A 144179-nucleotide genomic window follows, 5' to 3' on the forward strand; every position below is an offset into this window, starting at 1 on the left:
ATATATAACCACAGAGCTGGGAATCACAGATGATGAGATCTAGGAGGGGGAAAAATTGGTTGGGAAGCAGCAGATGATTTTAGTGAAAACAGAAAAGCATCTTTCAAGATGCTCTTTCAGGGAGAAACAAGTTAAAATATGCATTAGTTATTTTGTGCTGTGCTAAAGTGATAAACTTTCGGCAGCAAACAGGACACACGTGACCACCTAGAAGCTGACTCCTTACTAGGGAACTCAGGCCACAGAAATTCACGCTGGAGCAGTCCAGCTTATGGAGCCCCGGCTATGTCAGGTGCTGGAGAGGACACTGAGAATGAGGCAGCAAGATGCCAGGCACCGTGCCGGCCCATGGACACCCCCGGTGAGGGAGAAGACACAGAGCAGGCGCAGGGGCCTCCAGGCCAAGGGCCTTTCCAGAAGTCAGTCTGATGGAACTGTTATAGGGCAGCCCCGATATTGAGCGGGTTCCTGGCTGTGGGTCCTCACCCGCGTGCTTACAAGGGACTTATGAATACTCCACTGCAGGCACACACGAAAGGTTCATAAAAGGTTTATTTACAAGGGAAAGGGAATTAAGGAAAATGTACAACTCAGGGAGAAAATAGGGAAATAAAGTCTTTAATGCGACCTTCTGATCCGCCGACCTGGAAACCCAAAAGCACTTTCAGAGCTGGCCGAACGCTGCTAGCTGGTGGGGAGCCAAAATGGGGATCCCCCAAAGCCCACCTGTCTGGCTTTATACCAACCTGGCTGCTTAACCCCACCCTCAGGTCCCAGCCACCTTCCCTTGGGTGGTGATGGGATTTGGAGTTCCCAGTGTCTTTGGCTTTGGCCTGGGGTGGGGGTGGAGTCCACAAAGTCTGTATGGAATTAGCTTTAGGACAGTCTTTTCCCCTAACAGATCCAGGACTACAAATTACTACAGGAGGGAAGAGTTAGCCAGCTCAGGAAGCAACTCCCAAGGCAGTCCCCGACTACCTTGGGAATGAGGAAACAAAAGCTTTTCAAAATGGCCAGAATGGGGGCCTCCCTGGTGTCTCAAGGGTTTAAGCCTCAGCACTATGAAGCTATCTGCAGGCTCTGCACTATGGGTTCCATCCGGGCCAGGGAGCTACCCACATGGCGCAGTGGACCTCTCCTGACCCCCACTGCTCCCCTCAGGAGTGTGTTTTGCTCAGTCCACCTGTTCTGCTCCCCACTCTGTCTCTAGTGAGCCTCTTACTCCCCCACATCTGGTCTGTAACCCAGTTCTTGTATGAGTAAATAAATCTTTTTTAAAAAATGGCCAGAATGAAGGAGCAAGTGGGTGGCTGGGGAGGATAACAGACAGGGGTCCGATTGGGACATCTGTGAGCTGGGGACTGAAGGGCGTCTGGTAAGACATGTTTGGTTGGAACTTATCCTAATGGCCAAGGAAAACCAAGGACGGTTTTCCACAAGACTGGCATCACTAATTTCAGTGTCTGCTGCCTGTTTGCCCAGAGGACAGTGGTTGAGACGAGCAAGTGTGGAGCCAGAGAAAGCAGAAGAGGTCAGTGCTGGGGCAGGGAGAGTGGTGGACGGGACTGCACAGGCGGGACGAGGGTGTCTGCAGGAGGGACAGACAAGCGGACACACTCAAGAGACACTGGAGAGAGAAAGCAAAGGATTCAGTGGCTGGGCTGGGGGCTGAGGGGAGGGACGAGCCAGGCTTTCTCTTGGAGGTCTGAGAGCTGCCACCAGCTGAGACCAGAAACAATGACCGAAGCCAGGGGAGGACTAAGTGCTCAAGGCCCAGGGACAGCGGAGAGTTGGGCCTGGATCAGTCACCTCTCAGGGGATTAATTTGTCCTCACCCCACTCAGCAAAGTCTTGTAGCTTGAAATTCACCGTGGTGGGAATATTCACAGCCACAAACGCTGACTCACACCTCAAATTAGAGCCCCCTGTCTCCACCCCATCAATCCGGTTGTTACACTTTTATTACTACCCCTACATTCCTGACACCCCAAAGTGGGCATAAGCTCCAGACTCGACTGTCTTATTGCGAGAAGATCAATCCTTAAGGCAATGACATTAACGATAAATTAAAACTTGATATACGTTTTGCCCACTGGCAACCGGACTAATTTAAAAAGTACAGGAACATTCAAGAACATTAACTAGGCCTGTTGTAGTCAATTGTGTTGAAATCGTGTTTGTCAATTTCAAATGAGAAGCAAATCTCCGCCATTTGTCTCTTTTGCAAGGATTTTAGAACCATCTGCCTTCATGAAGGAGGCAGCCTCAGAAGCCCAGCACCATCCTCTGCTGCGCAGCGGGCCTGGCCACCCTCCCCCGTGCAGAACAAGGGTGTGCAGGGCAGCCGGGGAGCAGCCCTGGGGGAGGGGCCCAGGAGAGAGTGGAGGCGCCAACTGTCTTTGAATGAACACACAATGACAGGGAGGAGAGGTTTCTGGGCTGGCCAGCATGGCAAGCGTGAAGGCAGAGATGGAGTTGTGGGTGGAGAGCAGCAGGGGTGGAGAAAAGGGACCCGGCTGCGAAAAAATCCCAAGTTATTTTGAGCTTAAAGAAATCGCGAAAGTTACAAATAAAATGACTCCCATTTGACAAGTGATATGACAAGATATGAAGAAAAATGAAAACAGAGTTATTGAAAGCCCATTACCTGCCTACTGGAGTCTCTTTGTAACCGTGATGACCATAGAAAGGACAGGATCCAGGACCTCCCCGGTGGCACAAGGGGTTAAGTCTCAGTGCTATGAAGTTATTGGCAGCCATGTGGCCTGAGTTCGATCCCAGGCCAGGATGCTGACACACACATGGCACAGCAGACCTCTCCTGTCTTACCTGCTGCTCCCCTCAGCAGTGTATTTCAGTGGATCTGCCGGTTCTGCTCCCCGCTCTGTGTCTGGTGAATCCTCTCCACCCCCTGCACCTCTGTCCTGTACCCCAGTTCTTGTATGCATAAATAAATAAAAGAAATTTTAAAAGAAATAACAAAGAGCTTTTCATTGCTAAAGAATATCAATACTTTTTTAATTAAAAAAACAGGGCTAAAAAATTGTTGCCATCTACAAATGTTTTAGTGATAATGGATTTGGGGCTGAAATCACCACTGGATGCTAAAAGATGAGAGGAAAGATGGTCAAGGGACACATACGCACACAATCTCTGTAAGATATTGAAGGACTAAACATAGCAAGACAGCAGCCATTTTAAGGAAGACGACCATTTTGAAGAGCACAGCTGAGCCCAAGTTTCGTTTCAGGGTAAAACCACAACTTCCACAAGGCAAGGATAAACAAAACTTAAAGGTTGCCAAAGAAAGGTATACAATCAGATTGAACTTGGTCCCTGTTGTGAAAGGTCCCCTTTTTCTGTTGTCAACAGAGTATAAAAAAAACAGCTTGTCACCCTTAAAGGGGTCCTTCTCTCAACCTGATGAGACTGCTGTGTCAGTACACCAGGCAGAGTCGGGCCCTAGCTCAAGCTGGCAATAAAGCCTTTTTGCTTTTGCATCTCTGGCTCCGTGTAGTCTTTGGGAACCCCGGACGGAGTTGAGGCGCCAACTCCTAACATCTCAACGTGTCACTTAGTCAATTACTTATTTGCAAAGTGAGAGTGAGAAGTCTGTGGGCCCTCACATTCACCAAGCCACAGAAATTTATACCTCCTCAGTGGGACCAATGGACTGAGTTTGCTTCCTGATGAGCTGCGCGGAGCAGACCAGGACACAGCTACAAAGAGAATCCTGCCCGACAACGTTTTAACCAGAACCCAATCACCACCAAAAGGTAGACAGCCCAAATCAAGGCATATTCTGTAAAACAACGGGTCGGAACCCTCGAGAACAACAGCCATAAGGTAAAAAGCAAACTCGTAGATGCAAGGGGCCGAAAGAGGTTCCACCACCAGATGAAGTGCTGACCCAGATGTGACTCTGCCAGAAAGCAGCCCAGGACAAGGCTGTGCTTGCTGAGCAGGCTCTGGGGCTCACTGAGATGCAGTGTCTTAGAAGACAAGCCGACTCATTTAGGGGCAGGTTGTCCTGAGATTTGCATCTCTCAAAAGGTTTTGCAAAAAATAATCCATTTAAGTGCATGGGTGTAACGAACATATAAAATTTACAAGGTAAACTGAAAATATTAATGTGCATGAGAGCATGTGAGTGAAAGTAGCTGAGGCCACATACTGAGTACTAAAAACTGGTAAAGCAGATGGTGCCTGAGCCTAAACCTGATAACAAGGTATGAAAGGAGCAGCTACCTGAAGCAGACTCAGAGCAGTCCTAAAAACTGGCTTGGAGCAAAGGACTTTCTGGAGGCTACTTTTCCGGAGCCCAGCTTGCTGCCTCCCTTTGGACTCAGACTTGCTCTCCAGCCTAAAGCACTACTAACTCCTAGCTCCAAGCTAGCTCCCCGGGTTGGAGACACTGGGAACCGACCTGCACTTCCCAACCTGCTCCCTGGAGGCCTGCTCCCCACAGAGGCACAAGTGGCCTATCAGCTCAACATCCTGCCTGACCATCAGCACTGCAGACCCTGGAGTCTAGAGACTTCCACAGCCTAAGGACTTCCACTTAGGTGGAAGGCCCGGCTAAGACACGTCGCGGCCACTGTCTTCAGTTAAAGGTACTTTGGGAACTTGGGGTTGGCTTGCCTATATGAACTTAAGTGTGTTTGTGCCCAATATAGGAATAAAATTCTCTTTGAGAGCCAACGTCTGACTGAAACTTATCTATCACACTCACGAAAATGGGTGTGTGTGTGTGTGTGCTCCTATCTATAAAGGAGAAGTCAACCAAATGAGGTGAAATTGAGGAGAAAGGTGTGTCGTGTCCATTGTACTATTTTTACTGTTCTAAAGCTTTTGCGTGTTCCAAAGTTGTGAAAATTTAAAAGGAAATATTAACGGCTCCCCCTCCTCTCTGCTTTGCTAATCTCTGTATTAGTAACTGTGTGCTGTGCCATCACCCCACATTTCTCTATTTGCTCTTTTTCACTGTCTCCCCCTCCCCCAGCACCTGAGCAGGGAGTGGTTGTCCCCTGCTGTGTGCTCAGGCCTTGTACAGTGCCCCCCACACAGCTGACACTCAGTATTTGTTGAGCAACAGATATTCACAGTAATTGTATGAATTCTTACGGACACTATTATCCTTTCTCTCCCAGAAACTGCCCTCAGAAACTGCCCTCGGCACACCTGGAGTGTGTGTCCAGTGTCCCTGGGGGACACGGAGGAGGGACCATTCATTGCCCAAGTTCACCTGTAAACTCTTGCTCCCTGGCTTCCTTGCCTGGCTTCCTCCTCCTGGGATGTCTTCCCACATCACTGCAGCTCCAGCACCTCCCTCCTAGGAAGCCAGGGTCCACCACCCGCCCTCCCTGGAAGGCTTTGCTTCACAGAGGAGGCCTGATTTCACAAAAGACAAGGCTCTCCTCCTCTGCAGGCCCAGGGAGCTTTGGAGCTTCTTTTAATCCCTCTTCCTACACTGGTACCTGACACTGTGGAAACTCTGAGCCTTCCCCAAACCCTCCCCCAGGTCCTACACCTGGGAGATCGCAAAGGGCAGTGACTCAGAAAAGGCTAAGACTGGAGTGGAAGGTTGATCTGGCAGATGGTACCGGGGGCTCACAGCAGGCCCCGCCCCCACGCACCACCCAAAGGAAGAATGAGTTAGGGGGCCAGCACTACCCCCCAGGGGTTGACAGTGACTTGCCCCCAGACTGGAGGTGTTGGGGAGGGTAAGGAGGTCCAAACCAAGGCAAAGATACCCATGTCCTGGGGCTGTCCTGCTGATTTGCTGAAGCTAGAAAGGGAACCAGGCGGTTCTAGACAGCACTTCATTCCTTTAAGACCAAAGGGAGGGGAACAGGGCGCTGCCACTGCCTAAGTCACTGGCTTAAACTCCTCTCCTGCCTGCTCCCCTGCCAGGGCCTGCTTCTCACTTAAGCTGGCCCGCTGGGGCACAGAGGCCGCCCCCCACAGTCCAAATCAAGGCATATTCTGCAAAACAACTGGTTAGAATCCTTCAGAAATGGCAGCCAAAAAGTAAAAAGCAATCTCAGTTTCCTCACCTATAAAATGAGAATAATAACCCCCCACATTAGTGATTTATTGTGTGAATGAAATGAAAAGTGAAAAGCACTTAGCAATTTACCTAGCACATAACAGTTGCTCAGTGAATAAAGTATTTATTATTTCACAAATTCATTCTAGTTTTGTTATTTACTAATAAAGTTTTAATTCCTCTTTTATAAAAAAAAAAAAAAAAAGCAAAGTCCTAGATGCAAGCGGGGATGGAAGAGGTTCCCCTGAGGAATTGTTAGGGGGAAAGGATGTCCTGAGCTAAATCCATGCAGACTGTGTGGACGCCACCCCCACTCCAGACCAAAGCCATCAGGACACTGGGAAAAAACGAACACCATCACCAGGAAAGGGAAGGTGCTGGGACCTGAGGGCGGAACTTCCTCCAGTCTCTGCCTCCTGCCTCTGCCCCCTGCAGCGGGGTATGAAGTCCCTTTTAGGCGCGTGGGTGAGACCCACAGCCAGGCACCCCGTATTATATCCGAGGTGCCCTGGAACAGTTGGACAAAAGAACAGCAAGCCCAGCACCCGCAGAGGTGACGGGGCGCCCCCACCCCGGCCGGGATCCACTCCCCAGGCCCTGGTGGGGGAGCCCGGGGGCGGCGCAGAGCGGTTCTGTGCGCCCAAGTTCAAGGCCAGGGCGGCTCGGAAGGTCGAGAAGTAACTGAATTTCAGAGAAAAGCCACAACCTTCCTGGGCAGGCTGCGCGGGGCGGGAGCCTGGATCCCGCCCTGGAGCTTCGGAGGCCCCGAGGGAGAGATGAGCCCCGCGGAGAGCGCTGGAGCCCCCCACTTCCTCCCCAGCCAGACGCAGGCGCCCCAGGGCGAAGTTTCCTCCCGGCCCCAAGGTTGGGGTGCAGTGACACCTTTCTCGGGACAAGTGGCCCGCGCGAGGCCCCCCCACCCCGCGCCCCTCCTCAGCGCCGACCCCGCCGCCCCTCGGGCCCCGCCGCCCACCCGACCTTCGCCCCGGGCGCGGCACCCCAGACCCGCGGCGGGCGGCGGGGGGGGGGGCACTCACCGGGCAGGGGCAGCAGGCAGAGGACGCCCGCGGCCATGAGCGGGGTCATCACGCGGCCGGCCAGGATCCGTCTGGGCGCTTCTGTGGGTGCAGCCGCCCCGCCGGCCCCGCGCGCTTCGGGCGCACCGTCCGCGGGAGCCGCGCGCCCGGGTGCCCGTGCTGAGGCCGCCGCGGGCCCGACTGCTGCCTCCACTGGCGCTGGACCCCAGCATGGCAGCTCCGCCTCCCGCGCCGCGCCCACCGGCCGCCCCCTGCCCGCAATTTACTCCCGAAGTCCACATCTGTTTGTCCCGGTGCCAACTGCCAACTGACCGCGGCTGCCTGGTGCTTGAACGTGGTGAGCTGCAGGAGGGTGGGAAGCCTTCAGGCCAAGTTCAGGAAATTACCAATTCCCGGGAGGCTCTCCAAGTGACTCAGCCGCCAGATCAACAGGAAACCCGGACATTTCGGACAAACGCTGAGGGAGGTGTGTGGGGGTGCCTGTTGCACCCCACCCGCTTTTCCTTAAACTCTGTCCCAGCCGCCCTGTGTCCAGCACTGGAATTTCCAGCAGCATGTCTCCTCCTCACTCTCTCTGGCTCCTCTTCTGTTTCAACTGTGGCTTTTCCCTCAGGCTGAGGAGTTCACCCCCCTCAGTGGCTCCCCGAATTTCTCTCTGCAGAGCAGCCACTGCCCTCTGGAACGCCCCATCTTATTGGTCAGTGTTCCCCATTGGCTTGCCCCCCACATGGCCCCCCCTGCCCCCCAGGGGTCTCAGACCAAATGACTCCACTCCAGGAAGGGCCCTTTTCCTTCAGAGAAGCCCAGAGCTGTCCCAGCCCAGCTGAGGCAGGTGGAGACTCTTGCCCAGACCAGGATTCACCGACCCCCCACACACACACTCATGCCACCAGGGTGCCTGCTATATGTGAAATCATCCAATATTTTTCTTCTTCTTTTTTTTTAAGATTTATTTAATTATTTATATAAGCACTGGGTACAGTCAGAGGCGCGTGAGGGTGAGAGAATCCACCAGAGCCAGAGCAGGGAACAGAACAGGAAGACTGACGAAACACATTGCTGATGGGAGCAGTGGGCACAGCAGGAGAGGTCTGCGCGCCATGTGGGACCCTTGCCTGGCAGCCTGGGATCAAACCAGCACTGCAGAGGCTGCAGGCAGCTTCACAGCCCAGCGCTCAATAGCTGCGCTACCAGGGGAGGCCCCACAATATTTTTCTTTTTCCTTCTGGCTTATTTCACTGAGCATAATTCCTTCTAGCTCCATCCACATTGCTGTGAATGGCATGAGCTTATCTTTTTGATTGCTGAATAATATTCCATTGTGTATATGTACAACGTCTTCTTGATCCAGGCATCTATTTTGGGTATTTGGGTTGTTTCCAGGTTTTACCTATTGTAAATAGTGCTGCAATAAGCATAGGGGTACAGGTGGTCTTTTGAATCAATGTTTTAGTGTCCTTTGGGTAAATCCCTAGGAGTGGAATTGCCAAGTCACATGGTAGCTCAATTTTCAGTAGACTGAGGAACCTCCACACAGCTTTCCGTGGTGGCTGGACCAGTTTGCACTCCCACCAGCAGTGCAGGTGAGTTCCTTTTCCACCACATCCTCACCAACATTTGTTGTTGCTAATTTTCTTACTATGTGCCATTCTCACTAGTGTAAGGTGCTATCTATCTCAATGTGGTTTTGACTTGCATTTCCCTGATTATAAGGGACGTTGAACATTTTTTCATACAGCTGTTGGCCATTTACATTTCCTCTTTGGAGAAATGTCATTTAAGTTCTGCTGCCTATTTCTTGGCTGGGTTCTTTACTTTGTTTTTGTTGAGTCGTGTGAGTTGTTTGTATGTCTTGTGATCAGTCCCTTATCAGTTGTATGGAGAGCAAAAACTTTTTCCCAATCAGTGGGGTGTCTCTTTGTTTTGGTTATTGTCTCTTTTGCTAAACAGCCATATTTTCAACATAAATTATGACAGGACTCAAAGAACATTTTAGTGCAACATCTTACAAAGAATGTTCCTTAAAAATAGGAAACAGAAAAAAATCAAGAGCTCTCTACATCCTGCATGGATAGCTTTCTTACTCCATCATTGTTTCCCTTCAACAATGAACACAGAGACACCATTGTTTGAAAAGAACATATAAATTTGCTACAGAAACACCCAGGTGAGAGAGGGTGTGGTCATCTCCGTGTCCTGCAATGGGCCTAGCACAGTGTGGTAAATGCGACATGGAAGATGTAGATCAAGTCAAGAGAGTGGCGGCAGATTTGCTCTCGGTTCCAGACCATCATCTTTCCAATCAGAGGAACAGTCAGTCATTGTTCCTCACTGACTCAGTTTCAAAGTTAGGAGGAGGCAATTTCCACCTCCCAAAGGGGTGAAGCATGCCTTCCTTCCTCACCACTGAGTGGATTCTGCACCTTCAAAGTGTCGATGCATAATAAATGCGGATGAGCAAGGAGGCAACAGTGGGATGAAAGTGTCTCTAAAAAGCACCCTGAGCTACCTGGGAGGAGAAGCAGCAGGGTGAAACGGGCTGAGCATCTGTTGTGCACCCAGCCTCCTGCAGACCCCAATAAGGGCCAGTAGCACCCACTTGGCCTCAGGAATCCCACAACCTCTCCCTGTCTGTTCAGTGTCAGAACGAGGTTTTGCAGTGATCTCTCCATCCATCAAGTTCCAGAATCCCTGGTGGCTTATTACCAATTGGCATCTCCCAGGATTCAAGATGTAAGCTCACAGAGGAAGGGAGATGTACTCTTCGCCACAAAACATGGGACCTCCAGGGCATAAACATCTCCACGGAGGGTGACACTGACTCCAGGCACGTCAGGGAATAGGTGAGGTGTGGCTCTTTGATCCAAAACAGGGGTGCCCCATCTTCCCTTCGGAGTTCAGGCTCTTTTTCTTTTTTAAAAAAAGATTTATTTTTATTTACAAGAGCTGGGGCACAGGCCAGAGGCGCGGGAGGGTGAGAGGATTCAGCAGAGAAAGAGCCAGGAGCAGAACAGGCAGACTGACCTAAAACACTGCTGAGGGGAGCAGAGGGCGAGACAGGAGAGGTCTGCTGCACCATGTGGGAATCTCCCTGGCTGGCTGGGAATTGAACCTGCACTGCAGTGGATGCGGACAGCTCCACAGCGCTTTGCTAAACCAGCTGCACCCCCGGGAAGGTCCTGGAGTTCCCACTCTTGAAGCGCACCAGCAAGATGGTGATGATGAGGATGCCGAAAATGGGGAAGGGGTAGAAGAAGACGAAGTAGAAGAGCGTGTTGTTGGAGCAGATGCTGGACTGCAGGGTGGAGCCTGGAAGGGGCCAGAGGGAGATAAGACAAGAGGCTGAGAACCTGCCCTTCTGTTCCCGAGGACCTCGCCCAGCCCAAGGGAAGCTCTGGCGGACTCCCCCAACCCTGCCTTTCTTTCCCCTGCTACCCTTGGCTTCTGTTTCGTACATCAGCACCTCTTCCAGCTCAGTTCAAATAAAGCAATGCTCCCAAATCCCTGTGGAAGCCAGAGTCCCTGCGTGGAAAGCCACGTGACACCAGGCAATTCATGAGCTCAAATCCAATGAGGACAGCAAGAAGCTGACCCCAGTTTGCTCTCACTCTCCCGCGCGGTTATATTTTACACTTTCCCTTTGCACATAGTTCTGCTCCAGAGTCCTTCTTTGGCAATATAAATGTTCTCTCCCTGACAGCTCCTGAGAACAGTTTTCCCAGAAATAATGCTTCTTTAATTAACAAGATCAACTAAAATACCACCAGGGGCCCACAGATGCCCACAGGTATCTGTGGCTGCAGAGAACATGTTGTGCTTCCCCAGACGTGGAGGGCAATGAAGCAGGCCCCCCGAACTCGTCCAGGTTGGCCCTTGCACTCGGAAGAACTCAGCAGGAGCCTGGTCTCTGAGGCTGCTGGATAGTCTCTGTTCCTTGAAACGCCATACACAGGGGTCAGGACAGTGGACAGAGAATGTGTGGCCTCCACACGCTCCCTGGGCTTTTGGACTGGAGCTTTTTCAGCAGTGTGTTGGGGGTCTGAGCACAATACAGGTCTTTTCCTGCCTTCCTTTCTAGTGCACAGCTGCTGCTTATCAGTATGCTCAAGAACATTCAACATACACTTATACCTATTAGATCTCTAAAGCATGTGAAATTGTTGACAGTCAACTACTTTGACCTGTAAAATCTCAGCGTCATAGGAGTCAATCTGAAGCGACGGAAACGAGGTGATGAAAGAAATGGAAAAGCAAATGAAATTCAAAATCTCAAATCAAAATTATCTGGTAAAATATTTTGACTGAAAACAAGTAGAAATTTCGAGTGACATTTTTACTTTTGCATTATAGGCTAATTGTGCTAATAACTGACACCATTTTCAGTCTGAGGGAGTCCACATTTTGAGAGAAGCCAATCAAGAGTGCCTCGTTAGAACAGAAAATTCAAGGTTAGCAAGAATTTCCTCCGTGTTGTTTATAGAATCCTTCTTTACTCTCCAAACTCAGAGTTCTGGAACATTCTGTAGAAACACCGATGGCAAGCTAAACTCTTCCCAGACCCCTGTGAGGGGTCTGCCCTTCTAGGCTGGTCCTTCCAGGTGACCATGAACATCCACCTAAACCTCCAAGAAAACCCCCAAAATAAAAATGACCCAGGGAAAACAGAAAGAGTGACAGTGAAGCGTTCGGGCTTCATTTTCTCTCTTCTTGTGAGTCCAAAGCGGTTGCTCATTGGCTAAATAAAGGATTAGATTGAATATTCTAAAGTGTAACACAGTAACCCCTGACCATCTGTTTGTACTATGAACTCTCCCATAGGCTGGTGAACAGAGGAAACACTACAACAGACTCGGTGTGGCATCAGGATTATTGCACAGATTGACGATGACTGTTATCACTGCCGCTCACACTCCTGAGTTGGCCTGGGCCATCAGGGTCAGTGACATGAACGGTGTGTCAAGTCCTCAGTGCCCGGGACAGGCGAGGAAAGCGCTTATTAACCTGCAAACGCGCCCTGACCTGTCCCTGAGACACAGCTGTCACCAGGCGCGACCCTCCCCTGCCAAATGGGAAACTCACCAGTGTCCAGGACGTGGATGCTGACAGGGGCCGACTCCTCCTCCGTTAGCGGGTACCAACCTCCCTGAGGGCTGGGCAGCCGCTCCTCCACGCGGCAGGAGTAGTTGCCCGTGTCCTGCGGGCTGGCCTGCAGCACCGTGAGCCGGAAGAGCAGCAGCGAGGGCCTCTGGACCCCTGTTGACCCCACCCGCTTTTCCTTAATCCGGATCCCAGCCGCCCCTTGTGCCCAGAACTGGGTTCCAGCCGCGGTGTCTCCTCCTCACTCTCTCTGGCTCCTCTTCGTTTTCCACTGTGGCTTTTCCCTCAGGCTGAGGAGTTCACCCCCTCAGAGGCTCCCCGAATTTCTCTCTGCAGAGCAGCCACTGCCCTCTGGAAAGCCCCATCTTATTGGTCAGTGTTCCCCACTGGCTTCCCACCCACACCTCCCCCTGCAGCCCCAGGGGCCCAGACCCAAGGACTCCACCCCAGGAAGGGGCCCTTTTCCTTCAAGAAGCCCAGAGCTGTCCCAGCCCAGCTGAGGCAGGTGGAGACTCTTGCCCAGACCAGGACTCCCCGCCCCCCCACATGCCACCAGGTGCAGCTGTGGAGCAGGTGGAAATGGCATTGACTGTGGGTCTCCTCCCAGCACCCCACCCTGGGCCCCAGCATCCCAGTCACGTGGCCTGTACTTCCAGAAATGACGAACTATTTCTTCAATGAACCTAAAATCTTACAAGGCATCTCTCATGGGTGAACATTTGAAGCCAAAGTCCTGTACCTGGAAGCAGGAGACCTTAAGACACCCCCTACCATCTGTAGATATTGGGGGCATATGACAAGTGCAGTGTTTACCCCAAGATGTGAGGAAATCGGGGTCCTCCACTGCCCAGGGCTGGCAGGACCTCGGGCAACCTGGGGTCTGACAAGTGATGGAACATCAAACTGGAGCCCATTCCGTGCCCTGCGTTAAGTGCGCGGCCTGGACTAGCGGGATGTGACCACTGTCCTGTGTCTACAGAGGAGGAAACTGAGGCTCAGGGCACGTGCCTGCCCGAGGACATGCACAGGGAGTGGCAGAGCTGAGAGGCCAACCCAAGCCAAGTTCAAGGCATCACACTTACCTTTCACCTGGGAGGACACACCTTTGGGACTAGAGGAAGGGTCAGCCCCCTAAAAGCAGGGCTGAGTGGGGAAAGCCCACTTCCCTGGGGTGGAAGTACCCCCAAGGTCATCGTGTCCAGACATCACATGAGGAAAGACTTATTAGTCTTCCTTGGTGGATGCGCCTCTGACCAAGCAGCAGTGCCAGCTCCTTCAGTATGAGAAATGCATTTATAAGAGCCCCGATGTGCCTGGCCTGGCGGACTCCATGCATCACAGTGGCCCAGGGCCCGGACTGTTCATGCTCTGAGCACTTGCCACCTAAAGGGCTCACATATTTTTCATTCTGCAACTGGCGTTGAAAGACCAGGTTTCATCTGCTTGTCCTTGCAGATGTCACCGCTAGGTAAGAGAGGCGGCTTTTTCAGCTGCTCTCCTGGCGCGAGGCTGCTGCTCTTCCTAGCACATCCCTCTGGTTCTGGGTCTTGCCAAAGCCCAGAAGACTCAGGGCCCAGCACGTAGTAGACAAAGCACTGCCTCTACTCTTGCCCAGCGTGGGAGGGGACGTTCATGTGTCTATGTAAACACCGGGCAGATCTGCACTGGGGATGTAGAGGCACAAGCTTATTTCATCATACTCTAGTCCCTAGTTCCCTTTTAAATATGATTCCTGGCAGAGAGCATGTTTGAGGAAAAACATGCAAAAATAATGCATAAAACTGACATGGAACCATGCTGGGCACCCAAGGGAGAGACAGTGCATCTCAACTCTTGGCCAAGCCAGGAGCTGCCGGAAGTTGATAAGCAGGACGCAAGTGGGGTGGGGTGCAGAGGCCACATCTTGTGTCCCGGAAGGCTGAGGTTTTAAAAAGTAGAAAAAAGAAGCACTTTCCTGAGCCTCTCACTTTGTATCTAGTGCCTCTTTGGTAGTGGCCTGCGGATTTCAAAGGATTACAGATGGGCCCTGACCGATCACATATCACTGCTGTGCTTTAATCATCCTGTCATTCTTCTCAACTTGCAGATGGGATGAACTCCTAAACACCCCAGATTTGAGCTGTGCGGGGACCAGGGTCTGGGCTGCTGTGCACACAACAGGCGCCAGGCCTTGCTCTTTCCTCCTTCCTGAAAGTGCTTGCTGAGCCTTCAGGGCCAGGGCAAGGCCACCCACTGCAGATCATGCTGTGGTCTTGCTGCAGAGGCCCTTGGTGGCCAAGAAGGTTGCTGTTGACATGATCCTGCGCCCCTTCTCCACCAGCTTCTCTCTCCCTTCCTTCCCGCCTAGCCCACACTCCACCCTCCAGAAAAAAAGGAAGTTAGAGCTGGTAAGCGCTTCCCTCTGCACCTGCTCATCAGCGCAGGCCTGACTCTTTATGACGCCCTTCAGCAGCTGGCTGTGGTGTCCAGGAAGGAGTGTGTTGTGTCATGTGTATGAAGGCACCACTCAGGCTGGGGGAGGAAGGACAGTGGACGCCAGGGAATGCAAACAGCCATATTTTCAACATAATTTACTACAGGTCTCTGAAATGTATATAAAACATTTTAGTGCAACATCTTACAAAGAGTGTTCCTTAAAAAAAAGCAACAAAAACAAACCAACAGCTCTCTACATCATGCACGGGGAGCTTTCTGACCCCACATTTTTTCCCTTCAACCATCAACGCAGAGAAACCATTGTTTGAAAAGAATAGGAAAATCTGCTACAGAAACCCCCAGGGGAGAGAGGGTGCGGTCCTCTCCGTGTCCTGGAAAGGGCCTCGCACACTGTGGTTTTTCATCAATGCAGCCTCTGAGATGTGCCCAAGTCAAGCGAGTGGCTGCAGATTTCCTCTTGGTCCAGACCACAGAAGCACCGGAGGGCAACGTGCAATGAGGACCCGCGGCCACTGGAGGGCGCCATATTCTGTCTTCGGACACCACAGTTCCAAAGACATGGGAGAGCAAGCAGGTCCTGGGGATTTTCATAGAAAGCTTGGAGAGGCTCACCTTTGGAAGGTCTCCCCCAGGTCAATAGAAAATACAGAGGAAAAAAAAACAATTATTAAAATACTGGCTCCGGTTTCTTTTTGTCTTTCAAATTTCCTGCAACTGCTTCACATATTGAATTACCTGCAGCACCTGCTATTCTACAGCTGTGAACCCATTCAGACCCAAATCTTAGTTGCACACCCGTCCCAGGCAGCCCTCTGCATCTTTCCAGTCAGAAAACAGTCAGACATCGCCCTTCCCTGACTCAGTTTCTAAGTTAGGGGTAGGCAATTTCCACCGCCAAATGGGGCGAGCATGCCTTCCTTCCTCGCCACTGAGACGATTCTGCACCTCAGAAGTGTCGATGCAGCGTAATAAATAGGGATGAGCATGGGGGCAGCGGTGGGTGGAGGGTGTCTCCAAAGAGCACCCTGGGTCACCTGGATGGAAAAGCAGCAGGGTTACACCACCTGCCAGAAACGGGCTTAGTAGCTGCTGTGCACCCTCCACCTGCAGACCCCGATAAGGGCCAGTAGCATCCCCTCCGCCCGGGCAATCCCACAGCCTCCCCAAGTCTGTTCAGTCTCAGAACGAGGTTTTGCAGCCATCTCTCCATCCATTAAGTTTCAGCATCCCTGGTGGCTCTTTCCATGTTGGCATCTCCCTGGGGATTGAAGATGCAAGTTCACAGAGGAAGGGAGATGGCGCTATTCGCCACAAAACATGGAACTCCAGGACAGAAACATATCTCTGTGGAGGACAATAGACAATGCTCGAGGGAGCACCATCTACTGTAAAATAAGAGGGTGATACTGACCCTTGCTGGGCTGCAAATGGAATTAAAATTAAAAAAAAAAATCCTAACAATGAAGAAGCACCTCAAGCCCCGAGCAGTGAGAAAGGGAAGGGCGTGAGATGCAGACAACACATGTGCTCGCCTTCCCGAGAGGAGGGAAGCTGGACGGACTAGAGGCTGCCTGGGATGTCCGGGCTGATGTTCCGTGGCAGTGAGATTGGGGGCAGGGGGTGGAGATGAAAACAGAGACGTCAGCATCTTTATGGAGATAAGCTTGGAAGGAAGAAGAGCAACCCCACTTCTCATACCTCCCGGGAGGTGCCGTTATTCCTCCCCACCCTGCACCACCAGGCTCTGCAGACCCCACCCCTGGTGCCCCTCTGAGAAACGCAGCTGTTGGCAAGTTGGGGCCCTCCTTAGGGCAGCCAGGACCATCTGCCTGGGGGTAGCTATGGGGGCCCCCTGTGGTCAGCTCAGGAGGGTCCCCCTTGCAGCTCAGTGGACCCTTAACCTTCAGAATTGGCCAAAGCACCTTAAAGTAGAAGCCAGTGGGCTCAGAGCCGCGGAGGCCGCGCTGGCAGCACAGAACAAGCTTTGGTTCTTCTGAAAGTCATCGCTGCTAAAATTGGCCTCTGCCTGCCTCCACTTGGAGAGTGTGAGCTGTTGGTCGTTTTGGACTTTTCCTCCAAGAAAGTTTTCTCTTTTTTGGCAAAGTTGAGATGACACCTTTTTGGGGCCCCCTGACAGATCGGCTGGCTGTGCCCATCTTCTCCTGGGGGAGAGCAGGCAGGATTTCTCTCTCTCACAGCTTTTTGAAGCAAAACGCAGTTCTTCACGTTGACTAAGAAGTGGCTCCAACAGCTCCAGCTGAGGGAGGAGAGAAGATACAAATCGGGCTCACGCGACACGTAGTTTCCAAGTCTTGCTAAGAAAGTAAAAAATGTTTGCATGTATTTTGATCCACGGGTGGCATCTTCAAGTGTCAAAACAAAACGTCTTGGAAGAGATCCTTCGTGTTACACAGTCCTTCCTCTTGCCAGCAGGTGTGAGAGAAGATCTTCCACAACGTCACGGAATCCAAAAAGGGCTAACCAAAGGGATGTAGAAAGTCCATTACAAAGAATAAGAACCCGCAGCCTCCTGTGAGGACGCCAGAGAAACCAGCGAGCAGATGTGGCACCTGCAGCTACTCACGACAGTACCAAGACCAAAGCCAAAACCCTAACTCTGCAGATGACACCATCTCCCTGGAAGCAGCCCCCTGCCGACGACCGCCCCGAGGCAGCCTGGCTCCATGGCTGCGGCGCCTCCGCCCGCTGTCCAGTCTGACATCTCTGGGCACCGCAGCGCGGGCGCAGCCACCGTCCAGTCACGGAGCAGAGGCGGCAAAGGAGGCTCTTGGCTCCTCCGAGGTCAACATCCATGGAGGCCCCTTAGTCTATGGCTCCTGGGTGGATGCTGAGCACCGGGGGCTCCAGGCAAGTTGGGGAGTAGTTGAGGTGTGGCTCCTTGATCCACAACAGGGGCACCCCGTTCTTCCCTTCAGAGTTCTTGCTGGAGTTCCGGCTCTTGAAGCGCACCAGCAGGATGGTGATGATGAGGATGCCAAAGATGGGGAAGGGGTAGAAGAAGACAAAGTAGAAGAGCGCGTCGTTGGAGCAGATGATGGACTGCAGGGTGGAGCCTGGAAGGGGTCGGAGAGAGACAAGACAAGAGGCTGAGAACCTGTACTTCTCTTCCCGCGACCTCGCCCAGCCCAAGGGAAGCTTTGGCGGACGCCCCCAACCCTGCCTTTCTGTCCCCTAATATCCTTGACTTCCCAAACCCATGTGGGAGCTTGGAAAGCTTGGAAAGACATGTGTCACCAGGCGGTTCATGAGCTCAACTCCAATGAGGACAGAAGAAGCTGACCCCAAGGCCTCCCTGGTGGCGCAAGGAGTTAAGCACAGCACTATGAAGCTGGCCGCAGCCTCTGAAGCACAAGTTCGATTCCTGGACGGCCAGGGAGATTCCCACATGGCACAGCAGACCTCTCCTGTCTCGCCCGCTGCTCCCCTCAGCAGTGCATTTCAATCAGTCTGCCTGTTCTGTTCCCCACTCTGTCTCTGGTGAATCCCCTCACCCTCCCCACACCTCTGTCCTGTACCCCAGTTCTTGCATGCATAAATAAATACATCTTTTAAAAAAATGACCCCAGTTTGCTCTCATTCTCCCGCACAGTTATATTTTACACTTTCCCTTTGCACTCAGTTCTGCTCCAGAGTCCTTCTTTGGCAATATGAATGTTCTAGCTCCTGAGTGTAGTTTTCCCAGAAATAATGCTTCTTTAATTAACACGATCAAGTAAAATATCACCCTGGGCCCACAGATGCCCACGGGGTGTCTGTGGCTTCAGAAAACACAGCGTGCTCCCTGATTCGTGGAGGGCAATGAAGCCAGGCCCCCCGCCCTCATCCAGGTCGGCCCTTGCACTTAGAAGAACTCAGCAGGAGCCTGGTCTCTGAGGCTGCTGGATAGTCTCTGGTCCTTGAAACGCCATACACAGGGGTTGCCACAGTGGGCAGAGAAGACGTGGCCTCCACACGCTCCCTGTGCTTTTGGACTGGAACTTTTTCAGGAGTGTGTTGGGGGGTCTGAGCACAATACAGGTCTTTTCCTGCCTTCCTTTCGCGTGCACAGCTGCTGCTTATCGGCATGCTCAAGAACATTCAACACACATTTACATCTATTAGATCTCTAAAGCATGTGAAATTGTTGACAGTCAACTACTTTGACCTGTAAAATCTCAGCGTCATAGGAGTCAATCTGAAGCAACGGAAACAAGGTGATCAAAGAAAAGAAATAGCAAATGAAACCCAAAGTTTCAAATCAAATTTATCTGGTAAAAAGTTTTCACTGAAAACAAGTAGAAATTTCGAGTGACATTTTCACTTCTGTGTTATAGGCTAATTGTGCTAATAACTGACACCATTTTCAGTCTGAGAGAGCCACATTTTGAGAGAAGCCAATCAAGAGTGACTTGTTAGAACAGAAAATTCAAGGTTAGCAAGAATTTCCTCCGTGTTGTTTATAGAATCCTTCTTTACTCTCCAAACTCAGAGTTCTGGAATATTCTGTAACATCAATGGTAAGCTCAACTGTTCTCTGACCCCTGTGAGGGGTCTGCCCTTCTAGGCTGGTCCTCCCAGGTGACCATGAAAATCCACCTACATCCATGTCACCCTCTAAATAAAAATGACCCAGGAAAACAGAAAGAGTGACAGGGAGGCGTTTGGGGCTTCATTTTCTCTCCTTATGAGTCTGAAGCACTTGTTAATTGGCTAAAGGAGATCAGAGTGAATATTCTAAAGCGTAACACAGTAACCCCTGACCAGGTATTTGTGTGATGAACTCTACCACAGGCTGGTGAACAACAGAGGAAACACTACCACAGACTCGGTGTGGCATCAGGATTATTGCACAGATGGACGATGACTGTGTTATCACTGCCGTTCACACTCCTGAGTTGGCCTGGGCCATCAGGGTCAGTGACATGAACGGTGTGTCAAGTCCTAAATGCCTGGGACAGGGGAGGAAAGTGCTTATTAACCTGCAAACGCCCCCTGCCCTGTCCCTGAGACACAGCTGTCACCAGTGCGACCCTCCCCTGCCAACTGGGGAAACTCACTGGTGTCCAGGACGCGGATGCTGATAGGGGCCGACTCCTCCTCCGTCAGCCGGTACCAATCTCCCTGAGGGCTGGGCAGCCACTCCTCCACGCGGCAGGAGTAGTTGCCCGTGTCCTGCGGGCTGGCCTGCAGCACCGTGAGCCGGTAGAGCAGTGGTGAGAGCCTCTGGAAGCGGAGTCTGTCCTCCCAGGGGCCTCCCTCTGGGCTGAAGATGGCGTCAGGGCCCACGCTCAGTAGCGCAGTCCGCTCCGTGGGGTCCTCCCCCTCCTCCTGCTCCTCCTCCTCCATCACCTCCTGCTCCTCCATTTCTGCCAGGCCAGGGCTGCCCTTTTTCCCACTGACTTTAGTCCTCAGGGAAAACCAGGCCACAGAGAAGCGGGAGTCCTGGCTTGAGCGAGACACGATGCTGCAGTCCAGCTGGAAGGCGGCCTTCTCAGACACTGTGGCGTTGGGGACCACCGTGTCCACCTGCAGGGCCGCATCTGGGATGAAGGACAGAGACGGGAGGAGAAATTATTTTCATTTCTCTGCTCAGAACCTAAGTGTCTGTCACTAAAGACATCACAGCAACATCCACGCAACAGAACACGAGGCAGCAGCCAAGAGCAAAGGGCTGGTGCTAGAAGCAGAGAAGCAGGAGGAGAGAAAAGAATTACAGCGCACAGCACTATGAGCCTGTTAGTATTTGCATGGAGTATCGGTGGAAAAGCTTCCAAGAAGCTGGTGACGTGCTGCTTATGGGAATCAGGAGGGAGCTACACCATCACCTTGTAGGGGTTGAAGAACATTTCCTCCCCCTACCCCCTGGAAGCTCAGAAGTTCACCTGGATTGGAAATATGACCATGTGACCATATGGGGCAGGGTGAGGGTGATGACTGGTGTCCTTGTAAAGAGAGCAGACGACATGCAGGACACAGAGAAGGGCCAGTGAGGGCAGAGGGGTGCAGAGATGGAGGGGTATAGAGGCTAGAGGGGTGCAGAGACTAGAGGGGTGCAGAGACTGGAGTGGTACAGAGATGGAGGGGCACAGAGATTAGAGGGTTGCAGAGACTAGGGGTATGCAGAGATGGAGGGGTGCAGAGACTAGATGGGTGCAGAAATTGGAGGGATGCAGAGACTAAAGGGGTGCAGAGATGGAGGGGTAGAGACGCTGAGGGGTCCAGATCCAAGGCAAAGTAGCCAGGGAGCACTGGGGTCCACAGCAGCTGGTGAGCCAAGGAAGGATTCTCCTCCAGAACCTTCAGGAGGCACGCGGCCCTGACAACACCTTGACCTCAGACCTCCGGTCCCGGATCTGTGGAGAACATGTTTCTATTGCTGACACAGCCGTGCTGGTGCTGACTGTGATGGCAGCCTCAGGAAACCACGTCACCCCTACAGCTGCTTCTGACTTAAATTGTGTGCTGGCTCTGCTGCCCGCCCTGGGTGAGTGCCAGGAGGTAAATATTCCACCAGGAAGGAAGCCAAACAATAGACAACAGACCTGGAGGGGCCCCTCACCCAGAGTGCAGATGCCCCCAGGGAGGGTGACAGGGACAAGGCCCTCCGGCTGGGGTGGGCACCGAGCACCAGGGGCGCCCGGGCAGGCGCGGCGGCACCAGACCACCAGACCAGCTGTTGTGTCTTCCTTTATTTTGCTGGCTACTGCTTTTTTTCTGTTTTGGCTCGCTGGGGTAGGTTCTAAACAAATAATTCAATCCTGGCTACTGAAAGTCGTCCTTTGGCTTCGCTGATGAAACGCTCACGAGAGCCGCCAAGGGAACATCAGCAGGAGAAGAGACACGGACTCGGACTCTGCTTGGACGGAGACCAATAGGCGCATTTCCCGAGGGCCGTCCTGGGCTTCCAATGAACTGGCTGAGTGTCGCTCACAGGTGAACAAAGGCTGGGGCTCCCACCTCTTCTGTGGGGTTCTACCCAGTCCCTCTGCAACACCTTCATCCCATCTGGAGTCTAGGGTGCACCGCTGGCACACAGAGCTCTAGGACAGGCTACAGGTGGCAGCAGGCACTGGAGCCCACTTCTGCTCTGGGACCTTGGGGGACCCACGGATGAGTGGGGACTTCGTGCACTGAGGACCTGCACCTCTCAGCTTTAATATGTGTCTAAATGTGTAGCAACAATTACACCACTAATTGCATGCATTTAGGCACTTGAGAAACAATCAGGAAGACAAGAAAAGCACCAGGTCATGCAGAGCCGTCATCAGTACCAAGGGAATTATTAGGAAGTGAGAGCAAAGTTGCAGATAATTCTTCTTTTTCTATTTAAAACATATGACTCAGGGCCTCCCTGGTAGTGCAAGGGGTTATGTCTCAGCACTATGATGCTATGGGCAGCCACTATGACATGAGTTTGATCCCTAGCCAGGGAGCTACCCACATGGCGCAGCAGACCTCTCCTGTCTCCCAGCTGCTCCCCTCAGCAGTGTATTTCAGTGGATCTGCCTGTTCTGCTCCCCACTCTGTCTCTGGTGAATTTTCTCACCCCTCCCCCGCACCTGTGGCCCACATCCCAGCTCTTGTATGCGTAAATAAATAAATGTTTAAAAAAAAAAAGTGAATCAATTCTTTTCCACTGAAAAATCCACAAGCTTAAATTTGTTTAACCACACAGCTATTGTTTCGTGATTTCTGCACAACGACCACCTGTCTGAATCTGAATATATTCTTTAAAAAGCAAATAGCTTGTGCTCTGGGAATGATTGTCAAATTGTGTTCTAGTTAAGAAACAGCATCACTCCAGGACAAAGCCAGACACACGGTTTTCTATTCACTAGGGGGACAATTTTTTAGATGACTGAATGCAAACGCAAAATGCAAATGCCCATATATTTCAGTGCAAACAATGAACCCACACAGTTGAGGCAGTGCAGGAAACACCACTGTCGCGGGGGCTGGACGCCCAGCCTCACCTGGTCGCGTGACCGCCACGGCCATTTGCCCCGCAGTGTCCTCGGCCCGCTTGTACCACACGCCGCTGGGGCTGGGCAGCCACTCCTCCACGCGGCAGCTGTAGGTGCCGCTGTCCTGCACGGCCACGTTCTGGATGAAGAGCCGGAACACCCCCACAGAGGGGCTCTCCAGGTGGAGCCGCCCCTTCAGGTTGTTCTTGGCCGCCTGCTCCCCGTAGTGGAAGGTGGCGTCCCGGCTCAGGCGGGCCAGTGTCTCCCGCTCCGGGTGGTTGGGCTTCCACACGAACCACTCCACCAGCAGCTGGGAGGCCGCACTGGTGCGGTTCAGCACCACACACTCCAGCTGCACCTGCTGGGTCTCCAGGACGGACAGGTTCCCCTGGGCCTGGCTGAGCTTCAGGCGGCTGTCTGCAAGGCGAGGGGAGAGGGTCAGCAGGCGGAGAACAGAGACCGCGCGTACCTTTCCAAACAGGTGAGTGCACAACTGGCAGAAACAGACTCCCACCCTGAACAGCAGCACGATGGGAGTTGCCATGTTACAGCTCTGGGCGACAGTAACCGTGTCCCCCTGTGGATGACCCTTATCAGTTCAGGTGCTCAGGAGGGGACAGGGTGGGCTGTGGTGACTGTACCTCCAAACAGCAGCTGACTATGAAGCTCACAGCTGCTGGGGGACAGAGGAAGGGCACCGGGAGACCCCTCCAGAGCAAGAGCAGATTTTGATGCTGACTACGTGATAAATAGAATCTGCTGGATTGTTAGCACAAAGGAACTGCCAAGGAAATCCACTTCAATATGCTCAAGAGCTGGCCCTAATAGTGCAGTTCTCACTTTCCTTCCAAAGATACCAAGTAGGTGGGACCTGAGCTGACCTGACATCAGCCAAGACAGACACTGATGCAACTGGGGGTTTGAAAACTCAGGCACATCCTCCTCCAGGGGAAGTCACTGGCAGCGCCCGGCTGACATCACTCGTGATTTCACAGAAGCCCCTGGTGCGTCCGTCTGGACCAGAGGAGAACCCCCAAAACCCCAAATGCACAGACGCACCCAGGATCACCATCTCCTGAGTGACATCTGGGGGAGCTCCTGCACCTTCACCTTTTATTTTAAATACTGTCAGGCTGTTTTATAACACACAATTACTTTTGCAATTAAAGGGTGAAAATAATTTAGCAGGAAAGTTATTTTAAATAATCAGTCTCTCACTCAAGGTGTCTGTGGGTTGAAAAATTATCATTTTCTTCTTTGTCCTTTTTTTTTTTTTGTATTTTCCAGAAACTCTTAACATAGGGGGAAAAAAGAGGGGGGGAACAAATTAAATGTAGTAAGAAAAAATAAAAAACGAAAACATTCAAATCAAAACCTTAACTGAGAAAGGGAAATGTGCTATTTTCACCCGTGTCCTCTGAGTTCTGTGCTTTGCAGTGTTGATAGTCCCTACAAAATGAGAGTTCACTGAGCGTGCCCTGGTCAGGACCCTCACAGCCCCACGCAGGCCCAGGTAGCTTGGTGAACTCTCGTATCTCAGAAGGGGAATCTCCCGCGATAAACTTAGGATCCACCAAGAATCTTAGTTTCAGCACAAACAAGAAAAGGGAAAGGCAGGAGGTGGCCGAGAGGAAGTGAGGTAGAGGAAGTGGAAGTCACACTTTCTCAGGAGAGACAATGTCAAATCTGTAAGCAGAGGAAGAACAGAAACCTGAAGACACTTCCAGGCTGCAGACGCCTTCCGTTTTCAAGAGCCCCAGGGACCGGCCTGCAGGCAGGACAGGGAAATGCCAGCAGCCCATTCCGACCAGAGGCACCTCCTGCTCGGCCAGCAGGGCCAGCACGGGATGTCACTGCGGGGCTGACGAGGGCCTGCACGAGGCAGCTGCAGAAGTGCAGTCAGCCAGAAAGGAAGGGACATCCCGCTGCATTTGGCCTGAGCTGCCCTCACCTGGCTGTTTCACTGTGACTTCTGTGCGCCCCGAAACCTCCTCGGCCAGCTTGTACCAGGCGTAGTTGGGACTCAGCAGCCACTCCTCCACGTGGCAGTAGTAGCTGCCGCTGTCGCTGACCTCGGCTCTCTGCACCGTGAGGCTGAACAGGCCCCCCGACACGTGCCTCTCGAACTGCAGCCGGGCTCGCAGGCCCTCCTCCTCGGCGTAGGTGCCGTACTCGAAGGCGGAGTTGTGGGTGGTTTTGAGGATGAGCTTGCCGTCGGCGTCCGAGGGCTTGTGCACGTACCAGAGCACGGCGAAGTGGGAGTTCTGGCTGGTCTGGGACTTGACCGAGCAGTTCAGCTGGATGGGCCTGTTCTCCACCAGGGTGAGGGTCCTCTTGGATTTGCTCACCTGCAGCTTTGTCACTGCAAAGGAACGGGAGTGGCTCAGCAAGACCCCGCACCGTGACCCGGCCACGCCTCGCGGGTTGCGCCCTGCACGGTCTCCAGAGCACTGAACACTCACGAGCTCCCGTGAAGCTAGCCCAGAGGAGAGCACAGTGGAGCCGTGTTCACCCCACACTCCCTGCCTGGCTGCTCACCCCCGGCTCGGGCTGCTCGTCTCTCATCTCCTGCCGGCTCTCCTGCCATCGTGACACCTCTGGGGGTGCCGTGAAATCACAGCCTCCACCACTTCCCTGCCTGAAACAGTTCAATGGCTCCCGACTGCTTACAGCTCATATAGGAAAAAGGATCTGTTTCACAATACAAAGTTCCTTTGGGTTCTGGCTTTACCCAACTGTCCTTCCTCATCCCCATGGCCCCCCTCCCAAACCCCCAGTCCCCACCCCGGCTTCCCCGAGGTGGCTGCTCCCTGAGTGCTGGCCTCTGCCCAGCTAACCTCTGCCCAGCTAACCTCTGCCCAGCTGCCTCCTCCAGGTATGTCTGCCTCGGAGCCTTCTTTCTGCTCTCCCTGTAGATCCCTCTCCCTCATTTCACCCCTCCCAGTGCACCTGTGTGGTCACCAGCACCCTCTTAATCTCTGTCTCCTTTCTGCTCTAGTCCACGAGACCCCCAAGAGCTTCTTCGATTCAATCTGCAAATATTCAGCAAATGTCCACGCTGTGGCCCTCAGGACACTAAGTATGTTGCTTTGAAGAGTTCGAGTCTGCCCGCGGATGTTTTCACACTGCACCCCCAGAGCCTAGCGTGGTGCCTGGGCTTCGGAAAGCGCGCACGCCAGGTTTGCTGAGACATGGAAGTGGGTGCGTGGAAGAGGGTGTGCTGGAAAAATGCAGCAGCAGTAGCTAGAGGATGCTGGGTGGATCTTCCCGGGGGAAGAGAGGGAGAAGGCCGAGAAGAAAATGACGGGCAAACCCCGGCAGAAAAGAGCCAAGTGCAGTCTCCCCAGCCCCCCGCTCTAAAACCAGAGCAAAGGGGAGCCGCCGGAGTGCCACCCCACCTGCTAATTAATAACCGGGCTCACCTTCAGGCGGCAGGAAGCCAAGGTTTAATGAACTCTGTCTCCCCAAGGTAATCTGAGAGCTCACCGCTCCTTCATTACCGCACTTGGCCCTGCTCCCCCTACCACCACCTCCCCTACTGAGAAAGGAAAAAAGGAAAAAGACACAATTCCAAGTTCCTCTTAGGGAGCTAATAGAAAAGCATTATTTTACCTCCACCTCTTTTCTTTATGCAGAGCTCGCAGGGCCCACGTGACTCACCAGCTGAGAATGAAACGCAGGTGAGGCCAGCCCGGGGTGGGGGGATGCTGCCAGCCAGCGCCCAGCACCCCTGCCGTCCAGCTGTGACCCAGACACAGGACCGAGCCCCTGGTGCCGGTGCCGGGCTCCTCACCAGCTGGGCTGGCTCATTCAGAGCCTGGCGGGACAGCACCAAGGCGTGAGGCCCAGGTGCCAAGCAGCGGAGCCTTCTCCTAGGCTGTCACGTGTGTGCCCTGACACACACACACACACACACACACACACATGGTCTAAGCAGCTGAGAGGACTCAGCCCGCTAAGGTGTGGCAGGATCCCACACCCAAGGCCATCACCGCAACAGCCCTTCTGGGGACACGGCCCCCGGGGAAATGAGGCTGCGTCCTCCCCAGAGCAGGCTGAGTTCACCAGCCCGAGCCCATCAGGCTGTGAGGGCCCCTCAAGCACAGTTCGGGGTTCACCTATTCTGTGAACAAGCCTGGTCTCCTGCCTTCTTGAAAGGTACCAAGTTGCCCAGGATGCCTTGGAATCCAGGGGCGGGGCCTGCCCGTAAGCTCCCCAGCTCTGGAAACTAGACTCCCATTAGCTCGCCAGTCAACTTTCAGATCGGGTTCCTACAATGAAACCGCCAACTCCCTTTTCATTCCTTTCCAAGCCAATTCACCACATGCAAATGTAGCTCTATCAGAGCAAATGACACCACCTGAATTATCTGGTTCTTGTCCAAAAAAAAAAAAAAAAAAAAAGGGGGTTGTTCAGGGTAGAGTAGAAAGAGCTTTAAAATGTATTATTAATTGGGGCCAGATTATTTTTGCAACTGTTACTAAGGAAACCTCAATTGCTATAGTAACTGCATATGTTAAATTGGAATCCTATGACTAAACTTTAATTCAGTCACGTGGTCTGAGAACAAGAATGCAAGAGAAATGTTTCAAAGCATTTCCATTTCCCCCCCTTCCCATGTCAAAATATTGTGAAGTGTTGAAAAAGAGGCATTTTTGAAATGTGCGTGTCTGACAGGTGGGCGAGGGGTCAGCTCGATTCTACTCTCTGCATTTCCTTCCACATCTCAGGGCTGGGAGGACCTTCCCCAAAGCCCAGGAGAGTTTTCAGCCTCCTCAACTCATTAGGAAGAGCTCCCAAGTCCTGCCCCGGGCGGGTGCAGCCTGCATCCCTCCCTCCATAGAAGTAGGGGGGCCAGCCCCTTAAGAACCAGAAGGGCTTTCATCTGTAAGATGAGACCACAGGATGGAGCCTAATAGACTACAGGCAACAGTCTGTGCAAAGTTCAGCTCACACTCTGTAACAAGCATACAATGATACATCTTAGCTATTTCACTTCTTTTTGGTTTCTGGGTTCCATCCCCTATTAGGGGCCTAATATTAGGTTGAAAGCCATCAAACTTGAATGGTAAACTTGCTACTAAGTCCTGTCCATGGTCCAGCACTTCCAGTGTCACACGTGGGGTTGTTAGAAATGCACTCTCAGCTTCCCTGCACCCACAGACCACTGAGTCAGAATTTGCCTTTGAACAAGATCCCCAGGTGATTGAGGTGCACCCTAAAGCCTGGGAAACTTGTGCATGGCTGTGTAAGTGAATATGGTTAGAGAGGCAGCAAATGCAGAAGTGAAAATATAAACCACTGAGGATGGGCACTCGGTTAATTCCTTAGCACAAGGAAGAAAGAATCCAACGAGATACAGGAAGGGTCAGAGGCTCTGAGGCCTACCTGGAGCACTCCCTCCTCTGAGTGCTCCCTGTGAGTGCTCCACCTGTAAATACCACCTTCGAGAACCCCACCTGTGGGCACCTCCCTACAAGCATCCCCTGCTCCTGAGCACTCCACTGTGACTCACCCCACAACTTCCCCTGTGAGCAGCCCCAGGCATACCCCTGCAAGCAGCCCCCTTTGAGAGAGGCCCCGGAAGTGCAGCTCCAGCTGACACGTGACAGTACTGGTGACACTGGGATAGAGGGGCCAGTAGCTGGCAGTGGAGTCTCCCAACTGAGGGCAACTGAGACTCAGGGCATGACAGGGGAGCTGTCGGTGAAGAGTGTGTGTGCGTGTGTGTCTCACCCATTCTTGGGAAGTGTGTATGTGGCTATGTCTATGTGAGAGTGTGAGTGCCTGAGTGTGTACCCCTGTATGACCGGGTGTGTTAGTGCGTGTATGTTTCTGCGTGTGTGTTGGTGCATGTATGAGTGGGTTTGTTCTATGTGTGAACAAGTGTAAGTGTGTGAGTGCTGCATGTGTGTGTGTGTGTGTCTCCCACCCATTCCTGGGGAGAAGGTGCTAGTCACGCAGCCATCACAATCCAGCATCCCCTTCCTTAGCATTCCTGTTACCCCTGCTCCTCTCTCCCCCTGGTCACGCCTAGTTTGGGCCCCTAATTATCATTCTCGGGATTGCACTCAGTCCCAGCTCTACCAGGCAGAGCTTCCTAAGTCGCAAACAGGAGCCGCTGCTCCCAGCTTAGCACCCGCCTGCCAGGCTGCAACAGCCGCACTCTCAGCAGGGCAGCCGCCGCCACAGGGAGCACACAGTGCAGGTGTCCAGTGGACGACTGATTTGGGGTGAGAGGACTCAATGGACTAAAGTCAGAAGTAGACAGAAACCCACACCTGGGATGCTTGCATGCACTAAGGCTCGCCCTGCTGCACGTTTTCCAGCGGCACTCACATGGGAGAGAACGCCACCTCTGGCCTACTTGCATTTTACTATCAAAACAAAAAAGAAAATTTGGCATAGTTTTAACATGCTAGACAAGTCGGGGGCGGGGGAGGTGTGTTCCTTTGTTTTATTCAGAATTGCAGCAAGAGATGCTCAGGATTTCAGCACAGCAGACCTAGCCAGGGGGCCCCGCTGGCCTGCTGCACTGGCCACACAGGGCCTCCTGGTGCAGCCGTCCCTAAGTACCAACAAAGAACATTATTTATTACGGACTACTTAAAAAGAATTCCTCCCAGCACTGCAACAATTTTTAAAGAGTATATGAGCAGGTGTGATATACTGTCTATTAATGAATTTTAGTTGAGTAGTAAAGGGGCTATTACGTAATTTTTATAAAAAAAGAGGACGTGACCTGACTGAGCTAGGTTTAGAATATTGCTCAGTTCAGAATATTCTTATTTAGCAAGCGTATATAGTCTTTTTAATGCATGGAGCACTACTATAAGCACTTTACAAATACTAACTACTTGGTGCCCACCAGCCCTGTGAAATAAAATCCCTTATTCCCAATTTTATAAAGACACTTGCCCAGGGTCACACTGTGGTGAGCAGCAAAGCCAGGACTCAGGCCCAGGCTGTCTGGTCTGTTTTCAACTTGAGCCACTATGGCTGCTTCCCACCCCCTCACTCTGAGCACAGGGTCAGACCCTCTTGACCCCCTGGTTCCCTCCTTGGTGAGCTCCTCCATCCACTCTGTTATCAGGGAAATGCCTTCTGCTCCCTCCCCCTTTACCTCCACACAAAGGGATTTCCTCTTCCTTGCAGCCCAGGCCCTGGGCCAGCTCCACCACCCCACAACTCTTCCCTGGCCCCTCTCTTCCCAGGCCTGCCACCTCCTCCATATAGCCCTCATGGAAGGACTGTGACCCCTCGTCTCTGTAGCCAGAGCTCCCTGCGTGGAAACCAGCACACAGTAGGTACTCAGACGTGCTTACAGAAGGGACCTCGGGAGGTGGGAGCAAGGAGAAAGTAGCAAATGGTCAAGAGGTGGGAATGGCTCATCAGAAGTCACCCAGACACGACCTGTCAGCCTCACCTGTCTGCAGAGAGAACAGACCCCAGTTGTGACTCCAAACAGGTATACCAGGTGTCACCATGACAACAAGACCTGAGGCTAAGGGGAGGGCTAGGGACTCCTGCAGGGTTCTCGTTCTCATGCTCACCGTATCTCTGAGCGCCCAGCAGGCAGAAGCCCGTGCACAGAGGAGCTGAACCATGTGCAGGAATGTCAGTTTGTGTGAAAGAGGAGCAGCTCAGGGTCTCCCATGAGAGAGCAGGGGCAATCCCTCTGAGGGACAGGGCAGCCTGTCACCAACTAGACTATGACAAGGAGGCCCAGTGTTCCCAAGCCCTGGATTCATGGAGACAAAGATAAAGCCCCTGGCTCTCCCAATCTGCCAGGTCAGCAATAAGAAATTGGAGAAAACGGATTTGGCAGCATCCACAGGGTATTAAATATTCATCCTGACTACCCATCAGTAAAATCCCAGCAGAATACACCACTGACAAGTGGGCTTTCTACACCGGAGGCTGTCCTCCTAGAAGCTTGTTTATTGCTTTGTCAATTTTAATGTGCAATATTTAATAGCCAGACCGAGATACGGTCGTAAACATTTGGAAAATGAATGCTGACACTTCCCCTATTGCTTCTGTATTTAGGGATATATAATTGGAGGGTGTTTTGCTGCTAAAGAAAATCAGAAGGAAGCAAAGTGATGCTCCGAAATTAAAAGAGGAAAGAATTGATTAAAAACCAAAATCGAATATGCTGGATGATCTTGTTGTTGCCTTAATGCCCCTTGGGGGTCACTCTGCACTATCAGTGGGAGTCAGGCCAGACGGAATCCACAAGAAAGGGGAGGTAGGGCACTCGGCGGGATCTCCTTGGGGATGTGCACACGGGACAGGAAAGAGGGCACGGATAGGCCAATAACAGACCCACAATGATGCCCTTTCATGAATTGAATTACCGAGCAGTCAGGTCCGCAGGTGGCTCTGCCAGGCACAGGCCTGTGGGCAGACCACACAGAGCATCCTGGGCACAGAGGGCACCGGCCTGGAGGGTTCCTGATAATGGGCCAGCGTGAGTGAGGCAAGAGCCCACAGTTTCTATTTCATTCTGTTAGAATATTTGACAGAACATTCTTTAAAAAAAGAAAGTGGTGGGGCTGGGAGAACTGGTGCTTCCTCACGGAGAACACAGGGTAGGAGATCCCTGCTTTGTGGGATCAGGCATGGAAAGACGAGAAGAGAAGGCAGCACCAGTTCTGATCCCCAAGTCTGAGAGCCACCTGGTGGCAGAAGTTTGAGGAAGCAGGGAAGTTAGAAGAGGATCAACCACTAGCCAGCAAGGTCTTGGGGAAGCTTGTGGGCATCTACCTGTAGGAAACAAATTTAGTTCCTATGAAAGGGCATCAGGAAATCAGGAAATCAGGTCGGTAAGCCAGAGAGAGGAGAGAGTAAATAAAAACACATGGTACTGGAGAGGGTCCTGGAGAAGAAAACTAAATGTCTGCAAGAGACCATGATATTAAAAAATTAAGAGTCTGGACTCCGGGGCCAGACTTCCTGTCTGAATTTGACTCTTGGCTCTGCCACTCATCATGGCTCACTGGATGATTTATTTGACCTCTGTGTCGGGGTACCACTTACAAAAGGGGTGAAGCACCATCCTTCTCCACTGCAGGGATTAAGAACTAAGTAACCATGACATGAAGTGTGCAGGCTGGCGATGGGGCACAGGAAATACCCATCAATACCAGCTGCTCTTGTTACCCGGCCTGTGCCAGATGCCTCCACCTCAGCCACCCGGAGACAGACCACATCTGGAATGACCCATTGATGGAAGCAGGGAGAATGATTTCAGATTATACCGCCTTTTAAAAGGTCAAAGTGTCCTTTCCGTCCACCCTAATTGCTTTTTACTAAGGCACATCTGGGTTCAAACCCCAGCTCCCCACTCACTGCTTACTGGCCATCCACAAGTGAGGCTCCTCTGGCCTCAGCCCCTCACTCATCGGATGGACACACAGCACTGCCCCCAGGGCTGCAGGGAGGCCGAGGAGGAGACCAGCACACAGCCAGCCCTCCGGTGTTTTTCCTCTTCAACTTCCCCCAAATACAAGCACTGATACCAAGCAGAGTGCAAGGGAAAGGAGTGAAAGCAAACATGCAGCTCTTTGGAAAATATTAAGTGCTAAATGCATAAATATTTAATAAGGGAGAGGCAGCACTTACAGGGTGTGCGCTCAAGCTCGGCCGCTCCCCAGAGCCCTGCGGCCGCCGGCACCTGCCTTTGCTCTCAGCAGCCTCCAGAGGGCAATGGGGCGCATTACTGGGCCCTTCTGAGCAGAGGCCTCCCTCTGGCATCAGCCTGGCCTCCACCCCCCAGTCTCCCTGCGGTTCTCCATTTCCAGCACAAACACAACCAACCAAGGCAGCCAGACCCACAGGAGATGGGACACAGCCTCGGAGCAGGTGCTGGGGCCCCGAACTCGAGCTACTTTTCTACCCAAGGGGCAATGAAATGGCACCAGGGCAAACGGAGCTGTCTGGAAGCCCTTCCAGTCTCAGCCTGCCACTCACCCAGCTGGGGTGAGCCGTCGAGTCTCCTAATACCGAGCCCTGGCTTCCTCCTGGGGAAACCAAAAGGGGAAGACAAAGGCCAATGTGCATTGTTTGGTGAATTTTAAAAGAAAATGTGAGGGCCTCCCCGGTGGCGCAGCGGTTGAGCGCTGGGTTGTGAAGCTACCCGCGGCCTCTGAGGCACCGGTTCGATCCCCGCTCCCCGGCCACCGGGCGAGGGTCCCACGTGGCGCGCAGACCTCTCCTGCCGCCCGCTGCTCCCCTCAGCAGTGTACTTCGGTCCTTCTGCCTGCTCTGCTCCCCGCTCTGGCTCTGGTGAATTCTCTCACCCTCCCATGCTTCTGACTGTACACAGTGCTTGAATAAATAAATAAATTAATTAAAAAAAAAAAAAAGAAAGAAAATGTGAGCACAAAGCCCGGCATCCAATGGGTGCTAAATAAATGCTGTCTGCTTTTCCCCTTAGTATCATTTCATGTTAATCAGAATCCAGATAACTAGAACCTGCAATGATCTCATTCCTGACTCTTCCCTTACGCACTGCCGCCAGTCTTAGATTCTGCATGGTTTTAGAAACAAGCAAATATGGGGGATTCATTCAAAAAGACCAAGTCAGGCAAGGCCCCAATTCTCTGCCTTCCATGGCTGCAGCACCACCGGCTGCAGCACCACCAACGAGGGCCAGCGGAGTCAGCAAGAGGTGGCAGCTCCTCCTCAGGCACAACAAGGGCTCACACAAAAGGCTTAACCCTCCATTAACCTGAAAACCCACTTAAGCACAACTCGAGCATCTTGTCACCCAAGTTTACACTAACTGGCCAAGGAAACGTGCCATCATCCAGACAGCCTGCTCATTCCAGACTCTGACGGCTGGAAGACGTGAAGGAAAAACCCAGGCATCAACATTACTTCACTGCTGAAAACAACACAGAGACCATCTCAGTGGTTCAGCAGATGGGGGTGGGCGCTGACCACAGCTGAGGGCAGGCAGAGAAATCCCTTCTGCACGGTGTACAAACCAGCTTTGCAAAGTGGGTGGGTCAGAATAAAATAGATGTTGCAAAGGCGCCTGCTGTCCAATCCCACCACCAGCTGCCTGGGTGCCTGTGCCCTCCTGGTCAGGGTCCCGGCCTGCCCTCTCTCCACCAGCCTCCACTGTGACAGGAGACAGGGACAGACACCGGGCAGTCTATAACAGGCATGCGCTTAGCCACTCCCTGTGTGAGGGGGAAAGGAGAGTATTTGGCAAAAGAAAAAGCCCTGATGAAGGATCCCCAGGTCAGAGCATCCTTACCCTGTCTGCAGGAGATGCAGTCTGCAAGAGAAGGAACCCCAAATTCAGGGCACATGGACAGGGTCAGGGTCAGGGAAACAGCGAGGGCTCAAATCCTAACGCCACCACTTACAGCCCCACGACCCTGGGCCGGGCACCTCACCTTCCCGGGCTGTGGAAGTCTAATCAGACAGCAGAGCAGATGGTCAGCAAGTGCCCGCTGTCTTCCCGGCCCCTTCCCAGGTCCCTTGTCTGTATAGGGGGGTGGGGGGAGACAATGGTTCACATCACTCATTCATATCACTGTTGCAAGAAAGAGCGGAAATGAGGTTAAGAAGCTAGAGTTGGCCTGAACACTTCACAACTGTTAGTGTCTCTCTCTCTCTCTCTCTCTCACACACACAGGCTGGAGAATTGTTCTAGATTAAAGGAGTCTAAAGAGATGTGATGTGACAACTAAAAACCAAGTGTAATCCCTGCTTGGATCTGCTTCGGAGGGAAGCAAACTACAGGCGCATTACTGGGACGCCTGGGAAAATGCCGGCAATGCCTTCTAATCACGCTCAGTTCCAGGGGAGGATGATAGACCTGCGGCTGGGAGGAGGCACCCCCAGTTCTTAGTGACACACGCTGACATCTTAGCAGGAAGTGTCCTGCCGGCCACGTGAGCTCCGATGGTTAAAAACCAAGTAAGCAGGTGCCCAGAGAGAGACAAGAGCAGTCAGATGTAAGCATCTCAGTGAGACATTAACCGGCCATTAACAAAGGGGAACAGGATCCTTGCAACTTCCCAGAGAGTTGAAATTTCTCAAACCACTAACCCTACCCCAGCCCTCATCTGGCTGCAGCACCCAGCCTAGCCCTCACCCGGCTGCAGCACCCCACCCTGGCCTGGCCCTTACCTGGCTGTAGCACCTCACCCTGGCCAGCCTTTACCTGGCTGCAGCACCCAGCCCAGCCCTCACCTGGCTGCAGCACCCCGGCCTGGTCCTTACCTAGCTGCAGCACCCCACCATGGCCTGGCCCTCACCTGGCTGTAGCACCCCGGCCTGGCCCTCACCTGGCTGCAGCACCCTGGCCCAGCCCTCACCTGGCTGCAGCACCCGGCCCGGCCCTCACCTGGCTGCAGCACCCTGATCTCCAGCAGGTTGGAGGTGCGCTCGGCCAGCCGCGTCCAGGTGTTGTTGTAGTTCCTGCGCCACAGCTCCGCCAGGCACTGGTACTTGCCGGCCTCCGTGTCACTGGCTCGGCTGATGCTCAGGCGGACGTTGTTGCTGGACTCCGCCTTCTCGATGGCCGTCCGGGTTCGGAAGCTGGAGGACCTGTCCCCCCACTGGACGCCTCCGTCCCGGGTGAAGGTCACCAGGTCGTGGAACTCGATGGTGCCCACCGGCTGGAAGCGCCATGTCACCGACATGGGGACCCGGGATGGGTAGTGAGGCTTGAGGATGCACTGCAGGTCGAAGGAGTCACTGTAGGTCACCCCCGGCGTCCGGGAGATGGCCGTGACCGCAAAGCCTGTTTCTGGAGAGAGAGAGAGCGGAGAGGCTCAAGCCATAGAGCAGGGTGAGGCTGCGCGGGGCACCTCTGCGACACTCGCAGCTCTGTCTCTTGATGCCCAGCCCAGACTGTCTGCTTCACCTGTTGAGGCACGAACCCACCGTTCACAGGCCCCTCAGAACGAGGCCACCACTGTGCTGGAGCGGCGCTGCAGGCCCTGCCCAATGGTGCGCTCGTGCAGGTCAGAGCGTTCACGGGTCCCCTCTCTGCAGGGAGACGGGGAGGCTGGGCCCTTCCCTGGGGTCTCGGCACCCCACGCTGACACAGGAGGAACAATCCCAAAGCCAGTTCCCTTCCCCATGGCCAGGTGGACACATTCTCCCACTGGACGTCTCCCCTTTCTGGCCCACTGATGCGTTGGTGCCAGAAAAGAGGTAGACATAGAGAAGTGCCCCCCGTCCCAGGCCACACAGGGTTACCCCCCACTTATCTCATGAAATCCAGGGCAGAAAAGCGGTGTGTGCATGCTGTGTAAGACTGAAAGGCAGTCTTTCCCCAGGCACCTTCTTGCTCTTCCACCCCCTTGGGCTTCCCTGATTGTGGCTTTAGCCAGAGGCACCCCAAGGGTGGAGAACACGTGAGCAGAGCAGAGCCAGGAGCCAGGGTCCTGGTCAGAGCACCTTGGTAACCCCTGATTGAGGTAACCACAGACATATGGCGAGCATGAAAAAATTCAGAGGCTAACCTGAAGCATTAAAAGTGCTTCCAGAGAAACAGTCCCCACCAATTCCAAGCACTCCTCCACGTTCCTGACCTCGCAGGGTGAGGAAAGACAAGCGCCATCTGCCCAGAACTTCTCTCACGGCACCCCCTCCACAGGTCTACACCACTGCAGAGTGTGGGTGCAGGGGTCAGGGTCGTCATGAAACTGGACAAAGCTTCTAGAGACAGGAGACTCAGCTAAATGGTCACTGCAGAAAGCAGGTTGGTCAAACTTTGGGGCTAAACTTCTAGAAGTGTAATTCCCATCTTGGGGACTAGGGGGCGATAGAGGACTTACGGGCACAACCACTGGACAGGCAGCCGTCTCTACTGGGGGGTATCCAAGAGCACCCCACAGGCTGCAGCACCTGGGAGGAAGCCGAGGACGACTCCACTGTGGTCTCCTATCAACAGGGAGACCTGACATGACAAGCTACCAGCCTAGCCAAGTAGCAGACTGGCCTTTTAAAATCCAATATACGGATTATATTAGGGAGCTAAAAGTTGATAAAAGCCTCTTTAACTACCTCGTGAGAAGCCAATCTAATATTCTCTGTTCTTAGCAAATCTCAAGGTATCATTTAATTTCATGCTAATAAGGAAATGGCCTTATAGAGGAGTAGATAAAAACACAGACTTTGAAATAAAATTAAGACCGACTGCTGCTTTCCTGGGTTCAGAGTGCAGGTTGGTCATTTAAAAGCTGGAGCCCTGGGCGAATCTGTTAACCGCTCAGTGTTGCTGTAAATGGAAGTGCTACCTCTTGGCCAGGTAAGGATTCACATGGACAATCAAGCGTAAGTACTTTCACTCAGCCAGGAGCACAATTAATGCTCAACAGAACATTTTGGGGGGCTGAGTCCCTGGGCAGGAGAGAGCTTTTGCTCCTGCTCTTCCAGGTGAGCTTTGGGAGGAACTGTGTTCTCCACCTGGACCACCTCTCCTGCTGGTCTTGCTCCCCTGGCCAGGATACAATAACTCTGTTCCCACTCTGGCCCAGGGGTGCTAACAGGTCCCAGCTGTTGCCAGTCCCCAGGGGCCTCATCATGCATGTCAGTGCCCTCAACCCTGTCCACACTGCTGTAAAGGGGTCCTTCAAACAAACCCTTTGAAAAGTGCCAATTCTGTCCTGCCAGCACACTGACCCACAGAAGTTACGGTGAGGGCCTCCCGGGTGGCACAATGGGTTGAGCTCAGCACTGTGAAGCTGTCCGCAGCCTCTGCAGTGTGGGTTCGATTCCTGGCCAGCCAGGGAGATACCCACATGGCGCAGCAGACCTCTCTTGTCTCGCCCGCTGCTCCCCTCAGCAAAGTCTTTGGTCCACCTGCCTGTTCTGCTCTCCACTCTGTCTCTGGTGAATTCTCTCACCCTCCCACGCCTCTGGTCTGTACCCCAGTTCTTGTATAAATAAAAAATAAATCTTTTTTTTTTTTTTTTATAGAGGCATGCTTTATTTATTTGTTTGCTGGTTTGTTTGTTTTGTTTATACATGCACTGGGTACAGTCAGAAGCGCGGGAGGGTGAGAGAATTCACCAGAGCCAGAGCGGGGAGCAGAGCAGGCAGAAGGACCGAAGTACACTGCTGAGGGGAGCAGCGGGCGGCAGGAGAGGTCTGCACGCCATGTGGGACCCTCCTCTGGTGGCCGGGGAGCAGCCGGGGATCGAACCGGCGCCGCAGAGGCCGCGGGCAGCTTCGCAACCCAGCGCTCAACCGCTGCGCCACTGGGGAGGCCCAAAAAAATAAATCTTTTAAAAAAAAAAAAGTCACGGTGAAGTTCTCAACATAAAGGTCCCACCAGAAGGCGCCAGATGCTTACTTACCGAGAGCCGTGATGGAGATTGGGGTGCTGGCCCGGCGCTCCCCAACAATCTGCCACTCGCCATCCACGGCACGTACCCACTCGGTCACGTGGCACTCGTACTGGCCCTCATCCTCCTTCCTGCTGTTGAAGATGCCCAGGCTGAAGGAGTTGGGCTGCACCTGCTCCATCTGTACGCCCCCGAAGCTGCTGCGCTCCCAGTAGGACGCCCCCGGCTGCACTGTGCCGTCCCGGTCCAGCCACATGATGTTGCTGCGGCGATTCTGCCTGTCCACCAGCTGCCAGATGACAGAGAAGCGGCCCTGGGGCCGGCCCGCTGTGCGGATGCTGCAGGAGAAGTGCAGGTTCTCGCCCTCAAGGACGACGCTGGCATTGCTGGCCACCTCCACGGAGATGCTGCTCTCTGGGGAGAGGGAGAGAGTGCCATGCTGGGCATCTGAACCTCCCTGGGCCTCCCCGCAGGTGTAAGAGGAGGCGGGCGCACATGTCACTCTGTTCAGGAGCAGTGCACCCCAGAGGGTCACTTGCTGCTGTAAGCCCTGGCTGGTTCAGGAGCTGCTCCCCATGATTTCAGCTCTGACAACCTAGTGGTATGGGGGGGGGCTCTGATAACCATGTGCAGGGGGCTGGGGTAGTGAGTGTCTAAGACCTGACACTGAATCAGAACCTGAGAACTACAGCCCAGTGGCATTATACTTAGGACACCTGTCACCTATTCATTTTATGGAGCAACCTGTTCAGCTGGGATTCAAAGATTTTTGGCGGGTTGAGTATGTCGAAAATTCTGTCGCCTCAGTCTTGCCACAATTCAGTGCTACAGTGGTCAAGTAAAAGCTGAACGTGGTCATGTGCCAGCTGAGTCCTTCCAGGCACTATCAGGAGGTAGGAAAAAATGACTAGAAGTATCTGGAAGATGAAGTGTCTGACTATGGACAATAATGGGACACAGAGGAACCGGTGTCACAGCGTGTGTGGAGCGGCTGTTAACAGAGTGAATAAACGACAGCCGGAGGCTGTTCACCTCCTGTCTACCCCCAGCCCTGGGCTCCCCTGGGCTTCCCCGGGAAACACTGCCCATCAGAACTTGGGGTGAGGACTCCAGTCCCCTCTCTGACTCAGTCTAGGCTTTTTAACTCCCTGAGCTCCATGAACGGACTCCATTGAATTCCTCAAACTCTCCAAGCAGTCTTCGGCAAGACCTGGAGAGTGTTATTTACAGGACATACTTTTCTTAAAGATCAAAAAGTAAACAGGACAATGTATATAAATCAAGTAAATACACAGTAGGCTTTCAAAAACTGGGCTTCCCAAGCACGTGCGTTTTACTATTCTCAATAAGCCTTTGTCTTTATAAACATCATGGATGATTCTAATCTATCTTAATGATGATTATATATGATTTTGTATAATTATCTGTGTGCATTCGCAAAGCCCGTAAAGTAGCAAGGAACACAAAATGCCACAACAAATTTAGCTTCAATTTTCTGGGCACCGCCCCCAGGACACACAAGCAACAAATTTAAACCAATTGATTAAACCCCAGATTAAGAGGCACACCCAATGATGGAGGGAAACACAGACGATGGTCATGCACTTGAAGCAGTCTTTTCTCCCCTGTATTTCTCCCAGAGGCAGAAACAGGCCAAGATGAGCACTAACCCCAGCACGTAGCTCCTGTTACAGTAAGGACACCTGTCACCTATTCATGTGACAAAGTGGCCCAGACGAGGAGGGGCACAGGAATGTTGCCAGGAGGGCCAGTTCCCCAGGACCACTGCAAGGTAATTCATGGTTACGATGAGCCACCCTCAAGAGCTCTGCCAGCTACATGCATGTATTTGAAGACAGGCAGCCTGAGAGGGTCCAGGTCTGCTCCTTCCTGCCTCTAAATTTGGGTGCTGCTACTTACCCTACCTAGGCTTCCATTTCTCACATGCAAAATGGAGATACTCCTTGCAGCCATGTGATGCTGGGAGTGTTGGGTGAGGTCAGGACTTTTTCCATCATCGTCAGTAGTAACAACACTCCTCTTTACAGACTCCTCCCAGTACTATCAACCCAGAGGGAGGGCCTCAAGCGGCAACTGCAGCATCAAGGGGGATAGGCTGTGTCTGGCCCTTGCAGGAGGATGACCTGCACAACGTCACTCCCAACCTCACTGTCATCCCAAAGGACCCTGCATCCGCTAGGCTTGCTTACTGGGAAGCTGTTGTTGGGCGCCCTGTTGCTCAAGCAAGTCTGGAAAAAACGCTCAGTGAGAACATGGAACTAGGAGAAGAAAAGCCGATCTGGCAGCCCGGGCAAAGACCTGGCTGCAGCGCCCATTCAGACTTTTACAAGTGCTCCCAGGCCTGAGAAAAGGCAGCCAACAAATTAGAACTCTCTGGATTAAGTGAAAACTGGGACAGAACTGATGAGAATCTAGCTGAGGACATGGTCACAAATGAAATTCCCAATCAGGAGGTTGATGACGTAGCACAGGCTAAGCGCGGAGCAGTGCATTGGAGCTAGAAGCAAACGTCTCGAATGCGATGCAAGCTCAACCGCTAAGGGACAAAGGCTCTGGCTCTGTCCCGCCTGTGTGGTGCTCTGGCGTCTCCATTCACAGGACGGATATGATATTGTCCTCTACGGAATGCGCGGGGTGGAGCAGAGAGGTAGATGATCTATGCAGAAGCACTTTGGACTCTTGGGAGGAAAAGCGCCATTAAAATCCAAGGTATAATCACCATTACCGATGTGATCATTGTTCTTGGTAGACTTACCCAAGTGGCCTTGGGGCAGGATCTGGTGGTGCTGGGGGACTTTAACTACCCAGTTATCTGCTGGAAAAGCAATATAGCAGGCCACAGATCATCAAACAAGTTCGTGGAAGGGGTCGGGGGAAATCTCTTAGTACAAAATAATACAGGAGGTAAACAGTGTGGCTGCCCTTGACTGGATCCTTACAAAACAACGAGGGATTAGTTGCAGACTTAAAAGTAAAGAGTCCGTGGTTAAGGCAAGCACAGACCGAGAGGAAGACAGTTAAGACAGCGGGCATTCCTTCCAACAATATCAATTCTACAAATATGCAGCAAGCACCTACCCTATGCAAAGCACCATGCTAGGCATTGCAGGGGGAAAGTCTAAGAAACAAAAGAATTTCAGGATAATTAGGTGTGTGTGAGTAATTTATAAAATAATAATAATTAAGCCCTGAGAGTTTCTTGTTGATGAGAAAAGAGAATGGCAAGACCCCTGGACTGTTTTTCTTCACGCTCGGAGAGGACTGGATTAAAAAATGAACAAGAGTAAACACAAATATAAAGGGAATGATTACAAGGCTAAGAGAAAGAATAGCTGGAGCAGTTGAGAAAGGTTAAAGGTTAGTTTAAAACCATCTTGCTTATAAAATCAGGGCATTGTCAGCTTTAGTTGTCTTTTCCACTACAAACAGAGCTAGGAGAGAAACAAGCTATTAATGAACATCCTGGGCGAAGGAGGATTAAATACAGCATGAACAAGCAGGGTCCCTGGGGCCCCCCAGCTGACCGTCCGCTGCCCAGACCATGCCAGCTCAGAGGCCAGGAGTCCCTCTAAGCAGCCTCGGAAATCAGCTCAGCTTTGAGCCTGTGCTCCAGGAAGGCGACCCACCCTCTGACTTTGGAAAACCCAATTGCAGCAGGGTAGAGACAATCAGGGAAATGCCAGTTTCTCTACCCCTAATGACTCCTCCTTAATAATGTACTTTATGATATAAAATTGCTCCGTGAAAGACCAACTCTCTGAAGGGAGCTTTCAAGGTCAGCATCGACCCCTCCTCCTGATTTCCACCCAGAGGTCAACAATGTCAGGGATTCCTGGTTTCCTGCCAAGCCGAGGGGCCCTGCATGCAGCTACACATGCCTCTCCGCACCCTGACGCTGTGTCTGCGGGGTTGCTCGGTGTGGGCAGGCAAGCAGCAGAGGAGCATGAGCCAGCTCTGGTGAACCCCAAGTTCCACTGTCCTGCCCCCACGCCCTTCCACCGTAGCTCCTCTCCTCTTGCCTCACCTCTCCTGGCTGACGCTGGCTACTGAACCAGGCCTGGGGTGGGGCGGGGGAAGTAGAGTGGCAGGTGTTTCACTTACTGATGGGGAGGACAATGATGGGGATGTTCTTGGGGCGCTTGCTCTCCTTGTCGAGGAACTCCCCAGTGACGGTCTTCTCCCTCTCGGTCACCCGGCAATTGTACTTCCCACTGTCTTCCTGGCGGAGGTGGTAGATCTTCAGCACGAAGACGCCGTCGCCCTCTTTGGCCACTTTGAGCTGGCCCCGGGCCTCCCGGTGGGTGAACTCGCTGTTGAGGACGGGCACGGCGTTGGGCCCCATGCTGGCAATGAGCGAGCTGTTGAAGGCCCAGGAGACAGCAAAGTAGCGGTCGGGGATGTTCTGAGCCTCCAGGATGCACCTGAACTCCGCCGGCTCCCCCACCGTGTACAGCCGCTTCTCCGTTTCCAGCCGGACGGCGAACTCTTTGTCTGAGAAGACAGACGGCGCCATGGATCATTCTTGGCATTGAAGGCGTCAGTTATCCCAACTGCATCCAGCGAATTCCCTCCCCCACCTGTGCCCTTCTTGACGATGCTCATTACCTGCCTGAAGATGCAGGCATCTGAGGCCCAAGGGGAACTGTTGACTCTCGGAGAGACTCGAGGTCACTACCCCCAGACAGTCTAAGGCATCCCCATCTGTATCCCAGTCCTACACACAGGGCTCTATCATGCCCCAGGTCACAACCCCGGGGTCAGAACAGAACTTATTTATATAAGTGACCGAGATGTCCAGGGTTAGCCTTGACATACATGCACCCAGAACTCCATCCGAGCAACAGGATCCCAGATTTTTTCAGCAGATAATGCAGGACTTACCCCACTGAGCTGTGGGAGACAAACTTTCAGACTGGCCTAGGTGCTGACCCCGACCCTAGTAAATGCCCCAAAACTAAACTGAAGTATGTATCCACCTCCATGCCATGGCTGGGATACAAGCCACAGGGAAGACAATGCCTAAGAGCATTACGTGGGACGAGGGTCTTCTCTCTGGTCTGCCACCTGTCAGCTCAAATCTCTAGAAAGCTGGAATGTGAAGGTGTCTAATCCCGCTGAAAGCCCGAAGAACAGGGTGGTCAAACGGGCATGAAGGGGTGATCCAAGGGGATCAGAGGGGCTCGTGGCCAGCGAGGGCGCCTGGCCCCATATGGGCCCAGGGAACAGCATGTGCTGCCTGTAAGGTCCACGGATCTGATCTCTCACAGACGCACAGTAGAAGACAAAGTTAAGGACTGCAGGAAACTCTCTGCCCCAGAAAACAGGGCCACCGAACCTGTCCATGGAACTGCTGCCCAAGTCCCTCCTCCTCCTGGTTCCAGCTCCTCTAAGAAGACCAGAGAAAAGGCCCCTCTTCTGAATTCCTGGGAGATTCGTCAGCTGTACCCCCACCCAGTGCCTCCCTGCGCTGGCATTTCCATACCTTCCCCACTATCCGTGAGGCTCCTGTCCCGCCCCATCCCCTGACCCAAGCACTCTGCGAGCCTGAGATTCCTGCTTCCCTGAGAAAACAGCACTCACGGGTGTGTGTCATCCAAGCTCGGCTTCGAGCCCGCCTGTCCGTCAAGCTCTCTGCTCCTCCTCTCCCACAGGGCCAGAGTCGTGACCAAATGCCCGTTTTTCTCCACAGGATTAGCTCCTTCCTCTACTGCCCCACATCCCAACAAAGCTACACTAACACCACCAACGTGACAGCCACTGCCTCAGTCTCCTCCCAAAAGACCATCCTAAGAGACAGGGCTTGAAACAAACAGGCTTTCCTCTGCCCAGGTGAGCAGGCCCACGGGGGACAGTGCCCGCGTCATGTGCAGGATAGGGGCTCGAGTCACCTAACCACAGTAATGAATGACTCAACAGAGATGATAACAAAGCTCTCCCTCCACGTAGACGGCTCCGAGGATGCACAGGCAGGGGCCTGGACCTCAGACCTCTCATCCCCTCAGGGGTAAGCAGGTGGCAACTGTGGCTTTCTCCTTTTGGCAGTCAAAGATTCTTATTTCTTGTTTCATGGACCCCCTCCTTCCCCTTAACCATCACGGCGTAGGCAGGCCTTCACTTCCCAGGCTGAAGACACAAGATTTACAGCGAACCATCAAATTGCAAAGCAATATGCCCTTGGTTATGCCCAGTCAATTAAACCTGTAGGAACTGATTTATGCTTTTCCCAAACCCCCCTCCAAAGCTCACTGAAAAGTGGCTTCTGGCCCTTCTCCCACACCTCACTGACCTAGCAAATGTCACCCACGGCCCCCCCCACAACCCAAGGCTCTCTCAAGTGGGTTTCCCCCGAGTCCCACACGTTCCCCGCCTGACCACTCTGTGTCTCTATCACCAGCCCCCACACTTCTGATCCCCTCGTTCTGCTGCTTTCTCCTGCTCCTTTCCCAGCTTTACTCCATGGGTTTTTCCTGGGCCTTCCCAAGCTCGGCCTCTCACCGAGCTCCGAGACTGAGGACATGCTGAGTGGTTCGCCTACTGAGTCTCTGGAAGAGTCTGCTTGCCGGAGGGACGCTCCACCAAAATGGACAAACAAAACAGACCAGACAGCCAGAGCTGCCCAGGGGGAGCAGACTGCCCAGCATCCCCTCCTGACCACAGCTGATACACACTAAGGTCCTAAGGCCTATTTCTGGGCACAAAAAACATTACCAACCTTCTAAATACACACCCCAAACCCTTCTAATATGAAACAATATGTGTGTTCATTCATTCATTCATTCATTCATTCATCCCCTGACTTGCTTATTCCACTTCAGGGAGGCAGGGGCAGGACCCAGCCCTGGACAAGAAGCAGTTCTGTCCCAGCGCGCCCCACACTCCCACTGGGATAACTGAGTCCACCCATGAACCTACTATATGCACACCCCACTGAGGGCTGTGGGAGGACACCAGGGAAGCCAGAGAACCCGGAGAAGCCCACACCTCAGGGGCAGGCCCACACAGACAGCAGCCCTGACAGGCAGCAGCACTTCTCACCGACGTTCTAACAGGAAATTTGGAATGAAAGCTCCTTCAAGGCCCTGTTGGATTCAGTGGTCGCCAGCGGGGTCTGCCCACGCCCCCAGTGTCCCGCCCCACCAGGGGAGAATGGGGACAAGAGAGACTGACCAGTGGGCTGGACGCTGACCACGGTGCCCTCGGAACGCTTCTGGGTCATGGCATACCACGAGCCGTCCGGGTCCTGGATCCACTCGGCAGCCTCGCAGTAGAACTCGCCCTGGTCGGAGGGCTGCAGGTGGAAGATGGTGAGGCGGAAGGTGGTGGCGCCCAGCTTATCCAGCCGCACCTCCCCCAGGCTCTGCCGCTGCGCGTATTCGCTGCTGGAGTGGAGCACGAAGTCCCGGCTCAGGGAGATGACCTCCACCGGCTTCTCGCTGCCCTTCTGCCGGAGCCAGGCCACAGACAGGTGGCTGTGCTGGGCAGTGTCCACGGCCACCTCGCAGGTGAGCGCCAGCGGGTCCTGCTCCACTTTGTGCAGAGTCTGGGGCACGGCGGTGGTCTGCAGGGAGTCGGGGATCACTGCAACACAGAAGCATCTGAGCATCACACAACACGGTCACAGCACCTCCCTGGAGCTCCCACCCCGGGGAGCCCCCCACGGTCGCCCTGAAGCCACAGGTTCCCCAAATGGCACAGAAACAGAAGGCGTTTGTTTGGCTCTGGCACCCACACTTACTGGTTTGGTATTTAAGTAACACTCAGATCAAAGGGGGTAGATTTCATTTTACACAATAAATAAACTTCCTGAAAACACCAGGTAAGTAGGAATTGAGTTTCTGGTCAAATAAGATCTTGTCTGTTTGGGTTTTGCTTCAAGAGACTTGAACTTCACTTCTGACTGATCTTCAAACAAAAAGTAGTTCCTGGAACTCTGAGTTTTAGTTTCTACACAACCCACTCTCCTCCCTGCTTCCAGCCACGGCTCCTACCTCCCCAGTGCACGTCGGCAATGCGCTGCTCTAGGGAGGCTATTTTGGAGAAAAAAAGATTTGGGTAGAGAAAAACATCATTCTCGATTTTTAAACAGGCTGAATTTTCCTATAAGTCAAGTGTCCCAGGGTCCACGCTGGAAGTCACGGGATGAGGATGATTCAGGCCAACGGAGAGATGTCCCCGGGGTCCTCGGTCAGGAGCTGACGGTGGAGACAGAACACCACCGGCCACTCTGAAGGACAGGGCGCGTGTGTCCTCACTGCACGTGCCTGAGGAGGGGTCTGAAGGGCTCAGGTTGGGTTGCAGACTTGTCATAAAAAGAAAAAGGAGTTGGAGCTGGGGCGAGGCCACGCTGGGCCATAGTGTTCGCCGTGTGAAGGGCCGAAAGCACCGAGGCTGTTCTGCTCTTCTGCTCCTCTCAGTTGTGGCGACAGAAACAGGAAATTAAGACTCGGGTTGGAAAAACAGAACAGCCGCGATGCTTTTGACCCTTCACACCAGCAAACGTGATGGCCCAGCGTGTCCACACTGAAACCTCTCCTCTCCTGCAGCTTCCCCGCCCTTCCAGGAGCGCCTGGGCCGGGAGACGGTGCCTGCAGGCTTCCTCCTCACAGGCCAAGGACCCAGGAACCCCCCGGCCCCCGGTCCGGGTCTCAGTGAGGACCTGCAGCTGGGCCGGCTTCCCATGCAACAGCTCTTGGGAGGCACGGCTCCCTACAGAGGCCCACTGAGTCCTCAACTCCCCAGGCCTCTCCTGCCGCTGCTGTCAGACGCCTCACCTGCCTGTAGCCTGTCCTTTCTTCAGATCAGGAGAGGGTGCCTTGTATTATTTTCATATGCCCGTCAACCACCCACGGGGGCTCCTTAAACTTTTTTGAAATTCTTAACACCTGCATTAGCTCTGAAGCCTCAACCTTCACTTTGCAAACCTGGCTCACTTACGCCCCTGTTGACCTCTAGCATATTTGACGAGGTAGTCTTTTTTTGAGTCAAAGTTGCATTTGGAGGTGGGACCCTTGGGAGGTGATTAGACCCTGGGGTGGAGCTTTCATAAATGTGATTTGTGTCCTTATAAAAGGGACCCCAGAAAGCCCTTCTGTCCACTTTCTATCACATGAGGACACAGGAGCCGTCGGCAGCCCACAGCATGGATGGGCCCTCACCAGAGCCAACCCCGCCCTAGGCTTGGATCTCCAGCCTCCAGAACCACAGGCAATGAACACCTGCAAGACACCGGGTCTGTGGCCACCTGTCACGGCGGCCTCAGGAACACGACGCCCAGCAGGACGCGGCCAGGTGAGCGCAGCATCTCCTTACCCACTAGGTTCATCTTGGCGCTGTAACTCCCAAAGTACCGCTCATCGGTGTTGGGGGTGTGGCACTCGTATTCGCCGGCGTCCCGGGCCTGCAGGTCAGTGATGTGCAGCAAGGCCGAGTTGCCCTGTACTCTCTCCACATAGATCTTCCCCCCACGCACGCGCTGGGTGTAGATGGCGTAAGGGAAGGAGGAGTCCATGGTGCTCACGATCTGCACCTCCCGCTCCGGGGAGGAGGGCAGGTAGATGGACCACTGGAAGTTCTGCTCGGCCGGGCCCTGGTAGCCGCTCACGTTGCACCAGATGGTGATGTGGGAGCCCTCCGTGCGGTACAGGGGCCCCTCCTGGACGGCGACCTGGCGCTGCGCTGACACCGCACCTGTAGGGGGACACACAGGTCATGTACTCCGCAGACCACATGCAAGGCAGACAGCAAGCTGCAGAGGGTGTGTTATCAGGGAGACAAGAAAGACACTAATAGAAATAGTTTCCTGGCCCTTTCTGAGGGGCTCTGTGATTTATAAATATTAATTAAAACACTCTCTGGAAAAGTGCTGTCCTGAATTTGCATAGATGGGAATTTGAACCATGCAAGGATGAGGTTCTGTGACTGATTCAACAGTGACCCCTGAGAATTTCATTTAGTCCCTGTTTGTCATTTATGCGGCAGTTTTCTATCTATTTATTAATGCTGTTTATAAAGTTTTTAATAAAATGAGCAGGAAAAGTTGAATCCTTGGCACAAATTCAGATGAAAACAGATAAAGCAACCATCCTGCAAGATGGTTGAAATTAAATGCTCCTTTCGTGACTAGAGGGCTGGCAAGGGGGAGTCCTGGGCCCTTTCTTGGGGGCTGCACCCTCTATTTTCATACAGCTACTCCCGGGACACCACGAGGAGGAGCGTTCCTTACTTCTTCTCTCCATAAAAGGAGAGAGAGCTGCTGCAGGCTGCTGCTGGCTTAAGCTGAGTACACATAAATATGAATGTGAAGGGCTGAAGAGGACCCTGTGCCCGGATGCCCACACTCGGACAGTGGGGACTGCCGGTGCAGGGGTCAGGCCCCCGAGGCCACCTCTGAGTCAGCCACCGGCCCCTGCCCTCTGGCTGGACCTGCTTCTCCAGGGGCCCCTCCGGCCACCTGCTCCATGGTGTCTGTAGCATAATTGTAGGGTAAGGAAAAAGTATCAGGCTTTTCTGCCCTCCCGCCATTAGGACAGATGAGGGAACCCTGTGGTCCTGAATGCATGCCTGATGGCAGGTACCTGGAGTGGGTGCACCTGGGCTGAGAGACTGAGTTTATAAGGGCGGCTAAGGGCGGTGTCATGGGGATGCCAGCAGAAGCTGAGAGAAGAGAAGCAGAGAGAGCCCAGATAGAGTGAGGATTTTCCGGGGGCTGGGAGGACTGCCAGCCTCCCCGCCCCCCAGCACCCCTGCCTGCCATGTGCCTAAATAAAATAAAATCTAAATAAAAGACCTGCAAAAGCCACTGAGGACTCTGACTCCTCCTTTACCCGGTCTGCTGGATCAGAAAACCTGCTCAGTGTCCAGTCCTGCCCCTACAATAATCTTGCCTTGCAGACTCAGTGGGGAAATATGGTGACCTCTCATTTCCAGCAAGCACACCGCTGACTGTGCTGAGAGGGTGGAGGGCAGTCCCTCTGGCCTCCCCCCTGCGCAGGTGGCATGCAGTGGAAGGGAGAGAAGGTGACCCCGAGTTGTGCTTTCTCAGGAACTGGAACTGGTTGTGCTCTCTTGAACAAACTGTTTTTCCTTTCTGGACCTTGAGCTCTTCATCTAGAAAATGATTTCTAAGAAGGTTCTGGAGTGGACTAGCATGAGTGCCAGAGCTGGCTGTGTCACTGATGAGTTGTGTGGCCCTGGGTAAGTTACTGAGCCTCAGTTTCTAACTATTCTAAAGATAGGGCCAACTATTCTAAAGATATTTCTAACTATTCTAAAGATAAAGCATGCTTCGCATGCTGAAGAAGTAACGTCGATAAAGCCCCCAGCATAGGGCCGAGCTCACAATCAGTCCCTAATAAGGACAGCTGCTGGCTGGCTCTGCATCCACAAAGGACAGGGTCTTGCCGGGATCACTCAAGGATACTCCAATGGCCTCTGGACAGTGACACCATCTCTGGGCCGCTCACCTCCACCCACAGCTGCAGCCCATCCTACTCCTATGAAAGCTCCCTCTTTCCTCCTCCAAAGAGGAATCACAGCTGCCCCATGTAGGCCTATCTGAAGTGGATCCAGCTGGGGAGCAGCCGGAATGGCTCAAATACTAATGGCTGCAGCTCTAAGCCCAGCCCAGAGGGGTAGGCTCTGGGCCACAGCAAAGCTGATCTAATCAGCAAAATGACAGACTTTAAAACAGAACCTATAAGGAAAAACCTATGGCTGATAAATTTATTTGTGCCGAACCTTTTCGCTCAAATTCTACCCTGGAATCCCATTTTGGCTTCAGCAGATGCAGGGGGACTGCAAAAATAAGGAAGGGACAAGGTAAATCAAAAGATCAAAGTGGTGTATGAACAGATACTTTCTGGCTGATAGCATTCTTTACTGTGTTAAAAGTCACGAAGAAGACAGCTCACTCGTTATTTTCAGTGTGTAAGAATTTGGTATATACTCTTTTTATGACAACTTAAAATAATAGGCATAGTGATATCTGAATCGAATGTTTGTAGTACTAGAAGGCAGAGCACTTCAAAAACAACTTAACTACACTCTGACACTTAGACCTCCCTGCAATCAGGGCTCCATGAGAAACACTCACAACTACTCCCCACCCTCTGCAAAGAAGGCTGCGGGCAGGCAGGGCCAGCCAGCTCTTTAGGGCAGGACTGACTTCACAACCGGGGACCCCTGGAACCACCTGGGGCGCTTTAACACTTGGCAGTGCTGGGATTCCAACTGTGTAAGGTGCCTCTACCTGTGAAGTAGCAACCAGCGGATGCACACATTCAAGAACACATCCTAGTTTAAGGCACTAGTGGCTCTATGTCCCTCTCTTCTGCAAAGGCTCTGTGGATTTGGGTCAAGAACATTTCATTCTTCTCCAGTGAATGGGCAGAAGAAGGCAGCTGAGGCCCATCAGATAGTGGCTATTGTGATGCAATAATGAGCTTACCCAGACTGCTTTCTATTTGCAGACCTCACAAAGGCACTTGATCATCAGATCAGGCACACATTTCTCCTGAATGGTAAACAGTGTTAAGTGGCCCACATGAGCTAGGGCATCAGGGTTAAAACAACTTGTCCAGGCAGGAAGCAGGTTATAAACAGCCTGAACAAATAAATAAATACTGGATTGTACTTTAACCGCACACATTCAGCTGCACCTGTTTATTAAATATCTCCTTAATTCCCTTCCCGCCCACAAAGGACCTTTGGCCTCTGCAAATGATGCTGCTTTGAAGAAGTGGATCTTAACACAGAAATAGAAATTAACTTTTTCTTCTCAAAAAGCTGTGTTTCCCTCCACACCCGCTCTCCCCACTTCCTCCTGGTGGCACTGCCAGGCTGTGCAGCTCTTTCTCCCAGACATAGTGACCCAGGCGCACCCTGAGCAAGGCTTCCCCTGACCCCTCTGGCCGGTCATCTTCCCTCACAACCCACAACAGCAGATTCTTCCAGGGCTGTGATCGCTTTATTGCGAAATAACTTTTTTTAATTCTAGACATTCCTGTACTCTTTGAATTACTCTGCAATAAGCAAATATCACTTCTGTGATTGCAAAGGGAAAGGTCAAAGTCCTATAGATAAAAGTCCTAGACACATAAGGCAGGAATTGAAAGCAAGAGGAGGAACACAGAGGGTGACAAACAAACACCCCTCTGAGTAGGGTAGATAGTAAGCTGACTGTATCGGTAGTGACTGTGCCAAGACTCAAGACTGAGACAATGGTCTCGAGGCATCAATTAAAGAATAGATTGTCAGAATGGATCAAAAAACGTAACCCAACTATAGCTTGTCTACAGGAAACCCAGTTTAAAGTAAGCAGATGAAAAAATATACATCATGCTAACACTAATTAAAAGAATGTCTATACATATTTAATAAATACAATCAATATTAATATTTGCAAAAATACCTGATAAATGAGAGTTGCCCAAAAAAGAAAGGACCAGGTTAAGATTGTGGGTCTCTGGTGAATTCTATCAAAAAGTTAGAGAAGAAATTATACCAATTCTCTATAGTCTCTTTCAGAGAATAAGGCAGAGGAAATACTTACTTCTAACTCATTACATGAAGGCAATATGCCCTAATAGCAAAACAATACAAAGATATTACAAAAAAACTACAAACTAGTATTTCTCATGAACACAGATGCAAAAATCCTCAATAAAATATTAACAAATCAAATGCAAAATGTATATATCATAATCAAGTAGATTTGACCCAGGCACATATGTAAGGCTGGTTCCATATTAAAAAAAAAAGAATCAATATAATCCAGCACAGATTAAAAAAGAAAAACCACATTATCATATCAATAGATACAGAAAAAGCATCTGACAAAACCCAACACCCATTCATGATACAAACAAAATTTCAGTAAACTTAGAAAGGAACATTTCTCAACTTGATAAAGATTCACCAGAGAAACCTTGTAGCTAACATCATATTTAATGGTGAGAAACTCAATTGTTTCCCACTAAGATTAGGTACAAAGCAAGGATGTCCCCCCTCATTGCTTCTCTTTGACATCATACTAGAAATTCTTGCTAATGCAATGAGCAAGAAAAAGAAATCTTGGGAAGGAAAAAATAAAACTGTCTTCGATTACAGATTTATGATACATTATTCTCTGTGCAAAAAATCTGAAAGAACAGACCAAAAACCTCCTGGAACTAATAAGGAATTTAAAGTAAGATTGTTGGGTACAAGATTAATACACAAAAGTCAATTACTTTCTAACATACCAGTAGTAAAAGAAAATGAAACTTGAAATTAAAAACATAATACCACTGACATTAGCACCCACAAAAGTGAAATAGGTACAAATCTAATTAAATAGACAAAATCTACATAAGAAAAACTACAAAACTCTGGTACACAAAATCAGAGAAGAAATAAATGGAGAGATGATGCATTCATGGGATAGGAAGACATAAGTCTTAATATTGGCAGGATCTAAGTTCTCAATTTGATCTGCAGATTCAAGGCAATCCCAATCAAAATTCTGGGAAGTTATTTTATGCATATTGAAAATCCAATCCTAAAGCTTATATAGGGGGGCAGAAGACCCATAAAGCCCCTACATTATCACAGAGGCCTGAAGCTTTCCTGACTTCAAAACTCACTAAAGTCACAGTAATCACAACGGCGGCCAAAACATGGACAAATAGATCATTGATACAGAATGGAGCGCTCAGAAATAAACCCCATAAATACTGTCCACTGTTCTTCAATAAAGGGTCAAAGGCAATATAATGGATCAAAGACTATCCCTTTGGACATAAGTGTGCTCAAATAACTGGACATACACATGCAAAACCAATCCATCAATCTCGATACAACCCTCACAGGCCACCCAAAACTGACTCAAAATGGATCACTGGCTTGAGGGAGTGCAAACTAAACACAGAACTACAAGCCCCTAGACGACAGCAGGAGGAGACCGCAATGACTCTGAGTATGGTGAGACCTTGTGACATACAACGCCGAAGGGATAAATCATAAAAGAAAAAATTGATAGACTGGACTTGATTACAATTAAAAAGTTCTGCTCTGTGAAGGGCAGTGTTAAGAGAATAAGACAATGGGCATCCCCGGTGGTGCAGCGGTTGAGTGCTGGGCTGTGAAGCTGCCCGCATCCTCTGCAGCGCCGGTTCGATCCCCGGCCACTGGCAAGGGTCCCACATGGCACGCAGACCTCTCCTGCAGTGCCCGCTGCTCCCCTCAGCAGTGTACTTCATCAGTCTGCCTGTTCTGCTCTCCCTTCTGGCTCTGGCGAATTCCCTCACCCTCCTGCACTTCTGACAGTACCCAGTGCTTGTATAAATAAATAAATAAACAAACAAATAAATAAATAAATAAATCTTTAAAAAAAAGAGAGAGAGAGAGAATAAGACAAGTCACAGTAGTGATGAGAAAATATTTGCAAGGCCACATCTGATTTGTGTTCCGCAAATCACACAATGAACTCTTAAATCTCAACAGTAAGAAAAAAAAATCTGATTTAAAAGGGGGCCAAGGCCAAAGATCTTAACAGAAACCTCACAAAGGAGACACACATGGCAAAGTAAGCTCCATATTACATGTTAGCTGGGAAATGCAAATTCAAGCAATGACCTAACACACCTATTAGAAGGGCCAACATCCAGAACATGGACACCACCAAATGCTGAAGAGGACGGGGTGCAAGAGGAACTCCTGTTTATTATTAGAGGAAATACAAAATGGTAGAGTCACTTTTCTAATTAATCTAAACAACTGTGACCATACAATCCAGCAATTCCATGCCTTGGTATTTACCCAAGGGAGCTGAAAATTTCTGTCTACATAAAGATTTGCACATGGATATTTAGAGTAGTTTTATTTACAACTGTCAGTCTTGGAAAGGATCAAGATGATAATCAGTAGTGAATGAACAAACTGGTACATCCAGACAGCAGAACATTATTACACATAGAAAGAAATGTGTGCTCCTCAGTCATGAGAAAACATGGGGGAACTTTAAATACATAAATATTTACTAAGCGGAAGAAGCCAATCTGAAGAAGGTACACACAGATTCCAACTGCATGATGTTCTAGAAAAGGCAAAACTATGTTGACAACAAAAGCCCAGTGGATATGGGAGGGTGGGGAGCTAAACAGGCAGAGCACAGAGGATTTTTAGGGCAGTGAAAACACTATATTAAAAGAATGGAAATATGTCATTATACATTTGTCCAAGCCCTTGAAATGCACAACACCAAGGGTGACTCCTATGTTAAAGTAGGGACTATGGATAATTAAGATGGAGAGTCACTGGTGGAGTCACTGGTTTAAAAATAAACCACTCTGGTTAGTGAGGTTGGTAATGGGGGAGGCTACACACATTTGGGGGGCTGGGAGTATGTGGGAAATCTCTGAATCCTCCTCTCAATTCTGTTGTAAACCTAAAACTGCTCTCAGGAAAATAAAGTCCTTAAAAAAAAGAAAGAAGAAAAAAAGGACTAAAAAGAAAATGCTGGGTGATAGGATAGCAAGTGATTTTTATTTCTTCTTTATATTTTACCCCCTCCCCTGTCTCCATAAACTGCACGTACTAATTTTATAATGGGGGGGGGGGGTTTGACGAAAAAGTAAAAAGAATGCATGACTTCTGTATAAAATGTCTTCTCCACTGACTGCTATCACATAGTAAAACATACGTATTTGATCTTTGCCTGTGATCTCTGATAAAGAGCTCCAAATCTGAGTGTAAAGAACGTCTTATTTATTCAGAAGGAGCCCCTTTTGACCATCCCAGAGTTTATGCTCCTGAGGCCACTCAAGGTGGATCCTCAGATAGTTTCATGCAAGGGGCTGGTCTCGCTTAGAGGACTGGACATTTCAGCCCCAACCCCTGAACCCCAGGAAGAATGAGGGGCTACAGGCACTGGCCAACGATATGATCAATTGTGTCCATGTCATGCAATACCCCGACCCTGGACTCACACTCTAAATGACAGGTTTAGGAGAGGTTCCTGGCCGATGTGTTGGGGTGGTGTGCCTGGTGAGAACGTGGACACAACCCCCCAGCCCTTGCCTGCACAAGGCTGACCTGTGTGACCAACAGGAAATGCAGAAACCATGGCGTGTAACTTCCAAGGCTGGGTTATAAAAAGGCATCGGGGTTCCCACCCTGATCCCTGGGATCGCATGCCCTTTGGAAGACCCCATGCCATTCACCAGGCCGAAGCAGCCTGGTCTACACCAGGCCTCTGCCAACAGCCCGGTGTCGCCGAGCCTCCCTGGCACAGCCCTCCTGCCCAGCCACGCCATCCCATCCCAACTGGTTCCCCTTAAGCCCCATAGGCAGAGCCACCCCATTAAGATGCTCATGAATTTCTCATCCACAGAAACTGTGAGCGATAATATATGTCTGCATTTGGTTTTGGTTTGCTTTTTGGTTTTCTTTTTATGCTCTAAGAATTTTATTGACAATTCCAATAATGACTGCGTTAGCAGAGCACAGCTTTTCCAATCAAGATTTCTTTTTAAGTCTTTATATTTTTAGAGCAGTTTTAGGTTCATAATAAAATGGAGGACAATTTACTGGGTTTTTTTTTTTAAGTTTTGCGGTAATTTATTTTGTAGCAATAGATGACTAATATAGAAACCTGTGGGTCCTGAAATGGACTGAAAAACTATGTTTCATGCACACACTCATGTTCTTCCAGAGAAGGACACATACATTGCACAAGCTTCTCAGAGGGATTTAAGACCAGGATACAAAACATGAAGAATCACTGCTTTGAATAATAAGTAGACTTTTTGGATTTTGTTTCGACAGCTCCCAATCATATAAACACATGATGTCACTGAACTAGTTTGTCAAGACATCGCCTATCTAGGGATGCTCCCGCTTTTCCCTTCGTGCTGCAGCCTGGATGAACCCTCCGGGGTGAGATGACTCAGGAATTAGTGAGAAGGGTGGCGACACTGCACCCATGAAAGCCATTTCTCCTGCCTTTCTTGGAACACACCTGGGCTTAGGGAAGTACATCTCCAGGCGCTGCATGCACATACGTGTGCATGGTGCACGCCTGAGCACGTCAGTGCCACGAGCCACAGCCACCGCTCCAGCCGCGGCCGCCATGGGCATCGAGGCTCACGGAGCACCGAGCCATTCCAAACTGTGCAGGCGACTTGGTGCGAGTCCATTTCTCCACCTCTGCAATGGACCTTATGAGAATCTGACTGGTAACGTGGAGATCACATAAATACTAGGATGGTGTTAAAATTTCATCTCATGTCTACCCACGAATCAATCTAAAAACAGGAAAATCATGTGTTCAGTACAAGTGCAGTGTACTAAAAAGAACATTGATATTCAATTTGAGGGTAAAACACAAAGCTGCCTATGCAGTAAAATCATGTTTAAAAAAGATCCTGTGCCTAGAAAAATGATCACGGAAAACAGCAATGCTCCTGGGCCGAACTGAGTGGGGAGAGGACGGATAATCGCCCCCGCTCGCCTTGTCTCTGTTTTCCCATTTTTTCAAAGAAGTGTGTACACGGTGTGCGAAAGTGAAGATTAGTGATAAAGAGCAGCACTCGAATGCGTCACGCGCTGTCCTCCTGCTCGATGTCCATCTTCTCATTTAATCCTCAAAAGGACCAAATGAGGTCACTTCCCTTATGGCCGCATTCACCAGACAAGGAATGTCTTGGAGGTGAAGTCACTATCTCATGGCAGCGGCTGCCACAGGCAGTGGCCTTAGCTGGGGCACAGCTGAGCGTGCTTGGTGGAAATCGGTGCTAAGCAATGATGACCCACCTGCTGGGTTTTCTTGCCCTCTGGGCCCTAAAGGCAACAGGGGGACCTTCACAGCCCCAAGTGTACGACGCCCCGTGGGTGCCCGGAGAAGGCAGACCAGGCCCCTGAACGCTCCTGGGTGGGGGCTCCCGGGAAGGCGGTCGAGGGTCAGGCTTCACTCTGCAGCTTGGCAAGGGAGACGGGATGTGCGCGAAGGTCCCTTCCAGACCCGGGGCGAGAAACAGCCTAACGTGATGCCCAGCAGAGACAATGGGCACGTCACAGGCACCACTCGTACCTTCCAAAGTCACTATCACCACCATTTTTGTAACAGGGTGGTCCCCAGGAAAGGGGGAGGTTCCCTGCCCCTCCCAAGGAAGGGTGGAGCTGAGCAGAAAGAGGAGAAGCTGCAGAAGAGACTGAGGAAGGAAGCAGGATGGAGCCAGGAGACCTGGAGGAGGTGCATGGAGCCTAGAGACACGTGAAGAAACTGCGCTTGTCTTTTGGTCGTGGACTGGGTGACACAGATGTGGGTGAGACCCGTGGGGAGGTGACAATGGCAGCTTTTATCTTGATGTTGATTTTGCTCTTTTCCTTCCGGGCTTGTCTGGTTGTTTGTGACCCTTTTCTGGGGGTCCCCACTGGAAGATGCTTTAGACTTGTGGCAGGCCTTGGGGCCTTGTTCTGGGCCAATCCCATATGGATGGACTTTTACCCACGAGGGGACGGGTCACTTTGGGTGCTTCATTTAGAAACTAGATTCTTTGCCTTTCCTGTATTGTTTCCTAGTTTTATTAAAGTTCCTTCCCATTAAAGTCTCATATGTTTTGTGTTGATGCGGCGGATGGCAGAACCCATTTAAAATAGGCAGGTTTGCGGGGCTTGGGCTGCCCCTCTCCTTGTCCTATAACATTTTCACTTGTCACATGGCAGGAACCAGGGCAGAGATGAGCAAGTTTCACCCTGAATTTATATCCCCAAAGGACACACACATCCCTAAGTGTCACTACATGAAAGGAGGTGCCTGCAGGAGGTGCAAAGGGGAAGACCTTTCAGACAGAGACAGGCAGTAAGAGGCCTCATGGAGGCAGCACCGTCTGACCTGGGTCTGCAGGACTCCAGGGGAACTCCAGGCCTCATGAGAAGGCAGGCGCAGGGACATGCCCAGGACAAGCAAGACGCTCGCTGAGGTCCTGGTCTCGAGATTGCGGGGTGCAGCAGCGCAGGCGGGAGAGTCTGGAAGGCTCCCTAACAAAGTCATGCAGCAGCTGGGGAAGGGGGACCCTGAGAAAGAGGCTGGCAGAGGTGGCAAAGGGGATCGAGGGGCCCTGTGGTTGGTGTCACACTCGGGCGGGCCTGGTAGGGGTGGACGGAGCACAGGGCAAGAGCAGAAGCAGCGAGACCCAATTAACAATCTGGTGTGTCAAGGGTTTTCGGTTCAAGGACAAAAGTATCATTCATTCACTCTCTCCCCGCCTCTTTTTTTTTTTTTTGGTTCAAGTCCCCAGTGGTCTAAAATAGAGCTGGTCTAGAGACAATGATTAATAAATGTTGAATTATTGATGCCACTTCCAAGAAGGTGTGACTCCAGCGACAGAACTGTCATCCCACACGGCTTTGATCTCTGGGCTTCTGCACCGCTGAGTCACGGCTGCCTCAGGGTCCTGCCAGCTACGCCAGGGGCTGATTCACTCATTACTGAACGTTGAGGCTGCCACCGCAGAGTGCTGTGAAACTATGCCTTCAAGAATACTTTAAACACCCTAATATTTACTGAAATTAAAACATATACTTAACGATTTTTTTTAATTAAAATATTACAAGTCTTCCATCTCTTCTGACGAGCAGTCCCAGCCTTGCCTCCCCTTACGTCTCGGGATTGGCACTACTATGACTCAGGGATACATCGGCCTAGACTTCAGAAAGAGACTTTTTGTCTTCAGGGATGGAACTCCACAGGTAAGGAAATCAAAAGCAAAAATAATTGAATGGGACTACATGATGCTTTAAAAGCCTCTTAACAGTGAAACAAACTATTATTAAAATAAAAAGGTGCCCTAGTGAATGGAAGAAAATTATCTGTGTATCATCCCTGGGACAAGGGCGTAATATCCTTAAAGAGCTCGTATAACTCAACAAAAAGAAAACAAAGAACCCAATCAAAACATGGGCAGAAGAGCTAAACAGACATTTCTCCAAAGAAGACATGCAGATGGCTAATGGGCACTTGAAAAAAATGTTCAACATCACTTATCATCAGGGAAATGCAAACCAAAACCACAAGATACCACCTCATACCTGTGAGGATGGGTCCTATTAGGAAAAAAATGAAACAATAAATGATGGTGAGGATGTGGAGAAAACCCTCCACTGTTGGTGGGAATGCAGACTGATCCAGCCCCTCTGGAAAATCCTATGGAGGGTCTTCAAAATATTAAAAACAGATTTACCATTTGACCCAGCAGTTCCACTCCTAAGCATCTACCTTAAGAATACAAAATCAGGGCCTCCCTGGTGGCGCCAGGGGTTAAGACGCAACCTATGAGGCGATCTGCAGCCTCTGCAGCACAAGTTCAATCCCCGGCCAGCCAGGGAGAAACCCACATGGTGCAGCAGACCTCTCCTGTCTCGCCCGCTGCTCCCCTTAGCAGTGTATTTCAGTCAGTCTGCCTGTTCTGTTCCCCACTCTGTCTCTGGTGAATCCTCTCACCCCCCCGCATCTCTGGCCTGTACACCAGCTCTTGTATGCATAAATAAATCTTTAAAAAAAAAGAATATAAAATCACAAATTCAAAAAAATATATGTTCACTCCAGCATAACTTATAATAGTCAAGCTCTGCAGAGAACCTACATGCCCCAGAGAGATGAGTCGACTGAGAAGATGTGGGATATACGGGAGGAAATATTACTCAACCAAAAAAGGTGAACTCTTGCCATTTCAGAAGAAGAAAGACAAATACCAGATGATTTTACTCACCTGTGGAATATAGAGAAACAAAACAAAGGAACTGACAAAACTATCCCAAAACAAACCCAAGAAATATGACTGAAGAATTGAGGTTACGAGAAGGGAACGGAAGGAAAGGGTGGGGACAAAGTGGGGGGCTCAGTGGTTTAGGGTATAGGACTATGGGTGCTGTGATGGTGGGTGTGGTGTGGTGGCATACATCTCAAGAGGTGAGAACCTATTTCCCTAAATCATATAGTGTTGTAAGCCAATGTTACCTCCATTAAAAAAAATAAAAGTAAAAAGAATCACAGCAAAATAAATTTAAAAATACTTTCATGAACAGATATGTGTAACCATTGAAAATATAGAGTAGGGCCTCCCTGGTGGCGCAATGGTTGAGCGCTGGGTTGCGAAGCTGCCCACAGCCTGTGCGGTGCCGGTTCGATCCCCGACTGCTCCCTGGCCACCCAAGGAGGGTCCCGCATGGCGCGCAGACCTCTCCTGCCGCCCGCTGCTCCCCTCAGCAGTGTACTTCAGTCCTTCTGCCTGCTCTGCTCCCTGCTCTGGCTCTGGTGAATTCTCTCACCCTCCCGTGCTTATGACTGTACCCAGTGCTTGTATAAATAAATAAATAAATCTTTAAAAAAAAAAAAAGAAAAGAAAATATAGAGTACTATTAGGCATCGTTTTACATAAACATTATTCCATACAGAGATGTTCCTTGGTTTTTGTCTTCCGTATTTTTGAGATTGAATTCTAGTTCTTTCCTTTTATACAGCTGTATAGTATTCAATCATAGAGTTATATACCATTTTTATATATGGATATTGGATTATTTCAAACATTTTTTGCTATAACGGACAAACCCTTCTCTGTTAACATGCCTCCTACCTCTTACCCTTTCCTCATTTGAACTTATACAACTCTTTAACTTCTCTCTCCTTGACCATTTAAACCACAGGGAAGACCTGGCACTCTTGGGATGTACATGGCTCTTTCATTCCATGGCTGGCACTAGGACCTTCCTGCTCTTCTGTCTCTGCCTTCCTGTCCTGTCACTTAGCTCTCTGGACCACCCTCTACTCATTGCCAGAAAAGGCAGGGATAATAACCTGCCCAACCAGAATCCTGCTCACCCTCTCATGTTCCTCCCTGGCATTCCCCCTGCCCCAGCCTGAGAAGGGAAAGACAGCCCTGCAGTCTGCCCTAGCCCAGCCATGCCCACGACTGCTGCAACACAGCTTTCCCCAACTCCACCAGGATTCAAGGCAGCAAATCCATTATCATTGACTATAAGTCCCAGCGCTCACCTTCTATTTTCTGGTGGGGGAAAGGAAAAAAAAAAGGAATCAGATTACTTGCCTGCAAATGCTCTCTCTGTAATTACCCTAGATCTACTGACCACTGTTTCCTTCCATCCGGTTTCAAAGATAACAGAAATGGGCTGAGTGTCGGGCTGGCTTCTTTTTTTTTTTTTAATACAAGAGGGCAGCTCATGACACAGCACCCCGACAGGTCTAGTGGCCTCAGAGCCAGAAGCTCAGAGTGAGTTCCAGTAAAAGGACCATCACTCAAGCCAGAGATGCCTGTTCCTTCTCCCAAGCACCGCTGCTGCTGCTCCTGTTTTAGGCTGCATTTCTGGACCTACGACGCCCTACATTCTCCAGATTCTCCATCTGCTTGAAGTGTCTGCTGGTTTTCAACACTGTTTCTTTACCAACCACTGCCAGCCTCCCCACATGAGGAGCAAAGTGAGTCGTTCTCAGCTCCTGTCACACTGATCTTCCTCCTGGGAGCTGGTGGATTTCCATCTGGGTCCCCCTCAATGCTCTCACGGCCCCAGGAGGAACCAGCAAGCCAGGTCCTTCCTGCGAAGGGCCAGAAAGGCATCTCGGGGCAGCGCCAGAGGCCGGTCCGCCTGGGCAGCAGGGGGATGCAGACAACAGGAGAGGCTGTGCAGGGGAACCGGCAGGCAGGCTGCCAGGCAGAGCAGGAGGGCGATGGCTGAAGAAAATGAATGTCCAACTATACAGAGGAGCCCAGGAAACGCCTGCCAGAGCCCATAAAGCCTGGGGAGAGCCAAGAACACCTGGGGGGTGGGGAACAAAGGCAGTGCCCCAGCCCAAACTACAGGCAGGCTGATAAAGCCCCAGGAGAGGAAGCAACAGCAGAGCGGGGAAGGCAAACCGCAGCCCCGTGCTGCTGGGCTATAGTCAGGAAGCACGGCGGTGGGGGGGGGGGGGTGCGGGAGACTTTGAAACTGCTGCCCGAACTGTAAACCCACACCCTGGGAGCTCCTGTGCAGTGCACCCTGGATGGGGCAGAATGAGCAGCCTCCTGCACCCCATTTCACCGGGAGTCCGCTCCTATCCACACAGTATCCTTCCCTAGACTCTGCCACCAGGACCCTCCCAGGTGTGCTTCCAATGTGTCTTTAAGGAAACTTTGTTTTTGCTTCTGGTAAAATGTGGCTCTGAATTCTTTCTTGGTCACAGTGCAGGACCAATGAACCCCCAAACCCAGAAACGCATAGGAACCCCAACACTCCAGAAAGAAGATGCAGATGTGAAGGCATGGTCCGAGCTCCAGAAAGTTCTGAGAAGTCACTAGAAAGTGGGGGGCTGCCTAAGGAGGGGTAGGTACTGAGTGGGTGGCCTACAGAGGGGCCTCATGGCAGTTTCTACTCCAGGCACGGCCCCTCCAGCTCCCCTGTGACACTCCTCGTGCAAAGCACAACCCCTCCCCTCCCAACTCCGCCCCAACCCCCCCTGGCTGAACCTCCTCGTCCTGAGGGTGCCAGGTCACAACTCCCCCAAGGGTGGACTCACTAGGTGATGAGCAACCCTGCTTCTACCTGCACACACCTGAGTGGGGCCCAATCTCAGGGCTTATTAGCTCCTCCCATAAACGTCACTGATGAATGACTGACAAGACAATGAGCCGCAGGAACTGGCCCCAAGTATCCACTTCTCCGAGGCCAGGAAAAGCCCTGAACGCTCATGTCCCGTTCCAGAGCTTCCCAGACAGCTTGCTATGAAAAAGGCAGGCGGCTCTGGGAGCTGGGGTCAGCTGAGTGGGACAGCAGAGGTATCAGAGGTGACCATCGTCCTCCACCCAACCGTCTCCACACACGAGGGGGTCATTCTCCTGGATGCTTGTAGGATAATCACAAGAAGTTGAGCCCCTATCAACTAGCACAAGTGTGTGAGGGGTGGCGGCTGCGGGGGCAGGAGGGGGATGTATGACAAGCCACAGGTGAGTGTTCACAGCATGGATCACGGCAGAGCCAAGCCTTGGAAGGTCCAAGCTCTGGGGCCTAGGTGATGACTCAGAGGCTGTATAAGGGCAGGAGGGGTGGTCAAGGGGCCTGGGAAGGTGGAGGGAGCTGGTGTGAGACACAGAAAGGGCCGAGAGAGAACATGATGGCAAAATCGGCTGGGCCCAGCCAGGTGACCTGCAGGTATGAAGTGTCTGAGGTTAATCAGCTGCCCTCTATTTGAGCTAAGCTCTGCTCAAGGACCTGGTTGAACAGGTTTGACCTCATCTCCTTTTTTTAAAGCTGTTTAGTCGCTTTCCTAAAACTCCTTATTTTCTGAGTTATTAAACTTTCAATTCCACGTTGATCCCTTCCAAGCCCTCTGATGCATCTGTCTCTCGCCTCTTCCAACCAGAGGGCTCTGCGAGGCATTAACAGATCCCTGGGCCCCGATGGGATCATCCTCCCAGGTAGCAAGAAGACACCTGAAGGACAGAGGGTCGGAGGAGTCTGCAAAGCATAAGTCGCGGCATTAACATGCAGGCTTGGCCCAGGAGGAGACACTCTACCAGCATTTTAGCAAGTATCTTTGCATTTATACTTGATGAGTTTGTAAGAAGAATATACTGTGCCCATTTGTCAGACAAAATGGGCAAACAGGCTCAGAGAGTGTCACGACAGAGCCAGAGCTGGCACCGCAGCCTCCAAGCCTGACTCCAAACTCCCTTTCCGTTCACAAATATGCCTGGTGCCTCTTCTTTGCCAGGCACTGTGCCAGGCTGATAAGCTACAAGACCCAAGACACCCAGAGCAGAGAGGGGGACAGTATGTAAACAGAGGCTGTGTGAAGGGCCCGTGCCATGAAGGACGCACGGAGGACACAGGACAAGGGAGCCCTTCTCATCATGGGGATTAGAGCCGGCTCCCGAGAGGAGAGCTTCTTTGTGCCAGGCTTTAATCAGATGGGTGGGTATCGCTGCTCAGTGAGGGCAGGAGACAGGACACAGGACCTCAGCAGGGGCAGAAGGAGGCTACGCAGAGCCACAGGAGAGCCCACTGGCAGGTGCAAGGCACAGGGTGCCATGAAGGAAGGCAGAGCACAGAGAGGCTTTAGGTGCCAAGCTAAGGAGGCTTCGGTCCACTAGGATGACCACCACTGCGGGGTCTGAGCAGGGCATGTTCTGTGTGGTGTCCAGGACAGTGCTCTGGCAGAAGTGACGGGGAGAGGTCCTGGCAAAAAGGTAACCATGGTGACAGTAACCCTGGGGGAGCTGCTGAGGCCCCAACTGCAGCAGATTGCAGGGGTGGGTTTGGAGGGGGTGGGCTGACACAGAGACTAAGGCAGTAAGTACAGAGTGTGGGGTCTAGGGAGCTGTCCAGAACACCCCCAGGGTGGGGGTGCAGAATGGGGACAGAGCGGGGGCAGGTGTGGGGGGAAGTGGACAAGGTCACCATCAGACTGAGAATCTATTTCCTGGGCTGAAGTACTTTTCTAGACTACCCTGCCCAGCAGCTACATGTCCTCTCCCCAGCCTGCCCTGCGCAGGGCTGAATGAGCAGAGAGCAGTCACACTGACAGAGGGCGAGCACTCAGAGAGGGGGGCCTTCACAGGCCATCCCAAGGGGTCCATCAACTCAAAGAAGATGCCAGAGGACGGCCTACTCAGGGGCGCTCCAGATACCTGGCATGCAGTGGCCCTTGGAGCCCCTGCCCACCACAGGCCCTACAGCTTTCAAATAGCCTCGTCACCACAGAGACGGAGACAGAGGAGGAGGAGGAGGGCAGAGCCCGGCCTGGAAAGCAGTCAAGGACTCCAGACTTAATGCAGCTCAATCAATGCAGGCCTGGGAGCCTGGAGAGCTCATTGAGGAGAGAGAGGCAAGACAACCAAGGTGGTCAAATAGAAAACGACCCCAGTTAACGAGGGCCTGATGATTCGGCTGTGAAGGTCTGCGAGAGCTGAGAGCTGCGCGATTAAGACTCGGGTGGTTGTCAAAACTGGAAATGCTGACCACCCCCCAAACCTCCACCCTGCAGGGCAGAGGGCCTGAGTGATCAGCTGCTTTGTGTAAGGCTGGCTGCGGTGGATAGGATCTGGGGGCGTGGGGGTGGGGGGAGCATCTCTCAGCAGCAGCAGAGTTTCGGAGAACGGTGACATGTTCTCCAAGATTTAAACGGCATCTCGGAAGGCACTCTCAAGACAACTGTGGAGTAACTAACCACACTACATGCTCAATGAGGGGACCTCGGAGGCGGAAAACAAAGCAAACTTGGAAGGCAACAAATGGGCAGGAGGAGGCTGGAGGGTTCGCTTGCCACCCTGCACAGCCACCCTTCTCTGGCCACAAGGTTCTGCCTCCCCAAACTCAGGAAGGACTTTAAAGGAAATGCACCTGGGGGTGGAGGGGAGACTGTGTTCCTGCATTCATTAACTCAGCTTCCCCTGCCGCCAGGATGAAGTCCCTGAAGCTGTACAGTCAACAGTGCAGGCCCCAGTGCACGGGGGGACTTTGCAAGGGGCAAAGGAGCCGCTCTTTCCATCTTTTCTAGAGCCAGCAGCCAACTCCAGCCAAATAAAGGGCTGCAGTCAGGAACAGGTAAAGCCACAGATATAAAGGAGCTTTGGAAAAGTTCTAATTCCCCCTGGATGGGGGTGGCAACATTAGTGTGTTTACAGAGCATCTGATTTACTTGCTAAGGCAAAACTCTAGAAGTATGAGGCCCTGGGGCCCGACCGCTGAGTTTCTCACTGCAGCTATTCCTGACAGGCTCATTGTAAAGTAATGAATTTTGTGGACACTCGGAGAGAAAAAATAGCTTCAAACGCTACAGATCGATGCTGCGCACTGCAGAGACAGCCTCTGCTTTCCATAGCTGCCTCTGGGTGCGGTGCAGAGTCCAGCTGCAATCTGTCCCCTGAAGGCCAGCAAGGAGTTGGCGCCAGGTCTGGGCACGGCGCCAGCGTCCCCTCACGCCAACCACGCGCAACATCTGGGGTCAGGCATGCCAGCGGGTCAGGTACTTCCCACCTGCTCAGAGGAATTGGGGGTCGACATAGGTTATCCTCCATAGGGGCCACAGGAGAGTTGGAGGGGGTTTGTGGGGACCCTGACAGAGTGGGGGAGACCTGAGACAATTTCTAGTCTGCTCTCGAGGCCTGGCTTCCCGACATGCAATAAATTTAAGAATTTTAAAATCGAACCAATTAAGACATAAAAGGGAGAATACAAACCTTAAGTTCTCCACCCACCTCCGACACGGCGGGATGCTGATACCAAGGCCTGAAGCCTGTGGACTCCACTAACTACATCTAGGTAAACTCAACAGGAAAATGTAGGTGTAAATGACCGAGCAAAAACCATCAGACTCATGACTTTGGGACCGAAAGAACACTTAAAAACCAGACAGCGCAGAAACGACAAACAGCATGGAAGGAGCTGACAACTCAGGAACAACATTTCCAATTCCAGGTTCAGAGAAGCTGAAGCAGTATCTAGGGCTCCAGCCCTGGACAGGTCAGATGAGTGGACAGGTCAGCAGGACAGGTACTGCCTAGGGCGGGGCCCCCGGGGCCTGGAGGCTGAATTCAGAGGCCAGAGAGCAGGAGCCCACAGTCAGCATTCAGGGGCAATGCAAGAATAGAATATTTTCCAAAGAATATATGGGAAACACCATTCATGTGGGGTTCCCTGGGGGACGCATGAGAAGCAGACTTAATTTCCACTGCCCACGGCCTTTAGTGTTCTTTTTATCTGCACACACGTATGTGTTACCTGTTCCAAAACAAATGAATAAAAATGCATGCCATGAAATTTCTTCTAATAAAGTGTCATCTAGTAATTACATTAGTAATCTAATGTGAAAAGGGGGGGCGGGTTAAGCTAGTAGAGAAACCAACTAAAATACAAAAGCACATGGTGCTGGCCACAGGCCTGGCTTCATGCCAGAACACCTGCGGGGGGGTTTCCTCTGCCCACCTCTCCTTAGTCTGCTGCTTCTCTCCCGCCTCTTGGCCAGTCACTTAGGTGGCGCCCCTGAGCCCCAGGAGGGCCCACTCAACTCTGCCCGTAATCACGTCACCAAGCATTTCCTCTGTTCATGCCCTTCCCCACCTGAGCCAATGTGGTTCCCCAAGCACCTGCAATGCCATCCCCCACCCCACGTGCTCTGCTCTCCACACGGCCCCTCTAAGGAGAGGTGGGGCCTGCCCTCCGTCCCCTGGAGGGTGAGTGTGGAGCTGAGACTACAGGGCAGGTGACATCTGTGACTCCAAAGCCAGGGTTTTCTACCTGGACACCCACCTGGTGGCCTGAGTAGACACGACACGCAAGCAATCTGACTGGTGTGAGCCCCCCCCACTAGGAGGAAGCCAAGTGAGCGGATAGGAGGGGCCACGTGAAGAGAATGAGGCTCTTCCACCCCTGGCCCCTGTTCCAGATCCTAGAGTCCCAGCCCCAGCCCCTCCCTGGCTGCAAAATGCATGAGGACACAGAACCGGGACCATTATCCAAGCCCCCCCTAAATGCCTGACCTGCAGGATTCTGAAAGGGAATAAATGACCTTCAAAGTATCTTAGACTTGGGAGGACAGCACAGGTTCCACGGCGCAGAGAGCTGACAATCGGTCTCCAGAGAGCAGAATCCGGGCCCACCTGAAACTTACTCCTTTGTCCTATATTTTTTTCTGCTTTTAAGGCATTCAACCTGACAAAGCCCTTGAGTCGCCAGTTCTGGATGCTTGTTTCAACACCTTCTTTGCGTCTACTCATGCTGCCTATTCCTCCCAAACTCTCCCACTGCTGTCTGGCGGCCACCTCCTCCCCCCTGGCAGCGAGTAGTCTGTGCTCCGCTTTGTAAGCTTTACTCTCAGACAGTCCGCTTACTCATAACAACACCGACTCTCAGCCCCCCCTCCCTGTTGCATTCTCCAGGCCTTGTACCTGGGCCTGCATCATCTGCAGCTCCCCGCACACAGAGCAGAAAGGACTATTTTCTGTTTTACACCCACGATGTTCCAAAGACTCCAGGCAGCTTAAGAACAAAGAATTCTCCTTCTCAGACACTGGAATGGCCACTTCCTCTGGGCACTGAAGTATGGCCTCATCATCCCAAGAATCAAATGAGCACCACCGGGTTGTGGGGTCCCGGCCTCGCTGACAACGCGAAGGCAAACTCATCAAGCATCCCGAGCGCCTCCGGGGAGTGACCTCTTCTCCACCCCACACCCAGCCACCTGCGGTCACACTCTAAGGCCCCGCTCATTTGTCATCACTGCTGGGAAACCTTCCCCGCACGCTCAGGCAGTTACTCTCCTTGAGTTGCGGGTCCGCTGCACTGTGATATATCTCTGCTCTCCTGCCTGGCCAGGCACAGGGCACCTGAAGTCAGAGCCTTATCTTAACTCATCTGTGCGTGCGCCTCTGCTCTCCAGACAGGCGTCCTGTGAATGGGTGTGGGATGAACCGATTCTTCTGGCACCCTCCATTTTCCAGAGCAGCTCCACTCCAGAAAATACCTCCCCTCCCCACAGGGGCCTGCCACCACCCCCACCCCACTCAGAAGGGCCGGTTAACCTTTCCTCAAACAAAGGAGCCCCCCCCCCCCCACCGGCCTGTGGTGAGCCCTGCTCCAACACCACCTTCCCTGATGAAGGCCCAGCTCCTGAGCTCAAAGGTGCTCCTACAACCACCTGAGCACATGCTCAGCCAGCCTAGTCTCTGCACCTGATTCCATGCACTTATGCGTTAGCCTAGTTCTCCTTCTAGGCCTCGCAACTTTTCCCAAGCTCAGGACAGTTGTCATGTACATGTTCCCTATGCCTGGAAGGTATTCTGCTCTCCAGTCACATGGGTGAAATGAACAATGGACTTCTCAGAGCCCTTGGTCTTAAAACTAGAAAATGCACTGGCGTTGGAGGATCTCAGCTTCTGGAACAGTGCCCGGCACATAACAGGAACCTGAGAATATTAGCTCAATGAATGAAAGAACAAAAAGGTTTCCTGGCCCAGCCCCTGACGAGTCAGAGTTGGGGGCCACTAGGCCCCTGTACACCAGGCATTGAGGCCTGAGGGGCTGCAGGACCCACCCCAGGTGCCTGGCCATCCAGTGAGGGGAACAGGAGCCCCTGCCTCTCGCTCCCAGCACATGGCCCTCCTTCTGCCCAGCCCCAATTTCTCACCACCCACCCCTTCCACATCCCGAAGACAGCATCCCCACGAGAAGGTCTGGACAGTATCCAGGAGTATTTTTCTTCCTGGCTTTCAAACAAACTGTGACAAATGGCTCCGCAGATCTACTGGGCCATAAAGCTGAGCAGATGGGACGGCAATTCACACTATTAACTTAAATTCCATTCGATGCTATTTCAAATTAGGCCATTTTATGTAGAAATTATAAAAAGCATCGTTGGGGGTGGGGCAGGCTTGTAAGTAAATTTGCCAACAGACTCATTTATAAATCTCCGTGTTCCTTGGCTACCCTCAGTGATCACAGATTTTACATTCCCCCTTACTCTGCTCTACCAAAAAGTTCCAACTCGCATAAAGAATGATTCTTGGGGCCCGTTGTTTGAACCCCAATGTAATGCCCTGTACCTGTGACAGCTCCCCACAGCGGCACGGCCCATGGCAGGCAACCCAGCCAGGAAGCTCTGTGCCCAAGTTCTTCACTTTGAACTGAAATTGGACTCAGAGGCCCTGGACACAGACCAGCCCAGCCTCTTACTCATCAACTCAGCGGGCAGCACCTAAGCCTGCTCCAGGCACTGCACACTGAAGTAGATGCTGGAGGCACACCGAGATGCAGGGACCGATCTCCACCCCAGGGAGTTTGCCATCTAGAAGTGCTGAAGCTTCTCGCCTCCAGGCTGTGGAGCCAGGCAGCTTCTTTGTCTGCATATATGACATGAATCCAGCTCCTTCTTGGGTTCTTACAAACAGCCTCCAGTTGCCTCTGCACCTCAGAGTGTGTCGTCTGCACATGTGTGGTCCGGCCAGCACAAGCAGGGGACCGCCACCACCTGGCCCAAGATGGCACACTTCCTCTGGTGCAGACAGTGGTGTTGTGCGACCGCACCACATGGCTGACGCCTGGCAGCTCCCCACAGCCACCCCCTCCTGCTGCACAGCTGGATTTGGAGCCTTGCACTTCTCCCCAGTCCATCTGCCCAGAGGCCGGACCCTCAGTCCATCTCCTTCTGCATGGTCCTTACCAACAACCAGCTTGTTGCCGCTTCTTGCTTTACAGTTGTGTAGGTGGCTTTAAGTGATCCGAAGTAGGACTACTTGATCTTCCTTGAAATTCTCCAGAAAAATGCAGACAGGCCGTACATACCCAAATCCAGCCAGAGAGCCCTGCGGTCAAGGCTTGGGCACATGCTGCCCTGCTCCTGTCCTGCCTAGATCAGAGCACCAACAGGTCCCTAAGTCATCTGCCCAGGGCTACACCTGAAGCTGGTACTATGAACATTCTACCTGCATCACTGCCCAGAGAGAAGTCACAGCTGGGGAGACCAGCAAGGAAGTGAGCACCCAGAGGAGGAACTAAGGATAGGTGGTATGGGGAGGTTCAGAGGGGGGAGTAGAAGAGGGCGTCAGACGGAGCTCCCCTCCATCTGAGTCTTGGGAAGTTAAGCAGGAGTCAGCAGGCAGGTGACTCCCAGGCTTGGGGAGATATGGAAGGCACATGACAGACATGCAAAGCTGAGAGCCAGGGCTGGAGGGTAAGCTTACAGGGAGGGCCCGCGAGCTCTGGCTAGAAGGGAAGAGTGGATAGAAGGGGCAGTGAGCAGAGGTGCAGATGGGCAGACAGGGACCAGGTCTCAACGGGTTAGTGTCTTGATAAAGGTAAGTCACTAATCCTGGGGAGACGCATTTATTTTATTATTATTTTTTAAATTTATTTGCTTACATACTTGTTCATTTTTGTACAGTAATTGGTTTCTCCCCTAAAGTGTAGCCCCCATAGATCTCCCACTGGGGCAGCACATTTAATGAACCACCCCTCTCTGCCTAACTACTATCTTCTCTGAGGTCTGCCTGACCCCAGCGTTGACGGCAAGGATAGAGACAGGTGTCAACCAAGCACAGGTAAAAGGAGGGAAGCTGCCTCTCAGCCAGGTCTACAGACATGTGTAAGAAGGATCCCTGCCTGGGTTCTTCCCTTCCCCAAAAGTGGAAGAAAACAAAGTGTGGCAAGCGCTTCTGCAAGCTTGTTAAGTCAAATCACTCGGGCGTCACTGCTTGGCATTTTCTATCAATATAAGTGTCTGAAAAACACCTGAAGTCTAGGACTTCATTAATTGTAGGAAGATCTGTGATCCCCTGTCCTAAGATAAGGAAAATATATATTTTCTCAGGCTAGGAGAAGCTTCTTAGCTTCAGCAGACACTTTTTACACGAAAACTGTGACCAACTCAAGGTCACCAGAAGATGAAGGATAATTACCCATCTCATGCATTAATTTGCAATGAAAAAATATTTAAAACATACAGAAAAAAAGAAGACAAATTCCTATGCACATCCAGGACTGTCATCCTAATATTCTGCCGTATTTGCTTCAGATTTATTTTTTTCAAGAAAGACAACACCCCCTTCCTAATCCCATCAGCCCCTAGCCTCCCAGAAAAAACATCCTGAACTTGGTATTTATCATACTCATGCATTTTTATACTGTTTCTATACATGTAGGTATCCAAAAGCAATAAAGTTTTTGCATGTTTTGAAAATGTTTAAGGTGGAATCACTGCACTCCTCTGCATCTTTCATTTGACAAACCATTTTAAAGGATAATGATTGTTGGTATGTCACTATAGTGCATCCTTTTCTACTGCCGAATATTATATTATACTCCATTGTATGAATATTCACTATTACACCACTATGTATTCATTTCTTGCTGATGAACTTGTGAGTGGTTTCCAACATTGCAGCACAGTATATTCTGGTGAAAGTTCATCTTCAGTCATAGCAGGCATTGCCCAAACGGACTGGCAACATCGGGGCACCAATGTATATTCCCAGAATCACTGCTTCAGCCTCCTCCTGTTTCTGCCGTTGGTAAAATTTTTACAAATCTGATCTGTTACCTCCTTGTTATTCCGAAAATTAATTTTAAACAGGGGACTACATTACAAATAGATGCAGCTTAGTACACCAAAGCTTTCAACAACATGTGGGCAGATAATAAGTGTTCTCTGGGTGTTCAATAGCACAGGAAGGACAGGGAGGGAGGGAGAGGACAGATAAATGGAGACGGGCCATGAGCTGGTAATTGCTGGAACTGGCTGATGGGTACATGGGAGCTCATTTTGATGCTATTCTCTCTGTCTTGATATTTGAATTTTTTTCATAATAAAAAAAATCAAAATGAGGAAAGCAGTCGAAGCATCTGGAGCAAAGACTGCCCAAAGGGGACAAGCAGTGGTGACAGGGGTGAGCCCCTTCAGGAGCGGGCAGAGCCGCAGGGGAAGAGGTAGGGACAAGGGCTTTCGGGATATGTCACAACTTAAGCCAGAAGAGTTAAAGGAACATTATCAAATTAGTGTTTCTGATGACCTTTCGTAACATCGCTGCATCTAAAAACTGTTATCAGACTTACAACATATAATTGATGCAACAATCACCATCAAGAATCATATAAGTTCTTGCTCCATAAAATTTTACTTTGCAATACGTACGATTCCATTTGTTTCCATACTCCCAGATTTGTTTTTTAATCCGTGCAAGAATTACCTATTACCAAAAAAGCGTTTTAGAGGAAAAAAATGGATCCCTAGGCTTTTTTTTAAGTTTGGGATGCCTTCGTTTGCGATGCATGCTTGAGGGAAACTGTAGCCATGGTGAGTAACAGAGTCCCGGGGGCCTCTGAGCAGCCAGAGAAGGGAGGGCCTGAATAAGGATTCCAGGAAATGAACCTCGAGGAAGCAAGCAGAGTGGGAGTCAGAACAGAGCAAAATGTGACCTGGGAGAGAGCTAGAACCTCCTGTTACAACTGGTAGGAAGAAGCAAACCTGTTCAATTAGACAAGAAAACGTGGGAAAGAAAAAATACCAACAAAAATCAGAGCCTATGGCTCAGAACTGGAAACTCTGAGCAGTCAACAAAGGGCCTGGGGGCAGCACACTGACCTGCAGGGGTGGCGCCATCAATCACTGCTCCACGGTGGACCTTGGAGCCCCGGTGGCAGCAGGGGGGCACCTGGGCCTCTGCCAGCGAGGCCATGGCAAAAACTGCTTAGCAAAGTCATTCCAGTCTCCTCTGCACAATGCTGCCTGAAATCACCTTTCAGAGGCCCATGGGTCACACTTGCCTCGACACCAGCCTCCACCTTAGGCCCCCAAACAGCATGCATCAACCACAGGGATTCTCTGTCCAGAAACAAAAGAGGCTGCAAAATGTCTGCTACCATGGCTGGGCCCACAGAGCAAGTGTGAGCAGGGAGAGGCGAGTGCAGGCTGGCTCCCCTCAGAGCCTCACTCACCACATGCACCCCGATTGCTAACTGGGCTCTGGAGCTGACCCTCCCACCATCCCCTGTCCTGTGCCCTCATTTTCAGAAAAGGAAGGTGAGGTCAACCTGTCCAAGGTCACCCTGACAAACAGGCCCCAAGAACCCAGGTCTCCAGATTTCTACTCTCTTCCCTTACCTCTTCTAAAGATCCTTCCAGAAGAGCCTCCAGCCACTTTCTACTCAGACCCCTGGGTCACCAAGAAATCCCATGTGGATAGATGCTTATCCCCTAATGTCGGGGGGCTGACTCACTCCCCTGACTGTCCTGTGTGTCCTTGACTCTTGGCTGCTCTGTCCTCCTTTGTGCTTAAACTACTGTCAGCCTGAGGGAATGAGCAGGAAGTTTCCAGGCCAGTATTCAGCCAACAGTCATGGGGGGGCAGCCTCCACCAATGACACCCTCCACGTGGTCCTGCGGATGCAGACACAGAGACCACAGGCCAGGAGAGGAAGAGACGGCTTCCTGTACACGGCACCCGGGGAGGGGACACGGACCCCACAGCCCCAGGTGCACAGGAGCTGTCATGTTCTGGAGGGAGGCTTTCTGGGGTACAGTGCAGCTGGCCTCCAATCCCTGTGCAACGGGGGTCCTGGTTCCTGCTCTGCAGTGGAAGCTGCAGCCCAGACAGGTGGGGGATCCACCCAGGGTGAGTAAGTTCTAGGAGTAAGGGATAGGGTAGCTCTGGCTCCCTCACCAAGACCCCTCCCGAGAACACCCTGTCACCACCATCCCCAGAAAATATTGCCACAGGTACAAAGGCAAACCCCTTTCCTCTCCTCAAGCCCTCTCTGGCTCCTGGGAGGCCACACCAGGGCAGGCTGCAATCGCACAGCGTTGTCAAGACCTAGGGACCTAACAGGAAACAGCGCAGAAGCTGCAGCCCTGGGCGCTGTGACGGAGCCCTGGACAGCAGGTCCGGACCTGGATGTCCACACAGCGGGGTCACCCTGCAGGCCTGCGATCAGCAAGACCTGCTGGCTGGAGGATGCAGGCGTATCCACGGCTCCCAGGGGTCAGTGCCAACACCCGGAGAGGTGGGCTGAAACTTCCCGCCCTGCACCACGGGGGCGCCCAGTGTGGTGCGTTCCGGGTGCTACAGGCTGCAGGGGTCCCAGTTCCAGAAGCAGGAATTCCACGGGTGCAACTTAATTATAAACCAAAATGATGGCAGAGAGGAAGGCCAGCAAAGGAGGTGGCTTGTGTGGGGGGTGGGGGCTGCCCAGAGTGACCACAGAGCTCAGAGGAAACCTCTCCAGCATGAACTTACTCCAAGGCTGAAACTTCTCCAGAACCCCTGGACAGGGCAGGCTCTGGACACGTTAATGGAATTTTCTTTCGGTCAGGAACACTTTAGCACTCGTGACACTTAAGGTGTGGGCGGAAGGGCCTGCCGCTAGAAGTCAAATATACGAGGCCCTCTGCCCCATGTGACGCTTGTGCCAGGCGGGGCCTGGGGTGGTCACTGTGGAAAACAATCCAGCAAACTCTCACAAAGGTAAACACACACTCGCCATCCTGGTATTTACCCAAGAGAAGTTATAAGCCTAAGTCAACACAAAGACTTCCACACACCGCCGCAGCTTTCTTCACCACAGCCCAAATGGAAAGCACCCAGGCATGTCCATGAGCTGGAGGTGGATAAATGAACTCTGATACATCCACATATTTGGAATACTACTCAGCAACAAAAAAGAATGAACTAGATGCAGCCACATGGGTGGATCTCAAAAGCATTACACCACCTGAGAGAAGCTCTGAGAAGCTCTTGAGATTCATTCTCCCCTTTCTGGGGAGGCTGAAATGTAGCTGTGGCCATCAGACCTGTGGCTGCCTGGCCTGGAGGTGATGGGAGGGAGTCTCCTGGGGCATCAAATCAATATTTGATTGTGATGATGGTTTACATGACTGTCGACAGCTGTCAACATGCGAAGAATGACATGCTGACAACTGGTGAATTCTGTTGTAATTTCTACCACAATAAAGCCATTAAAACAGCAGTGGGTTCCTTTTCCTGAACTAGAGCCAAAGGGCGTGACCTGTGTGGGCTGGGACTTGGAGCCATCACGTAGCCAGGCCCTGCCTCACCCACCACCTCTCCAGCGGCTCCAGAGTCCCCTGGCCGGAAACAAAGGATGAAGGCAGAGATCTGAGTTGGATGCACAGAGGATGAATGATGTGGGGGTGCAGTAAATCTCAGTCTCTGCTCCCCCACCTCATAACTCCACTGAGCCACGAGCTTCCACCTGGCTGGGTCAGGGACCGGCCGGGGGCCCAGCAAAGTGCCATGATGCTGGGGAGGAGGGACAAAGGCTGAGCGAGGTCTTTGGGCAGCCTGGGTGAGCCCGAGGGCAGCCTGGGTGAGCAGGGAAGCCCACAGACCTGGCTGCTAGAGTGAGGGGAGCGGCCCACAGATGTGGCTGCGGCTGGAGCGGGTGGGGTGTGGCGGGGAGGCAGTGGAGAGGAGACCCGGACAGCACGAGAGAGGGGGTGCCGAGGGCAGAGGGCCGGCTTGCTGCTGACTTGACCGTTTGCTCACGGCCAGCCTGCCTGGGGCCTCGGGCCCTCTCATTCCCTCCAGCTCCGTCCGGGCTCACGGAGGAGCCTTGCCATCACTGCATCATGTCCCGCACGGCCGCCAGCTCAAACTCTCAGAGGGCTGCAGCAGGACAAAGCCTCCTTTGTGTGACACACTGGGGTCTGCTCCCGCGTGTGAGCCCCGGCTCTGCAGCCCTGTCCCTCCCCGCAGGCGCCAGGGCACCGCCTTCCACTGCCAGAGCTGCTGGTGGCTGCCATCATTATCTCCAGGAGGAAGCTAGAGACTTCGGGGGGTGAGGGGGGATCAAAATGAGGGCGGATTCAAAGATTTCTAGGAACTTTAAAAGGCTTGGGAGTGCGCTGTGCCAGTTCTTCCTCGTGTCTAATTTTACTTGAAAAGTTCCCCTCAGCACAATGCACTTACCAGCCAAGACAGGGTTCCTTTTTGGCTCACAAGTAGCAAAGACGAAAATTTCTTCGATTCATTGAACTGAGTTGCAATGAGGCAGCAAGTGGCTGCGGAGCAGTTTTCACAGGAAAGTCGGGCTGCCAGAGGCCGCAGCAAGCGCGTTGTCAGTGGGGAGACACAGGCAAGGGAGAGAGTAAAGTCGGGGCACCAGCCCTGGGCCCCCTGGTCATGGGCGCAGCCACCACAGGAAAGCCTGCTCACTGGTAGATGCCTGCGTTCCGGGTGACACTAGCTCAGGGAGCACCGTGGCCCCAAGCCTCCCCGCTGGCCATCTGCGATGTACTACCCACCCTGCAGGACGCGCTCCTCAGGGACCCCCCAGGCCCTGACACTCCAGCGACCGAGGCAGGCTCTTCGCAGGAAACCCAGGCCCGTCCATGAGGCCATGTCAACACGCCTCCCTGGAAGCAGGAGGAGGGGACCCTAAACTACAGACGAGAGAATAACAGGAGCTTGACTGGGTAGGAGAAACGCTGGATGCCGGTGGACTCGTAGAGGCAGAGGTGTGGCCATTGGCAAAAGGGATGAAGCTGAAGGCAGGTGAGGCTGAGGCAGCGATGTCCAAACAGCGGGATGAGGACTCCCCTCCGAGCTGCGCCCCACTTAATGTCAGATGAGGCCAAGGCGGGCAACGGCCAGTGTCCAGTGTCCATGGAGCCCGGCTACCAAGGCCTCCCCAAGAATGAACAGGAGACGAGCAGGAGGGAGGTGACCATGTGGTCCAAAGGTTGTGCCTTTATGGCCCAGCAGCTCTGTGTGTCCCGTGGCCTGAATCTTATCTCCAAGGCCACACAAACAGCAGCCGGTCAGCTGATCACGGGGCAGCAAGGCCACAATTACTGAGCATTTACTGCGGCAGGCGCCGAGCTAAGTGAGCTTTTCAGATGGCCCTGCTGAATGCCTGCGACACCCTAACGAGAAGCTGCTCTTGTTTTACAGATGAGGAAATGGGCGCTTAGCACAGTTAAGTGACTTGGCCAAAATCACATCCTGGCTCAATAACAAATGCCTATTGAGTGTTGGTTGGGGGACAGATGGATGCATGACTGGGAGGACAGATGGACAAAGGGAAGGCCAGCTGACAGATGGCTCTGGCTGCCCCCCCCCTTGGGAAGGGACATGGGCCAGGCAGGACCATCAGAGGGTGGTGGGCAAACTAATCGCTCCTGTGCACAGAGCGGCCTCAGCAAGTATTTATGATGCCCCAATTTTGCTGTACGTGGAGGAGAAATAAAACACCAGCTCTCCGTTAGACAGAGAAATGGCCTCTCCCTGTCTTTAAATTTTCAAATACATAAAGTCCCTGAGTGGCCAACGCCAGCTGTCCCAGGTCTGAAGGCTTTTCTTTTGGGGGTTTGTGGAGTCAAGCTTTCAGTTAGAGGAGAAACAGGACACAGCAGAGGTCACCCCTGGAGCAGGAGAGGTGCCTCCGACTCTGCCCCTGCGTCCAGCTCGGCTTTGTTTAAAGCAAGATCAGATCCCGCATCTGCACTTGAATCGCTGCCTGACGAAAACCAGACGCCAAAAGCCTCCCAGCACTGCACTGGGGCCTCTGCCCTTAGGAAAATAACTCGGCTGCAGACAAGATGAGCAGGGCACTTAGCAAAGAGCAGTGCACCCAGGGCCAAGTCCCCACTCTGGAGCCTTTAGGAAAAGGCACGTTTTGAATCTTTGAGTGTTGAAAGATTAAAAAGATGGACTTTGCACTGCATTCTTTGCCTCGTCCGGAGGTCTGGAACGTTTTTCTGAAGCTCCATTTTCAGAGGCTCATTAAGATGCTCAAGCTGGTCACCTTTGGCCACCAGACACCAAAACATTCCTTTCTGCAAGCCACCTGGCATTCTGGTGACCCATGCAGAGAGCAGCCCTCCCAGAAAGCTGAAGGGGGAGTAAATCCCCCATCCCCGAAACACACTGAGCTCCAGCAGTGGAATGAAAGTTAACTGGCAAGCCCCAGGCCATTCACTGAAACCCTCCGAGCACATCAAGTCAGAAGTGGGTGGTGAAGTGGGACCTGCAGGATCCCCCACAAACTACAGTGTGCATGTGACAGCTTCAGACCTGGATTCTACAGGATTTTCTAGTGGAAAGTGGATTGATCCAGGTCTGAGGTTGGCAGGGCGTGCCTCCCCTGGTGGCCACACCCCCTGGGCCCTGGGTTGCTTGGCCAGGGAAGAAGAGGAGAAATACCTGGTCATCTGGCCAGGAGACGACAGCTGTCACTTTCTCTGCCATATTATTGGCTAACATGAGTCATCAGGCCCCAAACAAAGCCACAGAGAGGCTGGGAAATCTGGAGGAATGTGGGCACATCCGGTGAGCTGTTGTCCCTGCCACATCTTCTTAAGTCCTGACCTCTCATTCCCGAGGTCTAGCTAGTATTTTCAGAAGATCTGAGGTCCCATTATTTAGCTCTCCCCTCGTAACCTCAAAACTCCAACAGTCAAAACCAGACAGCATCTTACTAAAATCCATGCCTTCCTCCAAATTTCCATTTTAGGTCATTTCCCAAGTTATCACATTCAAACTCCCCTGCCTCAGCTTTCAATCAACCCTTTTCATTCCTTTACAACTTTCCTTTGATATCTTCCCCCATAACCACAGTTTTCAACTCAAATCTCACCACCTACAACAGAAATATTCGAGGAGCTTAAATTGGTCACCCAGCTTTTGCGTCCTTCCTCTTCATGGATCTGGCACACGGCTGCCTTATCCTCCCTCCCAGGGTCCACGCTCCCGCCTGGTTTCTCCCCATCTCTGGGGTGCACAGCACTTCCCACTGCATAAACCAAGCCTGCAATTTGTACTGCCCCCGACTCTGCTGTGGAGTCGGCCGGGACATAATCTCAGTTCTCTGAGAAGCTGTGTCCATTCCTGTCTCCACAGGTCTGCTCCTGCCACCCGCTCCTGGGAAAGCCCTTTGCTCCTCCTACACAAATCCTAATCCTGCCTCAGGATCCATCCCAAATCTGGAATCTTCCACACTTAGGTACTTATCTCTCTTCCGGCTCACCACAGTTGAAGCGCTGGCGCAGAGCAGAGTGCCTTGTGAAGATAACATGAATTGTACAGTTCTATAAGAATAAGTCCTGTTTCCTGTTCCTTGGAGGGAGTGTCCTACATAATTTGCCTCCAATTATAAGCAGCAGCAGAAATCACCAACCCAACAGGCCCAAACAGTAAGGACAGAAAATATGGAGGTGTCAGCTGCTCAGTCTTCAGACGCTTTGTCATCCAAGCCTCTGGTTCCTCCCATCTTTACCCCTTTGGCAACTTCAACAAACTCACTGTTCTCATGGTGACAAAATGGATGCCTCATTTTCAAGAATCTAGAGAGGGAGATGTCCCTTTTTCTGGGAGACTCCCTCTACCCCTAGCAGACCTCATATCTCATTGGCCAAAACTATCTCGCACCAAAGTCTGAGCTATGGCCTCCATGCCTGAGATCAACAGCTTTATCCTGGAGCTAGAAGTGAGGCCTCCACTCCTTGACCAGTGGGGAGGCCGGCATGGCATTCAAACCCCATCAGGGCTCTGCCAGCAACTGGAGAAAAGGATGGCTGCTGTCCATTGAATGAAAAGAATGGTCCCCCATAGGGACCAGTGTCAGATACTGTGTTTTCCCTCACCCACCACCCCCATCCTGTGCTGGCACAAAAGGACGCTCAACAAATGGCTGTGCAATTGAACTGAACTAGAAATTATCCTGTGGGTGTGAGAAAATAGTGAGCATTATAAAGGAGTGTTACAATTGAACATTTGTGCATTAAAACTGGCAAGAGGGCCACGAAATCCAAACAGATGCAAAAAAGTACTTAGCAGAGGAGGCTGGGGGAGCTCTGGTCCAAGCCCTGGGCTGGGCCTGACTCCCAGTTCCACAGAGATGGAGCGGGCCCCAGGCCAGAGGGCTGGGCTACTCCTAGCAGGGCCCAGCTGGGCCTTCTCCTCATGTCACCCCTTGGCTTGAAGGGCCCAGGGTCTACATCCAGCACACTACCTGCCGCAGAGTCCTGGGCTCACAATGAGGACCGTCGGTGCCTGCCAAGCAACACGGGCACACGGAACCACTGAACATGAATAAGGGACGCCAGAGGCCGGGAAGCCAGAGGATGGGGCTGGAGAAGCACGTGCTCCCTCCACGCCAGACCAGACAGCTCCTCCACCAGGCTGACACCTCTGCCTCCCTCTTCCCTCCGCAGGGCCCCTGCTCCTATCTTTGCCTCCTACCCCTGCTTTCCAGCACACTCTCCCAGTCTCTGCATTTACTGACAACTCTCTGGACCCCCAAATATCCATGCCTCCACCTGAGGCTCGGAAATGCACCAAAAACTGCACTGAATACCGACTGAACACAAGGTTCTGACGTCCCACTTGTGCCCCGTGTCAGCAGCACACGTCCATGGTCCACGTGGGGGTTCCTTCTCCAAAAATGTACCCAGTCTTTCCTTGGCTGGAGGAAAATGCATTCAGCGCAGCCCCCATAAGGGCACATTGATCGCGACAATCCACAATCAGTGTAGACTGAGAAACTGCTGACCCACACACATGGCAGCGCCAGACCTAATACATACTGGACGGCGGCAACAGGCCAAGGAGGGGCTCAGGCAACCATGACCAACAGCACAGGCATAATCCCCGTCCTGACGGGCTCCCAGTCCAGTGCATGAGTCATTAATTAAGAAGGAGTGTACAGTCTAGCTTCACCACTGCAATTAATTATGTGTATTTACTTGTTTACTATTGACTTCTAAGCCGGCCTAGGAGCAGGCAAGCATGAGGGCTGTGTCTGATGTGAGCAAGTAGCAGAATACATTGGAAAGTAGCAGAACACATTAGCAAACTTGCTAAGTTTACTAATTCGCGGTACACAGACCAGCTCGGGTAGTGTGGGCGAACCTGCAGCGATCTTAGGATCTTGGGAGTTCGATCAGGGCCTTCACTAACGGGATCCTAGTACTGCTGATAAGACTGAATGAGGTCTTCACCAAACAGGCCTTTATACCATGCATAAACTACCAGCCGTATACATATATAGGGTTTCAGAGGGACTATTCAAAATACTTAAGAGAACAAACTGTTTTCAAGCACAATCTAGTATTTCACAAATTCCATTTACATAAAAATGGGCACGCTAATTGCAAATCATTCTTATTTCTTTCCTAAAGCAGGATCCCCCAAGGATCCTTATTAGACGTTCTATTAGCCTCATTTGAGTTACAGTATTTACTTAAAAGTAGTAACACGAAAGTTCTTGAAAAATATTTGGTAATCTAGACATTTTACTGATTCAAACTGCTCCTCATTAGTCTATGATGTTAGGGATTTTTACTATCATATTAGGAGAAAGTATCAAGGGCTGCCTTTGGCATAACATTCACCAAATTCTTTTATAGGGTATTTCTAGTTGTAAGAACCTGAGCTAACATCAGAAAGTTGATGGAGATAAAAATTTTAAAATAACAATTTGAAGAACCACTGTAATCCAAATTCATAATGCCACATCTGTGAAGTCACTTTCATTACAAGCAAAGCACCTGAACATTTTAGACCCTGCAGCCCTGCCCTTTGGTTTGGCCTGGTAGAATTTAACTATGTGGGGACTGCTGACCAGCAGGCCTATTTTGCAGCCTCTCCCTGTGAGGCAGCCCTGAACACACACACAGGCATCGCTGAGGCCGGACAGCCTTCATGTGCATCCGGCTGCCATTGTCCTCCACACCAGCACAGAGACTTAGCAACACACTGGGCACATTCAACGAGCATCATGAGCTGTCTTGAGATGGGTATGGTCAGCAGGCCCTGTCCCCGTGCCAAAAGCAAACAAAACCTGCCCCCAGTAAGGAGGCCACCCAGCCTCTCCAAAGGATGCAAAGTCCCTGTCTTGCCTCCTTTGCAGAATCTTGCAAGTCTCTGGGATGCAGGCTGGATGATCAGGGGAGATTATGCTCCGAATGTCTTAAGAGATTAGTTTCTTAAAATCCTCCACATGACTTCAGTCATTCCCTTACAGATGACAGAGTAAAGGCCTACTTGATGACAGCTGGATGCCTTCACATTTGCAAAAGAGAAAATATGCAGAAGCAAACAAGAGTCAGATTACTGATGGGCACAGCACCAGCTTCAGGACATCAGGAGCTGCTGAATAAATTATGACAAGGAGGCACATACAGTAATCATAGATTCGCCATAAATACCGCAGCCCTCAAGGCTCTCATATTTACTTTCTTCCCCCCAAAGCAGAGATTGCATCTGGCCTTATCCTCAAATGAGACTTGGCTCTCCCGAGGTTCCTAATATGGAAAATTACAGCTCTTCTGGGGTGGAGGTAAGAGTGGGAAAGCAAATGTTTATATTGCACAAAATTTTAATAAAAACAGAGATGGTCCACACCAAGAGGCACATTCATTGGCCTGGAGTCCACTGCTCACGAGGAGCTATTCAGAAGAGCTGGATTCATGACCCAAGTGTGACAAAGGACTTGGGGATGCCACTTCTCCCAGCTGGAGAGGTGTGGGAACAGCAGCTAGAGGCCGTCACCCCTTCTGACAGAGGGGAGGAGAAAGAGCTGGGCAGGGTGCTCGAAATGTAATCTTGCTTTTTTGTGATGAAATGCCAGAAGACAGATTGCAGAACTGTTCAGCAAGCTCTCTTTTGTACTGAAACATCAGAAGACATTAAGAAACTGTTCAGCAAATCATCTCTAAACAGTGTCACGAAGGGTGGTCTAGTTTTGGGGTGAGCCTAGAACGAATCCATCTGCACAATCACTCCTCCAATAAACTAACAGACGTGTCCATCTGGGAAGCAGAATTCCCAACAGACCAACCATCTCCAAAGCAACACAAAACCACTGCTGAACAAAACCAATGAGAAGCCAGTCTGAAGTACTGCTTTGGGGGGGGGTGGTTGTGGCCGTAGGAAGGTTGGTCCTGCCCCAGGCTCTAGGGGCAATGGCTGCTTCAGGGCCGATCCCACCCAGCACCTTTACGATCCTGATTTGCCTTCAACCTAAGACTAGGGGATGGTGGCGCAGGGAGAAGCACCAGTGACAGGTGAGATAAGTGCAGATGGTGGCTTCTTAGGGTGAAGACCAGGTTGAGGGAGGGCACCGGCAAGCAGACCTCGCACTCTACAGCTGACACAGCAGCTTCTGGAAAAAGGGTGCAACAGGATGAGAGCCCTGGGCTGTCTCCACAGCGTCCCCTCTGTGGCACCCTCAGAGGATCAGGCTAGGGAATTAGGGAGGTTGAGTACAAGGTAGGGGAGGCAATCAACCTTACAACCTCACCAACCTTACCACACAGGGGTCCTCAGGAGAAAGCCTGGTCAGGATGCTGTCTCCTGTCTGATGGGAAGTAGATGATCTTCCCATTTGTCTTTTATTCTGCCTTCCTAAAAATTCAGAAGTATAAAATCCCTAATTCCCATACACAGACCAGATCTTGGGCAATGAACAAGGACAGTCTATAAATCCAGAACTCAGGTTGTTTGCATCTTTTCAAAAGAAAGACTTTGCCCTTACTGCCTCCCCACCCCTGGGCTCCCCCCATCATTGGTATACACCATCTTACTCCTAAAGAGCCTACCTCAGGGTTGCCCCCACAAGTCTGTGATTTCCAACTGTTAAAGGAGAGTTGAGGCCAAAGCAAGGGGAAGTGATATTAAGTAACAGCAAGAAAAAACACCTTAGGGATAGAGGAGAGGGTGTTTTTAATTAATCTTTCTATTTCTTAAAGATTAAAAATACATATCAGGTGAGAAAAGGTTGGCCAGGATTTTAACTTTCAGTTCTTGGTATTTGAGATAACAGAACAATGAGCATTTGTAGCTGGCGCTCAGCTGTTTGTTGAATAAATGGATGAAAAGTTTTCACAGGGAAGTATTAACAGCAGAGCTTATCAAAACAGGGCTGTCTCCGGTGGTCTCGGATGGGTGGCAACAGGTCAAACCTTGATGCTTAACAGGGGCTCACTGTGATATGTGAATCCAATAACCATCCCTCCAAAATAGCAACTATTTTTAAAAATCAGGTCTAAAGGTGAACCATCCAAGAAATCTGCTTTTGCTCCAGAGGTTTTTAAGAAAGTCATACCCGTGAACCGAGAACTAACCCAACACTTTGAGATGATAATCTTTTGACAGCAATTGCTGCTTCTGCAGGACGGGAAGGAAAGGTCCTCTTCCTCTGGATGAAGGTCTCAGATGTCGGTAGCCAGCAACCTGAGGGGTTACTCTAGTCTAGTTTATTCGAAATGTTAGAATCCTTTGGGAGTTGAAAACGCAGGAAAACTCATTTTCCTCCACTCCATGAACAAACCAGAAGACTCAACTGCATCAGACATAAAACCTAGTGTTTTGGTTGTCCTCTTAAGTTTTAAAAAGGCTTCATTTTAATTTAGCATAATTTCAAAATTATATCTAAAATAATCAATAAAATGTGTCATTCATTAGTTAGATTTATGTGTCTGGGGAAAGCAAACAAGTCAATTATTTTCATTAAATACATTAAAATTTAGGGGTAGTATTTTTTATTATGACGCTTACTCCTGATATAGCAAGAGAAAATTATTCCATTATATCGTTATTGAATGAGGCTTACTACTCCCTGATGATTTCACAAAGTACAGCTTCAACTAGCTATAAAATAACCAAATCAGTTCTGATATGGCCATAAAATTAAGACTGAAAAATAGCGAAGTAAATCACCCCTTTAAAATCAAGTTGGTGAACAATATGTTCTGTATGAACCCATTTATGTTGAGGGGGGGAAATCTATATTTGTGGGTGTATGCATAGAAATTATAGACTCCAGCCTGAAAGAATATATGTCAAAGTGTAAAGAATGTATATTAGACTCTATAAGGGGAGTGGGGCCAGGAAAGGAACTGCCATATTTTACTTTGTGTTTGTACTGTTTGGATTTTTTTCACTACATAACTTTATTCACATTGCCTCAATCAAAAAATAAAAATTCAAAAAGGCAAAACAAACAGCTATTCATCAACTTCCAGAATGGAAAGCAACCTCTCATCACCTTATTTTTATATAACACTTTACCCCAAAGCAATTGATTGGCTGTTTCTAATTACCCCAAAGTACTTGATTGGCTGTTTTTAATTATTTGACTTAATTCAAATCAAATCTTCAGTAAAAATGAAGATTTCCTGATAGGAATATTGTGCTTAAGAGGTTATGAAAGTTCATTCTCTGGAAACCTTAAAAGGGGGGATATGCATATAAGAGCTGGGGTGTAGGCCAGAGGTGGCGGGGGTGTGTGTGAGAGGATTCACCAGAGATAGAGTAGGGAGCAGAACAGGTGTATCTACTGAAATACACTGCTGAGGAGAGCAGCAGGCGAGACAGGAGAGGTCTGCTGCGCCATGTGGGTTAGCTCCCAGGCCGTCGATCGAACTCGTACTGCAATAGCTTCGTAGTGCTGACACTTAACCCCTTGCACCACCATGGGAGGTGTGGTTTGACCTGCAGCCATGGAGACTCCCAGCCCAGGTCTCCTGCTGTGCCTCCTTCTGAAAGCCCTTCTGAGAAAAGTCAACCACCAGCAGCACCAACACAACCAATGAGCAGACCCCACTCAGGTGGCCCAAGCCCCCTCAGGCTCTCAAGGCAATATCTGAGATCAGAAGTGAACCACCTTAGACATTTAAAAAACACCTAACAGGAGACCCTCCCCTCCAGCCTGCAGACACAGCAGGGCAGCAGCGTCAGGCTGTGTATGCTCTGGGCAACCTGGAACACCAGGCGCACTTTGCATTAGAGCTGGACTGCGCCTGCTCAAGTGTGAGCAATCACAGGGGCTGTCAAATAGGAAAACAGATTAATTGCTACAGAATATATGTTGTCTGTCCAGGAGACATAAGACTTCAAATTTACAGGGTTCCTGGGGGAAGAGGAGTTTAATAAAAGGGTCCCGAAGAAGGAGGTCGGCTGCCCACCCCAGGATGTGGCACGGTTACCAACCTGCCCCAGGAGAGATCCAGTGCCTTGCTGAGGGCAGACATGGTCACGGAAGTCCCCATGGACAGAGGAGCAGACTGCACTCCAGGGGATGGGAAAATGGGTGATATCAGCAAAAACAGAACCAAATACATGAAATGAACACCAACTTAAGGCAACCCTGAACATCACTCTCGTATGAGATCATAATCGGAGATCTAGCCATAATTGAAAAGAACATGCAACTGACATCAGATCTCTCTCCTATTTTAATAAAGGGAAGTCCTGCAGCTGCCCAGCTGGCTCAGTCTCTTAATGAGACTCTTAATAAAGGAAGGCTTAATAAAAGGAAGCCCTTAATAAAAGGAACTGTTGATGGGAAGAGGCACCACTAGATGTCTAGACACTCATTTCTCTGAGTTCACAGTTTTGTCAGGAGGCCTTAGCTTTAATGACATTTGGGTGGATACACAAAGTTCTTCCTTTGGTACAGAACAGGCCGCTCTTCACTCCCACTCTGGATGACCCCACCCAGCACCCAGGAATGCCTCCTGACTTCTCTGGCCACTTCTCCCAGAGGGCCTCAGGATACACACAGCGCTCTGGCATTTTCCATCTGTCTCTGGCCCAAAAACAGCCCTCATGTCAACCTACTGCTCCAATTCTCACCAATCGCACCTTGAGGGGCCGCAGCCCACCTGCACACAGACTTCCACGTCCCCTGAGAAGTCTTCTCAAAGCGGCCCCCCCACCCCGCCCCACATGCCCCCACACCCGTGCCAGAATACCTATCCTATTATTTACAAAATGCCTGACACTCCAGCTCTTACAAAAGCCTTTCCAGGTTACCTGACCGCTGAGAGCTACTCCAGGTGCACCCCTTCATGCCTCCTGCAAAGCTGAACACGGGAACTTGCCTGTCTTCCTTCCCCAACAGACACTGTCCGCACAGAGGCCAGTGGCTTCTGTCCATTTGCAAAGTGATTTTCCCTCTGTTTCCCTCTAACCTTAGGTTGTCACCTCCTAGCAAGCTGGGACAGGGTGGGTTCAGCCAAGCCTGGTTCACCTGGATGATGGGGATAGGGTCCTTGGGGGAATTTCACTAGAGGGTTAATAGAAGTTTAGACAGAAACTTTGCTTCAGCTCTCATTATTATAAAGCTTTTAAAAATATATCTGACCACATTCCAACCTGTGTAGAATTAATGTAATTTAGTCTTTGATTTAGGATCATACAGGCCCCCCCAATACTCATTCTTTTCTGCTACTGTAATTACAGATGCAGGAGATGCAGACACTGGGCTGATGGTGGCCTGGAAGCTAATTTCTAGAATAAATACTTGCTACCACATCGTGTGATTTTCACCATTCTGAAAGCGGAGTTCAAAAATAAAAACAAAATCCGACTTAATTAAGGATTCCAGCGAAGGGAGGTCCAGTGCCATGGTCTTTGTTAAGTGCCTGCCACCCTGGCCCACAATTAGTCACTTAATAAAGGGTTCTTGATGAGGGAATTTGGCAACATGTGATTTTCTACAAATATAAGCTTGATTTTGATGCAACCACTCACTTATTTGAAAATCAGGGGACATTCACACACAGGTGTCCTAAATTTCCTTAAATTAAAAACTAACCCTTCACAAGGAATAGCTGTGCTCGCTCTGAAGCAGTAAAGAAAGAAGTGGGCCACTCCCAAAGGAACACAAAAATATTCATCAAGGAGCCAACTCAGGATGCATGTGGGGCCCAAGAGCAGGAGCCAGAGGCGACCACCCACCCACGCAGCCGCTCCACCGGGCCCTGGGCCTGCTCAGTGGAGGTGTGCCCGGGGCTCCGGCGACCCAGCCCATGCCGAGGTCCCAGATGTGCCCAGCACCTTGGTGGGCTCACCAGTCCTTACAACCACAAAGTCATTTCTCCAAGCCCTGGAGAGCCTCTTCCCCTGCATTATCAGGATTCTAGGGGAACAGAATCTTTCCACCCGACCCTGACCTTCTCCCCCAGTATCTTCCCAACGACCACCTTCACTTTGAACTTCACAGGGGTCCACCGACAGCATGCAGCGGGGATCGGAGCTTGAATGAGAAAAAAATGACATCTTTATCGTCACTGTCCTCCGTGTGACTGTTAACCATTCCAAACCGAACGCCAGCAAGTCTCACCTTACTGTCTCCGAGCGCCAGGGCTCACGACACAAGTCACACGTACGTCCCGACCCCTTCCCAGCTCGTGCAGATAACTCAAAATATCGTTTGCCCTCTGACTAGGCTGAAATTACAATAATTGTTAGACTTATTGTTCGCTCTTATCATTTAATACGTTACTATAGAAGCATATTATTATATCATAAATTTGTTCTTTACTATTTGGATGACTGTGAGTTCAACATAATTGATTTCCTTTGTTACCCTATGTTTTTTATTCATGCATTTTAAAATGTTATTTCGGAAGGGTTTCAGCAGACTGCCAAAGAACACCGAAAAGGCTAAGTCCTCCTGTCTGGGATAGGAAGGACGAGCTTAGACTCAACCAGACTCTGCCGACATCTAGTTCTTTTCCTTTGAGCAAAACTCCCTGAAACTCACCTTGTTCGCGGCAGCCAATATAGAAACAACACCTGCCTAATGAAACCATTCATTCATCAAGAAATTAAGCGCTCCTCTATTTCCCATGTGTCAGTACAAGGCTCAGCTCTGGGCTACAGTAATGAGTGGGACAGAGCTGCTACTGAATGAAGAGGGCCCGCCCTTTGGAGACCTGGCCACTGGGGTCAGCACTGCCCATGGGGGACAGAGGTCACAAGCGCCCAGGATGCTGCCACTGGGAAGCACCAGCTCCGACTGGCACAGTGATCCACCCCAAGATCCTCATCTCCCTCTGCCTCCACCTCCCTGTCTACCAAAGGGTGACAACCCAAGGTATCCACTGCAGGACTGTTGTGAGGACTTGATGAGCTAGGACTTGCTGCAGAACAAAGGCTGGAATTTGGAGAGGTGTGTTCCCTTCGGCCAGTCTTCTCTTGCTGCAGTGAAAAATGTTGGCGCCTGGGACAGCCTCACGCAGTCCTGGATCCCCAGAGGAGGCTCAGGGGCTCACACAGTTGAAGGCATCCTAGCCAGTCTAGTCCTCCCGGCAAGAATTCCCCTCTCCAGCATGCTGGCCAACAGGACCCCCAGAAAGAGAAGGGCAGAGCTCGGGGGCAGTAGTTAGGACAGTAGTGTCTGTTCATCTGGACATCCTCTCCTTGAAAATCCTTCTCCCAACGGCCCCAAATCATCTCGCGTCTCTTTCCTCTCTTCTGCCTTTGATCACCCCAGTCCTGCTCTGAGCTCTCTCCCACCAGACCATCAAAGTTCCTTTCAATCTCTTTTGGAAGCCCCTCTGGCCTCTCCCCTAAGAAGCCTTTTCCAACTGGGCTGTCAGCCCCATCCCATGCAAGTCAAAGGCCTTCCAAACTCTACAAACAAAGTTCTCTCCCAGGGAGAAGCTAGCTTCTGTGCAGAGATCTCTCGATCACCCACATTTCTCATGGCCAATACTTTTAAAGCCACTTCATCTTGTTTGCAACACCAGCACTGGCCTGGGAGGCATAACTGCACAGGGGTACGCAAAACCGAAATGTGTTTTATGTGCCTAAAGCTTCTATTCATCTTTCCTGATTATTCGCTTCCTGCTCTCGCAGACACAAATGCTATTCCGTCTCCCCCACAGTGTTGTCATTTTTCCATGTCACTGTCAGTCACTCCAGCTGCTCCCAGGCACAGCCACAACCAACCCCAACTTCTCACTCCCTCTTTTTCACACTCATATCACATTCACACCAGCCTTACTCGCTCCCTCAAATCTGCCCCCTGGCTCCACCCATTCATGGTAGTGGAGACTGGACTGCCCTGCAGGTCACAGGCAGACCCAGACTTAAGATGGCTTTGGATTGGAACAAGATCAACCTTGGCAGCCAATGCCTCCTAAGCTGGGTGGGGTGCCCAACCACAATGGTCAAGGGGCCAGGTACGGAGCCGTGTGGCTTCTGTCGGACAAAGACACGGGCAGGAATGTATCCAGACCAGCAGAAAAGGAGGAACCGGATCTAAACCCCAGACATGGCTGAAGGAAGGCAGCTCAGGCCTAGTGAGATCCAGGGAGTTGCCAGCGCCTGGAAGATTTACCCAGCGCCCCTCACACCCCCTCACAGGATCTCTAACCCAACCATCATTTTGGAGGCTGGCAGCACCTGTATCTGTCTCCCTTTGCAGAGCACTCAGCCTCATTCTGCTGTTTTACAAACAAAATTTTATTCCAGGTGTGTGACCCACATGGGCATAAAACCTTTGCTGCTTTAAATTCACTCTGCACGTTCATTTGCGTTACACGGCAAGAATGCTGACACATGAATCAGCACACGCCAGGCTGCAAGCAGGAAACAAGACACAACGTGGGTTGTGCTCCCTCCCCAAACACCTTCTGCTTCTCCAAGGTTAAGAAAGTAGTGACAAGGTCCCCTCCCCACCATGCCGAGAGCCATCCAATGACAGAAAAAGATGGGGGTTCACTCGTAGGGCTCAAAAAGCCAGGGAAATGAATATGCATGATGTGCAGTTCCAAAGCTCCCCTCTCTCCCACTTCTGGTCTCCTGCCACCATTCCCCTTTAACGCCGCCTTGCCACTCATTTTTCTCCAAGGCATCTGCTTGTACCTGAGGCTGGGGGTGGAGGGAGGTGGCATCGGGGGCCAGCGCTCAAGCTCCACACCACAGACTGGCCCAGCAGGGGACCAGCAGGCAACCTGAGGTTTCTTGAGCAGCCAGAAGAAACAAAAGGCACAAATGTCACATTTCCTTGCTTTCCCATCCGTGGCTCCTTCTCTTGCCCCACCCTTGCACTCAGCCCTTTTTCCTGCTTTCACCACACCATCCGCCCTTGTCTGCGTCCTCTAGAATCCATATGAATCACTAATTACTGATTTAAACCCAGGCACTAGTTGGATGACACAGTGTAACAAATACCAATATTGAGGACTGGCAATGGGGAGAATGGAGCGCTGTGGGCCTCCTGGACTCTGCCAGCAGACATGGGCACACTGTATCCTAACCCACCTCGGGAGGAAGACTGTCTAAACTTGCTACCAGATTCTGTTGGGGGCGCGGGGAAGGTGGGATTTGGGGGTAGCGTGTTGGGGGCTGGGGGCTGGCACTAATAAACTCACACACCAGTTCTCTAACTCTCTACGATGAAATGACCCCAGAAGCTAAAAGACAGGTGGAGATCCCAGTCCCAGAGTCTGGTTTACATGGGACTAAGGTTGTTGGCTGGACATCAGAGTTTTTTAAAGCTCCCCTAGAGAGTCCAATAAGCACCCACGTTTGAAACCCCCGGTTGAACACATTTAATGCATGTTCCAGACATTTTCCCCAAGCAGATGGGACACTCAGATACCTGGTAGCCTTCAGCGGTCATGACAACCCTTGGAGGTGTCGCCCCACTTCACTGAGACTGGAAGTCATGTTCTTGAGCACCAAAGCCGGCTCTCTTTCCACCCACCTGTGCACTCCCGCAAGGGTGCAGACAATGCATGAAAGCAATCTGGTCACAAATAAGCCCCACGAGAGCAAGACACCTCGATTTAGAGATGCAAACACACAGCAGATCCTAGCAAGTCCGAATGAGAAGACTCAGGTTCAGAGGGCAGGAGGCGGGGTGCTCACAGGGGAGGTGTGAGGCAAAGGGGAGACACAGGATGCTAGCCAGGGAGCTTCCCTTAGATCTGAGACATGTTCTAAGACACCACACTCAAGGCACTGCTCCCCAGCAGGAAAGGTGTCCAACTTGGGAATGGACACAAACTGGACAAAGGGGGCGTCTTCAATGGGGTAGGGGCCCTTGAGAGAGGTGTCCAGGGCTCTCCTCTTGAGGCCAGTTTCATCCTCCCACCCTAAGCATTCTCACCTCCTATGGGGACTCAACAAGCCAGCCTGACACACTCTCCACCAGCTTCTACTCCGCCAGTCTCTCGTCCTTCCAGAACCATGACCTGGTCTTCCTTGATGCAGGACAGATGACTGTACCCTCAACCATGCTTAGCTGCAGACCATTTCAGTGGGGTAAAGCATCCCTTCAATCTCTCTTCCACTTCCCCTTCAAGAAAAAGCTCCTGATTATCACCACCCCAACTTTCCAAGAGACTAGGAAGAACACCGTCCCTGCGCTGGCCCAACAAAGAAGTGAAGAAAGTAGCATGTTCATACCCGGAGAGGCAGGAGTTCCGAATCCACACGGAGTTCCGAGGCATTGGTCCTGCAGAAGGGGGACCTCGCCCAGGGCCCAGGGCAGACACTTTGGGGACACATCTATTCCCAAGCTCCTCCTGAATGGACATCAGGCCCCTTAACCCTCCGTTCTAATCTGTGACACCCCAGCTGCCTCCTGCTGTCCCCCCCCCAAAGCTGAACGTTGATGCCAAAGAACCACAAGGAATTACAGGAACCCAAAGCAGGTTAAACTTCCACATCGATGGCACCCCATAAGCGGGGTCACTTACCCAGCAAGGCCAGACAGCTCAGCACCCAGAGAAAGCACTTCATGTCGGCAGTGACAGGAGACACAACACCGGTTCCTCTTCTCCCAGCGCTTAATGGCTCATTTCTGGAAATCCACTTATAGCTCCCGAGGACAGTTTGGAAACAGATTTAACTCAGAAAACGAGAATAGGTTAAAGAGAGATTAGCAGGGGGCGGGGGAGGGATGGCCCGAGTGGGGGGCGCAGGTGTTACACCCCCCTATGCTAAAGGAAGGGTCCAGAACAATTCCGAAGGCGCTCGAGGCTTCGACCCCATCGTGTGTCTGGCGGTGTCCACTAGAATTGCAGACGGCGGTGGATTAATCCTTCAGGAAAAGGGAAAAAGCGAGTCTGAGAAAATCCTTTCATCCACTGATTATACAGAAATGTCCTTGGCTGCGCCGTGAAGGTGTCTGTGATCTCGCTCATTCGGAGTCCCCCAAGGGCGCGGGGCCGGTGCTGGCACCACCTTCCCCAGCGCAGCGGCCCGGGCCGGCGCCCACGGCTGGGGTTTCGCGCCCCCAAAGTCCTTCTCCATCCATGACGGCAGGTCACGGCGCGGCCACCTGCCCGGTCCCGCCCAGGACACGCGAAGCAAGTTGGCGTCCGCAGCCCCGGAGGGGTCCCACAAAGCCAGCGGGTCCCTAAAACAAACACAAGCGGGTGGGTCACGGGCGCGCTCGGGCCGCCGCCCCGGGCACCCCCCTGGGCATCCTGACCTTGGGCTTGGGCGAGTCGCCACTTTGGCCTCCGCCTCAGTTTCCCTGCCCAGCGCAGGGCGGCAGCGGGGAGCCCGGGGGTCCCCCCGATACTTTGCCCCGGTGCTGCACTCCTGGGACGGCCCCCGCCGCCCCCCGAGCCCCGCGCGCGGCAGCCCCACCCGAGGGGCGACGAGGTGGGGCCGCCGCCCCGGGTTCCACCCCGGCCCCCGCCCCAAACGTGGGCGCAGCGCGCACGCCGCGTCCCAGGTGGCCCCGCTATTGTTTTACCTTCCCGGGGGTTTATTTTCGCCGATCGGGAAGAAAAGAGACCGAGAGAAAAGGCGGCCGGAGCTCCGCAGCCGGGGCGCGCCCGCCGCGCGCCCGCACGGCCAGGGGAGGGGTCTCGGGCCCGACCCCCGAGCGGAGCCGCCGCCCCCCGCCCCGGGCCCGCCGCCCCCCGCCCCGGGCCCGCGGCCCCCGCCCCGCCGCGCGCTCCAGACCTCGCCCGGCCTCGCCCGCCGCCCGCGCCCGGGCGCTCCGCAGGTCCCGGCGCTCCGCACGCCTCTGGGGACGCGCCGCCGCCTCCCGCGCCGCCCGCTCGGCCCCGCCCGCCGCCCCGCCCTCCGGCCGGCCCCGGCCCCGGCCCCCCGCGGGAGAGGGGGGGGCCCCCGCGCGAGGCGCCGCCCCCGCGCGCCCCGCCCGCCGCCCCCCGCGCGGGCGTCCCGGCCCGGCCGCTCCGCGTGCGCGCGGGGCCCGCGCCCCCCGGGCCTGGGGCTGCCGCGGGCGGGCCCGGGGCCTGAAAGTTAACGAGCGGCTCCGCGGACTGTCCCCCCCGAGAGCCCGGGCCCCCCGCGGCCGCCGGCCGGGCCCAGCCGGGAGCAGGGCTGCGCGAGCGCGTCCTCTCGCCGGGAAACAAAAACAAAGCGCTGGGCCGCCGGCTCGAGCCGCGCTGGCAGTGGCGCCCGGGCTGCGCTTCAGTCCTGGGCAGATTTCCTAGAAGTTGAGACCGGGTTGGACGCCGCTGACAGCCCCGGTTCGAGTCCAGCTTCCTGCGCTTCCCCAGGGCGCACCTTCGCGGGGTGCCGGGGCCTTGGTTTCCACGCTGTTACCTGCGGAACCAGCCCCCGCTTAATAGGTTGTGGGAGAGGCCGAGACACACTTGTAAAGCACTCAGAATGGTGCACGCACTAACGCAAGCTGTTAGGATTTTATGAGGAACAGCTCTAGCCAAGCAAGAGCGTTTTCATTCACTGAGCGTTGATGGGACACACACAGCGGCTGGGAAAGCTCCATCACTAGGTGATTGAGGCAGAACAGGACGGTCCGGCCCTCCTGGGGCTTGCAGAGATGGGGATGAAACAGGGGTTGTTAGGGCCTCCCTGGTGGCACAAGGGGTTAAGTGGCAGCACTATGGAACTGTCCGCAGCCACTGCAGAGTGAGTTCGATCCCCGGCCAGGGAGCTGACCCACATGGTGCAGTGGACCTCTTGTGTCTCACCTGCTGCTCCCCTCAGATCTGCCTGTTCTGTTCCCCACTCTGTCTCTGGTGAATCCTGTCACCACCACCCCCACACCTCTGGCCTACACCCCAGTTCTTGTATGCATAAATAAATAAATCTTCAAAAAAAGAAATGAGCATCTAGAAGGGCAGCTCAGCCTAGGCGTAAAGCCGGAGGGGATCGCTAGAGGAAACTATGGACGCTATGTCGCTGGAAATCCAGACGAGAGACATAGGACCAGGACCACAAGGGATCAGGGTGGGCGCTACTGAATGCCAGGTTGAGGGTGAGAGAGAGGGCAGAAAAACCAGTTCATCCTCAACAACTGTGGTGAGAATACAAGCTAAGGTCAGCTGTCTTGGAGGCCCAAGAGGCATGGAAGGGCAGAGGTCCAGAAAGCATTTGGGTGGGAGGTGGGGTGGAGTCCTGAACTCAGAGAGGAGAGATGTTTTCAGCTGTTTGGACAGCATAGCATTAAAGGAATTTAGTGAAGGACTATACTGGTGACTCACTTATACCAGAAACAAAACAAAACACACACACACAAACACATACACACACGTTCAGGGGAACTAAGAACATGCTGTGGGGACCCTGAAGTAGCAAAGGGGTCGTGCTTAACCTCATTGTTCTTCCTAGGCTATAAATTCCTTGTAGGTAAGACCTGCCCCTTAATTATCATTTATCCCAAACAACCCTTGGCACGGTGAGGTGCATAGCGTAATTGCACTATAAATACTTCAATCGAGTTGAATTGAATATTTATCACCTATGCTATGTCTTGTATTGAAAATATCCTTTTGGTGTATTAAATATTATCTCTTTCCCCCTAAGGTAACACTGACTCTGGCATCTCTCAACTTCTCCTTATCTGCCAGACCCCATTTATATGGAGTAACCAGTATATCCCAAGTAGTCTCTGCAAAAAGTTCCTGTTTTGGGTGGGGCGGGCATTAGGGAAAGCTTCTCAAAGAGAGCACAATGGAGCAGAGTACTGAATAGGAGAGTGGGAGCTCTGGGGATCTCTGCAGGAAAAGCATTCCAAGCTTAGGGAACAGCAAGAACAACGCCCTTAATGTGCTCTGCAAAATGAAAAGCATGTTAGTGTAGCAGGAAAGGCATGAAGCAGAAAGGGAAGGAGGAATGTGAGCAGAGAGGGTTCAGAGGCCAAATCCAGAAAGACCTCTCAGGTCAGGGGGCAGTGTGAGTGTTGTGGCTGCAGGGGAGAATGGAGTGTGAGAAGGTAGGAATGGAGGAGAGACACTAGCAGGAGGCTCCTGTAGTTGGGCAGATGGGCACTAGAGACAGAGGTCATGAGAAATGGGTGGATTATGGAGCTTTTTGAAAGCAGATTCCTTGAGATTTTCTAGAGAATTAGATATGGAGGGGGAGAGAAAGAGGAGTCAAGGAATCTTCCTGGAGATCCAACTCAACCTCCTTTGGAGCTCTTCAACCCCACTATTTTATTTTTAAACACTTGCGTCCAATGAATAAAACTAGGAGGAACTCAATAAAAATTTCGATTTCCTGCTTTGATGCAAAGGTATGGGTGCCCAACCCATGACCATACTTCCCAAAGGCTCAGTCGCCAGGCCTCTGCCAGGCCTCTGCCTCCATCCTTGAAGCCTCTGCTCAACTATCCCTTCCCAGTTCTTTCCTCCTCACACCCCCACCCCCACCACTCAGACCCCCTAGTCTCCTTCTGCATGATCTGTCAACCCCTGACTTCATCACCACTCCAGAAATGGCTTCCCAGCACTGAGTGTAGCTAGCACCCAATGGACTTGCAAAAAGCTATGTTAACCACTGGACAGGTCGGGGGTTGAATGGGGAGCGAAGCAGTTAAAAAGCCACCCCTGCCCTCCAGACACAGACAGGATTACTGCAGTTGTGCAGCACAGGGCAGGGTGGGCTTCTCAGAGATGACCAGCAGGCAGGGGAAGGACAGAAGGAAGAGGTCACAGGAGCGGAGGGCGCGCAAGGCCCGCTCAGCATGTGTGTCTGGTGCCGGGTTGATTATTAGCAGCTTGCTGCAAACATCTTGCACTGGAATGTGGATTGGCCTGGAATCAGGTGGATATTTGGGACATTTGGGAAGACTCCTTAATCTTCTCCCCCAGGGAGCTGAACTCAGAAGCCAACAGAAGCCGGGCTGAATCATAGCTTCAGCAAAGGCTTGCAGTTGGGAACAAAGGGCCAGTGTTGCCTGATTTTTCGACTTTGCGTCAAAGCAGGAAATCGAGATTTTATTGAATTCCTCCTAATTTTATTCATTGGACACGAGTGTTTAAAAATAAGCACTGTTGGGGAACAATGCAAAATTTGTTTGTGGAGATTTAAGTGGTGCTAGGAGTTCAGTCTCCAGGCTTGTAGTACTGGTCATCAGAAGGCTCCTTATAAAACCCCAACTGGCATAATGTTACTTTTTAGCCAAGTTCTTTGTCAACTGAAAGAAAGTTGAGGGCAAGTCGTTTTGCCTAAAGATACCCTGACACTCTGTGCTCACAGCCCTGATGTTAATTACTCTTAATGTGCTTTAAAACGCCAAGTGGAATGAGCAAAGCCTCCCCATCTAGCCAAACAGCCTAGTCAGAGCGAAAAGCGCCACTAAACTATTCTCCAGACAGCAGCTTTCTTCTTGGTGATTACCCTTCTTTGCAAGCGAGGATCCCCAGAGCTGAGGAGTAGGAATAGCTTACACAGGATACCATCTGTCTTAAAAAAGAAAAAAAAAAAAAATAGAGTTGACTATTATATTCAAAGATGGGGGGGGGTAGTCCCCCAAGGCTTCCCCACAGGTGGGGGCTCAGAGCCTGAGGGACGCCATCTAGCGTTAGAGAAGGGTCTGGATTTGCCCCAAGGCACTCAGGGCTGGTTTATCCCAGAGGGGGAAATAAAATTCTGTTCAGTTGTTCTTCTTCCTCCACAAAACCCCGGATCTGTGCTTGCTTATTTTCTGGGCTGACTGAGAACAGGGAATCTGGAGAAGAACGCTCGGGTCTGTGCTCCAGTCGTGCGTGTATTGATGCTTAACTCCAGTCAAGTTACTTCATCCCTCCCTGACTTGCTAGGTTCTACCTTTGCAAATGACCTGCCCTTGCTGGGTGGGTGTAAGGATTAAATTAGCTGATTTATGCAAAGAATTTAGCTGAATTCCTGGTACTTAGTACTCAGTACTCCAGTTATGTACCAGGCTCTGCAGCTTGTGCTGTCTTTGGCCTCTTTAGACCCACGTTCCTTATGTAAAATGAGGTTGGTTAGATCAGCCTGAAAGTCCCAAACTGGCTGTGCATAAATTATTCCAGAAGCATTAAAAATATAGATTTCCATGTCCTATCCAGAAGATTCCATTTCTGAATGTCAGTATGAAACCTCGAAGGATTCTTCCAGTTCAATGTTTTATGTTGGGTTTTCAGAAATTCATGATCCCACCTCCTCTGTCCAAGTCCATTTCTGATTTTGATTGTGAATCCCCATTGCTGGTAATCCAGATCAAAAGAATTAGAAGAGCTCATCTTTTACCACCAATATTCCATTCTGATCTTAGCCCTGACCATGGTCAGCAGATTCACCATTGCTCCCAACCTACGCCTCGAGTTTTTCAGTGTGCTCCATTCCTCTTTTCCAAAATCTCATCAAACCCTGATTTTTTAAAAATCCACCACACTTAGATCCACTTTTTCTTACACCAGCTCTGGCGCACAGCCTGTGCTCTTGCCTCCACAGGCTCCCTCCCTTTGTGAAAGAATTGAACTAACCCAGAGCCTCTAAGCAGGAAGGAGTGTGAGCTCAGGCTGAACGCCATGACACGTGTCACATTGGAGAGATTCTCTGAGTTAGTTTGGCTGACCCCCAATCTCTCTCTCAGCCTCTCTCAATGTCCCAGGGCAACTTGGCTGTCTGCCAGGGCTGCCTGCCACTTCAACCATGCTGTGGTCCAGGTGGAGGGCTCTTAAAATTTTGGCTTGGCCTTCTGGTGAGAAAAAAATGTGAGTTTGATCCCAGAGCGTCTGTCCTTGCATAGCAGAATGTATGTCACCATAGATCTGAGATTCCAAGAATCTAAACAACCATAAGCTTACAGCAGAACGGAACCTTCTGGATGTAAGGGCACTGTCTCTGAGACATCTGTCACCCACTGATCACCAGAGCTGTCTAGCCTGATCTGGTTGGCATGTTGCCTCCCCTATCGAAAAAAAATGTGTAAAGACATTGGCAAATCTCACCCAAATATATATGAACTTGGCTGACAGTTTTCAAAAGTTCACTTGGAAGTTCAAAATCCAGAACACAGAACATATTTTTCCAGAAGGGTAATATAATAAATGTGATTATATGTCCAGGCTGAACCACAATGCTTTTAACCCTTAAAATGCTACACATTGAAGGGGGAGAAAAGCCATGAGCCAACAATATCTTCAAAACATCAGGGATTAAACAATACTGAAAAGGAACATTGCAACAAAATCCTATCCTTTTTTAAAAAAACAAATTAACAAATACTCAGTGGACACAAAACATGGTCTACTCCCTAAGGCACTGAAGAAAGCTGTCCAGCTTCCTGTCCGCAAAAGTTTACGTTCTGTGCTTGTTTTTCTGTTTTATTTTTCCCCAGGAGAATATAAGCTCCCCGAGGACAGGACCTAGTCTGTCTGATTCTCCGGTATGTGCCCAATGCCTAGAATAATGCCTGACACTTGGGGTGAGCTCAAGAAATATTTGTTGAGGGCCTCCCCTGATGGCGCAGCGGTTGAGCGCTGGGCTGCGAAGCTGCCCACAGCCTCTGAAGCGCGGGTTCGATCCCTGCCCGCCAGGAGGGTCCCACAAAAAAAGAAAGAAAGAAATATTTGTTGAGCAAATGAGTAAATAAATTCTAGTTGGGGAGACATACAACCTCATAAATAAATATGCAACCACACGCCGGAGGTAGATAAGTACCAGGAAGCACAGAAAGCAGAGCATGTGGGGGTCGGGGGATGGCTATTTTCAGTGGGGTGTTCATGAACAGCTTCTCTGAAGAAATGATATTTGCACAGAGATCTGAGAGACAAATTGAGTCATGAAAGATATTACCAATTGCTGCGCTTTGGTAATATTGGACCAGGAATTTGGGACCAATGTTGCCACTGAGGTCAACTAAGATACCTGGGCACCATTTAAATAATGTTGAAAAGGGAGTTATGAAAGTGGTGAGCAATGCCAGGCAAACGCTAGGAGAGGAGAATAATAACTCACACTCTGTTGTTCTGTGCTATGGACGTGAAATAAATGCTACAAAATTGAGCTGAGCTTCTGGTGGTCTCCAAAGGAAAGGGAAGGAAGCCTCAAAGCCCAGGAAGACAGTGGGGGGCTCTGAACTTTAAAGTGGCATCCTCCAAGAGCTAAATCCCAGGGCACCTGTGAAACAGAATCAGTTCTTCCTCAGACTTGCAACCTGGCTTCATCACCAGCGTGGCATGGGAGGCCTTGAGCTGAGAACTAGGATTAAAGTGGTTCCAGACTGGGAGCAGCTCCTGGAGCCTTCCAGAAACAAATGAAAACCGTTTATAAGGAGGATTCTATCACCCTCGACCTCAGATTATTCCAACGTGAAATTTCCAGCATCCAGTCAAATATAACTGTGAAATATGATGATATGTGTGAGAACTAGCAGAGGCAACAGAAAACTGGGACAGGCTCATAGAACACTGAGATATTGGAAGGATCTGAGACAGCCAAGACAGCAACTCTGCTCACTTTCTTTAAAGAAATAAAGTCCAAACTTGATAATTCTGACAAAGAACTTGAAACTGCAGAAAGAGCTGGGGTGGGTGGGGAGGCCCATGCAGACTGAGAGGTAAGCAAGTGCAAAGGCCCTGAGGCAGGTGTAACCTTGAGATGTATGAGAGATAAAAAGTCTGAGTGATGAGGGCAGAGTGAGCAAGAAAGCCAGAGGCAGAAGGTATGTTCAGAAAGGAAGGCAGAGGTCGGATCATGTGGGTCTTCTGGGGGATTCAGGTTTGTTCTGTGTGTCTAGGAAAGCCATTGGGCAGGTGAGAGCATTTGTAAAGACCAATTGGAAGACAAAGTCTTGTCATTTGGGACAACACATACGGAACTGGAGGGGATTCTGCTAAGTGAAATAAATCAGGAGAAAGATAAATACCAGATGATTTCACTTATATGTGGAATACAGAGAAACAGCAAAGGAACAGGCAAAACTAAACCAAAACAAACCCTAGACATCTGAGTCTAGACTAAGGCTGCCAGAGACAGGGTGCAGGCTGGGTTAGGGAAGGGGGAAAGAAACCCAGTGGGCTGGGGTGCAGGATTCTGGAGGCCTCGGTGATGGGTATGTGATGTGGTCCCACACATCTGAAGAGGTGTGAACATGTACCACTAAATCATAATGTTAAAACCAAACGTTACCTCAATAAAAAATAATAGAATTTAAAAAACATTAAAAAAAAAAAAAGGCCAACAGGCTGTCACATGGCTAAACATCATAGCAAAGCAAAAGTAGAGGCAAGTCTGTTCCACCGTCCAGATGCAGGATGATGGAGGCTTTGTATAGGGCGGCAGGAACTGCTGTGGTGAGAAGTGAGTTCGGGATCTACTTTGAAGGGATTGCTGGCAGCGCTTCCTGGAGGATTGGGCGTGTGGGGTGTGAGAAACAGATCAGAATAGCTCCCCACCCCCACTCCTTTCTGTGTGACCCCCTTCTCCCTCAGCTCCTACGTGGTTTCTATTTCTAAGTCCACAACCCCTTAATTGGCTTTTTTTAGTCTAGTCCTTTTATTCTGAGCTTTATGCCTATAAAGCCGACTCCCTTCTGAAATATTCTACCCAGATATCACCAGGCCTTCGAGAGAATTCTAAGGACGTTATTTTTCCTTCTAAAATGATTTTCCTCTTCAATTTCCTGTCTGTTAATCATTGCACTTTTGCTTGATCTCAGAGGCCAGACCCTTCAGATTAATTTCAGCTTCCACTTTCTACCTCCAATTGGTGGCTGGAGAGTGCCAAGTCTACCTCCGCAGCTTTCAAAGCTGTTCGTTCCTTTCTGTTTTCCTGGCTTCTGCCCTCGCTCAAGTCTCATCACCTCTTTCTAGATTATTGTCTTGGATCCCCCTGGTCTCCTGGATGACAGTCTCACTCTGGTTCAGAGCCTGGTAGGTGCCAGGCACAATGCAGGGAGCTGAAGACACGGCCCCAGCCCATCCATCCTTCTACAGCACACATCTTTCTGAAGTGCAGGTGTGCCCTCTAAGGGGCTGACAATTACATACAGTAGATCCAAGCTCCTTAGCATGGGTCATAAGCAACCCCCAGCTCCGCTTGACCTCCCTCTAAACGTTCTCTGCTCTTGATTCTTCCTATTATTATTGGTCTCACCCAGCTACCTATGGTTTCCTGGATGTGTATTTATGGGTGCTGCTACCCTGCTGGGCATGCCTTTCTCTGTCCCATCCACATGGCAGCCACCCCCCTGCGCTCCCCCCCCCCCGTCCTCCCCCCCCCCTCCTGCCTCGTAGGAACAACTGAAGCAGAGCATGTCTTTGAAGCACCCCCACGACTCCCCCACTCTCCTCCTCCTGGCCTTGCGCTTGCCTGTGGGAGCGCTGTGCTGCCTAACACCCCTGCGTCGCCACTGATTTAGGTTCTTTGTTTCCATGTCTGTCTTAGTGAGTTTCTGGAGGTCAGAGACGCCCGCTAGGACTGTGTTTTCAGCCCCCTGCACTGTGCCTGGCACCTAGCAGCCCCTTAACCAGAGCTCCAGGGAATGAAGGAGTGGTCAAGTGGATCCCCTGGACTGATCCCTCAATGGAAGGAGTGGTCAAGTGGACCCCCAGCCCCCAAGCTCCAGGAAGTGGAGATTGTGGCAAGTTTGAGTTCTCCTCCAGGCAGCTGTCCATGGCATCTGCACCTCTGAGAGGCCTTGGGTGGGCCATACAAACCAGGAGGAAGTCGATTTTCTTGTTTCTGCCGGAGCCTTCATCCTCTCCATTCTCTTAAGTTCTTTCCACAAAGGCTTTTGGCAACAGACATCTCCCTTTACCACCACCGCCGTCTCCCTGGGATCCCCAAGTCCTCTCCCCCGCTCAGCCCAGACTTCATGGCCCTTGGGATCTCATCCGGGACAGCATCTGCACCAAGGCTTCCGCTGACGGTATTTGGGAGCACACCCAGGTTTCCTAAGCTCACAGCACCAGTTACACAATTATGGATGTTAACACACTTCTTTCATAATCCCTTTCTACAGCATTTCTATGACCCCTCATCTCTCCCTTGGTTGCCTCTCTTACAACGTCCTGTTTATGGAGGAGGGACGGGGTGGGGGAGGCAGAAAGGAAAGAACTAGGAGAAGAGAGGATGAAACAAGGAAGCACTGGAAGGGCACAGAATAAAGGGAGTATCACAGGAAGGGGGAATGAAAGGAAAGAAAAAGAGAGAGAGAGAGAGAGCATCCCTGCCTCCTCTACCCTTTCGTCTCAACAGAGAGAGTGAGAGAAGAAAGACAGGAGCAAGTGAGAACCTTACATTAAGTAACCACACGTGTCTGTGAAATATATCTGCAGCCTCCCTATTTGAGCGGCAGGGACTTCATGGCAGATATTAAACATTTAATTGACTAGAGAAACCCATCGCAGAACAAAGCCCCCTTTCTTTCTGAGCTATCATGTGATAGCCCAAACACAGCAGTTGCTATTTCCCCCCAGACGCTATCAACCACAGCTATTTGTCTTGGTTCTCGAATGTTCTAAAGACAACAACTTAACCAAAACTCAGCAGCCGTGTCCATCAGTCACAGCCCCCAGGAGCCCCTGGTTCAGCACGGCAAGCCCTGGAGTTCACAGAGACTCCCCGGCCTGCTCAGGGCAGCCAGATGCCAGCCAGCCTGTGCCTCCCTTTCATGCTCACCCACCACAAGGCCATTTGGGCCGGTTAGTGGTGGGGGTTCACCACCCTTTCCCAGCCCCACCCCAGATCTAAGTGGAGCCTCCTCTTGCCTGAGGCGGGCTGGGGGGTGGAGCATGAACAAAGGCCTGGGAGGGAGATGGGGTGGGGTTAGATTTGTTCCAAAAGTTCAGCAACTGCTGCTTATTGAGAGGCTTGTTTTCAGCCCAGGAATCCAGTCTTTACCAGGTGGGGAGAAGGGAGTGGACCTAATAGGAGGATTTGAAAGGAGCACCATGAGCTGGGGAGCAAGGGGGGGCAGAGCATGGGTGCTTTCTGGGTGTAGATGAAGGGGTGGCTTTCTTCTTCCCTCCCCTCTTGCTTTCCAATTTGGATCATCAGCGGGACTCCAGCAAGGCCGGGAAGTCACACACAAAGATATCAAATTGAGGGCCACGGCCCCGCTTCTGAGGGTTCAAGGAAGGCAGGTGACAGTGTTATAGAGCAGCCCCGATATTGAACGGGTTCCTGGCTGTGGGTCCTCACCCGCGCGCTTACAAGGGACTTATGAATACTCCACTACAGACACACACAAAAGGTTCATAAAAGGTTTATTTACAAGGGAAAAGGAAATAAGGAAAATGGACAACTCAGGGAGAAAATAGGGAAATAAAGTCTTTAATGCGTCCTACCCGATCCGCCGACCTGGAAACCCAAAGGCACCCTCTGAGCTGGCTGGACCCTGCGAGCTGGTGGAGAGCCAAAATGGGGGACCCCCCCCCCCAAAGCCCACGTGTCTGGCTTTATACCAACCTGGCTGCTTCACCCCACCCTCAGGTCCCAGCCACCTTCCCTTGGGTGGTGATGGGATTTGGAGTTCCCAGTGTCTTTGGCTTTGGCTTGGGGTGGGGGTGGAGTCCACAAAGCCTGTATGGAATTAGCTTTAGGATAGCCTTTTCCCCCTAACAACAGTTTTGCTTGCTAGTTAAGCGTTCAAATCCTATACTTCCTCTTTCACTGGCGGTATAAACTCGGATTATTCCCTTAACCAGTCAGCCTCAATTTCCTCATCTATAAAATGGAAATAATGTGTTGCTTTATAATTTTTGTCATTTTTTAAAGATTTATTTATTTATACATAGAAGAACTGGGGTGTAGGCCAGAGGTGCAGGGGGTGAGAGGATTCACCAGAGACAGAGTTGGGGGCAGAACAGGCAGATCGACAGAAATACACTGCTGAGGGGAGCAGCGGGAGAGATAGGAGAGGTCTGCTCTGCCGTGTGGGTCACCTCCCTGGATCGAACTTAGGCCACAACAGTGATAGTGTTGTAGAGTAACCCCGATACAAAACAGGGTGCCTGACTGTGGGTCCTCACCCGCGCGCTTAAAAGGACTTATCAATGCTCTACTGCAGGCACTCGCGAAAGGTTCATAAAAGGTTTATTCACAAGGGAAGGGGAAATGAGGAAATGTACAGCTCAGGGAGAAAAGTGGGAGACAAAGTTTTAAATGAGTCCTACCTGATCCGCCGATCAGGAATCCCAAAATGGCACTCTGAGAGCTGGCCGCCGGCCAGGAGCGGTGAAGCCAGAAGGCGAGCGATCGCGAACCCCCCAAGGCCCACGTGTTTGGTTTTTATACCCAACCTGGCTGCTTCACTCCACCCTCAGGTCCCAGCCACCCTCCCTTTGGTGGTGATGGGATTTGTCTTTCCCAATGTCCTGATGGCTTTAGTCTTGAGTGGGGGTGGAGTCCACAAAGCCTGTATGGGACTAACTCAGGACATCCTTTCCCCCTAAAAATTGTGCTGAAACTTAACTCCTAGGCCACCAGGTAGGCTCTGTGCTGCTTTATATATGAAGACATATGGCACTACCTTTTTTATAGTGTTAGCATGTGGAATACAGAGGGAAAATACTGAGTGAAATGTGTGGCCCATAGTAAGTGCTCATTTAACAAATAGGGTTCAGCGCTGACTAAATGCCAGACTGTGCTTTGGGTACTGAGTGAACAAAACAAAGAAAATCCTGCTCTTGAGACATTAACATTCTAGGTGGGGGAGAAAGATAATAAACTAGTCAGTAAAATATAGAGTAAGTCAGATGACCAAAAGTGCATGACAAAAATAAAAACAGGAAGGGGACCAAAGGGCATGGGAGAGGAAGGATTGTCATTTTAAATAGAGCAGGCAAAACTCCCCAAGAAAGTGACATTTGACAAAAAAGACCTGGAGGAAGTAGGAACCCAGCACGCAGGTGCCTGAGGGAAGCATGTGCTGGGCAGAGGGAATTTCCGTGCAGAGGCCTGAGCTCAGAGCCCACCTAGTCCCTCGAGACACAGCGGGGAGGCTGGTGTGGCTGGAGCTTGGTAAGGCAGGGAGAATCTTGGGAAATGAGGTCAGAGAGGTAATGGTGTGCGCGAGGGATTCCTGGAAGCAGGGAGTGTGTTCATGTAGGAACTTGCTGGTCATTGTAAAAACTTGGGAGAGTTTTGAGGAGAGGAGCGATATAATTGTATTAATGTTTTAACAGGATTGTTTAGGCTGGTGTGTTGAAACTAGGCTGTGGGGGTCATGAGTGGTAGTAGGGAGACACGCAAAGGCCAACGCATCCCCAGGGGAGAGGTGGTGGTGGCTGTGCTGGGTGATTGGAGAAGAGGTGGCGAGATGTGCTTGGATTGGGGTATGTTTTTTAAGAAGAGCTGACAGAATTTAATGACAGATTTAATGGGGAAAACCACTGGTGAAGCAGGTGGGGCTTGGGGCAGAAGACACTATGAATTCTGTTTTGGGCATCGTGCATGATTGTTACCTGAATAGCCCCGTTGACACTTGTATTGGGAATTGTCTTCTTCCAATGCTGCCATGTGACAGACCCAGGCTGTCTTGCTGGAGAGTCATACGGAGGAAAACTAAAGTGTCCTGGGCCTGTGATAAAGAGAATCACAGGAGGAGTGGTTTCTTTTCTCTGCTCCCTATCATCATATCAGTGTGTAGAACCTGGGCTTCAGCAGCAACCCTCTGACAGGGTCTGTGGGTCTTTAAATATATCATCAAATCACTGAAGTCAACTCCCACCTCCAGACTTCCTACTATGTGAGATACTGTATGTCTTCTTATGTTATCTTTTGTGTTGGTCCAGCTATGCTTTGCAATTGGAAGAATTCTGTTGCACAAAACATCAACAAAATAGATGCAGAATTCAGATGGACCTCACTGAAGACATATATTCAATTCTGTGAGATGCAGGTAAAGTGAGAACGATGTGCCAAGCATGGGATCACACACAGATGAATAAAACTCTCTTACTAGGAATATCTTATAACAAATCTACGTGTGTCTAAATTGTGGACTGGGGATAGTAAAAGACAGACATTCCTATTCCAGAAAGCAGAATATATTAAGTGCTCTGAAAGAGACAGTGGAAGTTAAAGAAGACAGTGATAACATCCACTGGGGGAAGCTGGGCTAGTCTCCATTAGCGAAGTCGAATACTAGCTGGACCTTAAAAAATAGGTAGGGTTGGGCCTCCCCGGTGGCGCAGTGGTTGAGCGCTGGGTTATGAAGCGCCTGCAGCCTCTGCAGCGCCAGTTCGATCCCCAGCCGCCGGGCGAGGGTCCACATGGCGCGCAGACCTCTCCTGCCGCCCGCTGCTCCCCTCAGCAGTGTGCTTCGGTCCTTCTGCCTGCTCTGCTCCCCGCTCTGGCTCTGGTGAATTCTCTCACCCTCCCGCGCTTCTGACTATACCCAGTGCTTGTATAAATAAATAAATAAACAAACAAACAAATACATAAATAAATCTTTAAAAAGAAAAAAAAATAGGTAGGACTTTGGAGATGGAAGTGGAGTGACGGACTAACTGCCCAGGTCTAGAAAACAGAGTCCTGTAATGACCAAGGTAGAGGTAAGAAAGGTAGAGGGTTGGCTGGAATGCTGCAGGGAAGCTCAGCTCAGCTGTTTGGAGCATGAATAGAGGAGTGAAAATTACGCTGAAAGTTACATTGATCAGGGTTTGAGAGGTCTGAGATGCCAGGCCAAGGAATTAGGGTTTGCTAAGGTTGAAGTTGTGGTCCCTGGAGCACTTCCCAATAGGGACACAATTGGAGCTGAGTGTGGGAAGGTTCATCTTCAGCAGAGGGACTGCAGAATGTGCTTTTTTACCCGACATTAACTGTTTAGTTATTTGCTACACCTTCATATACATTCATTCATTCCACCTCCATCTAGGTCTAGACATACCTAGGACCTAGGCAAGAACAAACAAGTATGGGTTCCGGCGATGGGACATGCCTGAGGGCAGATCACCCCTTTCCTTAGACTCTTTCTAACCTATGAGAGCCTCCACTCCATTTAAAACCTGCCTGTGCTGCCCACATTTGCACCAGGACAAGATTCTCTATTCTCTAACATTCACCCAGGAGAGCTCCCAGCAGCCACAGTACCCTCTGCAGAGCACCATGAAATATTAATATATTTAAGTCCCAAATATAGCCTATGATTAAGCGCAAAATTATATATTTAGCCACTGTGCTTAAATTGCTTAGAAATGTTCAATTTAATTAAATTTACAGACACTAACACACAATATAAAACCACAACCATAAGCCCAAACACCTGCCCATAGGAAAAACAAGCTGTCAGACTAAGCATCGGCTGCGATGCCTGGGTCCATTAATATTCATTTGCTACTTGCTGATTCTTTCTGTCATCTGCTAGCACTGGCCAGTGGACAGGCAATAGCAGGTGCCAAAGATTTAATAAAAATGTAGAGAGGAAAAAGCTAAAAGCTGGAGAAATTCTATCCATTAACTTAATTTTTTCTGGGAATTAGTATATTTCTTCATTCACTCTACAAAGATTGATTGAGCAGTTAACGGTGAGCCAGGCACCGTGCCAAGCACAGGAGATACAGAGAAGTGATACACAATCCCGGCTTCTAGAAGTCAGCTAGCAGGGGAGGCAGGACAAGAGGAATTGAGGGCGCTGGGGGAGTAGTAAGGGACCTGGGAGTCCAGAGCCTGGGGCCAGCGAGGCTCAGAGGGGTGGAGCCACCTCAGCCTCACGCAAATCTAGGAAATAAAAGGAAGTTGGTTGAGTCAGTGCTTGTCAGAATGAGGAGGTTTCTAGTCCTGGGAAATTCTCCCCGGAACTGGGGGTAGGGGTAGGATCCATAGAGGGTCACCAACATTTCTGTTTCATGAAACAATGGTCCTTCCAAGTATAGACCACGTGCATCATCTTATAAGCAGAAGCAATGTGACAAGATGAAAGAAAAAATGAAGGAAAAAGAAATAAGAAGCACGTAATTTCAGAAAAGAGAACTGTCTTTAGTTGGTATCAGTCTAGCTTGGGGAAGAAATCATCACATTGTCCTTATTTATCTCATTTTGCTGCAGATTCACAAGAGTAGTGTTATAGGACAGGGAGAGGGGCAGCCCAAACCCCGCAAATCTGCCTATTCTAAATGGGTTCTGCCATCCGCCGCATCAACACAAAACATAGGAGACTTTAGTGGGAAGGAACTTTAATAAAACTAGGAAACAATACAGGTAAGGCAAAGAGTCTAGTTTCTAAATGAAGCACCCAAAGTGACCCATCCCTACGTGGGTAAAAGTCCATCCATATGGGATCGGCCCAGAGCAAGGCCCCAAAGCCTGCCACAAGTCTAAAGCATCTTCCAGTGGGGACCCACAGCAAAGGGTCAGAAATAACCAGACAAGCCCGGAAGGAAAAGAGCAAAATCAACATCAAGATAAAAGCTGCCATTGTCACCTCCCCATGGGTCTCACCCACATCTGTGTCACCCCGTCCACGACCACAAGACAAGCGTGTTAAGAAAGCGCCAGAAGGAACTGACCCAGAGACGAAGTCCCATTGGTCTTGTGAACCCATTGAAGACTTGAGATATTTATTTAAGAAACAGAAAGAAACTTGAATGTTACTGACTTCTTTTCCAGCTATTGTTGCAGGATACCCAAGAACTCGTTTTTTTTTTTTTTTTTTTTTTCTGAAGAAACCCTGAGAAAAAAACTAAAATGCTCTAACCAATCTCTTCCTTTCAAAGTTTAGGAGATGTGAAATAACATCTAGGATCATGCATATGCTGACAGTATTTTTTTTTTTTTTTTGCATAGAAAGGTTTTTAATCTTGATTTTGTTATTTCCTATCAACTTTTGTTTTTTTTTACTTTGAAGTTTTTTTTCTGCTTTTTTTTTTTTTTTTTATTGTTACTTTGGCCTATCAGACAAACTGCAGTTGTATGGGATGGGATATCCTACGCGTGATGAATGGTAACTAAAGAGCTCTTTGTGTCTATATGTTGTCTGTCTGTATGTCCTTGTGTCTAACCGTCTTGACCTCCAGTGATCAACAAATTGGTATACACGGTGCCCATAGATGTTGGAAAAAAAAAAAAAGTCTCCAATTATGAGAAAAACAAAAAGTTATGGTTTGATTGTCAACATTGTGCTACTGAACTAAGCCGGTGCCTTCATAGAGATTGAATATTGTTGTTTCTGTTAATTTTCTGATATTTATGGCAAAGCTTCCCAGAAATCTAAATTCAAGTACAAATTTGGTAGCCTGTCATTTGACTGATGCAAGGAAATTTTGTGGAACCTCAGTAGAGCTCCTGAGACACTCCATGAAGTTTCTCCTTTTCCTCCTGGGAAGGCATTACATGAATTTGTTCTATTTGGCTTTTACCTAATGAAGTAAAACTGGAAGGGAAGCATTGTCACTTGGGAAAATGGTAAAACTTTGGTATGTACAAAATGTTAACAGTAGTTTTCTAAAATGTGTATGAAAAAACCTCTCAGTATCTGGTATGTATGTAAATTGTCAATGGTGCTTGTCACCTTGTAATATTGTATAATTCAATTGTTTCACATCTACAGAAATTGTTTCTGGAAATATAGGGAGAAAAGGTCTCAACAGATTCCTATTGATGGAACTGTTGAGAGTAAAAAAACTTTCCTACAAAGGACTGAATAGACCTGGAAATACACCTGACATTTACTAAGGTTTCTTTGACATAATACTGGAAATTTTTTTATGCATTCTGTCCTGAATCCACAAAGTTTTTGTTTTGTTTTGTTTTGTTTTGTTTTGAGTAACCAGGATCTGCAGAAAGGTTGCAATTTTTTTTCCAGCAAAGCTAACTTGTCACATTTTCTCTCCCCTTGATACCAACACAGCATACAAATAGTGGTAGTAATTTTTGCTACTTATCTTAGAGTCTGTTTTTGCATAACTTCCATAGGGATTTTGTCTGTTTTAACAAAAAAATTGGACGTGAGTATGATTGTGTGGCTTTGTGTGGAGTTCTTCCAAAAAATTGAAGAAGAGTTGAACCAAGAAGAGGAGAACCTGTTTGCTTTGTCTGTAGGGTTCCAGAGACCTCCAAAGAAGGTGAGGAAGCTTGCCTCCATTGGCAGGACTGGACAACCCGGCCAACGAAAATGCCCTGGTACCCTCGAGAAGAGGAAAGCCCAGGTGGAGTCTGATGAGACCAACTTTGTACCTGAAGCCTACATCAACCGGATGCCAATGGTTCGCTCTGATCCTATATGGAGTATTTCAACAAAGCCAGCTAAAAATTGCTGTTAGTTATTTCTGCCCTGTGATTTTATGCAAAAATAGAAAAAAAATGGTTTAAAAGTAAATTTAATTTGCAAACTTTTGCTATGCTGTTAAAGTTTGGGATCAAGGTTGAGAGAATTCGTTTTTGCATAAGTTGAACCATTTTACTTTTTTTCCCTGTGATTTTGATATATTTGCTATCTTATTTTGGCCAATGCTCCAGATTTTTTTTTTCTTTTGGCTTGGATAATGGACTATTTTCAAGTAATGGAAAACTGTCATACTGGACATTCATGGACAATGCTGCTGACTAATTGTTGCTTCTCTTACACACATTGTAACCCTAAAAAAAGACTGTCTCCTAAGATTACACCATGAGATCTGTGCCACCATAGATATGGTGGAATAAAAATTAAAAGGGGGGATTGTAACAGGGTGGTCCCCAGGAAAGGGGGAGGTTCCCTGCCCCACCCAAGGGAGGGTGGAGCTGAGCAGGAAGAGGGGAAGCTGCAGAAGAGACTGAGGAAGGAAGCAGGATGGAGCCAGGAGACCTGGAGGAGGCGCATGGAGCCTAGAGACATGTGAAGAAACTGTGCTTGTCTTTTGGTCGTGGACTGGGTGACACAGATGTGGGTGAGACCCGTGGGGAGGTGACAATGGCAGCTTTTATCTTGATGTTGATTTTGCTCTTTTCCTTCTGGGCTTGTCTGGTTATTTCTGACCCTTTGCTGTGGGTCCCCACTGGAAGATGCTTTAGTCTTGTGGCAGGCTTTGGGGCCTTGCTCTGGGCCGATCCCATATGGATGGACTTTTACCCACGAGGGGATGGGTAACTTTGGGTGCTTCATTTAGAAACTAGATTCTTTGCCCTACCTGTATTGTTTCCTAGTTTTATTAAAGTTCCTTCCCACTAAAGTCTCCTATGTTTTGTGTTGATGCGGCGGATGGCAGAACCCATTTAGAATAGGCAGGTTTGCGGGGTTTGGGCTGCCCCTCTCCCTGTCCTATAATAGTAGGACTTGGAGATGCAGGGAGAAGTTGGGGCAGGGGCCACAAGCAGAGGGAAGGGAACATGGGCAGAGGTCCTGGGGGGTCTATTGGGGGCTGGGGGAGTACAGGGCCTCCTTTCTAAAAACTATGACAAATTATACTTTGTGTGGGTATCAAGAATACAATATTTGACCATAAGAGCTCATTACTTTTCCTTTTGATGTTCAAAGAAATTGAAACATGCCTGTGGGCCCCTCAGGGGCTCTGCCCACTATGCCTAGTGGGTAAGTCAGCCTGACTCTATTCAAATTGGGCAGCCACAGAACTGTGGGGTCCCAGAGGCTCCCTGTCATGGCTATCCTCTCTCTGGTTCTGTCTGTGGAAGAGTCTGTTCCCATCTGGGGAGCAAGGCTTGCACAAGAGGGAAACCGAAGAATGAAATCACAAGATGCGGTGTGCACGACCAGGACGAGATACTCCAGAAGGTGAAGGGCACTTGCCAATGGCCAGTAGGACCGGCTGGCCTCTTCCGGCTTCAGGGACAGGAAGCAGCAGGGGCCTGCCCCTTCTGGAAAGTCTGCCAGATGGTCTAGCAGCCCAGGTCTGGCCTGATCTACATTTTAGTGGCCAGACCAAGGTTTTCACAATTCAAACCCCTCCTCCACCAACAGGCTGCCCAACCCACCTCTGTTGTGTGTTAAAGTGAAGCTCAATCTCCATTGGCCTCCTCTTGGATCAAGTCTTAGGGGTGTGTTTATGGGAGGTAGTTGCTGGGGACAGTGGCTGGTACTTTGTCCTCGTTTGTGTGCAAAGGAAGTCTTATCTAGGATAGGCAGGGCGGGAGGGCAGGGTCCAAGGTCACCTGGAGGGCAAGGACTCTGAGATCACTGAGAGGGGAGGAAAATGGAGGGGGTGGGGAAAGAGAGAGAGAGAGAGAGAGAGAGAGAGAGAGAGAGAGAGAGCGCGAGCGCAGGAATACATAGCAGGAGCCCAGTTAATGTTTTAGAAAGAATGATGAATCCTTACTGTGTGCTCTGATACATTTTCTTAACTTCGCGTAGGTAAAAGAAGGCCAGTGACAAGTGCATAGTAGTAAAAATTGAGAGAGCCAAAATGGACAAATAAAATGTCTAACTGGAGTAGTGCCTTGATGAGTAAATAGAATTTCCATGCTCTCTGCTGTCTTTCTCCACAATATTTGATAGTGAAAAAATTCAAAGCTACAGAAAACTTGAAAGAATATTGCAATGAATATTTATGTCCCCCTCCTGCAGATTCATTAGCTAGCATTTTGCCACATTTGCTTTTTCTCTCTGTGTAGATATAGTCTGAGTATTATGTGTATACACAGGAGTGTATGTGTGTGTACACAGGAGTGCATGTGTGTCTACAGGAGTGCATGTGTGTGTCTACAGGAGTGCATGTGTGTGTTTACAGGAGTGCATGTGTGTGTATACAGGAGAGTGCATGTGTGTGTCTACAGGAGTGCATGTGTGTGTTTACAGGAGAGTGCATGTGTGTGTATACAGGAGAGTGCATGTGTGTGTCTACAGGAGTGCATGTGTGTGTGCTTTTTCTAAACCATTTCAAAGAAAACTACAGACGTGATGACACTTCACTATGTAACTACTAACAATAGACACGCTCCTAAAATATCATTATTACACTGAAGAAATGGAACACTGATGCAATAGTATTATCTGATCTATGGTTCAGTTATCTGAAAAAATATTTTATTAAATATATATTTTATATGTAATATATAATATCTATATACAATTTCTGTACATTTAATATGCCATTAAATACATAATGTATAGTTATATTTATATATGTAAAATCCAGGGTCCAATCGAGCTCACTCATCCTTATTTGGCTGTTCTGTCTTTTTAGTTGCCATTCATCTAGAAAAGTTCCCTGCCTTTTGCTTTCTCTGCCTTCATGACACACTGACATTGTTAAGGAGTCAGCTGGTGACCCTGTCCAATGTCTCTCGGCAATCTGAGTTTTGCTGATTGTTTCCTCCAGCTGAGTGCTGGAGGCAAGAAGGCCAGAGAGGTGCTCACAGGAGGTCTGCTACCTGCATTGTTTGTTAATTATTTGGTTAAGAGCATATCCACCAGATCTCTCCATTGTAAAGATGCCTTTTGACCTTTGCAATTAATAATTACACCTTGGGTATTAACTTGTTTTTCTAGGATCAAAACTTATCTACTTTTCTTGCAAAAATCTTCCCTTTCTCCCATTGTCTCATCACAAACCCTGTGGCTGGTGGTGTATGATTCAGAGCCGGCACTCAGGAGGAGGCACGCTGCTCCATGGTTGTGGTAATTAATAAACATAATGCTTCCTAATGTTTTTGTAGCATCTTACAATTTGCAGAACATTTTCACACATATTGCTGCTTTTTATTTTCCCCAGATTTCCTTTTCATTCTCTGAGAAGTAAGACCGTTCAGAGTCATTCACTCATTCATCCACCCACACGTTCATCCTGACCACACGCCAGGCACTGAAGGGAGTAGTGGGGGGAAGCTTTTGGCATGAGTGAGGGGGTCAGGTCTATGTGGGGAGACAGGCACACAAACTGCAATGCCACGTCATAAGTCCTGCAGTGCAGAATGTGTGCATGGAAGGAGCAACCCAGGAGAGAACCAACGCGAAACAGAAGGAGGGGCTCCAGCCTCTCCTACCCACTGTCACGTGAGAACATATATTCCCACCTTTTTAAAGCATAGTGAGGTGGGTTTTTTAATCACTGCAGCTAAGTGCATCTTGTGTGATGCTCAGAATCCTCATTGCAGATGAAGAAATTAAGTCCCCAAAGCAAAATGATTTTGCCAAATGAAACTCAGCTAGTTAATGTCTGCACCTGTTCTTGATCCTGACTGCCCTGCGATACCCTCTGTACCCTCCCCTTCAACGCCTGGGGGAAGAGGCAGGACAGCTCTTGTCTGGCTTGCCTCCTCCCTCGAACACCCAGAGCCAGGATGGCTGGATGGATGGAAGATGCCCAGCGACACTTATTCAGCTGGTGTGAGCATAGGCCACTGCCTCCCGGATGACGCAGTGACGGGCATTTTCATTAAGGTAGTGCTGTTCTCGTGGACAGATAGTGCGTGCACACAGTCCATCAGCCCAAACACACCAACACACTGCCTAAAGGCCACAACGAGCCCCATGAATAATCCCCTGTATGTGTGGACCCAATGTCCAGGTGTCGAGGGACTGATTGAGTGTGTGGAAGACTAAATGACTCAGGAAACAGGAGTTAATGGCTAGGAGGAGTCTAGGCTGTTAGGGCCAAAGAAGAGGCTCAGCATAGCACAGAGCAAGTCTCCCCAGATGCTGTGGATGTGAAGCAGGGGGGCAATTAGGCTCCAGCTATTTGCAGACGGACAAAGGTGAGCTAAGTGGCTCAGTTCTGTGTGTAGGTTGGCGCCGAGGACTGTCATGCAAACAGAGGCTGTGGAATGATGCAGGGGTCACCTTGTGGAGGGCAGGGTCTGGAGTCAGAAACATTTCAAATGCATCTTCTGGGCTTTATAAGCGGCATCATGCAAATCAACGCAGAGGTCACGAATTCCAAAGCCTTGCCTGCTAATTGTCACACTTCTCCTTAAGTAATTTTGCCGGGGGTGCTGCTGACGCAGCCTGATTTGTGTGGCTGTGTGTAGACAGGGGAGGCCGAGGGGCGGGGGGGTGGGGAGTTGTGGCGGTTTTTTTTTTTGCCAGCATTTGCCTTTTTTTTTTTAATCTTTTTTTCCCCTGCTGTTCTCCACCCCTACAATAAGCTGAGGCAGTGTAAGTTACAATTTATTAGCTGGTTGCTATGGGTTACACCAGTGCTCCACAGATATTCCCTTCAGAAATAGTAACATTTAATGTAATGTAAAACAGAACTACTGTATCACCACTTGGTTGGCTTCTGCTGGCTTGCAATATTATATCCTCCCCTGCTGAGATGGAAGCCTCGGGAAATTAGCTGGTGCCCGTTACTTTATTATGATGAGGGGTGTCTGCCATACCCCTTGTTTCACGAAAAAGAAAGCTCATGACCGAGGGTGTCTGCAGGATTCGGCTGCCCACCTGCAGCGCCAGGCAGTGCCCGAGACCCACTTTTTCATCTTCCTGTTTATTATTTAAGGCATCTCCTCCAAGCTGAGTCCCTGTGGGCTCAGGGCCGTACCATATCAGGGAGGTTAGTCGTCACTACCACGGGTTGTATTTATTTTGCCATCTGTATATAGTATTTGTAGCAGGCTGGCTAACAAGGGTTTGGAGGCTGGTAAATTTTGAGAGTAATATTTGGCTGTATGGGTGATTTAAATTGAAAAGGTGACCAGACTCAAAAGCCTGAGTCTACGCATTCGATTTAAAAATAAAAACAGGGGAGAGATCATCACAAGGGACTATAATGATGGTTGACAGGTGATGGGGTGACGGGAGATTTGTGGGGACTACACCTGAGGGAGAAATCAAATACTGTCCAAAAATAAACAACAATGTAAAAGAATAAAAAAAGAGAATGATTTATTAAATAAATATCATTGAAACTCCTAAAAAAATTGAATAAAAGCAACAATGTGGAAGAGAGACAGTGTTTTCTGGTAAGCAACATTCTCTTTCTCCTGCCCACTGGCTCCATCTCTGCCACCCCCCTTGCCACCACCAGCTCCGGGCACACCCTCCTCTCTGCTCACCCACTTTTTCCCCTCCCACATGTACCCTTGCACATGTAGGTCACTGGGTCGTGCCACGAGTGTGTGCTTCCCCAATGCACCTGCTTCTGTGGGAGGATTGTGGGGGTAGGAGAAGGAATATGGGTTCTGGGTTGAGTGGGTCTTAGTTCAAAACCTGCCTCTGCCACATCCTGGCTGAATGACCTTGAGCAAGTCGCAACTAGTTGGAGGCTCAGTTTCCATACTGAACATGGGCTGACGCTATTTACCTTGCACGCACATCCCCAGGGTTAGAGGCTCATGTGCAATCACTCAGCACAGTGCCTGGCTTAAAGAGTGGACCTGGGCCTCCCCGGTGGCGCAGCGGTTGAGCGCTGGGTTGCGAAGCTGCCCATGGACTCTGAGGCGCTGGTTCAATCCCCGGCTGCTCCCCGGCCACCGGAGGAGGGTCCCACATGGCGCGCAGACCTCTCCTGCCGCCCGCTGCTCCCCTCAGCAGTGTACTTCGGTCCTTCTGCCTGCTCTGCTCCCCGCTCTGGCTCTGGTGAATTCTCTCACCCTCCCGCGCTTCTGACTGTGCCCAGTGCATGTATAAACAAAAACAAACAAACAAACAAAAAAATAAATAAAACATGCCTCTATTTAAAAAAAAAAAAGAGTGGACCTGTTTACTCTTTCATGTCTTTGGAATAAGGATGCTTTTGATGCCTCTGCTTGAGAGGCTCTCGACTGGCTCGCCCAAGCAATTCCTGTTTTTTCTTCAAGTCTCAGCTTAGACATAAACTTTTTGGTGACACCTACTCCGTCACCCTCCCAGCAACCCCCCCACCCCCGCTTTTAGGCACGTGTCCCTGCTGACCCCAGCTCCACTGTGGCACTGCACTCAGCCTTTGCTCTGGGGCTGCCTCTGTTTATAAGTCTCCCTCCTGTGGGGTGCCGAACTCTTCCAGGACGGCCTGGTCTGGCCAACGGCTCTAGCACATTACTTATCTGGCACCTTTCAGTGAAGTTGGCTGAGTGTATGACTCAAGTAAGGAAGGAAATATTTTATTTGATTAATTCATATTCACCTGGTAATCGACCAAATGGGGTGTTTCACTGGCCACCCTGAAAACCAAGCTCTGAACCACTAGAATGTATTTTCACAAAGGAGTTTATTATGAGGTGGCCACCCAGGGAGTCAGCGTGGCTAAAATCCCAGCAGCACTTGGCTTTCTGAATGGTGGGGGTACTGTGATTGTCCAGGGGGCAAGACAGGGAGGTCTACAGTGGAGGGAGTGAGAGACCTGGAGTTCCCAGGTCTGAGAAAGCTCGGGCAGTGTGGGCTTCACTAGTTAGTGTTTATCTTCTTCAGCAGAGAGAGCTCCTTTGGGGTCAACAGCCAGGTACATGCCTGCCCTGTGTCATTAACCACAGGGCCACAGAGGAAATGTTGTTGGAGACATAACACAGCTCGGCTGGCTCTCAAGTTTCTCAGGAATGCAATTGGAGAAAAAAGTCACAGGGTGTGGGGGTGAGGGAAAAAGCAGAACAAAGAGTGCTTAGTATTTGACTGTGCTTAGTTTAATTTTTTTAACAAAAAGTTTAAGATACAGGTTGGGGAAGGAGAATCCAGCGACAACCTGGCACAGTATGTAGGCAACGCAAGCAAAAGCTGAGTCTACAGGCCAGTGGCATCCCCAGCACTGAGGATCTGTGTGCCATGGTCCCTACAGAGCCAATGCCTTTGGCTGCAAGTAACAAAGGAGCAACTTACAAGAACCTTTATCATATCCCCAAATAAGAAATCATGTTCTTCCATGACGTCAGAGAGGAACTGCTTTCTTCAGTTACGCTAAGCTTCTCAGCCACATCAGAGGAGACGCCTCTCTTAGAACTCCCTACCCTTCACTCAGTAGACTCTACTCATGCTTCTTTCCAAAATACATCACATGTCCTTTCTGACCAGTGAGCAGCACAGGGGAAAGCTCTACCATGACTGGCTCAGTGAAATACATGGTTACGGGTAGGAGAGGTCAGCAAGCTGGCATTCTCTTAGGAAGGGAGAAGCATGTGGGTGAGGGTATCATGGATAAGCCACCCCTGAACTTGCAGCAGTGGTATTCAATCATTATTTATTCATGCATCAGATATTTATTAAAAGCTACCACGCACAAGACATAGTACTGGGAGCTATGAACAGTGGTGAGCAAGAAACAATAGACTCCTCCCCTAAGGAGCTAACATCCCCAGGGGAAAGTGGCAGTGAACATGTAAGTCAGTGAAAAAGATAATTATAGATTGTGGCTAAGTATTGAAAAGGAAACAGAGTAATATAGCAGAGAGTAAATAAGTATTACACGAGGCTGGGTGATGAGGGAAGGTCTCTCTGAGAAGGTGACATTTAATGGAGTAGGGAACAGGGAGTCAGGTGAAGATCCAGAGGAAGGACAGCCCAGGTAGAGGGAGCAGCAAGTGCAAAGGCCCTGCGGTTGGAACACAGTGACTTTATGACTGGAGCAAAGTCTGTGCCTAATGACTGACCAGAAGTTGTTCCTGGCTCACAGCCCAGCTCTGCCCCAGGCTGAAAACAGATCACCAGCAAGAACTCTACCTTCCTGGAACCTCTCCTGTCCGGGCTTGCAGCCCCACCCGGGCTAGAGACACAGCTGCCAAGGCCACAGGACAATAGGACAAAGCCCTGAGAAAGTGGAAAAGCCTCCCTGTTCCTGATGAAAAACCCATGAATGGGGTCAGTCTGCTAATCAGTGCTGCAGAGTTTCCCCTAAGGCATAGAGACAGGTGCAAGGTAACCGTGGGATACATCCTGTGTGTGTCTTATGTGTGTCCCATGGTCTGACATGCCTTGTAGCCCTCTGCTTGTGGCAGAGCTGGCCCAGATGCCCCGACTGCAGGGCAGTGCCGATGCCAAGCTCCAACCAGGCAGGAAAGTATTCTGGGTTGTTAGTTGAGTTAATCTCTCTCACTTCTTTGGCGTCTAGTTCTAGGTGGGCATGAGGATTGATATGTGGGCTGGGTCCCCAAATCTCATTCCATTTAGGGACTGGCCACGCCCCTTCCATCACTCCCCTCCCCACAGTGAGCACCTCCCTTAGATTTTCACCTGCTCCTGCCATGTTCAAGCCAGTCGTGCCCATGACAGTGTGGGCGGGCCAGAGAGGCTGAGGTCCTCTTCCCTCCTTCCAGGGTCAGCAGGCTTCACTGGACACCAGTCATTTCTTTTCCTCTCTTCCAGCCACTCCCCCAGAATGTGATCATCAGATCCATTTTTAAATTGTGTTTTCCTTTGAAGTTTTTGTGAAACTAGTAGTGTAGGCACATGGAGTATCCAAATGAGGTCACAGTAACATCAGTTGCCTGTCCTTGGCTCAGTGCCCCAGGACACCCACCTGCTTGGTGCTTCTCATACCCACAACTTCTATGGAAGTCCCTGGGGGTTGTCCCACCCACGGCTGCAAACTGTTGGCCTTCCTGGGACTAGACTGTGGGAGTGGCAGGAGAACAGCCCCTGGCCCCAGAGTGACAATACTACAGAGCCTAGAGCAGGGTGCTTGGCTCGGTGAGACACCCCAGCTGTGTGCTGGCCTCCAGGTGGCCGATGGCAGTAGAGACCACCACCCCTGCCCCACCCTACTTCATCCTCCTGACTTGGAAATGTGACCCTGGAGAACCAGGCTCCTTTCTCCATTAGGCCTTCCCTTAGGGGCTCCACATTTGACTTCGTCATCAACCCCACCTCCTCCTAGCCCTGGTCCAAGTTATGCAGGCAATGCCAGTTGTGGGGCATTTTCTCTGGAGCTCTGGAAATTCAGATGGGCATCTTAGAAGAGGCAGGCGATCAGGTCACTCCACCCTCAGATGTGTCTAAATCTTGATGCTAGACCTGGCCTGCTGTGGAGGATTAGCACAAAAGGGAGAGGGGTCTTTTAAGAGCAACCTCTCACTTTGCAGATGAGGTCTCCACAGGCCTGGACCACAAGCCTCACACAGGACAGGGCTGACCCTGCTTCCTGGCTGTCAGCTGGGCCTGTGTTCACTGCATTTCTGCTTTCTTCCCTCCAGGGATTTACTTGGGATCCTTTGAGGTGGGGGCCACTCTTCCTGCTGCCCCTGCCCTGGAGTCCTCTCCCTGCAACCTAGGTCCCAAGTGGCCTTCCTGGTTTGTCTCGAGAATAAAGACCACCTTTCTGCTCCTCATAGCATGTCCAGGGAAATCTACAGGTATTTTGAATCAGATATGGGCACAATTTCCTATTTTCTACTTATTCTATAGCACATTAATGGAACTATTGTGAAGGTAAAAGTGCACCTTTTCTGCTCAACTGATGAAGTTAAACAAACTTGGATTGATGTTTTTATGCCAGGATATAGTGTTTACAATAAAATAAAGGGCACTGTGACTATGGTCTCTTAACGGGAACTTATAACAACTTCAGAAAGTGCTCCTTGTACCCCATTTTGGGAAATGCATTATGGGGGATTGGGTGCATGGAATACCTGAAGCTTTCCTGCTTCCCCACCAGGGCCTTGTGGTTCTCTGGATTAGCCAGCCAAGCTCTGATTAGTCTCAGGGAGAGAAGTGTTCTTATTCCCTGGTGAAGTTGCCTCTCCATGGCCTCGGGGCGTGCGGTGGGGGCAGGGCACAGCTCAGATCACCCCATTTGCACAGGTGGGATTTTTGGAGTGGCTGAGACACTTCTACTCCCTGCTCCCCACTTCCTGAAGTAGAGTTTAAGGAAGCCAGTCAGGTTTTTGGCCCAGGAGACCAGACATGAAACGAAACCCGTCTTCCGAAGGGCATTCTACTGGCTTTCCCTTCAAGTGGGATTTTGACTGTAGGATTGGGTTTAAACATTGCATTTCAATTTGGTACACACACACCAAGAGGCCCCGGGGCAATGGGGATGTTTGAAATGAACACGGGTCCAAGTCCTCTACCTGCCAAGTGTTCGATTAAGCTGCTTAGGTCTGTTTCCACCATCCTGTCTTTCAAATATTTATGTGGCAGATTATAGGCAAGCTTCAAAGGCAAGGAAATGCAAATCTGTTCTATAAATCATAGAATAACACAGCTGCTGTCTTCCTCAGAGTGACAGCTTACGAATGCCAGCATTTCTGTCTGCAGAAGGGGTGGTGGGAGGTAGGCTTCTTGTTCTCAGGCCTGTGTGTGTGTGTGTATGTGTGTGTATGTGAGTGCAAGCACACATGCACGCACGTGTGTGTGTGTGTGCGTGTGTTAGAAGTGGGGGAGAGAGGGAGACATTCTCACAACAGGAGCTTTTTTGCAGAACCGCAGGTTTTCATTTTTGTTCTTTGTTTTTCTAACTTCCCAGCAGTTAAAGGGTTACCTCACCTTGGAGAGATCTCCAGGGACCAGAGACTTCAGGGAACTAGAGGTGGAAGTGACTTTCAGTTTGGGGCAAATGTACCTGGAATATGAAGTAAAGGGGAGAAGTCAACAAGCACTAACTTTGAGGATTCCAAAAATGAATTTAATTAAGCCTAAATGGGTAAAAAGAAAATTGTGCATTGCAAATAGTTGTGCACATTAAGCTCTGCCCCCAGGGTCTTAGCAATCTGCCGGGGAGGCCCTAATGTGCTGAAGAGTCGACTTTTGTGGGTTTTTTTCAGCTGTTGTCATGACACAGGGATTTGGGACACTGGTGTGCAGTGACACACTGACACCCACCCAGCACTGCACGGGGTGATGGTCCTAGAGGCTGTTTCTGGCCCAGTGTCCTCTAGAAGAACCTGAGATGTCTACAGCCAAGAGGGTGGGGGGTGGAGGGGAGAGTAAGGGAAGTGGGGTGTGTAGGAGAAAATGGGTTGGGATATTACTCAGGATTCTGCTGCAAGTGACTCAAACTCACTTAGGCAATAGGGGAATTTTCTGGGTCACGGAAGGGAGCACTGAATAATCAGATCATGGGGAAGGACAGGATGCAGTTGGACTTGGGAATAGCTGAACAGACTGGAACTCTACCAGGGCCCTCTTCTACCACCTGCCTTCAGTTTTTCTCTGTGCTGGTTTCTAACTCTGCTGGCAACAACTAGCAGATTTTGTATCTAGCACCTTTTACCTCTATAGAGACGATGCCTAACCACTTCTGTCATAATCAAGTACTATTTTCAATAATCCCAGGGAAGAGCTGTGATTGGCCCAGCTAGGATCAGGTGTCCATGCCTGGACCAACCAGCTGTAGGGACGGGGCATAGCATCATATAAAATAAGGCATCATCATACTGATCAGTGGAGGCCTTTTGAGAAAAAGAGGTGGAGGAGCTTTGACTATCCAATAACCATCTACTATAGTCAAGAGAAGACTGGAGAAAAACTACAGAAATAAAAGATAAGGAAAAAATTAAAAAGTAAAGAAAATAAGCATTGAGAAGGGAGCAGCAAAAATGGTGAGATGGATGTTTCCCAGGTTGTAATTCCACTGACCTCTACCTTGAAACTTAGTATTTCATAGAATTCCTTACATTCCCCTGGTTCACCCTTTTTTTTTTTTTTTAACCCTGAAAGCTCTTAACCTCGCTCCTTGATTGCCCTAGAGCTTCCTCTTCTCTGCATGGCGGTTCCTCTAGATTGCAGGCCTTTTGCTCTCTTGCCTTTAGTGAAGACCAATAGACTCCTTCCTTCTAAATGCATAAAAAGCAGGACGCTCCTTTATCTTCCAGAAAAAATCTGTACTTGAATATTCATTAGTCACTTTTAATGCCTTACTACTTAGAATGTAGTCCTGAATCAGCCCTGTCAAAATCACCTGGGAACTTACTGGAACTACAAGAACTTGGGGCTTGTCCCAAAACTACTGAATCAATGTACATTCGAACAAGATGCCCAGGTAAGTTTATTAATTTGAAATGCATTACTCTAAGCACTTGCAAATTGAGTTCATAACCTTTCTGCTCTCAGTGTCTAAATAAATATTTCTTCCTAATTTTCCCATCAGGTCAAAAGCAACTACATCTAAAAACTCAGACTCACATAAACTGTCAGAATTATTTTTTTTAATATTCTCTCTCTTCATTGTCTGCATTCGATATATCACAGGTTTGTGCCTGGTATCTGCCTGGCCCATTAGTTTGCTTTTCCTAATTATGTCCTCATCACCTTTATAGCAGGCTCTAATAGATGCATTTGCCAGTGAGAGTCCTCACTTATAAATTTGTAAAGTGAGTTTATTAATACTATGCCTAATTTGCAAACTTATATCTTATATAAATTTGATGTGTCATTATTTTTATCCCACTAGGCACGGTTTTCTTTTCTTTTTTTAATAGCACGGTTTTCAACTGTGGTTTTGTAAACAGTTGTCAAGGACATTTCAAACAATGTACTCTTAATTATAATGTACCATAACCGATGAACAATTTATATTTTAAAATGAATTAGAAGGAATTAAAGATTGTTTCAAAAATTATACTCACTTTGATGCATTCTAATATGCTTGAATGAGGAGCAGAGAAAGTGGTAGAGTAATTAATTCCTAGTGGGCCAGGAGTGGTAGATAGTGGTATGTCTTATACAGAAGTGTCATTTATCACCGGGATTGGAAAACTTCACAAGACTATCAGTCTTGTGAAAGACTGATAGTAAATATTTTAGGCTTTGTGGACCATATGGTCCTTGTCACAACTACTCAGCTCCACCATTGTAGAGAAAAAGCAGTCAGACAATTCATCTTGATTACTCTAGCTTTAAAGTAAGTTTCAAAAGCAGATAGTTTAACCTCTCAATTTTGAATTTCTATTTCAAAATGGTTAGTGTTTTTATATAGATTTAAGTTCAGCATGACAATTGCTAACAAAACAAAACAAAAACCTGCTGGGATTGGAATTCCATTGAATCTTTAGATTAATTTTTGGAGAATTGACAGCTTAACAATATTGAGATTTTCAATTCACAAATATGCTATATATCTCCATTTCTTTAGATCTTTTAACAGTTTCTTATAACAGTTTTTTAGAATTTTTATTATATAAATCCTGCACATGTTTGCTTACATTCATTCTTAACTATTTTCTATTTTTGGCATATACTGTAAACAGCATTTAAAATTTTATTTGCCACTTGTTAATTGCTAGTAAACAGAAATACAATTTATTTTGTATATTGATCTGGTATTCTGCACCCTTACTAAATTCACTTATCAGTATAGTTGATTTTTTTTTTTAGGATTGTTAGCATTTTCTAGGCACACAATAATGTCCTCTGTGCATAAAAGTGTTTAACTTCTGTTTTTCTAATCTGTGAGGCTTTTTTTCATGTCTTATTTATTATTTACTTTTCATGTCTTATTTCACTGGCTGGGACACCAATACAATGTTGAGTAGAAGGGAAGAGAATAAACATTCTTGTCTTAGTGGGAAAGTATTGGGTCTTTCGGTATTAAACTATAGTGCTTTTCCAGAGATTTCTTGATTAGATTGAAATTCTTTTCTTTTATTCCTGTTTGCTGAGGTGTTTTTTTAAATTTAAAACTTAACATTGAATTTCATTACTTGACTTTTCTCTACTGAGTCAAATGATACTGTTTTTTCCTTTGTTCTGTTGAGTTACACTGATTGATTTTCAAATGTTAATTTAACCCATTCAGCCATGATGTATTATCATTTAAATGATATATCAGGACTTTATTCACTAATGTTTTGTTAAGGATCTTTTATCTGTGTTCATAAGGGGTGTTGGTCTGCAATTATCATTTAATGTCTTTGGTTTTGATATCAGACTAATGGTGACCTCATGAAATGAGTTGGAAAGTGTTTCTTCCCCTCTATTTTTCTGAAAGATTTGTTTATGATTAATATTATTTGTTCCTTTAATGTTTGATAGAATTCATTATTTAATGCACCTAGGAATTCTGTCTTATATTACTGAGGCTTTTTCATTTATTTTTTCAGTCTTTTCCTTCTATGGGCTTTAATTTGTATTTTTTCTCTTTCACTATCTCCACATTTACTAATCTTTTCTTCTGAAATGTATTATTAAACCTACCTAGCATGTTTTTCATCTCAGATATTGGTTTTATTTTTTTTTAGTTCTGGAAGGTTTACTTGTTTCCTTTTATCATTTCCATTTATCTTTTCATTATGTTCATGTTTTTCCTTAATTCCTTGAATATATTTTATAAAGGTTGTTTTAAAATCCCTAGAGATACTTCTATCGACTGATTCCCCTTTCCTTGTGGGTCACAGCTCCTCATTTGGGCATGTTCGATAGTTTTGATTGGACGTTGGCTGTTGTGAATGTTATGTTTTCTTTTGTTCCTTTTAAGAGTATTGAGTTATGTTCTGACAAGAAATTAATTTAATATCAGATCAATTTGATTCCTTTGAGACTTTTTAAAGTTGGGTTTAGAGTAGCCTTTGCTACAGAGCTAATTTAACCCTCCTCATAAGGTGTACTCTTTCTGGGGTTTTACCTGAATGTTCCAGGTATTTATCAAAGTCCATTCTGGTTGATCTGAACTAAAATATCTCCCAATCCTGTGTGAGCTCTGGTGGTTGTTCAGCTTATAGATCCTCACATTTTATATTTCCTTAATAGACATTATTTGCCTGGGTCTGTAGAGCGTCATCCTAAACCTGTACATCTGATTATTGGTTCAAAGAGTCACAGGGATCTCTGCAGATTTCTGCCACTCTACCCCAACCAGAAAATGTGTTAAAGCAAAAGGCCAGAGCTGTAAGTGTACCCACCTCTCTCCTCTCAGGAATCCCTGTTTTTCAATATCTAAAAAGAACTATTTCATATAATTAGTGTAATTTCCTAGTTGTTAATACTTGGTGGACTAGTTTTATACCAGTTGTTCCTTTATGATCAAAAGAGGTCACATTAAAATTTAATTTTTATGTCCTCTATTATGAATACTCTGTTCCAGCCAATTTTAACTCTTCCCTGTCTACATTTTGATGTTCGTCAGTGTATTTGGACGTTGGCATCCTGGAATATACCTTCCCCTTTCTTTTTCAAGTCTCAACTTTTATAAAAGCTGCCTCAAAGCCACCCTGTCCAGTTATGCTTCATCTACCCTTCTTTGTTTACCCACAGTTTATTGCAATTTAAAAGTAGTCTCTGAAATTAAGTTGCATTTATGACTAACTCGTTTGGTAAACTTTTTTGGCAATTATTTTATATGGTACTGTTATACTAATACTTATAATCAGCAGCTTTCACCTTCCATTTATCCCCTTTGAGCAAACCAATCTAAACCACTTGGCTGCTCCCAACTAGGTAAATACTGGTGACCTCAACAGTTGGCACAGAGGCAAGGTACCATGAACAAATGGTACTAAATATGAAAGCTTTTATTCAATGAGCATCTTCCAAGGCTCTGAAAATTTCCCTAGCAATCTATTTACATGGTAGATTTACATGGTAGATGGTTTTATATATTTTTCAAAGAACAGATAATTTGAGTCGCAACCAGCTAAGTCTCTCTCAACCTCTTCCCTCCTTTCAGCCGATCTTCCTTTTAGTCTGGTTGTGTTGAGTAGCAAGAGTATTTTGGGAGCCAGCCAAAGTTGAGTTGATAATACATTTAATTTTTGTTTCAAGGGATTATTTATGTGGTTCTCAGAGATTTCCATGTCTGAAATAGTTAACTCATTCTTGTATTTCCTGCAAAGGAATACACTTAGCACTCATCATGGGAAAATGTGACATCACGGGAAAATGCAGGACATGAGGGCCTATTGTGATATGAATCTGTTTCACGGCAGATTCTGAATCTGTCTCTGTCTCAAATATATCTACCACTGGATGTATATGGGGAGGGGAAGAGAAACAAGGTTTTATATGCAAAACCAGAGATAAGTTTATGGAAAATTCTTCCTATCAAAACATGCAGAATTATAATTAGGAGATTCAGTTTCTCATCAATTCTTAGTAAAGGAAATTCTGTCAGGAATGAACTGTAGATCTAGTGTATGCAATTGTAAAACTCCATGCCTTTTTTTTTAATTGAAGAGATGACAAGAAATTTAAGTTATCAGTATTTCTCTATTTATAGGGCACCAGCCCTGTGAAAGAACTTCAGTGAACATCCATTGATGTTGCATATTTTATGAATTTTAAAAATTAATAACACAAAAAATTTTTGATCAAGTGAGAGGAAAGGCTGAATTATTCTTGCTGTAGAAAATATTACAAAACAGTTGTCACATGAAGAGGCCATTAAAGAGAATATACCCCCCAAAATGTAGGAATATATTTTATAGAGTGGCATCATAAGGGATTAATTAAAATATTATGTTGTTTTCTGGATTTTTATGATACTAACTTTAAATTTTAATTTTTTTATAATTTCTTTTCTTACTCTATATATTCACTTTTTATATAGTTTTGTATTTGTATTTCTAACTTTGTTTTAAATGAAGGCCCTCAAAATGTATAAGTGTCAGAACTCACAAAAGTTGGACCCAAACTTAAATGGTTAAGATATTGGTTTACAACAAAGGCAAGTCTCACATTAAATTCTCCCTAAATTCTGATTCCTATAATAAACATGTATGATCAAGCAGGCAGATGAAAAATCCCCAAACCTGTTCTGTAACCTCAATGCAAACCCAGGTCTATGTTCTTTTAGGTGCTATGACAAGGCATTTCAAAGAAAGCTTATATTAAGTAAACAGTAACACTGTGAAAGCAGAATTCTACCAACTATACAGTTGGAGTCAGGGGAACGAAAATCCTCTGAGTCAGCACCTATTCCCAATAATGCTGAGGAAGGGAATCCAGGTAAAAGAGAAGCATTTGCTGAATTTTTATATCCTATTCCTACAAGGGTGGGGGAGCATCACTCTAATATTTTATCTCATCCTCTTTTGAGCATCATTCATATCACCAACAAGAGCCTACCTAACACCCATTATTCTAACTCACAAGCCTCTGATGATTACTGGAGAAGAGAATAGCTGAAGAAATTAGAATTCTTGCCTTTTAGTATGGCTTTTATTTCAGGGGGTGGTAAATATTAGCTAACCATCCCTGAGGTGTGCATTCCCAATGAGAAAAGTAACCATCTCTTGGGTGGAGATAAAACCTAAATAACACACACAAATACAAGTCACACTGTCAACACTGGGGAATTCCAAGGGAATTGCAGAGACTGTAACTTGCCCTTTATGTAATGGCTGCTTTCATCAAGCACCGCGGAACCCAGAGTCCCTGGGGATGGTTGTACAAGGAAAGCTTCAACACTGCATTTCTGCTTCTTCTGTATTACATATCAGGGTTCTGTGTGCTATTTTCTTTGTGATAATGGGAGTTCTGCTGTATGTAAAACTTTGGAAACCATTGTTCTAGCACTAAACACCTCTCTTTCTGTCCAGTGCCACTCATTGCTATAATGAAATGCAAAGATGTGCTTGAATTGGTCTATGCCAGTGAAAATATGTTGCTGAATACTTGGTCTAGGTTAGCTGAGCTAGGTATAAAATCTATGACATCATCTCTTTTCCTCTCTCCTTTCCCCACCCATCACCATTATTTCCAGAATATGCTCTCCCACCATGTTTTGCCCACAAATGGCCTTTGGTGCTGGGGTAAAAATCTCCATAACCAAATTGCCAAGTGTGACAATTAATATGTCAATTCACTGGCAGACAGAGTATCCAAATTAGTTAAACATTATTTCTGGGTGTTTCTGAAGATGTTTCTGGGAGAGATTAGCATTTGAATCTGTGGATTCAGTAGAGCAAATTGCCCTTCCCAATGCAAGTGGGCATCATCTAATCCATCAAGGGTCTGAGTGAAACAGAAAGGCAAAGGAAACAGGAGTTCTCTCATCCTTTTTCTCTCTCTCCCCTTGACTGCCTCAGGCCAGACATTGATCCCCTCCTGCACGCAGGCTCAGTTCTCCTGGTTTTCAGGACTTTAGACTCAGACTCAGACTATACATATCAATTCATAGATGGTAGTATGTGAGACTTCTCAGCCTTCATCATTGTGTGAGTCAATTCCTTATAATAAATATATGAACATACGTAGTAAATATATTTCATGTGCACATCCAGTTGCTATTCTATTGGTTTATGGGTTTTGTTTCTCTAGAAAACCCTCATTCATACGTCAAAGTAATATGACTTGTGTACAAAAGACTCAACTTGACTTTGGGAAGAAGATTTACAAGGAAATAGTTGTGGGATGGTCTCATCCATAATGTATTTCACATTGGTCTGTAGTGGACATTTATCGTTTATCTGACAATAACCTTTTTTTTTTTTCTGGAATCTAGTCATCATTTTATTTCAGACTTCCTAATTTGCCCTTGTTCTCAAGGATGACCCAAATGTTTTTGAACAGAGGAGCAAGGCTCTCTCTCCCCTGTTGCAAGAGTAAAGCTGAGAACATAGGAACTTATTGCTGCTGGCATCTATGTGAAGAGCCGAGGCTGCCTGGCAACAAGCAGGAAAGGGGCAAGGAGTGTCCAGTTCCACTCATCACTAATGCCTAGACTATTCTTGCCCCTCCAGTTTGCATGAGTTCCACAAATTCTATCACTGATCTTGTTGGAGCTGAATCTTTCTCACAATCTTTAAAAAAACAATAACAAAAATGTCCTAAAGAAAGCACAGTGAAGGCAGCAAAATTATAGAGCTTGATAAAATAAAAGACATGGAAACAACAAGAAGAATGGAGAAATGTCTGGTTATTCCCAGGAACAAAAGAACTCCAATTTGCAGTCTTGGATGTCAACACCTCAGGGTGCAGAGTATAAGACACTGAAAAAAGTGAGCCTGGGACTTTTGCTCAGGGAGACAGATATGCCTGTCCTGGTTCCACTGGCCTCAGAGAGTGTGCGGGGACAGCAGCAATAGATGTGTTGTTCCTCCCAAAGGCAGAACAAGCAGGGAGAGAAGAGTCCAGCACCCAAGTGGAATCCACCAACCATGAGGGTGGAGAGAGGAGTTGAGAGAATCAGGAGAGACAGGTTGCTGAGGCTGTGGCATGAGCGCCAGGTTGTGGTGCCAGCTGTAAGAAATGGATGACATATTCTGGAGAGCGCCATGGCTCACGCGGGGGAGCAGGGGCACCAGCAGCCCGGGAGCAAGAGCTCTACTAGGTGCAAAATGGATCTACTCAAGAGCAGTCAGTTACCCTATGGGCTCAAGGTCAACCTAAGGGCAGAACTAGGTGACAGGAAGCGATTAAGTCCAGAGAGCTGTGCAAGCCAGATGCAGGTGAGGAGGAAGCCAGGAGAGGCTGCTGGAAACCAGCAGTGGAGCATTGGAGGGGTGGGGGCAGGCTGGGCCAGGCAGCGCCGCCGCAGAGAAAAAAAGCCTCCCATGGAATTCCAGCAGATGGCTCTCTGCCTGCTGAGCCCTCACTTTTCTCTGCTTGTCCACCTGTGGGGCCTGTGCCCTCAGGGCTCCGAGGTGGGAGCGGCCTTCCTGGCACACCTGACAAGACTGGCAGCAAGATGGAATGGGGACAGCTAGGAGTCTCATTCCGCTAGACACAGGGTGTCTGATAAATTCTCCTCGTCGGCTGACAGTTTTATCTTTCATAATTTAGAGAGAGAAATGGGAAGGACAGCTCCCCTGAACCTAACTCTGGTTCGTGCTCTGCAGAAGTGCGAGTGACAGGGACCCGGGAGGTGTTGGAGACACAAGACGGGTGACTTCCTTGGCCGGGCTGTGAGGGTCCTGACCCACCAATAAGCGGGTTTCAGAGACATCCAGAGAAGGTTAGGTCGGTCTCCGTGAGCAGAGACTCAATGAGCAGACAGCTCAAGAGGAAAGGGAGGCTAATTGGCGCTAATCGGGACTAATTATATTTTGCTAACAGATGAGAACAAGGAAGCAGAACTAAATAAATTGTACTTTATTTCCAGATTCTCGGTCAAGAAGACTGATCTTCGGGCTGGAAAAGGCAGAATGAATGTCAGGTAGAGGGGACAAAATCACCTGTAATTGCTGTGAGCCCATTTCAGCCCTCCTGCCCCCCATGAAACATCGGAATGCCCCAGCAGGATTTAGCCCCCTCCAAGTGATCCTCAGCAATTTCTGAGGTGCCCGGGGTGCCAGCTCCAAATGTTCATCCACCTCCCTGAATACCCACCCGCTGCTGCTGCTACTACGGGTTGGGCCTCTGCAGTCCCAGCCAGCTGTTCTGTGCTGCTGCCTCCAGCAAGCTCGGGGTGAGGGGTGCTGGGCTCCCCTCCGCCTCTCCATGCAAAGCGCAGGACACAGCCTCTTCTAAGCCCCCCAGAACACAGTCAATTCTCCCTCTAGGACACAAGCTCCACAGACCTGGGAGTTTTCTCTCCCCACCTGCCCCGCCCCACCTCCAGCTCTGTCCCAGCATTTAGAGTAGGTCCTGGCAGGAGCAGGGCCCAGGCAACATGAAGCCCTTATGGAGTCTTGATAAACATCCCAAAATAAATGACAAATAAATGAAAGGTGGAGAACAATGAACAGTTAAAAGATCTTGCTAGTTTGGGGGTTCACAGGCCCAGATTTAGCACTGCGTTTGCACAAAGCCCCCTTCCCCTACCTTGGCTTTGCTCGTCGGAGATGTCTTTGTGGGAAATACACTTCCCTGGGATGACAAAACAGCAAAAACACTTCCCCTCTCCCTGCCCTGCCGCTGGGCAGATAGACTAGAGGAGGGACACCCCACTTGGTGGGCAGGGGTTTGCTCAGTTGGTGGCGCCTTTGTCTGAGAGAACTCATGCTTTCCTCTCACCCCACCCCAGCGGGCACAAGGCCTTGCCCTGCGTGTGGCTTGCTTGAGCTCGGCATCGGGAGCCTCTGTACCACATGTAAGGCACACTGTCTCCCCGCAGGGCACCCATTCTGCACAGGCAGCAGTCGCCCACGTTGTTTAAGCGTCCTGGAGTCAAATCTGCTCTGCTTAACCCTGATCCCACCCCACCTAAGGCTGGCAAGGAGTTCTCGCTCCTGCCTCCCCATGCTCGCTTCCCGCCCCAGCTCCTCCTCTTCTCTGGTGATTATCCCTGGGACATCCATCTGCCCCCGGCCCCCCCACTGAAACCCATCCCTCCCTCAGGCCTGTGATCTAGTCTGTGGTGACCACAGCAGCTCAGGCTCCAACAGAAACAACCCCCAGAGAGGCTCGGGGCCTCGTCTGCAAAGGCACCATGTGAGGGCGGAAGCTGTCTCTGCCAGGGATGCGTCTCCAACACCCTCCTCTTTTACGTCGCTCTTCGAGGGAGAGGGGAGCACTCTGCCTCAGTGTCCCTCACAGTCCCTGGGCCCTCGGCTCCTGCAGACAACTGCTTAGGGAACGAGCACCCTCAACTCTACAAGCATATGCAAGCACTGTCACCGCCCACGTTTGTAAAGAGTTAAGAAATATCCTCCACCCCTTCCCTGCAGGCAAGACCGAAGAGCCTTAGCTTGGACATAATTATATATTACACGAAAACACTCCACCAAAGCAAACATTTCTCATCCAAACCCAAAGTCATCATCCAGAGCCCACACTCTGGGACTTGCTCCACATGCACATGACACGAGGACCCATGAAGAGCTGCCCAAGGTGGACAGTCCAGACGCCTCAACCCCGCACTTTCTTTTTGGACAAAGATCAATGCACGTTTGAATGGAAGATTCTACCCTATTGTTTGCCCAAAAAATGGTAGATGCCAGCTTCACCCGCCACACGCCTATCACAAAGACCCTAAGGGCATGTAAAGGAGCTTCTTACCCTGGGAGTGCTGTCAAGTCTCAGCCTGGACCCCTTGATCCTTGGGTGCTAAGAGGCCTCAAGTTCCGTCTCCCCTCTGAGTGCTGAGCGCAAAACTAGCAAGACTGTCAGACCCGCACAGCCAAATGCCCTCAATGCAAAAAGGCAAGATGGGGAATTCTGTAAACCAGAGGGTGGTAAGTGACCTAGATGCTGGGTGATATTTATGAATGGATTGTTTAAAAGGGAATTTACGAGCACCTATAAAAGGAGGGAGTGATTACAAGGAGCCAGTATAGATTCACCCATAATGTTAAGGCACAGTCACCATTTTTCTCTTTTTGAGAAGACTCTTAAGTTCAGAGGCTGCTGAGACAGTGTCTGTCTTTCGGAAAGTGAGCAAGACTGTGCTCTCCACCTCTGACCCCTTAAATTAGAGGCTGTAAATTGGCGGCTGAGGTTCTCTGTGTTTTGTTTGATTCCGTCTAGCATTTAAGACACTTTTGATTTAGTTGCCAACATTTAAAAAGAGAGTGTGGCAGATCATATTCTTGTCCCAATTTTCCTCTGCCCGGCAGCCACTGACCGCGTGGGTGTTGATGTGTCTCTGTGGGAGGCGGGAGTATGACCTGGGCACTGGCTTTGGCTGGTGTGGGGTGAGCAGCAGTGGCTGTGCCTCTTGAGAGCAAGACACCCATGGGTGGGTACAAACCCTCTTTTCCTTCTGCCACCAGGGGGCACATCCAGGAGGGATCCGCTCTTCAGACTGGATCCTGGACAGAGGAGAAAGCTGCTGGGATGTAACAGGAACAGCAATGAGCCTCTGCCGTGGTACAGCACTGACCTTCGGGGGTTGTTGTTACTACAGCCTAATCTAGAAATAGTGGAGGCAGGAGATATCTCCTAAGAATCTGGATCTTCCACTTTGCTTAAAGAGTCAGAAGATATGATGACATTGGCCCCCGAGATTTTGTGGCAACAAATGACTGGAGATGAAGCGGCCTCCCCCTTGGCCGCAGGCTATACTCATCTTTAATGTCTGCTGATCCTGCTAAGTTTACCACTCACACCCCCTGCCACCTGTGTAGAGACCCTCAGAGAACCTGCAATTGGCCATCACGGCAGACACTGGGTTTCTGGCACTTGTCATATCTTCATGTGGTGCTTGCTGCTTGCACCTCACTTGCACACCCTGTGCCTAAACTCTTCTAATCTCTGGTGCTGGAGGGAGGCATACACCAGGGGAGAAGCGAGGACTGTTGTGACCCTCTTGCAAGCTTTCCTGCTGCATGGCTGGAAGTCAGGAGCTCCTTGATTCACCCTCTGCACATTACCAGGTATTATCTGCACAGCTCTTGGGACCCCCACTCTCAGCAGGTGCCCCATGGGTGGGTGAGCTTGGAGCGAAAGCATCAAGAGTTCTGCTGCTGCACGGACACTGCCCCCATGGAACCACTGGGTGCGTAGGAGCAAACCAAGAGTCACGACAGCTCTACTAGTGACATTTGCCTGCTCACAGCCACTCCTTCTGTTATCCCTCCCAAGTGGGGGATGCCAGTCCCACTCTTCTGAAAGGCGGCTGCATGGTCTATACATCCTAACAGGCCACTGGCCACTCCTTGGTGTCAAGATGCTAAACACATAGGCCACGACATGCCAGATCTGAGCAACTGGGCCTCCCAGGAGTCTCCCTGCAGCTGTCCCAGGCCTTGGGCATGTGCACGGACACTTGTTTGTGGGTCCCTGCTGGATTCACAGAGAAGTCACCACACAGACATCACGGAGGGTGCAGAGATTCCTCTGCTTGAGGTCACTGCCTCCTGAAGCCACAGTTTTAAGAAATCAGACCCAAAAGTGTGGCCATCCCTCACCTGGCCCAGGGAGGGCAGGTGGATGCAGCGCCCCAGGCTCCTGCCAGCTGGGCTCAGCCACCCCATTCGTGCTGTCCTCCAGCTGTGAGGGCCGGGACGCTGGGTACCCCCACAGCTCCAGCTGGATTTGCTCCAGCTGGCCTCGAAGCTCACACCCGTGCCAACCTTGTCCAGGGGCGACTGCCAGAAAGAGCCTCGTAAAATGCACCTGGTGTGCCACTATCCTGCTTGGACCCCTCCTGCTTGGTTCCCATCGCTTTCAGGCTACGGTTCAAGCTTCTGAGCACAACAAGCAAGTCTATTCATGACCTGGGCCCTAGAGGCCTCTCTGCCCCCTGGCTCCAGCCCCGCTCTGGCCTGCCCATGTTCACACTGAATCAAAACTCTCCCAGTTCTGCAAACCCACCAGGCCGAGGCATGTCTCCTGGTTCCTCCTGTGCCAGGAACATGTCTTCTGGCTTCTCCAGCCAATCCTCCTAGGTGCTGCCTCTTTTGGCCAGCTCTCCCTGCCCCCTCAGGCTAGTTTCCAAGCCCATGCTCTGAGCTTCCCTGTGCCCCGGGCTCCCTATGCTGAAGCAGATCTCAGGGTGCACCAGAGCTGCACCAGGGGCCACACGTCTGGTGCAGGTGTTGCCGCTGGCATCAAATACTTCACTAAAGGCTCAAAACTGCCAACAGAATCATCCTACCTGTGCCATGTTTTCATCTCCCCACCCCACCATCTGCTCCAAAGCTTGTTATATTGGGTTGTCAGAAAAGTCATGATGTGTTTTTTCTGTTTTCTATGCAAAAGTATGTCATGAATTTTCTAACAAACCAATATATCCCATTAGTCCTGTGTGTATACTCAGGACAGTCCTCAACATTGCTGGCCTGTTCATTCATTTGTCCTTCCACCCATCCCTCATCCACCCACCCATCCATCCATGCATCCATCCATCAGCCAGCCAGCCAGCCTCCATTGCGCCTCTACACCACGACAGGCTCTGTGATAAGTAATGGGGACTTACCCTCTAATGCAGTGAGAAAGACAGTCAAGAGGTCAGGCACTGGACAACTAGCTAGTAAATAAGGCTCCTGTCAGGTGATGACATGTGTTAGGAAGAAAAAGAAGCTAGCATACAGAGCTGACAGCATGATGGTCAAGGTGATTCGCTCAGTTATTTAGGGTCATCCAGGAAAGTCTTTCAGGTAAGGTGGCATCTGAACAGCGACCTGATGAAGGTGAAAACTTGTGTGGCTATTTGAGGAAGAGCATTCCAGGCAGAAGGAACAGCAAGTGCAAAGGCCCGGCATTAGTTAGGATAACACTGTCTCCCAAACACAAATCCCAAAACTTCACGAGAAAAATATGGTACAACAAAAGTTTCTTGCTTCCGTGTTATGAGCTGGTTGGTAGGCACTGTCCTTCATCTGGGTCCAGAGACTCAAATGCCTTCTATCTTGGGGCTCTCCCTTTTCCAAGGACCCCCAAGCCATGCCCATTTGCTAAGTGGACATGTGGGAAGCAGAAGGCACAGACGGTCCTTAAGCCCGGTACCGTGCACTGGGAAGTGACAAGACCCCTTCCTGTTGTGCTCCTTTTGGGGGGAAGCAGCTGCGAGGCCACAGCTGAATGCCAGGGGCCTGGCTGGGCAGCTGGCTGCCAGCAACAAGTCCACTCTGTGGGTGGGCCTTTTTGGACACCAGCTTGTCTCCTCTGCCTGTGAATGGGGACAGCGTCTGGCAGTTGGCAGTGAGGCTGGGCCAGCAGGAGCGGGAGGAGCAAGCAGGTCAGAGAGGTGGCCTGTGGGGCAGGCACATGAGTAGGGTCTCGCTGTCACTTAGAGACCTTCACACTTATGAGGAGGCAGTTCTCAGGGGGTGTGGAGCAAGGCAGTGACATGAACTGGCTCGTGTTTCCGAGGGCACTCTGGCTGCCGTTGGAGAACAGACGGCAGGGAGAGGGGTGGCAGGAGTCACAGGGAGGCAGGCGGGAGGCTGGAACAGTCTCACAGGGTGAGGTGATGGTGTCCTGGAGCAGCTGGAGAGCAGGGAGGGCGTGATTCCTCCTGGCGAGATGCCCAAACAGGAGTGGCCGTGCCCTCTGCTCTAGTCCACCTCTGCCTAAGTCAGGGGCTGGCCAGGGGTCAGAAAGCACTGTGGGCTCTAAGCCCATGAGGTGCCTGTTGTAACTACTCAACTCTACTATTGCAGCACCAAAGCTGCCATTTGCAATACGTAAAGGATGAGCCCGGTGGTGTGCCAATAAAATTTTATTTACAAAAACTGGCAGACATCCCACAAAGGAAGTTTGCTGACTCCGTTAAACCCACCGCGGTCGGTGCTGGCCTCTCTCGCCACATATTTACAGTTGAGGCGCTGGTGGCAGCCACAGACACTGCCACCCTTTAGGCTGCAGGACACCCACTGCTGGGAGCCGAGTCTCTTGTGGCAACACCGTGGCAAGAGAATGAATCACAGCTTCCTGCTGTCTTAGAGCAAGTCCTCTCTTGACAAAGGAAATGGCTTTTGGCAAGACCTTTGTATTACAGTTCAGGCTCATCAACTCTTCTTCTATAACTAAATACCTTTATTATGTGTAATTAAGGCAGCGACTGAGAAAAGATGCAAATGTGTTCTTAAAAATCTGACTTTGCAGCAGCTGCGAGCTTTGCAACCTTTTAAAAGAGCAGGTTCGAACTGAAACACATTTGGCAAGTGCCAAGATGGGGAAAAGGGAGTCGAGAAGCTCCAGAAAGGAATGAAAAGCGAAGGGGCTGCAGCTGAGCCTGCAGGAGTTCATGCTGACATAGCGTCCGAGCTGACGGCAAACTCCAGGGCACGTGCCCAGCACCCACCGCTCTGCCCCCACCTTGGCTCCCGGCCCCCAAGTGAAATACTGGAGCAGCAGAAATAGTGCCAGCTTCCGCTTTTTCAACATTCCGGGGTATTTCCTTTTTTGTCAGCGTTTCTTCTCTCTCCCCACTTGGCTGGACTGTGCAACAAGACGGGGCAATGGAAAACAGGACGGGGAACTGGAAGGAGGAAGAAACTATCTCCTTACCTCATTTCCAATGGGAACAGAAGCCAGCAGGATCCATTCCTTGGGCATGGCGTTGTCTCACAGAGCTTTTGTGATGTCAGAAATGTGTTATCTCTTCACCTTCCTATGTGGCAGCGCTGGCCATGTGTGGCTGCTGAGCGCTGGCCATGCGACTAGTGAGACTGAGAAGCTGAACTAGACTTTTCATTTAATTCTATTTAATTAATTTAAATCTCAGTGCACATAGCTCCTTGTGGGACAACATGCCTACAGTGTGCTGCGTGAGAACTTGCGCCCCATTCTCAACCCTGGCTTCTCACTACTCACTGTGACAGGCAGGGGTCTAGGCCTTGGCTTCCTGTGCTTGGCTGTACAGTCATGCCTACCTCATGGAGTTGTTGTGAGGGGCAGATGAGAGAGGGAAGACACAGTGCTTTACATAGGGCCTGGCAGGAGGTAAACACTCAACAAATGTTCCGATTTTGTGGCTTGCCAGGAAGCTCCTCGAAGGACCCATAACCACTTTTCAAACATTTCCAAAAGCATGAGGCATCTGTGCTGGTCTCTCCCACTGAGAATTACGGGGTCTGAGTGACAGTACATAACATCGGCTGGGCAGGGGGATGGAGCTGGGCAGCAGGGAGAAATGCAATGCCACTGACCCACCACTCCGACTACCCCTGATCATCTTCAAGACTTCTCTGGAAGAGGCAAGGATCTCTGGTTGCCCACTCACGATTTGGGTGGCAACATCCCAACTAGAAGACCACATTTTTCAGAATGTCCTGCATCCCGAGTGGTCAACACGATGGAAGCAGACACTGTTAACAAAGACTTTAAGAAACTCCAAGAGGGGTCAGTGAGACAGTCTGCATGTGCCCTTTAACCTTTGGTCCCTTCACAATTATTCCTCCTGCTTCCTACCTGGGATGCAGGCATGATGGCTGGAGCTCCAGCAGCTTTGGAGATGGTCCTTGAGGATAAGGATGGCAGAGCATAACTGAAACAGGCCTGGGTTCATGAACACTAGGAAACCACAGCCAGCCTGTGACTGCCCATCTCCAGATTTCCTATATATAAAAACAAAAAAACCCAAAAAAACTCCATATTTTGCAATTATTCCTGGTATTTCCTCTTATATGTAGCAAAACCAAGCAGTGATTAATTCTATAGGTCCAGTTTTTATGTGGAAGTATTTAATAGAAGAAAGAGCTGGAGAAACTAAGGTCAGTCGGCTTCTCACTCCTCCAGGGGGCCTCTAAGCCTGGGAGTGACTTAGAAATCACCCATGCTCGTCAGTCATTATATTTTTTTCATCATCAAGTCTGCTATTACATTTTTCTTTCACAGATTCTATGTTTCCAAATAATTTCTCCTCTGATTTACCAAGTTCTCTCTCATTGTCTACCTACCATGAGAAGCACTGTGGACATTTGTCATTGGGGGGACTTCAGCAACTGACCTTCTTTCTGTATTTGGGGAATTTTCCTAAAGTGACTCTGGAGACCTGATACTTGCAAGTGTCCACCAAGTGTCACTGGCCTGCCCAGCTGGACATAAGACCAGAAAGCTTAAAATCAGCTAACAGGATGGTCTCAACTGGTCTCAACAGTCTGCAATTACTGACTGTCCTGCCAACTGCCTGCTTCCTAACCACCACACTTGAGTTCTTAACACATCAGTCACACTCTCAATTGCAGTGCATTGAGATTTGCATGTACAGTGAATGGCACAAAGTGGCAGCCATAGTTTGGGATCCTTTTGCTGAGCTATAGCTAGCTGTGTCCTGCAGAAGTAGTTCCAGTGGGTGTGTTGTCCAGCGGCCCTCTGACCAGGCTGCTTCTGTGTTGCGAAGCAGGTCAGTCACTGCCCATTCCGGAGCAGGGTCCTCCTAATCTGCTTCAGGAGTCAGCTGAAATCTCGTCAATGCTTTTTGCTTCAGTCCATTAGACTTAGTTTCTATTCTTTGCAACCAAGAATCCTGACTGATGTACATGTCGAGCAACAAGATCCTGCCTGTGATCCTACACGGGACCGACATCTCCCCGGCAGAGCAGGAGGCTGTGCTGGCGTTCATCGGAGCAGTGGCAGCTGGGGAAAGTCACACTTTCTTTTGATCTTTTAAAAACATTCAGCATACTTTCTCCATTTTCCTACTGTGGACCCCTAAGGATTAGCCGCGCCAGCCTAGAAACCACTGATCTGATTATAGTCTCCATTTTACAGGTGACAAATGGAATTCCAGAGATTTGAAGTGACTTGCCCCAGGTTGGCCTATAGGAAGAACTTCCCAGGGAGGGTTGCTAATCATTCATTCATGCACTGTGCTTTGGGGAAGCCAAGAAGACACAAACAACATGAGAAAGGGCAGGTAAAGATACCCACGAGACATGAAAATGAGAACAGCAGGAGTATGACTGATGCGTTAAGAACTCAAGCATGGTGGGTAGGAAGCAGGCAGTTGGCAGGACAGTCAGTAATTGCAGATTAACCTCTTAATCATTCAGTTATCATAACAAGTTAACTTGGTTCACCTCTGTCATGGACCAGATGATGTGCATCCAGAACAGGTAGGGTTTTTTTTTTTAATTAATTAATTAATTTATATAAGCACTGGGTAGTCAGAAGCGCGGGAGGGTGAGAGAATCCACCAGAGCCAGAGCAGGGAGCAGAGCAGGCAGAAGGACCGAAGTACACTGCTGAGGGGAGCAGCGGGCGGCAGGAGAGGTCTGTGCGCCATGTGGGACCCTCCTCCGTTGGCCGGGGAGCAGCCGGGGATCGAACCGGCGCTGCAGAGGCTGCGGGCAGCTTCGCAACCCAGCGCTCAACCGCTGCGCCACCGGGGAGGCCCAGAACAGGTAGGTTTTTAGAGGCAGGGGACCAAGAAGAGATTTAGCAGAAAGTTTCCGGGGTATGAATCGTGTGTGCTTTAAGAATGGGGATCAGAAACATCCAAACTTGTAAAATAGATCTTTGGAAAGATTCTTCACTTTAAAGACTGGGAGACACCTCTATTTCCTAGGTGGTAGGAATTTTGCTTCGTTACTTATTTTCTATAACATTTTAAGGGGCGCATTAGTATCCCCATTTCACAGATTAGAAATCAGGCTCATAATGATTAAGTAAGCAGTCAGGGTTACACCCAGATCTGGTGGTGCCCTTGTCAGGCTCCAGAGGCCCCTGGCTTCCTTGCTCCCCGGCTGCCTCCCACAGAGTGCCTTAAATAATGAACACTCGAAATGCATTTGGAAGGCACTTCTAATTGAAGAGACTCAATTTACGGAGATTAGATTTGCACACAATTTGGAGAACACATCCATCGCACAAAGCATTATGCAACAATATCAGGATAAATAGCACAGATCCCATACAAAAAAGAGGAAAATAATAGAGGAAGTGTGGTTAATTAATGCAGTAGGAACCGAAACACGACAGAGCACGAGAACCCGCATTCCCGGAATATGATACAATAAGCAGCTTCATTAGAAAGACAATTTATGTGGTAAGAGAGATAATAGCAAGAGAGAGGGAAATGTAAAAACAAATTAGCCTCGTAGAAAACACTGATTTGAAAATATTTTAAAGTGATGGATTGGTAAGAAATCTCTGTCATAAACATCCGCAGAACGCTTGCTTTTAGAGATCTTAAAAAATAGGTCAGCTTCTCCGGCGTGGATGGCTTTAGGTGTGATTTTCCTCTTCAGGGAAAGGAACCAGCTGGGTATGTTCAAAGGCTTCCTTCAGCTGGTGATTCGAAGGTTCCACTTGCGGGTGCTTTCTATGACTGTCGTTTTTTAAAGCTGGTTAACTCTGTGGCTTTCCATCCCGCCACCCCCCGCCCCCAAATTCCCTACAGGGCTTCAACTAAATAGAACCCCATTTGGACTCTTCTGTTGCTTCCTGGGCACCACATTTTAAAAGGGACATTGACCTGCTCTGCCTGAAGAGAATGGAACCAAGACAAATGGTGGCGGTGGCTGGGAGATAAATCCCAACGCAATAGAGAAGACCCTGTCCCCGCCGTCGGAGCCCCTCACAATGGCACGGGCTGCTTTTGCAGTTTGCTCCCTGGATCAGAGACACTGAAGCAGGGGGTGTTTTAACAGCTTTCAAAGTTGCTCTGGAAAAGGTTTTGTTTCTTTTTTAAACTAAGATTCCTTTCAATTCCAACACCGTGTGATTGATTGATCATGTAACTAACTCTTCAATATGTGTCGCCCAATCAATAACTCCTTTTAGTTCTTTTGTCTTCATCATTAGCCAGTTCTCTTCCCACTGAAGGAAAAAAAAAAAAAGTCAAAAAAAAGTCATGGAAGACAAGATAGAATGACAACAGCAGTTAAAACACAGAGGTCTGATTGCCAGGCAGTGGTTCCAACCTCCTCGGCTGCAAAGCCAGTGGGGATGTTGTCCTGAAAGCGATGGCCTGAGGCCAGAGAGGATGATGGTGAGGGTGAGCCAGGGCGGTGCCTCTGCATGGTCCTTGGGCAGTGCCACCTGCAGGAGTAAGGGGCACTGAGGCCATCTACCCCTTCTAGGGTTCCCCATTTGTTTCATGGCACCTGTTCCCACCCAGACATGGGGTACCTCCTTGCTACACCCACACCACTGTCCTCAGTCCTCACCACACCTTGCTCACTTCCCATGTGTCCTCGCTGTGCCACCCCAGACTCACCTGCCATCTCCACCTGCATCCCTGCCATGTAGCGCAGTCCAGATTACCCTGTACAGCTAGCTTGGAGCCATCCTTCACCCCACTCCTTACATGTCTTGAGGGCTTCTCAGGGCTTCTGGGATAATGAATCTTGGTGCCAGCCCTACCTGTTACGGCATCTGTGTGTTCTTCTGCCTAACTCGCAGTCCAGTCCTCACCCAGAGCTTTCTCCCCCAGTTCCATGACAGCCGCCTCCTGTCCACCCACCACAGGCTCTTTGCTCTTGTCTTCTCTCAGCCTTGGGGATGCTCCTCCCACCCCTTTGACCTAGCAAAGGCCTGCCCATCCTCCTGATTCCAGGTCAATGGCGCTTCCTCATGGAGCCCACTCCCGTCCTTCCTGCTCTAATCAGGCATTCTAGGGTCCATGGTCGCATCTTCTTCCCATTTGCAGCTGGACCTTCACTCTTGTGATGATGTGATCCTCTCCTCGACTCTAGCTCTGGGAGGACAGGCGCTCTGCCTGGTGTGCTGTGCTTCTTGTGGCCTAAGAGCATTCTTGCTTTCTAGTCTTCTTGTAATGCAACCAAGGGTGGCGAGGGCATCTTTTCCCCTTGATTTTCACCAACAGTTTAACCTAGGCCTAAAACATGCTCTCTAGCAGGGATTTTTGAGTTACAAGAGCATATTAAGCAGCCGGAGGGTGGAGACATCAGAAAATTTA

At 50.0% G+C, this 144179-nt stretch overlaps 1 protein-coding gene across 3 annotated transcripts; it reads right to left on the bottom strand.

Annotated features, from left to right (window-relative positions):
- Nucleotides 1-17317: 17317 nt before the first annotated feature.
- Nucleotides 17318-92943, bottom strand: IGSF3 (immunoglobulin superfamily member 3; the record flags this gene model as incomplete). Of its 3 annotated transcripts, none has more annotated exons than XM_084242679.1 (11): nucleotides 17318-17693; nucleotides 19677-20159; nucleotides 22593-23000; nucleotides 24535-24945; nucleotides 34951-35355; nucleotides 37916-38317; nucleotides 40680-40736; nucleotides 42026-42415; nucleotides 45092-45502; nucleotides 47234-47611; nucleotides 92901-92943. In XM_084242679.1, 11 exons carry the CDS (start codon nucleotides 92941-92943, stop codon nucleotides 17443-17445), a joined length of 3639 nt encoding a protein of 1212 aa, XP_084098805.1. In that variant the 3' UTR covers nucleotides 17318-17442. The 3 variants fall into 3 exon arrangements, with proteins under 3 accessions (XP_084098805.1, XP_084098804.1, XP_084098806.1); XM_084242678.1 differs by having other exon boundaries at nucleotides 40680-40739; XM_084242680.1 differs by lacking the exon at nucleotides 40680-40736.
- Nucleotides 92944-144179: the final 51236 nt, after the last annotated feature.

Source organism: Talpa europaea, assembly GCF_964194135.1.
Source record: "Talpa europaea genome assembly, chromosome: 9".
NCBI classification, from domain to species: Eukaryota; Metazoa; Chordata; class Mammalia; order Eulipotyphla; family Talpidae; genus Talpa; species Talpa europaea.